The 127,961-nt window shown below is 40.8% G+C and overlaps 6 protein-coding genes across 7 annotated transcripts; 2 read left to right on the top strand and 4 right to left on the bottom strand.

Moving 5' to 3' along the window:
• Positions 1–2,357: 2,357 nt before the first annotated feature.
• LOC108900671 (sodium/glucose cotransporter 4-like) lies at positions 2,358–11,338 on the top strand. Of its 2 annotated transcripts, none has more exons than XM_051068459.1 (3): positions 2,358–2,521; positions 10,044–10,259; positions 10,804–11,338. In XM_051068459.1, the coding sequence occupies exons 1-3, from the start codon at positions 2,387–2,389 to the stop codon at positions 10,825–10,827; spliced, it is 375 nt and encodes a 124-aa protein (XP_050924416.1). In that variant the 5' UTR covers positions 2,358–2,386; the 3' UTR covers positions 10,828–11,338. The 2 variants fall into 2 exon arrangements, with proteins under 2 accessions (XP_050924416.1, XP_018557354.1); XM_018701838.2 differs by having other exon boundaries at positions 10,796–11,338.
• A 16,468-nt stretch (positions 11,339–27,806) lies between these two features.
• Positions 27,807–29,981, bottom strand: LOC108900673 (ladderlectin). Its single transcript, XM_018701841.2, has 7 exons — positions 29,818–29,981; positions 29,610–29,691; positions 29,425–29,481; positions 29,055–29,146; positions 28,841–28,966; positions 28,126–28,225; positions 27,807–27,965 (listed from the first exon to the last, which is right to left on the bottom strand). Exons 1-7 carry the CDS (start codon positions 29,818–29,820, stop codon positions 27,892–27,894), a joined length of 534 nt encoding a protein of 177 aa, XP_018557357.1. The 5' UTR covers positions 29,821–29,981; the 3' UTR covers positions 27,807–27,891.
• Positions 29,982–31,967: 1,986 nt separating this feature from the next.
• b4galt6 (UDP-Gal:betaGlcNAc beta 1,4- galactosyltransferase, polypeptide 6) lies at positions 31,968–54,883 on the top strand. The gene is made up of 9 exons (XM_018701839.2): positions 31,968–32,761; positions 38,578–38,694; positions 40,348–40,461; positions 41,005–41,129; positions 43,176–43,292; positions 43,492–43,679; positions 43,869–43,991; positions 47,820–47,921; positions 49,038–54,883. The coding sequence occupies exons 1-9, from the start codon at positions 32,647–32,649 to the stop codon at positions 49,183–49,185; spliced, it is 1,149 nt and encodes a 382-aa protein (XP_018557355.1). The 5' UTR covers positions 31,968–32,646; the 3' UTR covers positions 49,186–54,883.
• Positions 54,884–56,901: 2,018 nt separating this feature from the next.
• ttr (transthyretin (prealbumin, amyloidosis type I)) lies at positions 56,902–63,012 on the bottom strand. The gene is made up of 4 exons (XM_018701843.2): positions 62,846–63,012; positions 60,732–60,871; positions 60,516–60,651; positions 56,902–57,569 (listed from the first exon to the last, which is right to left on the bottom strand). Exons 1-4 carry the CDS (start codon positions 62,909–62,911, stop codon positions 57,462–57,464), a joined length of 450 nt encoding a protein of 149 aa, XP_018557359.1. The 5' UTR covers positions 62,912–63,012; the 3' UTR covers positions 56,902–57,461.
• A 12,118-nt stretch (positions 63,013–75,130) lies between these two features.
• LOC108900677 (desmoglein-2-like) lies at positions 75,131–91,835 on the bottom strand. Its single transcript, XM_018701846.2, is given in 15 exon segments — positions 75,131–75,562; positions 75,680–76,009; positions 78,298–78,431; positions 79,019–79,258; positions 79,518–79,739; positions 80,313–80,455; positions 80,972–81,570; positions 81,726–81,911; positions 83,040–83,129; positions 83,131–83,175; positions 84,043–84,212; positions 84,494–84,632; positions 85,723–85,878; positions 89,074–89,196; positions 91,779–91,835. Coding segments are annotated over 15 exon segments (3,060 nt in total). The 3' UTR covers positions 75,131–75,136.
• Positions 91,836–97,647: 5,812 nt separating this feature from the next.
• LOC108900670 (desmoglein-3) lies at positions 97,648–119,475 on the bottom strand. Its single transcript, XM_051068458.1, has 14 exons — positions 119,452–119,475; positions 118,983–119,111; positions 113,704–113,859; positions 113,022–113,163; positions 112,124–112,293; positions 111,864–111,998; positions 109,686–109,871; positions 108,782–109,263; positions 108,045–108,187; positions 106,673–106,894; positions 105,111–105,365; positions 104,273–104,388; positions 102,373–102,675; positions 97,648–98,529 (listed from the first exon to the last, which is right to left on the bottom strand). Exons 1-14 carry the CDS (start codon positions 119,473–119,475, stop codon positions 97,648–97,650), a joined length of 3,345 nt encoding a protein of 1,114 aa, XP_050924415.1.
• Between the last annotated feature and the right edge of the window lie 8,486 nt (positions 119,476–127,961).

The raw sequence follows: 127,961 nt of genomic DNA, 5'->3' as shown, positions 1-127,961 counted from the left end.
TTTTCTTAGTTCCTGTCAGTAGTCGTGCTGCAGCATTTTGAATCAGCTGCAGAGTCTTTAGAGACTTGTTGGGGCAGCCTGATAATAATGAATTACAGTAGTCCAGCCTAGAAGTAAAATGCATGGACTAGTTTTTCTGCATCTTTTTGGGACAGAAAATGTCTAATTTTGGAGATGTTACGCAGATGAAAAAAGGCAGTCCTAGAAGTTTGTTTTATGTGTGAGTTAAAGGACAAATCCTGATCAAAGGTGACTCCCAGATTCTTTACAGTGGAGCTGGGAGCCAGGGCAATGCTGTCTAATGGAGCTACATCATTAGAAAGTTTGTTTCTGATGTGTTCAGGACCAATTATAATGATTTCAGTTTTATCTGAGTTTAGTAGTAAGAAGTTGCTTGTCATCCAGATTTTAATGTCCCTAAGACAAGCTTGGAGTTTGGCTAGATGATTGGTTTCATTAGGTTCCATTGACAGATAAAGCTGTGTATCATCTGCATAACAATGGAAATTTATGGAGTGTTTCCTGATAATATTGCCCAAGGGAAGCATATACAGAGTGAAGAGGATTGGTCCAAGCACTGACCCTTGTGGAACTCCATGTCTAACTTTTGTGTACATCAAAAAGATTCCTGTAAACTGGCACATTACCACGAGTTGATATCCACATTAATATTAAAATCACCTACAATAATTGGTTGGAGCCTCCTGTCCAGCACCCTGGCATGAGCCTTTCCTGAGGAGGCTGAGCAGTGTGATACCCTGATAGCACACCATCCAGACCAACAGAGGAGCTTTCTGACTACCTCAGCAACCTCTACTAGTATTGGTAGGCCATTTGCCCATAGCACTGACCTTGGCGTGGTCCATCTGGATACTGTTCTGGGAAATGTTAAAGCCCAGGAATGAGACAGTTGTAAAATGTGTCAACTCCACCTTCCATAGAATATAGTCTCTGCCCTGCGAGTGACAGGCACATCTACTCTGTTCAGTGAGTGGGGTGAGATAAGTGAAGCAGCAGTTTGTTATCCAGAGGGCTGTGTGCCTTGTGAGTGGCAAAATAAGAAAAATATTCTGTTGCTTCTAACTCTCTGATAATTTTAAGTATATCAAAAATCACAGCACAGCCATTTTATTTAGCTCATGTGTATCGTGATTTTGTCAGACCACATTGTAGTTATAAAATCAGAGTTTTAACAGTGCAGAAAATCAGCTTGAAAATGACTTGGTTGTATCTGCTGGGTAGATGTAGTCTGAATGGGCTGCATTCACTGTTTCAAACTGAAAAACCTGTAAATGAGAGCAGCTTTACTTGGGAATTCTGCTGTATTAAGTACTGTATATATGGTGAACACAGAGAATAGGAGAAGAGGTGCTGAAACAGGCAATTAGGCAGAATGCAAATACAATGCAGACCAGCCATATACAGAATTTTTGATTTAGTCTTTTTTTTTTTTTTTTATAGTTTTTACCACATTGAAACAATAAGTAACCCAAAAATGCTGGGTACATAATAAATAAAAAAACAAAAGTTTCCTCTCTTTCTTTTCTTTGATGACTTTAAAATCTATCTTTCTGTCAATCATAATTGTATTGTTGACAAGGTCCTGTTTTGGTGGTCTCTCTACAGAGGCCTTGCTTACAGTAAAATGATCACTTCACATGTGTTGGATTGCAGTGAGCCATAACCTGTGCTGCTGCTCTAGCATTATTGGAAACCTAAAAATTAGCTAGTTCTAAGGTGTAGCAACCACAACATTTTTCACAACCCAGAAACCATAAACTTCATTGGTATCAGTATTCTTTTGCCAAGTACACAATAAAGTTGACAAAGTTGTGCATTCCACCTTTGCTTTATGGAGCAGAGTCTGTCCAGTCAGAACTACTCATAGGCAGGATACCTGTCCTGCTACTGATTCAACACAGAACTACATAGAGGGAATTTAAATCTCCATGGAAATATGTCCCAATTTGAGATTTTTTTAGGCAACATCATGATTACCATGAGTTAGAAATGCATTTTGTAAAGCAAAGCAAAGCAGTTTGTAAGGTGGATGAATCATCTAATCATTACACTATGAAATGTAGAGAATTCTACAAAATATTTCAAAAGCTAAATATGGCAGCATATTTTTGGTAAATGACTGGCCCTAACAGTAAGTGTGAGCAGATAGTAGTTGTTTGGCTCAAACATGCAAAATCACCAATATGATGGAAAATTAAAAAGCCATGTTTTCAAACAAACACAGCCAAAGACCAAATTATTCTTTCAGTTGCCATTTACATTGACATTAGACTCATCTCTTTGAAACTTTTCTGTATTTCTGACTTATTAATAATACTGTGTGTCTTTCAGGGTGTTCATCCTGGTCTTGGTGTGTGTGAGTCTGATGTGGATTCCAGTCATCCAAACAGCCAATAGTGGGCAGCTGTTTGATTATATCCAGTCAGTGACTAGCTTTCTAGCTCCACCCATTACTGCTGTATTCCTAATGGCTATCTTCTGGCCACGTGCCAATGAGCAGGTAGGTCTCTCTCTTACTGTAAACCCTAAAATGTACTGATTTTTGTTGTGGGGACTTGCTTTGCCTCCAAAGGAAGGTGAGTTCATCCATTATAACAACAATAGGTCACCCTGACATAATCAATCAATCAATAAAACCTGCAGCCTGACTAAAAGTCCTCTCTCTCCACTGTACTGCCAGTAGTATAAACTAGGAATGGGCATTTCAATTACTTTTTGAAGTTGATTAATCAAGTCAATAGTGGTGACGTAATAATTAATTTGTGCCCTCCATTCAAACCAAAGATAATAATATGGTGTCATGTTGAGTTATGTTTTTTCCACTGTAGTGTACAGATGCACTAACTTTACCTCCCAAGCTCCAATCATCATGAACGCATCTCAGACTAGTTCTCAGCAGTGTGTCTCTCATCTGTGCAGTGAGTCTAAAGCGCAGTACCTGAAGTGTTCCAGTCACCATCCATGTAACGTCAGGTGACTGTGACATGAGAGCTGTCCATGCATCAGTTGTTATTGCTACTTTCTTGGCTTCCATCAGAATCTTTTTCAGAGCTGTAGCTGCATATCGTTTGAAATCATTTAAGTCACCAAAGCTATTTGTTATTTGTTCCTGTCGTTTGTGTGTTTTGGTACTATGAGTGTTTCAGTACTATGAATCCGCAAGTGCTGGCTGTCCGCCGGATGGCTGGACATTAAACATTTTCACTTGACTGCTTTATGAATGTTTCAAATCACGTCACTTTATATAATGTTATCTTAAATGTTTTTCTGATGTAAATGTAATCTTAAACCAGATGAAGGATTTTTGTCATCAGATGTCTGCATCTTCAGTAATCAGAGAAACAAACTGAGGCAAACAGCCACTCTCAACGTCCTGTGTCCATGTTGCAGAGAAACATTGTTTTTTTTAAAACATGAAACTGCTTTATTCAATGTGGCCACGGTAAACAATTCCGCTCTCAGTAAAAACCTCCAGAATGACCTAAAAACAAGCTGGGCATCTAGAAACAACATGATCTAATGTTAGTGCAGGTTGGTTAACAGCCCACTGGTCCTTATTAAACAGATTTTGAAAGTGAAACTACTAAAACGATAACTCCTGTGAAGACCATTAAACTATGTTTACCGTGTCGATTAATCAACTAATCAATTATTCATGCACATTCCTAGTAAACCTAAACCTCATCATCCCATGGTATTATTGTGGTATTATGCACTCCCATGTTATTTTAGCAACATCATCAAGTGTAGTGGCATCCTGTGTCCTTCCCGTTTGTGTTGCGCAAAGGTGAGTTTTATGGTCCTGATTTCACCTCAAATCCTCAACAACTGTTGGCGTTTGCTATTTTTCTTTTGTAATTTTCCCATTTTTAAATAAACCCAATTAGGGTTTAGAAAATGGCATTTGTTACATAAAGGTTACACACACACACACACAAATCAATATTTGGTGGAATAACCCTGATTTTTAATCACAGCTTTCATGTGTCTTGGCATGCTCTCCACCAGTCTTTCACATTGGTGTTGGGTGACCTTATGCCATTCCTGGCTCAAAAATTCAACAGCTCAGCTTTGTTTGATGCTTGTGACCATCCATCTTCCTCGTGATCACATTCCAGAGGTTTTCAATGGGGTTCAGGTCTGGAGATTGGGCTGGCCATGACAGGGTCTTGTTCTGGTGGTCCTTCATCCACACCTTGACTGACCAAGCTGTGTGGCATGGAGCATTGTCCTGCTGGAAAAACCAGTCTTCAGAGTTGGGGAACACTGTCAGAGCAGAAGGAAGCAAGTTTTCTTCAAGGATAACCTTGTACATGGCTTGATTCATGCATCCTTCGCAACGATGAAGCTGCCTGATTCCATCCTTGCTGAAGCACCCCCAGATCATCACCGATCCGCCACCAAATTTCACAGTGGGTGCGAGACACTATGGCTTGTAGGCTTATCCAGGTCTCTGTCTAACCATTAGACGCCAGCTGTTGGGCAAAGCTGAAAATTGGACTCATTAGAGAAGATGACCTTACTCCAGGCTTCTATGGTCCAATCCTTATGGTCTTTTGCAAACCTCAGCCTGGTTCTTCTTTGCTTCTCATTGATGAAGGGCTTTTTTCTAGCTTTACTTACTTGAGCCCTGCCCCTAGGAGCCTGTTTCGAACTGTTCTTGCCGTGCACTTCACCCCAGTTGCCATTCTTTTTGTAGGTCACTTGATGTCATCCTACGGTTGCTGAATGACATTCGAATGAGTTGATGGTTATCCCGGTCAGTGGAGAGTCATTTTCACCCTCTGCCAGCCTGTAGCTTTGTTGTCCCCAATGTCTGCTGGCTTGACCTTGTTCTTATGAACTACTGTCTTAGAAATTTTAAGGATGGAAGCAACCTGATGCTCACTGTATCCCTCTGCCAGTAAAGCCAGAATTGAACCCTTCTTTTCCTCACTCAAAACTTTTCTTTTCAACTCTTTTGGCATGGTCAGCACTTATTTTTTTGATACCAATTACTTTTGAGGTACTACTAGCACTGTTTTTGCCATCCAGCTGGTCCTATTGCAAGAGGATAGTGATGACCACAGCAGTGTTTTTTATACTTTTCTTTGTTAAACAAGATTTGGTTCAGGTGTTCACCTAATCAATACCTCATTAAGTAGAATGAGGTGTGCTTGTGTTGGAATTCAACACTAGAATGGAATGGCTGTTAAACATGTAGAGATGCTGATTTCAGAAAAATTTGAAGTGGTCTCTTAATTTTTTCCAGAGCTGTATATATGTATGTCTATATAAATAACAGCTTCAGTGCACCTTGGCATTGATTCTACAAGAACTCTGCTGGAGGGATGGAACATAATTTTTCCAAGAGAGATTGCCATAGTAGTAACAGAGCCACCAGATTGCCTCACTGTAGGGGTCAAACACACAGGCCTGGACCTATGTCTTGGTGCTTTCTTATGTACCCAATTGGCATGAAAGGAAAGTTATACTTCCAGTGAAAGGGAATTCTAAATTCTTAAAATGGTTAGATATTTTTCCTCATTAAAATGACCTGATATTTCTGGGAAACCATGATGCCAAGTACATAGTCAAGACTTCCAGTTCCTGCAGCAGAAAAACATCCCCACATCACCAATTACCCACCCCCATGCTTGACTGTGGTGATGGTATTCTTCTGGTCATAAGCCTGCCTTTTCTCACACCATACATACCGCTGGTCCATGTGTCTAAACAGTTCCAATTTTATCAGTCCATAGAATTGTCTCCAAAAACTCTGCAGTCTTGTTGAATAACTGTGACATAGCTATATTAAAAATATAGTGTTGCGCACATATACTACATCATACAATTATTTTATGTATCACTTGACTCATGATGTCATCCAAAGCAAGTAAATTATGGAAGCGAGTAAGTGTAAATTGCTTTAAATAATTATCTTTGGATTATATTAGCCCACTTACAAGTTAAACCTGTAAATTATAATATTATAGTTATAATATTAACTTGCCCTTTAAACTTGACAAGTCCTTTCTCAGTCTGTTAAATAATAGCACTGAAATGGTCTTCAATGCAAAAGCAATGAGTGTCTTTGGGAGGAATCCAAAGGGATGTTATCAGGCGCAGTGACTTTACTCAATATTCACTCTCAGCAGGATTCTTGTCACATCCACTGTGGATCCTGACATTGGCAGGTCCTCTGGAGGCAGTGTAGACTTTGTATTCTTTGAGATCAAAATGAGCATAAACTGTAGTAAGCTCATTTGGGAAAGTGGCCTCACACATGGTGGGGGCTATGATATTCTGGATTGCTTGCCACATATTCTTGGTGTTGTTGGTGTTGAGATCTCTCCCATCTCTGCAGATTTCTCCACTTTGTCTCCTTGATGCTAGCTTGATTGTGCATATTGACAAAACCTTACTCCATTGAGGAGGTGAACGATGCCAGTGTGTTAAGCCAGTTCAATTCAATTATTTGTATGATGCCAGATCAAGCATACACTGTCTCAAGGTACTTTACAGAGTACAGTTGAGATTTTACATAATTATAGTGAGAAAACCCAACAGTTCCCATAATGACGAGTGACGAAGAGTGGGAAGGAAAAACTCCAGAAGGACTGGACTCAGGTTGGACTCAGGTTGGACTCAGGCTGACGAATGAAAGTGCTGGCAAAATCAGCCAGACAAAACAACAGAAGTCTGCCCCTAGAGTCTGCTCACCGCATTGACAATCTATACAAGTCGCACTCAACTGACTCTTGTAAAAAATTAACTCAGCAGTCCTCCTCTGCTCTTTGCCAAACGCATGCTATCTCACATAGATCACTGCCATTGGTGGCTGCACTGACTGACAGGCTTCACAGCCTCTAGGCATAATCACACATTCACTGATCCTCAGAAAACTCACTAACTGCAGTAAAAGTCCTTTTAACCTTAACTGAACACAACACAGTCAACACAGTAACACTGTACCCAAACATGTCACTCGGATCTCTACAATGTCTTTGACTGAGTAAACAGTGTGTATAGGTTTCCAAAACAGTTTGATTTATTGAGAGGAACACTCATATATTTTGAATAAAGAAAAATACAGAACAGCTGTGCAGGTTTTCCACAATGAGTTGGGTATATTTGATGAATTGTGAGAGCAGTTGGTAAAAGATAAATGCTGCAATATCAGCCTTTTACATGAACTCCAGTCACACTGTGTCCGATTTTGACTACAGTTGGTTTATACTCCACCCCAGCAGTCAACAACAGTTCACAGATGCACTAACTTTACCTCCAAAGCCCAACACATCAACAATGCATCTCAGACTAGCAGTTATGTTGTCAGCAGTGTGTCTCATCTGTGCTGCAAGTCTGGAGCACAGAACGGGAAATGTTCCGGTTACCGTCCATGTAATGGCAGGTGATAGTGACATAAAACTCTGATGTGAGAGCTGTCCATGCAGCGGTTGTAATTGCTACTTTGTTGGCTTCTGTCAAGTTCTTTTTTAGAGCTGTAGCTGCCTCATTGTACTTTTTTCAATCTGGCTGGTCCGTGAAGGCACGGTGTATTCGGTTTCCATGAGCCTTTGACAACTATTCCTCTGAGAACGCTAAAAGGACACGTATCGTCTGAAATCACCATTTCAAGTCATTTGTCATTTGTTCAAGTCACCAAGTCATTTGTTATTTGTTCTTGTCATTTGCTGTCACATGAGCGTTTTTTTATTATTATTATTAATATGAAACTGCTTTATTTAGTGTTTCTACCCATTTTCCATACTTTGTTCGTTTGTTTTGGAGTTAATGAGACCTCAGTAGATAATTCATCCACTTCAGGTGCACACTCGGGCAGAAACAGAACCATAAACATTAGTTCCATGTCTCTATGAGGTAAAACATAAATCTCCTCCCACCCCCAACCAAATAAAGTTAGTCAAATAAAATTTTGTCGATTCTTTAAAAAAAACATGTTGACTGTGCTTACTGTTTCAACTAATCCACTAATCAATTAGTCGTACACATCCCTACCATAAACCAAGATGGTGGAATCAAAAAATGGCCTCTAGAGCTGATGACATGGCATGTGGGGGAGGTTAGCAAAGGCATATTCCTTTGTTTAAAACCAAGTAAGAAGGTGCCAGGTTGAAAGGGGTAGGTTAGCAAGTTACATGCAAGACAGTGAGATGTACCCTCATTCCTATAAATGTGAATATGCCAACACTGATCAATAAACTGACTATAAGCAGATATAACAACAAAGCTCAGGTAGTGCATTAAATTGAAACAATACAGTACACTGACAAAAGTTTGCAGTCCTATGCTGAGCCATTCCTTACAAAAAGAAGTATAGCCCAAGTTTATTTTATTAGGAAAACCTAAATAAAGTTCAAGTATATTTCCCAAGTATACTTTATGTTATTATATATTAAGTAAAATGTACTTAAATGCACTAAATGTACTAGTAGTATACTTTTAAGTGTACAACTTCAGTACAAAACTGGCCTAAAAAAGTTATACTCTTAAGTATACTTTAAGTGTAAGAGAAGTATACTTTGAGTACACAACTAATTTACATCTAAATTTTAAGTCAGCTCACTGTAAGCTGTCAGCTGATTTGCAGTCTATCCAAACTTACTTCAGTAGGGGAAAAATAAATAAGTCAGGTAAAAAGTACATGTAATAATATTATGTAATTACTGTTGTAAAGAAGTAATCTGAACTGCAGTAACATTTTATGTTAGTACATTATTCCCTTCAACTGAGGGATATTTTTCTGTTATGTTCTGTTCTGTTAACTGAAGGATGTTTTCATTATAAATAGTTTTAGTCTTTAATAGTCTTTTGATATATAAAACATCTGTCTGTTTCTGATCATTCCCCTAGTCAAAGATGGGGTGGTGGTGGGGTTCAAACAGTTAATAAAAACTAAGGTAAAAATGAAAATAAAAAGAGTGAGTGAGATAATATGTGGGCTACATGTATGGTAATGGTTTATAATAGCAGCCAGTATGAATCAAGTCTGTTGCAATACTCTCATACCTTTGTCAGTATGCTAGGTAAAGTAAGCTAGGCTCCATTAAATTACCAAGGGCATTCAATTATTATTAGTTTTAATAATAATTAATAACTAGCTTTGAAAGGTAAGTTATCAGGGATGTTTGGCAGTTTGCTTTTTTGCTTTTTTTCTCTTTCACCAGTCTAGCCAAGCCAGTTCTCTCACTACATATGGCAGACTCACCATTGATAATAAGCCTCTCCCAGGGTAATTTCATTTAATTTACTAACTACTCCACCTCACTGAAGATGTCCCTCTACCTTGTCGTCATGTGCATGGTGGCCACATCCAAAAGCCCCTCACTGACAGACAAGTCTGTCTTCAGGCCTCTTAAAAATGGCTAGATGCACTGTATCAGTATTGTCAGTCCTTTTGTCATTGGCTAATGACAAAGCCAGAAAACTACATGCTTCTTCAGCCAGCTGTGTCGTCAGATTTTCTGCTATTTCTCAGACTTTGTCTGCAATAGTTTTATCTGTCTCCATTCAACACAAACATGTATCCATTCTCCCATTTCTCATTAAACTACCTTCCCTCTACATTAACTTTTTCTTCTTGGACATTATGGAATGATTTACTTACTTTACTTTTTTAACCCAACTCCATCACTGACAAAAAAAAAACAAAAAACTTCGTAGATAATGTCTGCCATCCAGTGGCAAAAAGCTTTCATTACACAGGCAACAAAATTGAGACATATTCACGGACCTTCTATAAAGCACTATAAGCATTGTATTTTACAATAATCACAGTCTTTGAAAGCTTTTGCAGGCCACATAAAAAAAAATGAAGTGATGGGCTTGATTTGGCCCATGGGCCTTGAGTTTGACACATCTGCTCAAGGTATTAAAACTAGATTTTGATACCAGACATCTCTACAAGACAGGGGCACAAGATTGCAAATGTGTAACCTTAAATCTCTTTTCAGTTCAGTGTCTTTTTTTGCCAGTTCCATATGACTCTGCATTTAATATTTTGTGTATGTGTGTCTCAGGGTGCATTCTGGGGTCTGATGACTGGCCTAGTGGTGGGACTGATCCGCATGGTTCTGGAGTTCTCCTATGTAGCTCCTTCCTGTGGTCAGCCTGATCACCGGCCTGCTATCCTGGCTGATGTCCACTACCTGTACTTTGCTCTCATCCTGTTGGGTCTCACCTGCCTTATCATTGCTGCCGTCAGCTTGGCCACTGCCCCAATACCCAAAGAACATGTAAGGAACATGTCATACATTAATTTTATTTATGTTCTAATCTGTGAAATGAGAAACACTAGAAAAGTACAGAAGAAACTATCTATAAACCCATCAACAATCTGTGAAAAATACCTAAACTGCCATAAACAAGTATTCAGTGCTGCTATCCAAGCTGTGAATCAGCAGCAGTCAAAGGCTGTTACCTTATGACCTTGATGAAAGCTAGAGAGCCTAATCCTTCATAGAGGTATGCAAGGTATTACACATGAAAGTATATGGAACTTACATTTAGTGTCACCTTCTATGCACTGCTCAAATTTAGTCCAGGAACTTCTCCCCAAAGAAGGTGCAGAACAGTGGAAACAAAAACAGAACCGCTGACAGTGGCTACATGTTAGATTACTGCAGTGGGAAAGCTCCCACATAGTGAACATAATACATATCCTTAACTGGAAGGTAGACCATGAATTGTCAGTTGTGCTTTAAAGTTAAAGGAATGTCAAGAAAAAATACTATTAAACAAACATATGTGCTGGATCTCCTCTCCTGCCCAGCTGTACAGGCTGACCTGGTGGTCCAGATATAGCCAGGAGCCTAGGATCGACCTCACAGGTCCCCAGATGACTTCTGACCCAGTGAACTCTAACTTCAGCAATGACTCTGATCCTTTGCCAGCTTCCTGGTGGCAGAGAGCTGCTCTGTGGCTCTGTGGTCTGACTGGTCCGAACTCTGGCCCCGCACCTCCAGGAACTGAAAACAGTGAGCTGAATTCCTTGCAGGAGGACCCCCTCTGGCGAAGAGTCTGCAACATTAACGCTCTGCTGCTACTGGCTCTTAATGTGTTTCTCTGGGGATACTTGGCTTAATATGCAGGTGTCATAAAATCCTGGAAAGGATGTTATTAGTAAGGTTAAACAGGTATTTGGTTTTATGTTGAAAATGTATGATGACCTGAAAGCCTTGGTCCAGTGGCTAAACCAACCTATTGCTGTACTGGATCAGTAATCTATGCAACAACAGACTGTTGATTTAGAAGTGTCTTATCAGCAAAGACATTTACTATTTAATAATGATCATGTTCTACTTTGATTTAACCACTGACATGATCTACAACTGACTCACATGGTCTGTAATCACTTTTAATAAATGGAGAATTACAGAAAAGACAAAATGTTGTCCTGTAATTCACAATCCATGTTGTGCTCATCCTCAAAGTAATGGACCCTTTTTGGGGTGTTCCAGTAAAGTGGTGCAACATAGTGAAAAGTTACAAAGGATGGCTCCTTGAGAGCAGGAAATGGTGGCTGGAACCCCTGAGGACACTGGAATGAGGATAGGCCTGTGGCAGAGCTGGTCAAAGTGTTGTGAGAGTATTCGACCCACAATAAATGCCTTTGACCAGGATGATGGATGCTCGGAGACCATGCAGCGTAGAGCCATCTCTATCTCCTGGTTCTTCCTTTCAGTTTGGCTGTTGGACTGGGGGTGGAACCCGGACGACAGACTGATGAAACAGCTGAAGGATCAATTCTGCAGTCTCTTCGGCCAAAGGACATTTGGGCAGGGACACAAAGTGGGCCATTTTACTGAATCTGTCCACCACTGTTATGATGGTGGTGTGTCCATTGGATGGTGGTAGACCGGTCACAAAGTCCAGGGAGATGTAGGACCAGAGCCGATGAGGCACTGGTAGCAGTTGCAGGAGCCCAGCGGGAGCCTGTCATGAGGACTTGTGCTGGTTACAGACAGGACAGGCAATCACAAACTCCCAGGTGTCCTCCTCTGCTGCAGAACCTCCTTCATGCCCTGAATCCCGGGGTGGCAGGTGAGTATGGAGCTGTGGACCCATTGCAGAACCTCAGACCTAAGAGGCTGAGGGACAAACAGGTGATCTGGAGGACAAGAATTGGGGCTGGGCTGGTCCTTCAGGGTGGCTTTAACCCTCTGTTCAATCTCCCAGGTGACAGAAGTGACCAGACAGCTGGAAGTATGGTGTCAGGAACAGGAGCAGAGTCATCCTTCCCCACGAACTGACGGGACAAGGTGTCAGGCTTGACATTGCCGGATAGGAAAGGGAGAGGTTGAATCTTCTGAAGAAGAAGGACCACCTGGCCTGCCTCGAGTTCATCCTCTTTGTGGACTGCATGTACTTGTTTACTTGTTATTGACGTACAGTAAGTCTCCATGGCCTTCCTTTATGGTGTGTACAGGGAATATAGACGTCCCTTGCTTGGCACTGTGCCCTGCTGCAGGTCGATTGCACAGTCAGATGATGTGGAGGCAGAGAGATCGCCTTTGCTTTGCTGAACACGTCCCAGAAGTCATGGTATTCATGAGGCACCCCTGACAGATCCAGAGCTGGACTGGAACAGATGGCCTGCTGAGGTGCAGCAGCTTGCTTGAGGCACACCTGGTGACAGGACAGACTCCATCCCAGTATGGCTCCTGTTGACCAGGCAATGTGGGAGTTATGGGGGAACCCAGGGTCAGGGGCAGATGAGGAGACTGCAGTATATGAAACTGGATGGTTGTTACGCTCCCCGAGGAATAATCTAGGGTTGGGGGGGAAGCAACAAATAAAGAAATAATGTCCCGGGGGGGGATGGAGAGCAAACAAGGTCGGAGACACTGTATAGTCAAGAAAAAAAAGGTTTATTCACTAACAAAAGACGCTGGTGCTCAAACCAAAGACAAAACAACCAAGGGACCAAGATAAACTATAACCACCACACACGAGTGCAACGCAGCATAGATAAATCCAAATTTCACACTCCAGAATGGAGTCCACTGGAAGCCACTGCTCCCACACACACACCCGACCGGCATACAGAGGCCCACTGGCCACGACTGGTGCCTCTCTCTCTCTTTTATGACTTCCGCTCCTAATCAGGAGCGGATATGGACTCAGGGCAAGACGATCACCTGGAAAGAAAGAAAAAAAAAGAGGGAGAGGGAGAGGGAGAGAGAGAGAGAGAGAGAGCACAACACACACTCACCCAAGCAAACACACGGCCCCTAACACTAGGGCCGTAACACCCCCACCCTTAACGAGCAAACCCCAGTTTGCTTAATAAGTTGGGGAAAAAAAAAACCCAATTTGTTCACTAAAAACAAACAAACAATTGCATCGTACTGGATGAATCTGTCAGTTTTTTTTTTTTTTTTTTAAATTTTTTTTTTTTTACTCACCACACATCCCTAAAGGGCATTTGAACTCACCCCCGGGACAGAGCATCAGCCACCACGTTGTCAGCTCCCTTCTTATGCTTAACTTCAATATTGAAGCCTTGCACCAAGAGAGCCCAACGCATAAGGCGTTGGTTGCAGTTGTACATCTGCTTCAGAAAAACCAGGGGATTATGGTCAGTGTACACAATCACTGGGAGTGTACTGGACCCGACATATACTTCAAAATGTTGTAATGCAAGAAGCATCGCTAGGGTTTCCTTCTCAATGGTAGAATAGTTCAGCTGGTGGCGGTTGAACTTGGCTGAGAAAAAAGATACTGGATGAGGAACACCATCACCATCATCCTGTATCAGTACTGCCCCAGCTCCTGATGCACTTGCGTCCACCTCCAGCTTGAAGGGACAAGTCAAGTTAGGTGCAGCCAGAACAGGAGCACTACACAGGATTGATTTTGCTGCTTCAAAAGCACGCTCACAATCAGTAGTCCACACAAAAGGCACTTTCGGACTACACAGGGAGGTGAGAGGGGCAACTACTACTGAAAAATTTCTGCAGAAACACCGGTAGTAACCTGTCATACCAAGAAAACGGCGGAGTTCACGTCGAGTGGTGGGAACGGGATACGTTAACACCGCTGTGATCTTGGCATCAACCGGACGTACTAGTCCATGCCCCACCTGTTTACCCAAGTAAGTCACAGAGGCCCTGCCAAACTCACACTTAGCAAGGTTTAGTGTCAGATTTGCCTCTGCAAGTCGCTGAAAAACCTTCCTTAAAATGGAAATATGGTCAGACCATTCGCTGGAGTAGACAACCACATCATCCAGATACACATTACAGTGAGGGACATCACCCAACACCTTGGTCATTAGACGCTGGAAGGTGGCAGGAGCGTTCTTTAAACCAAATGCCATAACTGTGTACTGCATGAAGTGGTCGGGGTCACAAAAGCAGAGATCTCAGAGGCCCTGGGTGTTAAAGGGACTTGCCAGTAACCTTTCAAAAGATCTAACTTAGTGATGTAAGTAGCTGGACCAATGTTATCGATGCAGTCCTCTAAGCGGGGCAAAGGGAAACAATCAGGTACTGTAATTGCATTAACTTTCCTAAAGTCTGTGCAGAATTGAGGGGAGCCGTCAGCTTTAAGAGCTAGCAGACATGGGGAACTCCAGGGGCTGCTGCTAGGCTTAGCTAGGCCATTCTTCAACAGATACTCAACCTCGGTTCTCATCACCTGTCGCTTATAGGCTGAGCACCGGTATGCATGCTGCTTGATGGGAGCAGCGGAACCAACATTAATGTCATGCTGTAAAATATTGGTGCAGGACGGCACATCACCAAACAAGGTGGGGAAAGAGGACAACAGTTGAAGAGTATCCTGACGCTGCTGGGCAGGTAGATAAGACAGACGAGAGTCAGCATCAGACAAGAACTCAGAGTTAGACAGCCTACCACTCTGTTGGCCACCAGAGGGCGTATTGAGTCCAGTCTTCCACTACTACCTCTGAACATACCATGGACGTAGTCAACCCAGAGCCTTCTGGTTCCACCTGAGGGGTTTCTCTGGAAAAGTACGGCTTTAACATATTTACATGACACAGCCGTGTCTTTCTTCTACGCTCAGGGGTAGAAATGACATAGTCTGTGTCTGAAAGCTTCCTGTCCACCAAATAAGGGCCCAAGAAGCGAGCTGTAAGGGTAGACCCAGGCACTGGTGACAATACCAGCACTTGGTCACCAGGAGAGAAGTGTCGTACCACTGCCTTACGGTCATACCACCTCTTCATGCTCTCCTGGGAGGAGGAGAGCGCATCCTTAGCCAGCGCGCTGGCAGTAAACAACCTGGACCTGCATTGAGACACAAAATCCAACACAGTCGTTTTGGAAGGTGAACTAGACATGAACTGGTCCTGCAACACCTTCAAGGGGCCACGCACATTGTGACCAAACACCAGCTCAGCCGGACTAAACCCCAGTGACTCCTGTTTTGCATCTCGGATTGCAAACAATAGGAAAGGCAGACCCTCATCCCAATCCTTCCCTGTCTCTGAACAGTACTTTTGAAGCATAGACTTTAATGTCTGGTGCCAGCGCTCCAGCGCACCCTGGGACTCTGGATGGTAAGCGCTACTTACTGAATGAGAAATCCCTAAAGACTTTAAAGTCTGCTTGAAAGTCCTTGACAGGAAGTTGGTACCTTGGTCTGTCTGCACAACATGTGGCAAGCCAAAGGTGGTAAAGAACTTGAGGAGGGCTTTGCTAACAACTGGCGCAGTGATCCTCCTCAGAGGTATTGCCTCAGGGAAACGAGTAGCCAGACACATTACTGTAAGAATGAACTGATTACCCGACTTTGTTTTAGGCAGGGGACCAACACAATCAACTATCACATGTTGGAAAGGGGTACCAACAGCTGGAATGGGATGTAGTGGGGCTGGAGGAACCTTCTGGTTGGGTTTACCCACCAGCTGGCAAGTGTGACACGTTTTACAAAAGCGAGCAACGTCTCTTTTCATGCCTGGCCAAAAGAAGTGTTTTAAAATACATTGGTAGGTCTTAGTAACACCCAGATGACCGGACCACAAATGCTCATGTGCTAGTGTCAGCACATGCTGCCTACACCCAGCCGGGACCACAATCTGATGAACTGCCCTCCAGTCCTCACCCTCAACTCCCACTGGCGGAAAGCCACTTCCGTATTAGCAGACCCTCATCCAGTGAATACTGTGGTCTACCCCTATACCTGTGCTCATCCCCACAAGCAGCCATAAAACACCTGGTCAGAGATGGGTCAGACTTTTGGGCCTGGATAAGAGCATCACGACTTAGAGGCAGTGTGACCTCTGGGACGGTGGCAACCTCCACCGTACTCTCAGGCTCCTTGGTCTGACTGTTCGCTGGCTCACCAGTAGGGGGCAGTTTGTCCTCAGTCAAGGCTGCAGCAAACAGTGAGTCTGACAGGTTGATTTCCTTTCCTTGCTTGCGAGCTTGAGCTCTAGTCAAGACACTAGTGTGAAACACATCTGGATGTTTTTGTTCCAGCTCATCAGGCTCAGCGACAGAGATAGGATCACCTCTGGTGAGGGATATACTTTCCCTCCAGCAATGTCATTCCCCATGATAAGGTCAACACCCTCAATGGGAAAAGATGCACGAACTGCTACTGGGAAGAAACCACTAACTAGTTTGGACTGGACATGAATACGATGTAGGGGCGCAGGTACAAAACTCATCCCAATTCCCCTGACAACAGCACTCACATCACACGCGGACTCACTACCCAGTGGCAACGCACTAGAGAGGATAAAAGGACTGCGAACCACCAGTATCACGCAGTATAGTGACTGGGTGTTGATCCTCGGCCTTCCCGGTAAGGGACACAAACCCTTGTGAGATAAAAGGTTTAAAACAGGCATCGGGCCCTGACGGAACAGTCAGTGCTGGAGTCACGGTCTTTATTAAACCCATACCTTTTGGTGGCACAGGAACAGCAGACTGCTGTTTGCGTTTCAGCGCAACACAGTCAGCAACCAAATGACCGGGTTTGTGGCAGAAAAAACACTGTCTTTCTGCTTTTGGAGTGGGGACGGGAGCACTGGCACGGGGAACCTGTACAGAGGAGTTACCAGATTTTTGAGGGGTGGCACCGGTGGAAATCACATCCTGCTTTAAGAACCTGGCTTTGTGAGTGAGGGCAAACTCATCCGCCAGCGCTGCAGCTTCCTGTAGAGAAGTCACTTTCTGCTCATTCAGGTAAGTAACTACACGCTCAGGGACACACTGCTTAAACTCCTCCAGCAACATTAGCTCCCACATGGACGTTACATCACCTATTTTACACGCTGAACACCAGCGGTCAAATAAAATTCCCTTTTAACGGGCAAAGTCAGCATACGTTTGGCCGGGGCTCCTCCTAAGGCCCCGGAAACGCTGACAATAAGCCTCTGGCACGAGCTCATAGGCGCGTAATATCGCGCTCTTAAGCTTTTCATATGCCAAGCAATCGGCGGTAGACAGTGAAGCGCAAGCTTCCTGAGCTTTACCTGTAAGCTTACACTGCAGCAATATCCCCCACACCTCCTGTGGCCAGTTTAACGCCACAGCCAACCGCTCAAACGTGCTGAAGTACGTCTCCACCTCAGACTCACGGAATGCAGGTACCAAAGAAATATGCTTACTTATGTCAAAAGAGGTAGCTGAGGCTGACGGCGGCACTCCGACAGCTGCCCTTAAACTGGATTGCAGTTCTAGCTGCCGCATCCTGATGGCGGTGTCCGCCTCCAGTTTCCTCAGCTCCAGCTCCCTATCGAAGCGTAAACTCATGTTCTCCCTCCCGCTCCTCCTTTTCCAGCCGGAGACGGGCGAGGTGAACTTTTAAACGAGCCTCCAGCTTCGACCCAGGGCTAGACTCCACTGAGAAAGGATCAAACTGTGGGAGTGTCCGCGGTTTTCTCTCAGTCACCACATGTAAACCGGGAGTAAAACTGACCGGCTGTGCCTCGACCGACTCTATCATAGGTGAAACACTACGGCCTCCCGCACGGCTCTCACCCGCACGCTCAACTGTCTCCACCGGGTTGCCGTCCACCTGTGAAGGCACCGCGGCTACATCCACTACACCAGGGGGTCCTGCCGGCGTTAGGCTGAGGATGCCCCTAGCCACCAGCGCCTCCAACACAGCGGCTTTCAGGTCGCTTTTGCGCAAGGAAAGCGACACTGGTATGTCGTAGTGTGCAGCAATCTCAAACAAATCACACTTCCGACAATCCTCTAACTGTGCCAGTGTTGGATCAGCTGTGAACGCAGTAACACTAAACTTTGCCATCCTGCCTGACAAAGCCACAGCCACACCGGCTGACACACAACTCGCACAACAGTGAGCAGCGAGCTCCAAACAGACTGCCACTAGGTACACACACACCTAAAAAGAAACAATTCACTCCTAGCCTACCAGAGTTTCTAAAACATATACAATCACGCACAAACTTCCCCGGTTCCTACCTAACCAAAACTTTACCTGTTCTGTCTTCTCCTCGGAGCGTGCCTAAGTCGCTCGAGGCGACTTTAAAGGCTGAACTTCAGCGGCCGGAGCCCTGAAAAGCCTACCCCCGCCAGAGACTCTTATCCCTGCCTGGAGTTACTCCAAAAACAAAAAAGGCAAAATAATAAAAGAGTGCCCGATGGAAAAACTGATCTCAGTTTAGCTGGACACTCACCTGACTTAACCGGGAAGCCTCGTGCAACAACAAAAGGATAACGGGCTAGACAATCGCGACACTACACAAGTTCCGACCAAACTCCCCGTTCCAAGGTGTTTGGATCCCGGACGAGCCCCCAATTTGTTACGCTCCCCGAGGAATAATCTAGGGTTGGGGGGGAAGCAACAAATAAAGAAATAATGTCCCGGGGGGGAATGGAGAGCAAACAAGGTCGGAGACACTGTATAGTCAAGAAAAAAAAGGTTTATTCACTAACAAAAGACGCTGGTGCTCAAACCAAAGACAAAACAACCAAGGGACCAAGATAAACTATAACCACCACACACGAGTGCAACGCAGCAGATAAATCCAAATTTCACACTCCAGAATGGAGTCCACTGGAAGCCACTGCTCCCACACACACACCCGACCGGCATACAGAGGCCCACTGGCCACGACTGGTGCCTCTCTCTCTCTTTTATGACTTCCGCTCCTAATCAGGAGCGGATATGGACTCAGGGCAAGACGATCACCTGGAAAGAAAGAAAAAAAAAGAGGGAGAGGGAGAGGGAGAGAGAGAGAGAGAGAGAGAGCACAACACACACTCACCCAAGCAAACACACGGCCCCTAACACTAGGGCCGTAACAATGGTCTTGTATTGGAAATTCTCGTATGATTCATGATAATTGTGATTTATTCATATTCTTGACCATTTGTGTTGTACTTGTACAACTGTGCCTTATGAAATATCATATGCGTATCGATCGAATCTGGAACTTAATTCAATTAATCCATCTTAGGTGGAGGGCAGATCATAGGAGACCAGTTCATCTTTGATGTATTCCGCAAGACCATGCAGGTAAGCATTGCACTGAGCCGCCGAGTTCCAGTCACTTAAACGAGCCTGGGTACAAAAGTCTATGGCATCAGAAACCCTGACTCATGCTCAGAAGCCAAAGACCTTGTGCAGTTCCGTTGAAAACAGCAGAAAGGAAGAGCGGACTGGAATACGCCTTTCTGCTGCTGTGGAGTAGCAAGTTTCCAGCACAGCAGTGGCTATCATAGCCTTGTACTGCTCGAGAACTCCCACAATTCTCTCCAGCCAAGATGAAGGTGAAGATACGTGCGCTGGGTCATGACTGGCCAGATTGTACTTGTGTAATGGGTAGGAGTAGGACCGAATTGCAGCGCACAGCCAGGGTGGCTCAGTTCACAAAAGACTTTATTCCAGACACCGACTAGCACCCACAGTCTACTTAATGGCAGACATCAGAACCATAGAGGAGCAGGCAGAAGAGGTGGTCAAGGAGACAATAGTTTCAAAAACAGTCAGGATGGACAGACAAATCTGATCTGTTGGGTCTCTCTCTGTAAATACTATATTTTAAGAGTATGGTCTAGACCTGCTCCACATGAAAAGTGCCTTGAGATGACTTTAGTTGTGATTTGGCGCTATATAAATTGAACTGAATTGAATCTGAGGGAGTCAGGCAGAAGGGAGATCTGAACACAAAAGTCAGCGGTCGGTATCCCAAGTAAACAGTTCACACAGCCACAGACAACAAAATCCAAAGGGTACAGACAAGCTCAGGGTCAGGTTACGAAAGGCTGGTCAGTTTACCAGGGTATAGATGGAGCAGGCTGGTCGGAGACAGGCAAGGTCGACAACAGTAGATCAATACAGAGAAGGACGCTGTAAAGTCTTCAAGCCAAGGCAACAGAATTTCGTTCTGATGTGCACTGTATGGTGTTAATTTGAATGACAAAGTCTGTCTAAGTCTAAGTTAACTGGAGAGGTCTGGCTGAATTGGTGGGTGGAGGTACACTGGCACAGATGAACTGAGTTGGCTGATTAGATGGGCGATGGCTTTCAGGTAGAATGGAGCAGAGGAAGGGTGAGTGGAAAAGTACTTGGGAATCCAGAGAATAATGAAACAGAACTGTGACACCCTCATTACTTTGTGATTATCTTACCATTACTTATCTTATATCAGGTTTATATAGGGTAAAGCCTCCTCATCGAAGCCACAAGATCCAGGAAGAGCACCAAGACTGGGTGGTGAAGAAATGAACAGTAAATACAAGAACACTGTCATAGCTGTAGTATATCTGGGAAACTCTGAAGGATTTAGTGGCATGTAACACATCCCTGTGTTTTTCAAATTCAGGACCACACAAGACAAAAACTGGTGCATCCAAAAGAAAAAGAAAGCAGTCTAGTATATGTAATTCAATGCAGTTAGGAAGAAGTAGAAATTTTTATTGGTAAAAAAATTCAACAACTTACTCTGACACACTGTAGTGTCACCGAAATCACTTCACACACCAATGGAAAAATGTGCTTTTTCATAATTTTGGGGAATTTTTATAATATACTGTTGAATCACCAAAATCACTCCCACCACCTGGGGTCTCCTGTTAATTATACTAGGGGAGACCAGGGATGGTTGTAACAGCACCAAATAAGGGATAACATATGAGTCATGTGATCAATTTCACACATAACCACTCCCTCCCAGACCTTGCATGTGAATTTGCATGGCTGTGTGAAAAAGTGTTGCAGATTTTACAACCAAAACAATGTTTTGATTTGTGCTGATAGTCTGAATCAAGTAACTTGTATTGGATCACAGAGTACATTCTTAGGTGCAATGTGAGGCACGCCGGTAGAGCTAGCTAAACAATGACTGACAGGGGTGGGAATGGTTGTAACACTTTATAAGAAAATGTCACAACCATCCCCATAATTACAACTGACATATTTTTTCTGTGCCACTCTTTTTTTCAGTGTGCCAAGACAGTGGGTGAGGAAAACTAATAGGGGTGTGTCAGCACATATACTTAAAGCTGCATCAGATGAGGTGAGGCAGGGAAAGACAGCGAGGTCTGTTGCCAAAGACTACTCTATCTGCCATGTGACACTGAGCAGATACTGCAAGAAACTGCAAAACCTCAGAGACCAGGGTTCAAGACAGCTGTCCCAGCAATACACTGCAAGAGGAGGTGTCGACTGGCTACTTGATTGAGGCCACAGACTTGTACTATGAACTTACTACATGTAAGGTAAGCCTACTGAGCATCTGACAGGTGCAGATTAGTATGTCCTAAGTAGGAACCGGCTACTACTGTATCAGTTCCTTATGTGCATGTATTCACTTACTGTTAGGTACAACTAACTAATTAGTTTTACCTTCTTTAAGGTCAGGAAGTTTGCATATCAACTTTCGGTCGAGTACAACATAAAACACCCCCAGTCATGGGATAAGAACAACATGGCAGGTTCTGATTGGTTCTCAGGCTTTATTAAAAGGCATCCTAACATGTCCATGAAAAATGCAGAGGCAACTAGCTTGGCGCGAGCTACAAGCTTTAACTGTTCAAATGTGGAGGCATTTTTCAAGAAGCTTGGAGATGTTATTGAGAGGTGTAGCTTTGATGGATGTGACATATGTCTTCGACATATGATAAGATATATGTATGGATGAGACTGGTGTTACCACCATCCAGACACCGTCCAGATGCCAGACCTGGGTAGTTGCACACTGTGGAGTGAAGCAGGTTGGATCAATGACTTTGGCTGAGAGAGGTGCCTTGGTCTCAGTGGCATGTGCAGTGCAAGCACTGGAAAATTCCACTCCACTCTTCTTCATTTTTCCAAGTAAAAGGATTTCTTCATACAACTTGGACTATCTGGTAGTGATTCCCTGTTTGTGTCTTAAAGCTTCCTTCCTCACATGTGGAAGTGCTAACAGAGGAGAAGATCTCGCTGCTCTCTGTCATGCCGTTTGCCAGTGTTACACAACAAACACTGTAGGATTTTAGTCATTGGGCGCCTGGATTTTAAAATTCTTAGCAATATAACACCGATTTTGCTATCCCTGGAAGGTAGAAGACCTCCATGGTACCCTCGGCTGCATTATTTTGTTTGTTAGCATAAAATCTGGCCTGTGAGATACTCTGGACTAACCTCAGCTCTTATCACTTTGTGTGAGGCCTGTAAAAACCAGAACTCACAGCTAAAGAAGGACCTTCACCACCTGAAGTCAGAGCTCCAGAAAAAGGATCAGCTGATTGAAAGCTTTGTCTCTGTAGCTACTGCCCAAGCAAAGCATATCTCCCATTTACGTCCCTCCAGTCTTGCTACTATGAAAGCCTGATCACCCTCACCCTACTGCCTTCACTCCCAGCCTCCATTAAAAGAAGTTCTTCATGTAGGGGTGAATGACACATTCTGTCAGAAATCTGATTGGACCAAACTTGATTTTAAACTTCTCTTTAATGCCTTAAAGGACAGTGGAAAATCAGTTTTTGTCCCCGGCCAAATTCCCACGTTAGGCCATGGGGCTGAGCGCTTTAATCAAATCCTCGGCCTGCACACCTTCGATAACTTGTTGATAAATAATTTGTTTTGGGATCATGCTTCTCTCTTTAGAAACGATGGGATTCATCCCAACAAGCGGGGTAGTCAAATGCTGTCAGCCAACATTCAACACACAATCCAATCCTTTACACATGCATGACTGTTTACATGGCACACACCCACTCTGAATACTTCTTGCTCTTCCCTTGGCTCACCCCAAGTCACTGTCCCCTGTGCCAAAACTGGAGACAACGCTGCCTACTCTCCTCTCCCGGCATTGGCAGTCCCTCTACTGTGAGACCATTTCCCAAAGCAGGACCAAGAAAGGTACCACAAGGAGGAAGAGAATCTATCTTTACAGATACACCAGTTAAGCAAGCCTTGGAGGAAGAAGAGGAATAGTAAAAAGAGTGTGAAAATGGCCATGTTTGCAAAGAGGCAACACAAACAAAATCATGCCACGGGAAAGCCAGCCAATAAGAGATCCAAGAAGGTCAAGGATAAGGATAAAGACACCTCAGAAGAAGACGACTTTTGGATTCTGTGCACAGAGCTCTTTGGAAATCCCAAACCAAAAGAAAAGTGTCCGGGCCCACGAAAACTGCACCCCTGGTAGACCTACATCTGTCACTGCTGTGACTCTGATCACTCTGATTAGATGGATAACATGCACAGATACACACACTCAAGTTCATGTTTTAATCATTTAAGGCAAACAGTTTGTTGGGCTGTTAATTATTAAATGTCCTCCTGGAATTTTATATGGATTATGATGACCTGCTACTGACCTCCTGCTGAAGGTTTCTGTTCATATGCGTTATGTGTTTCATTCATGAGTCAGTAGGTATTATCAGAAAATGTTGTTTAAGAAAGCTCTTGTAATATTAGGATCCACACTCCTGACACTTCATTTAGGTATCTGTGACGAGTTTGTTCTTAGTAAACCATGAGAAGATGCTCAAGTGTTGGCACATGCACAATAAACTTATACAGATGCATATTTTATGGCATGGTCTCAATTTTTAATTATTCAATCTTACTGTTACAATTTACCCCAGGCTGTGTTACAACATACCCAGGTAGTGGGGTAGACTGTAATAGTAGTTTCTTGTTGATTCATTTACCAGAGGAGCCTGGAATCAAACTGCTAACCTTCTGATGGGGAAGCACCCACTCTACTTGGTGCGCCTTAACACAAAGGTTTCCAGCTCAGTGAATGAATCCCATGTCTCTATGAGCATCCACAGACCACTCTGACTGTTCCTTTGTTAAACTCGGTGAATTTGTGTTTAAACATGGGAACTTAATGAAAACAGCACATTACAACAGACTGCATTCACACAGGGCAGCAAAGTTCAACACGTGACTCTAAACAAACACAATAACTTATAAACTGAATGAACCTGGCACACGGCAACACACTTGACAGCACTGACATTAACTACCTGACACATCACTCGCCTGTCCAGGTGAGTTTTCCAGCTCCTCCTGTGGTTTCTCTGTTCAGCCCCTGGGTTGTTCACATGTAATATGCTTTACATAGGTGAGGCTGGGAAACCACTTCTAACCAGACTCAAACAGCATCATAGGAGGGGTGAGCCTGTAAAGTGTTCTTTCAGCTCCAGCGATTGACCAACCAGTGGGTAATGGGCAAGACAACAAAACAGGAATAAAATTTGAAGAAGTCTTTTATTATTTCTAATCATAAAAGTTAAATGAGTCCAGGAACAGTCACTCTAAAAGACTGAAGGAAAGATGGCTGAAGGTGTGTGGCCTGGTGAGTGGCTGGGCCTCACGGCCACCAGGCTGGATCCGACTAGTCGGCTGGTATGCCTGGCTCAGTGTACTACACTCTGCTGCTGGTGCCTCATACTGTGTTCTGACACCTGCTGCACTCAGCTCCGTGTGGCTGCGAAGGCACTGCTGTGACTCTGGCTCTTGCTGCCTTCTAGTCCAACCTACCGTCCCAAGGATATCCCAGCCTGCACCACACTAACCTTCTGCCACAGAGGAGAACAAAGGGAGACTCGTTACCAAATAAAACATTCAACTTACAGTTTCAAGGATGGAGAGACTTCCAAGCGCATGCACACAGGTACCTGCCACAGAGGAGAACAAATGATTGAAGGAAAAGTGTGGGTGGGGGTAGTTAAGCTGGCTGAAAGTCACATCCAGCACACCTGTTTCAGATTAGCCTATCACCATGAAATCATGGTAAATGGACTGTACTTATATAGCGCTTCACACTAGAGATCACATTCACCCATTCACACACATTCATACAGCACTTGTTCTATATATATAAGTGCTTTCTAACATACACATGAGGCAATTTGGGTTCAGTATCTTGCCAAGGATACTTCGGCATGCGGACTGGAGGAGCCGGGAATCGAACCACCGACCTTCTGATTGGTGGGCGACTGCTCTACCTCCTGAGCCACAGCCGCCTCCACAAACACACCCTGCAAAGCCACACCCACACCTGCACCACAAATCCACCACTAGTGTCACACAAGATCCTATACTGATACAAGTCTACCCTGTTACAAACCTCAGAGGGGGCCGGTGCAACATTTTAATCTACATAGAGAACAAAGTCTCCTGGAGATAAACCTGGGCTGGACCAGCAGACAGAGAAGAAAGAGATTATGGATTCAGAGGTTATCACACTAAATGATCACCTGATCACATGTATCTAGAATCTATCACTATCTCTGTTTTGTCATTGACTTTTGTTCCTCTGTAGACACAAGAGGCTGGACCAGTGAGTGCTACTACTATATGCATCCTTTAATTTGCTCATTTAAACTCATCCACTGCTAGTGTGTGAGCAGAGAATCATGTTTATCCCTGAGCACAGTCTACAGGGATCATTGGTTGGGAGCCTTTGCTGTGATAGATACACCTTTGTTTGTTTCCACACGTTATCACCTTGTTGTCTCAGTAGAGACAGTAGATTCTAACAAGCTGAATGCTGACTTACATTTATTGAGTTGATGGCAAATGGTAAATGGACTTGTACTTATATAGCACTTTTCTAGTCGTATCGACCACTCAAAGCACTTTACACTATGTGTCACATTCACCCATTCACACACCGATGTTACAAAAATCAGGGACAATGTGGGGTTCAGTATCTTACCCAAGGATACTTCGGCACAGACTGGAGGAGCTCAATTCAATTCAATTCAATTCAGTTTTATTTATATAGCGCCATATCACAACAACAGTCATCTCAAGGCACTTTTCATATAGAGCAGGCCTAGACCGTACTCTTTAAAATAGGTATTTACAGAGAGAGACCCAACAGATCCCACCATGAGCAGCACTAGGAGACAGTGGAGAGAAAAACTTCCTTTAAGAGGCAGAAACCTCGAGCAGAACCGGACAAATCCACCAGGAGCTGGGGATCAAACAGCGGACCTTCCGATTAGTGGCCGACCCGCTCTACCCCCTGAGCCACAGCCCCCCCCCAACCTTAACACTGATAGAAAATAGAAAAGTAAATATCCATTGACAAAAGTGAAAACTTCTTCTATATTCTAATTTATTTAGATTATTTCTCGGGTATTGAGACTGTATTGACATTCTTAGTGTGAAAACAGCTTCATGTAGAAAAAAGAAATCTATATACATTTATCATACATGCAGTGCAAAATTTACCAAAATTACATATTTTGTGGTGGCAAAAATATGACAAGGTGCCAACAAACACAGTGTCCTATAACCACAACAGTTTTTATTGCTGAGCACACACACCAGTGTACACAATTTAATTGTGGGAGTTGTTCCAACAATAAGGAAATGCTAATCCATAAACAGTAAGGGGAAAATCATTGAGCAGGTTACAGCAGGACCTAATGAACAAAAGGAGAGACTTTGTAGACTGAAGGAAATAAAGTGAACATGAATAACTGGGGTTTACACTTTGTCAAATGAGCTCTGGTAGCTGCTCTCTCTCTCTCTGTGCTGGACTGTTGGCTGTCCTGGGACCTTGTCGCCTGTTTTGGATCTGGATCTTTCTCCTCCAGAAGTCCCAGCCTCCTCCTTGTCTCTCTCTCCTTCTGTGTGTGTTTGGAAAGTGGTCTCACCCAGCCTTTTTAGAGTATGTAGGATTAAGTAGCTAAAATTAAAATAACTGTGGGTTTATAGTATTATATCTATTGCTTGGAAATATAACTTTTGTTTTTTAATGAGAAATGGCTCAGCTGGGCCTCCAGTGTTTTTCCCTGTGTCTTCTCCTCCTGTGTGTGTGTGTGTGTGTGTGTGTGTGTGTGTGTGTGTGTGTGTTTGTGTGTGTTGCAGACATGGCATCATTACCTAACACCTGGCCCCTCTGGCCCCCTCACCTGCTGTCAGTCTACTCGTCACCTGCACATAAAGTTCCCCTGCTCTCCTTCCACCCATGACCAGTTACAGATCACTCAGTCGCAGCTACACATTCAGTTGTCTTGTGCTCCTAAGTTATTCACTTGTGTTATCTCTTGTGCATTGCTGCTAACATTCCTATTCCTCATTGGCCTGTCCCTGTCCTCTCCAGCACACCTCTTACTCACTCAGCTATTTCCTTATAATAAATTCTTCTTTGACCTTCCTTGTCTGTGTTTGGGTCCAGCCAAATACTTAGCCCTAACAAAAGAATGTACATTTTAACACACACACACACACACACACACACACACACACACACATATATATATATATATATATATATATGTACTACAACTAAAAATAATAATAACTCAATTTAACTGTAGCTGGTCTGTTAACCCATACAGTCTATTAAAGCCTTTTTCCCAGAAAGAAACAGCAGCTCATTAAACAAAACCTTTTTATTTCATTTATTAGGCATAACAGTTTTTACAGATAGCATCATCCAAGTCAGCAGTAACACTGGGATGACTAACAATTTGACCTTAGGTGACACACAAATGGGAAGTGCATGTTGCAGCCATGATTGGACCAGCCCCTGGATTCTGCAAAGTTCATCATCAGCATCATCAGAAAAAAATGCCATCAGTCAATTGTAATTGTAGAGCCAGGCGTGATGGCCCAGCCTCTGTGCTGTGTTGTGGTTTTTGAAAAAATCAATTTTACCTTTACTAACAAATGGCTGTGCATGTATCGTGTTCTTACCTCGAGAGTTGAGCTGTAAGCACTGGTAAATGTCAGTGGAGCTGGTTGTTTCCCAGTTGTGGTAGTCAAACTGTGAGCCATCTTCCCATCTCCAGTCACCCTAGAAAAAATCACCATTTTCAAAGTCTCGACATGCACACTTTTAGTTTAAAGTGCCTTTGTGCATGATTACTCAATGATACAAATGATACAATGATACAATAATACAATAATACAAATACAAATACACTGCACCAGTTTTCACCAGGATTGTTAAATCTTTCTAAAAACCAGAACATAATGCTAACAGAATGATTTAACAAATGATAAAATTCTTCAAACATGAACTTTAAGGTAATTTTACCTGAACTGACTGACCCATGGATGGGCTGAAAACTTTAAGACTTGTTTTAGGCATTAATTGTTAGGGTTGGGGGAAAAAATGCTATCTTTTCTTAACTACTTCTATTTCTATTGTAGGATGAGGCTGGAAAAGGACTAAGTAACAGTCTAGAATCATCTTGGCACACATCTGCCAAGACTGGATAAGTAATAAAATATGTTATTGCATTAGTAGAAAATGTTTAATCTGAGGCTGAATCATAGTGACAGGAAAGTGTGGGATACATGTGCCAGGTTTTAAAAGACTGAAACAGTGAATGCAAATCTCCTGTTCTTTAGACATGTGTTACGGTTTTTAAATACAGCATATAACATTTTAAATGTTGGAACAAACCTGGAAGTAGTAACCTCCAATCCAGGCAAAAGTGTGACCACCAGTCTTGACCATACGCTGGAGGAAATTATACTCCCAGATGTTGTGGACTGAGGCCAGACTGCCACCATAGCCAGCACAGAAGCTCTGCAATACAATAAGAGAGGAGGATTTATTATTATATAATTAGATACTGCAATTTCCTTTTCTTTCATTATGAATATGGTATCATTACCTCAGCATTTGTCCAGGTATCAGCATGGTTCGCTAAGTAGTAGCAGTTACCACGGAAACTAAGCCAACCATCAAGGCAGAAATGAAAGCGAGCTGGAATGACAAAGAAAAATAACTATAGGAATAATTGAAATAAATAAAAAAAGTGGCTGTTCTTTTCACCCAACAAGTTTGTTAAGGGATTTTATTCCTAATCTCAGATCAGATCAGAAACCCAACAACAAAAGGTCTGTGAAGTTAACTGCTTTATGTATTCTTTGTGTGAGACATCATTAGTTACTAACTATTTTCTCTTTAGACATGGTGAAACATATTATAGCGGTCTGTAATCTGACTGACCAAGATTTTTACAATGAAATTGTGCTAATTACCTGCTCGTGATGCAGATTTGTCTGTCTGTTGCACGGCAGCAGCCTCAGCTGGAACAACTGAGGGAGAGACAGCAAGTCAGATAATTCACTCATTTTCTTCTCTCTGTCCTTGAAAATGTGTCAGTGTATTGTTTACATTTCACAGTTGTTTTTAAATGTCTGAATGTATCAGTATTCTCTCTGACCTGTTGCTGCCTGGATGGAAAGAGCAGCACAGAGGACAACAGAGAGAATAAGTAGAGTCCTCATGATGAACAAGATGAAGATCTGGAGGGAGGTAGAATTTCACAGTAACTTAAGCACATTCTTGTTCAGTAAGCATTCTGAATATAGTACACAGTAGTGAAAACACTTTTTTTCAGAATTAGAGCAGTGTACAACAGATTCACTCACCATCCAGAAAACTACAGGAACAAAAGTCTGAGTTACAGAGAGAAGCAGCAGTCAGGTAACTATGAAGAGTTATTCAGGTATCAGGCAGGAGATGCTCTGTGCTCTTTATATGCTCACTTAACCACACTGAGTCAACTCTTTAACCTGACAGAGTTAATCATAAAACTAGTGGACTATGCCTCCATGCACCAGTAGTGAGCTGTGTTACAGGAACACAGGTTGTTTTCCCCACACTTCCCATTATGATGACCAACTAATAACATCAGTAAAACTATATGGGTCAATAAAATGTTAGAATTTCCTGGCAATGTCGAAAATCCATTGTTTTATGCTACTGGTACAGTAAAGGACAGCTCAAATCTCCTGGAACTATGATGAATGTGCAGGAAGTATTTGCTTTAACTAGAGAGGGAGACCACAGAGATGTCAGTTCAGTAACGTTACACCCAAAAAATGTTATGAAGCAGGCGTAAGGTGCACAGAAAAGAACTGCTTAGTTTCAGTTCGAGATGGCATCCAATCAAATCCTAAAATCCCAGAGCTCTAAACCTATAACTCCCCATATAGCAACTGAAATGTTTAGTATCATGTGATGACATGACAGTCAGTACAAATATGATTGGGTGTACTGGATGTACTGATTAATTGTGTTCAACAATGTAACATTAAACCCTGAAATGGTTTTTACCTTATTTATTTCTTAACTAACACCTTTTTTTTGGCTTTTTTATCCCTCTAACACAGCAGTCAGTATCATGAACTAGTTTTTTAGACATCTCAATGGTGGATAAACACTTGAAATATACCAACCAACAATTGGCAAGGTCTTGGTCAAATACGTAATTCACCTCGTAAAATATTTCCCTGATGGTGTAATGAGGCTGGCATAGTCTCAAGTTGTGATAAAGTTCAGCAGAGGAATAACTGAGGCTTCCTTCTGGAAAATAAGGGGCTGTTCCCCAACCCACTGACGTTGATTTACTGTACCATCTTCAGGAAGATCTTGGGTGAAAGAAGACAAATTGAAAATATAGAAGTTTATGTACAAAGGCTAGTTTAAGAGGAAGAACTTTTACTTGAATAAATTGTATATTTTGCACCATAGACTGTATATGGTGGACATAGCCTTCGTGACGTCACCCATAGGTGTCTGAATAGCAGTTCTGAAGTTCAATGGTGGCGACTCAGTTGTTGCCATCTTGGCAGTGTCTGACTAAGGTGGAACTAAGGTGGGCCACATGAAGCCAGACTGCTGAATCAAATGCACTTAGTTCAAAGCTAGCTACCAAGTTAGCTATGGCTAAGAACCATAGCATGTAGTCTTAAGAACCTTAAGATGTCTTGGGACTCTGGTATGCAAGGGTGTTCATGGGAGTTCAACCCCCCACACATGGGCGGTTCTTGGGAGCACCTGATTGGGGCAGCCCAAAGGATTCTAGACTCAGTGCAGAGACTCATTTAGTTCATGGGCTGATAAATTAGTTACTCGCTGAGGCCAGGTGGGGAGTGTGTTGCCTTTAAGGCATAAAATTGAATGTGCATTTATTTTGATAAGACCTTTATTTTGAAGAGTGTTGACCCTCCTTGGGGAGTTCATTTCCTGTTAAAAGTTTCAGGGAGCTAGCTGAGTTCACATACTGTAAACAGTAAAACATTTATTTACATCTGTTTACACTGATGGAAGGCAAACATTGCAAAGCCTGGCACTAACAATCATGCCACAGTCATAGTCCTTGAAGTCACATTTTGACCCATTCTAAACATTACCTGAAGCTCCTTACTTGTATGATTTTATGCACTGACTGAATAATTGCATTCAAGCAGGTGTACAGGTGTTCCTAATAAAAAGCTCAGAGTGTATGATTGCAGTCTATAATGTTATAATCCTTATTGTCCATATTGTAAATCTACTGTTTACTGCACACTACTGGAAGAGGGAGGCCGTACTCTGTTCTTCCTAAGGTATCTCCCACTCATTATTTTTTTCTTTTTTGAGGGAGTAGGGGCATTTCCTGTTTCGACTTAAGTCTTAGCTGTAAACTTTCTATTTAAAATGTTATCTTCAGAATTCAACCATTGCTCTTCTTCCATTTTCAGATGTATGGTTAACAACATCAAGAAAAGGCCGTACAGGAAGTCACTCCACCTCACCGCGCTCAGGGGTTTCCATGGCGACACGGGGGAGGGGCGGTGTTACACCCACCGGAAACTGCCTCTGCAGTGCCAGGAGAACATGAAAAGAAGGCAGAACTGATATTTCTTTAACGGAGTGTATTTATCATATATTACCCTGCTCCTATGCGTGTTGAATGTGTGACAGACACTCGGTGGTATGACTGGACTCCTGTGGGCGCAGTTTGACGAAGTAGTCCGCCGACTGTCCTGGAAACATCGCCCCGGCCGACAGTAGGCTGTGTGGGAGAAGGCAGAGCGGTCCTTCCCCCTTCAATGACCAACCTTCAGAGCTAGCGGTAAAAGCTGGCGACACCGCAACCATGGAAGACTACCATGAAAATCCTTAAGTAGTGTTACTGCTGAGCTCCTGGCCCGCAGAGTTACCCAGTATGCCCGGCCGGCGGTTCCTCATGAGGCTCTCGGCTGCCTGATATTAACGGTACAGGCCTGCTTCTTCAATCTGGAAAGTTCTCGGCAGGGGAAAGCAGGCCAGTTAGCACAGCTAGCGTTAGCCTTTTCCGCGCCGCAGCTCTGGGCTTTGACGGTGCGGGTTTTTCCATGACCACACCATTGACACTGTTGTCTGTCAATTCGAGGACGTTTTAATTCCTAAAGGTATTTTATGGGATTCATATCGGCGGAGGAAAAGCCAAAATGGTGAACTGGAGGCGGCTGCTGCGGATGTCCAACCGATCGTTTCTGGCCTTCATATTCTTCTTCTCCATGTCCACCACATGTCTTTACTTCATTTATGTGGCTCCTGGAATAGGTCAGTAAACAAAGGTTTACTCTAACCGCTGTTAACCACAGTAACAGTTAATGTGATTATGTGCGGATTATCTTCTGCAGCCCGACGAGCTCCAGGTCCTGTCACAGTCCATGCTAATACTAGAACAGTTAGCTAACAGGCTAACTAACCCACGTCTTCTCCAGGCCATCATGTCCAGATAACCATCGGCATTTTTACGTTTTACAAAGAAAATTGCATCTCCAAATAGCAGCTGCATTGCAGTGTAATCCTTTCCCCCCTTTGTGTTGTATTTACGAATGATATGCACTTTAGCTGGTGTTTGACAGGTTATTTGCGAATGAATGAATGAACTGTGTCCATCTCTGCTAATGTTAATACAGGGACCAGGATCCACAGCAACAAGGGCAGATTCAGTCATCCCCATGACTTGGGATTTAAATATTTACTTGAATTACTTTTCTTTACTGAAGAGTGGGTCAAAATGTTCCAGTAATCACCATCTCCAAATGTGTCCAGTTTATTTGAATTGCTATTTAAATTACTCAGAGTACAGAGGAACTGAACTCTGATCACACTGTCTTGGTATGTACTCTAACTTCATTATACATTGGTTCTATGTGAGTACACGTGCATGTTATGATAGTTAACGAGGCGCCATTCTTGATGTACAGTATGATAGTTCCCAGCTGTTTGAGTCAGATATGTTTCCAGGCCTTTCCTCAACTGCAGCTGATACAGAAATACTGAAGGAAGAACTTTCAGCAAGTGCAGATGTTTACGTCCTCTCTGACGTCAGTTCAGGTGTTTACATCCTCTCTGACATCAGTGCAGATGTTTGCATCCTCTGTGGCATCAGCGCAGATGTTAGGATGTATGAAAGGCTGGGTATGTTCCTGCTCTTTGTTCTCTGTCTTGCTTTTTCTTCTTTAATGCGTCATGGTGTCATTCCTGTGGTCATCACGTGCCTGAGAGAAGTGCTGATGTGTGGACAGGAACTATAGTCTCTTCCTGGTGATCAGTGGTAGTCATGGGAGGACGGGCAGTTCTGGGAAAATGAATTGAAGACTTAGAGATAGGAGTATTTCTACTGCTGCTCTCGGCTGCATGCTCACCATACCCCATACTGTCCACACTGCTGACAGATGGACAGATACAGATGGGTAACACATTAAAGGAAAAACCCAAATAAATGAATGCAGTCTACTGCAGATGCCTCCATAAGGGCTCATTGAATGAGTATGAACATGAGTGACATGTTAGCTATGTGTTGACATGGGGCCTTTCTTGTTGTCTCCACTATGGAGATATTTCAACCTGAAATTTTTATGGCTAAGTTATGGAGGAGCTTGTGGACACTGTGTATATTTCTGTATGTCCTTCACAGTCTGCAGATCGCAACTGAACACCTGTGGGAGATTTTGGAATGTGTTAGACACTCTACCTACTGGTAGAATGTTGTTCACAGATGTAGATGTCTTGAAGCTGTTTTAGAGGCTCAGGGTGGAACAACCCATTTCTAAGACACTTTGATAGTTTCTCCATTAGTTTGTCACTTGTCTGTGTAATAGCCAGAGGTCTGGCAGCATGATTGTTGAAGTAAAGACATGAGACGGCCTAGAAAGGACGATTGTGTGTTCTAGTTTTACACTGGTATTAGTTGGTGTGGGCTGTGTTTTAGCTACATTACACAAAGTAAACATAAGGTTTTGAAATAATGAAGCAGCAAAATACATTTTCCATATTACGTGATTATTATATTAGAAGGCCAGTTACTGAAGTTGCTGGTGTAACATGATAAAACAGCTTCAACTTACACAGATGGTACCCTGTGCCACTGTACTCACTGCTAATTTCAGTTATTTGGAAAAATCAGCATCCTGCTGAAGAAAAGCTATGAAAGGAAGAAAATGAATAAGTGAGTGGAAGAGTATAACAAACACAGATGCTTCCATGCAGGATATAATATGAGCTCTCACTGGAGCTGGCCCAACACCTTACTCAGACTATCTGTGTTGGTATTTGTCGCCCATCTGTACATGGTCTGAAACTGCAGGCACTTGATGGCTGTAGTTGGTTATAGGTGTTGGTAATGAGTGTAAATTATAGAATTAATAAGAGAAAGTTTTTTAGATTCTTTTGAAGGAGCAGGTCTTTTCTCTGAGTGTTGGCTTGTTACAGGGCTTGAAATGTTTAGTATCTTTGTGTATGTTGTATTTTACCGGGTATTCTGCACACTGTGCCTCTTAACAGGCTTGTGTGGATCTGGGATTGCTTTGATCCTCACTCCATTCAACATCCAGCTGAGAATTTAATTTGACAACTCAGGACTCCCATTTCATGCTTTGCTTGTTCTGCCTTTGTTGTGACAAGTCAGAGGACATACTGAGAAGTGTCTGAGCCTGAAAGCAGATATAAAGGGAATATATAATCCTAAAAATCATCTGGCCTTTCTCTCTTTGACACTAAAGTGAGGATGACAGTATTTGGTTTCAGGAATTAGGGTAAACATTTTTCCTGTAATTGACCGGCTGAATGCCTGTCATTGTCAGGAAGAGTGGACTAACATCATCTGCTGTCCAGTCTGCTGTGACCTGCCTGTCGTCTTAACTCAGCCATCCAGGCAGCAGCTGAGGCTGCCTGGCTGTTCTGTGATAAGACTTCTATCATCCCCAAACACTGTCCCGTTTACTGTCACACACAGTGACATTGGTGTATTGGCCAACAGGCAGAGAGACACACAGGTTGTGTATAATGATTATATATACCTTTTTGTACCACGGTACAAATCAACGAGCTGTTGATTTGTATCTAGATTTGTCAAACGATTTCTCATGCTACGTCTCATACATTGCATAACAGGAGGTAGTTTTGATATATAGAACTTAATTGCCCAGCCGAGACCGGAAAATCAACAAGTATCATGTTGTGTCACTGCATCGATGCAGAATAGTCCATGTTCGCATCATAGAAATGATTATTTTCAACACTCCTAACAACAACTAACATGGCAGTGGTGGAGGGGTTCATAATAATGTACCTATTGAAAGAGGCAAAAGTGGAGGCAGTGTTGTGGGGGTTAACAAACAATCCTCCTTCACAAATCCTACAGTGGATTTCTGTCAAACTCATATGAACAAAAAATTCTACTCAACTGTCAGGACCTGTTGTGAGGACCTGGCATTAATTCATGTGGTTGTTGTGTGTGTTGTGTGTCAGGCATGGATGGTCCAGAGTAAATGGTAGGAAGTTTGTTTGTGAACACACCAATCTCTCCCTGCACTGCATGGCTCATTACTTAACGTCACTAATGTTACCATATTACCAGTGACTACAACCTAAATTGAGCTCCACAGCAAATCTAGGTGTTGTAATCATGATGTAATTATACAGGATTATGACATAGTTAAACAACATGTGTTAGAGTGGCCTAATGTCAGGCTCACTGAAAACAACAGAAGCAGAAGGTTGGGTTGGTGTAACAATCTTCAAACCTGTGTGATATTAAGCTGTACACAAGACTGGACTGGTATGCTGAGTTTTACCACTAAGTGTCACACTTGACTCAGCAGACACTCCTGAGGGAGCCCATGAATGAGAGTGTAAGCTGGTCTGCTGATCACCACAATCAGCACGACAGCTCATTTATATCTTGTGCCCTTGGTTTATGGTCGTTCTGTTGACAGTTGTATTAATAGAGGGCCCAGAAGACTATTACCCCCTTTCACTGTGGGGTCCATCTGTGCAGGAATGGAGGCATATTATTTTCACAGGTGGGCATGTAAACTGGATTTATTACCACTTTTGCTGTTATTTTTTACCTGAAGTGTTCATACCAGCATTTTTCAGTTCTCATCAGCTTCAAATCCAAACTTTTGCCATATTAGTGCAGTTTTAGTTTTCTTTGGGACTAAGGCTTCATCTCAAATCAGACACTTCAGTTAGTACACTTACACACAGTACACTGTGCACACAGTATCATTGGCATAGTGTGTTAATTTCAACAGGATAACGTTGTCTCAAATCAAACACTGCTGCTTTGTAATGGAAATGGTGGTCACAACATGTGATCACAATTGTTGCCTGCAAAATATTAGCTGGCAGCGTTGCTCACTTGACATAAGAATGAATGTTTTACTTTCTTGCATGTGCCCCCTGTTCCACAAAACTGCACACAGCATGCAAATTATGCCACCATCAGCAACAATGTCCTCCTTCCCTGCCATCCATCTATTATCTATACAGCTTATCCGTGAAGGGTCGCGGAGGGGCCACAGCCTATCCCAGCTTACATTGGGTGAGAGGTGGGGTACACCCTGTATGGATCACAAGTCCATCACAGGGCGAACATATACAGACAAACAACCAATCACATTCACACACCTACGGACAGTTTAGAGTCACCAATTAACCTGCATGTCTTTGGACTGTGGGAGGAAGCTGGGGTACTCAGAGAGAGCCCACGCAGGCACAGGCACATACAAACCCACACAGAAAAGCCCTGATCCGGAGCCTTCTTATGGTGGGGTGACAGTGCTAACTACCGCACCACCATGCCACCCAATGTCCTCCTTCCTCTGCTGCCATTTTCACAAGTTTGAAAATACACTGGTGGTCCCTCCTCTTCTGCTACCTAGCCAAGATGGTGACCTTTGAGGGTTAGAAAAGTTCATCGTCCCACGCTCTACTTTTAGACCATTTGAATGCTGGTTCTTATTGTGCACTTCAGGTTTTCATACATGTCAGTGTGAACACACTGATGCAAAATAGCAAGTGTGAATATGGAAGTGAAAGAACTGACACAGTATAAGTCTGCTATGTCTCCTCATCATTGCCTGAAGAAAGACTTGAACTAGAAAGAGGAAGGCACACAGCCTAGATGCTCATGTGCTTGAAGAGGGGTTGAAGAGATGCAGTGGATTTTAGAAGGTTTACACTGATCTCACCTGCAGGACAACATGGACTATACTGTATAAACTGGGTTTAACTGATTGAGGCTGAGACCAACCCACTGGTGGTAGAGAAGTGAAAGGTACAAAGCCTGAAATAATAGCAGAATAATAAAGAGTAGTTTTCAGTTTGGTGATGTCTTCAATGTGCTGATCAAAGGAGGGGATAGAGTTCACTGAAACTGTATGTCAGGCCAGGCCAATGAGCTGACAGCTGACAAGCAGACTTCTAATAATAATAATAGTTATTATTGTTATTGATAATAATGGTAATAATAATAATTATAATATTACAGGGCTCATCAGCTTTTACAGTAAGATCAGTACAGTAAGTGAGTATCATCAGTGTAACAGTATATGTAACTCCACCACTGTTACCGACTCCATAAAAGTGGAATTTGATATACTCTGTTTTACATATCTAATAAAACGTCAGTGCAATCCAATTGGGTATATCACAGAAACCAAGATTTCTAGATGAATCAATGTGAATAATAACATAATAAGTCAGTCAGTTATTATCTTTGTCTTATGTTTCCCTCCTCTGAGTCATTGACAACTGAGATCCATCAGCTGTATTGTCCTAATATTTAAAACACACCTTTTAAACAGTATGTACTGTTGATTATGTATTTTATTGTTTTTTGTGTTAACTTGATAATTTTGTTCCAGGTGGTTCCAGCATCCACTTCTCTGTAGCTGTTGCTGTAGTTTTGATACATGATTTTATACATGTTCTGTTTTCAGTGTTTCTAGCATTTTCACAATAATTGAGGGAATATAATAGCTGTTGCTGCAGTGCTACATCAAGCAAATGTAACTGAGTATATTGTATGTAAAGCAACAAGTCAAGGAGATTAAAATGTATTTTTCCTGTCTTTCTGTCAGCCAACACATACTTCTTCATGGTGCAGGCTCAGGGCATCATGTTGAGGGACAATGTCAGGACTATTGGCCAGATGATTCGGCTGTACACCAACAAGAACAGCACAGTCAATGGGACAGGTAAGTAATACACTTCACTGTATGGGTGGTTGTCTGCAGTCCTTCTCAGATAAATGCAAAGATTATTTAAAAGAAATCGCCAAATACAGTACGCAGATGTCACGTGTTGTATTAAAAAGAGAATACAGATGTTGACATCTGTGCAGATAAGAACAAACATAATAAATATGTCTACATAATAATATGTAGACACCAGAAAGTAATGTTGCTAAGTCTAACAGATGAAACTTATGAGCATGTAGCAGTGAACAGATAGTATACTTTATACAAACACTGGTAAATGGACTGTACTTATATAGCGCTTTTCTAGTCGTATTGACCACTCAAAGCGCTTTACACCATCACATTCACCCATTCACACAGCGCTTGCACTATTACAAAGCGCTCTAGCACATTCACACACCGATGTTGAAAACAGTTCAGTATCTTGCCCAAGGATACTTTGGCATGGACTGGAGGAGCCGGGGATCGAACCACTGACCTTCCAATTAGTGGGTGACCCGCTCTGCCTCCTGAGCCACAGCCACCCCTTACGATATCCAGTTAATGAGACCAGGTTAGGTTCCTTTTGAGTTATTAACAAGGAGCATCTGCTGATGTGAGCCATGCTTCATGGAAAGAACCTCATAAGACTTGGGATCAAGTCATAGCATAAAGCTGAAAGGGTTAGAGTCATCTCAAAGACTTTAGATATTCATCACTCCACAGTCAGACAAACTATATATAGAGATTATTTAGTTCTGTGGTTTTTCTCCTCTGAGGAGGACGCCAAGCTAAGATGACTCCAGAGACACACAGCAAAAATGATCAGTGAGAAGGAAGAATGTCAGAGCAACAGTTAAAGGTTGAAGGAATCACTGGAGCTGGTTCACCTCTCTGTTCATCAATCTACCAGAAACTGGTAGACTGACAAAGCTAAGGAATGAATTGAAAGGCTGAATTGTTCAGAAAAAACATGCAGCTCTGTGGTGTAAGAAGGGCTCTGTATACCAACATGAAAATCCTGACAGTGGGGGGAGAATGATGATTCTGGACTACTCTCCATCAGCAAGGGGAAAATAAATTTTGTTTGTGGAGGATAATATTGTATTTACATCTTGGTGTTTTATTGTTCTTGTTCTGTTATTGTGCACGTTGCTAAATTGTATGTCGATACTTTTTTGTTAATTTATGATTTAGTTACATTTTCATGTCAATAAAGCCAAATTGAATTGAATCAAACTCAATTGAGACTTTAAAAAAATTAGAGGTTACAGTATCTTTGAAATGCTCAAAGAATCAGATAAAATTCCCTAAAAACATGCATAAACACTACTTCATGGTCCATCAGTGAAAAAAGGCATCATTATAACCCCACTGATGTACAGACATACTCACGCTACTCATTAACTTATGACATTTCAAGTCAATTACACATAACATTACTAGTCCATAACCATGCTGCAGTATTTTGGATCAACTGGAGAGAGTTTAGAGACTTGCTGGGGCAGCCAAACCTTACCCCTAAAAGCCTCTAGTTTGGAGGCATTACAGTGGTGCAATACTAATGTTTTCTGAATGTTACAACAAATATCTGAGTCTCCTTAGTACATCTGATGTGGGTGATGCCAAGTGTGGTGCTGTTATGACTGATGTTGGTTGTTTTTGCTGCAGATTATCCTGATGGCAGCAACTCCAGTGAATACCTGGTCCAGCCAACAACATATCTTCCGGAGAACTTTACCTATGCCCAGAACCTCCCCTGCCCAGAGCGATTACCTTCTATGAGTGAGTAGCCTGGTACCTAACACCTGAAACGTGTTTTTCAGGGGATCAGTCATTCGGCCTTTTTATTTAGGAAACCTTAACTGCACTCTAAGCTTTGCTGCTTCAAAGTTTAGTTGCAAATAAACAAACCATGAATAAGTCTAAGCTGTGATAGAAAGTTTTTCCAAGCGTTACTGTATTTATGTTGTGTGACATGTACCTAAAAAGCTCCATCAAATCTGCCACAAGCATGTTTCCAGATGAAGCTGGTCATTGGGAATGAGCAGTGTTACTAAGGTTTAATAATCTCAGCTGTTGAATTTTGTTTAGTCAGAGCAGACTACAGGATGGGTGTGGTTTGTAGTTTCCTGTTGATGGGTTGATAGAGGCAGGTAAACCCACAGACTCCTTGGTAATAATTAGATCACTCTCTGTTGCTAGGCAGCTCCCACAACATCCCTACCAGGAGTTTTCAGCTAATAAAGTGGTGTTTGGACTGATGGTGATTGTTGTTGTTTTTTCTGTTGTGTGGTGTTGACGTATTGATGAAATATCTCTCCACAGAGGGCCTTCTGGATGTCAACATGACAGAGATCCCTATGGAAGAGATAGAACTGAAATTCTCCAAGTTTTTTGACATTGAGTTTGGAGGCCATTGGAAACCAAAGGACTGCAGACCTCGCTGGAAGGTTGGTTTATGCATTTCATAAGTCTTGTTAGTAGGCCTGAAGGATTTATTGAATAAACTGAAATCACGTTTTGAACTAATGCCATTTGCAAACCGGAAAGTCTGTGATTATTTTTACAACAGAATGTCGGTGGTTGAGTCATCACACTTTTTTTTTTAGCTGCCTCACAGTTCACTCACAGAGCACTGCAAGGAGCAACAGAGTGACAGGCTATAAACCAGATCTTGTCTTAAAATGACCAAACCACAAAACTAACTGTGTAGGTAGATATTTCTTTAGCTCTACTAGAGCAGAGCGACAGCACAATGCAGGCAGTGCGAGTCACTCTGATTCTCTCCGATCCAAAGTGAGTTCTATCTGCTGAGAGCTGCGTGCCTGTTATGAGAACACAGACAGCTAAAGCAGAAACTACCGGTGTTACGATGATTTAAACCAGATGAAAGTGTCAGCTGAGCTATGACCAAGACGCAAACTTTGTCTGCATTTTGTAGCAGCAACCCATCACAGGAAAATGATTGCCGCTGCTGCAGTATTGTTAAGTTGCAAAATACCCGGTTGAGCCAAGAAGCAGAGAGAGAAAGAAGAGAAAAGAGAAAAAATGGCAGAATCAACCAGCTAACATTAAGTTAGAGTTGTATTTGCATTTTGTGTTTTCTACAGGCACAAATTCCATAGTTTTTATCAGCTGTGTCTGTCTCTACTGTGTACCTTTCAATCTCCTGTCATTCCCCTTCAGTGTATCAGTATTTGAAAAATCACCATGGGCAGCAGTGTGAGCGATATAAAGTTACTGCAAAGAAGGCAGGTGAACGTAGTGCTACTGTTTGTTTTGTGAGAATTGTTCTATGGTTCATTATGTGTTAGAATAAATGCATTTTGGATTTGTGTATTTTCATTCTGATCCTTGGATTAGTAAACAGAGCAGTTAATATTTCAATGATCTCTTAAATGGTAATGCTCCATCACATTTTAGTGAATCCTGGACTGAAACTTGACTTTCAAGAATTATATCACAAATCAAATCATGATATCTGTGATAGGGATGTGCATGAATAATTGATTAGTCAATTAGTTGAAACAGTAAGCATAGTCGACACCTTTTTTTAAGAATCGACAAATTTTTATTTGACTAACTTTTATTTGGTTGTGCATGGGAGGAGATTTATGTTTTACTTCATAGAGACGCATAACTAATGTTTATGGTTCTGTTTCTGCCCAAGTGGGCTGTTCAACAAGCTGCCGCTAACGTTAGCTCAGGTTGCTGCTAGATACTTGGCTTGTTTTTAGGTTAGGATTACTTCTGTGTTCATCATTCAGGAGGTTTTTACTGGGAGCTGAATTATCTACTGAGGTCTCATTACCTCCAAAAGAAACGAACCGATTAATTAAAATCAGTAGAAACACTGAATACAGCAGTTTCATATAAAAAAAAAAAATCAGTGTTTCTCCACGAAGCGGGCACAGGACGTTGAGAGCGGCTGTTTGCTCAGCTTGTTTCTCTGTTTACTTAAGATCCAGATGTCTGATGACAAAAATCCCTCATCTGGTTTAAGATTACAGTTATAACGTTATATAGAAAGTCTGCTGAAAATGTTTTAATGGCCGGCCATCTGGCCGACAGGCTGTGCTAGCGGAAAACACTGTGGATTTGTTGTACTTCAACGCTCATGTGACAGCAAATGACAGGAACAAATAACAAATAGCTTTGGTGACTTCAGTGATTTCAGATGACATGTTTCCTCTTAGCGTTGTTGGAGGAGTGGAGCTGTCAAAGGCTCATGGAACCTGGATACAACGTGCCTTCGTAGAAGACCATTACCAGCCAGATTGAGAAAAAGTACAGCTACAGCTCTAAAAATGAACTTGACAGAAGCCAACAAGTAATCAAAATACCCATCCCTAATCTGTGAGAAAAATCGCAATGAGATATTTTCCCAAAATCATTCAGCCCTACTTGTTGGTGATAGAGAATGTATCCTTCTGAGAAAAAACAAATATGGATTTAGTAGGTATGAGTTGATTCTTACTCCAGTATTTTTGCTGTAGGTGGCCATCCTGATTCCTTTTAGAAACCGCCACGAACATCTCCCCATCCTCTTCCAACACCTCATCCCCATGCTGCAGAGACAGCGGCTGCAGTTTGCCTTCTATGTGATCGAACAGGTACAGTCTGTTGGTGTATGTGTGTGTGCTGCTTTGTGTTTCAGCAAAATAAAACTGTTCTGAGCTCATGCTCTGTGAATTATGAAGAAAGTTTGAAGGCAGTCTGTGTTGTTAAACTAGGTTTCATATTATTTACTTTTTTAGTAGCAGCATTATGCTCATTGACTTGTTGAGTGTGTGTGTGTGTGTGTGTATTAAGAGTGGGAGCCAGCCCTTTAACAGAGCCATGCTGTTTAACGTGGGATTCCTGGAGGCCATGAAGGACTTGAACTGGGACTGTTTGATCTTCCACGACGTTGACCACATCCCTGAGAATGACCGAAACTACTACGGCTGTGGTCAGATGCCACGCCACTTCGCTGCCAAGCTGGACAAATACATGTACATGTGAGTGTGCCATCAACATGAGGATCATTTTTGAGAATATAAAAAATGCCTGTAGATATAATATGGAACAAGTACAGATTTTCTTTTGCAATGATTAATAGACTTGAGAGTTGACATGGGTGCATTTCATATTTGTATATGTGAACAGTCCAGATCATGTGTTGAGCTCATGTTTGTTGTTGTTTCCAGTCTTCCTTACAGTGAATTTTTTGGCGGTGTGAGTGGACTCACTGTGGAGCAGTTCCGCAAGATTAATGGCTTTCCCAATGCATTCTGGGGCTGGGGAGGAGAGGATGATGACTTATGGAACAGGTTAGTCTACAGAGGGAGAGTGTACAGTGGATTCAGATTGTATTTAGATTCCTTCATTTTTGTTTGGAAATGATGTCACTGAGGAAAGAGGGGATTTCACAACATAAACAGCAGCTTTAAAATTAACTTGAATCCTTCATTAAAATATCATAGTAGCCCAGGAGGTTGAGCTTGAGCATGACTAAGACCATTGTGTTGTGTGAGGTTTTTTAGGGTGTCAGTCTCAAAGGTGCAGAGGTGAGTACTACTACCACTGCGTATCTAAAAAAGTTGTATAAAGCCTTAAATGTCTCTAGAGGGGGCTGTGTGAAGTCTGACGAATGTCCAGCTGACATCACTTGAGTCAGTGTTGGTTGGGTTAGAAACTAGAGCTCTGTAACCAGCTTCTCACCTCTGCTGCAGGCTACATCAGCTGCTACTACTAGCAGCATCAGGTTTTGAAAGGGGGTGAAAAAGATGAGATATCTTGTTTTTATCAACTGTCCGTCTTGAGTCTCACAAGGACTCGTTTGACAATGATAGGGCCAAAAAGACAATGACATGTTTGCTACAGTCTAGAAGGGATGAATGTGGACTAGCTCACATTATGAAGGTTAGAATCAAGACAAAGTTGTGGGGTTCTGTTTCTGAATGTAGTATAGTAGCAGATTTCTGCACAGGCTGCCTGTGCTGTTTGTGATAACCTGTTCAGGGTACCGGCACAAGGTGTTTCAGGACAGTCACTGACAGTATCATAGTCAACCACAGTTATTAGCAGAGGAATTGACATTTTTAGGTTCTAGTTTTTTTTTTTTTTTTTATCATTCCACCCTTGAGGAATACATGAGTCTCTTGTCTTGCAGCAGAAGAGAAAAGAATGAATGTAGGGCACCCTGTACTGGACAGTGTGGAGGGTAACCATAGAGGGACTGAGACATATTACAGACAGTCCAGACCATATGTACCTGGACAGGTACTCATTTGTTGTTTCACACTTTCAGTATGAAATAAAATAATGAATACTATATTCAGGAGCCAAGTGTCAACTTTCAATTGATTAAGTTTACCTCAATATAGAAAGAACTGTGTGGGAGATTGGGCCCTTTAACACACTGTGCAAGGAATCGGACACTCAGCTACTAAATCAGCTGCTAAATGTTTGCAGGACAGTCTTGTGTTGTTTCAGCAGTTGTCCATACACATGGCTCAGAGCTGATTGAATGTCGTTATTTAGTTTGTGGTGGAGTTGTCTGTCATTACGAGGAGTAAAGAGGTGACCATGCCAGTGGAAAATATAATTATGAGGCAAAAAGCAAAAACCTATCAGAGAGATCAACAAAATCAACAGTTGGTTCATTCTAAAAAAAGGAGGTGCACACAGACAAAAGGCAAACGAGCCGGTAGGCTGAGGACCACAAGTCTTACAGATGTAAGGAAATCGCCCTTAAATATATCATAAAACCCCCTTTATGACTGCATAGCAAGTCAAAAATGCACTCCAGGATGAGGCTAATAATGTTTCCTTATCAACTATTAACATCAAGCAGAACTCTATGCTGGTCAACTTTATAGACTTAGAGAGATCAGCCGTTTCAGAACTACTCAAACCATCCCATCCCGTTCCATCAAAGTTACTAAGATCACATTTCTCCTCATGCTAATGTTTGATGTGAACAGAAACTGAAGCTCTTGACCTGTATCTGCAGGATTTCATGCATTGCACTGCTGCACGAATTAGCAGGTTTAGAGGTGCTCCTAATAAACTGCTTGGTGAGTGTACGTACCCTACATGCAAGGAAAATGTGCTATTTCTGTACTCAGTCTTGGAAAATAATCCCTAATAATGTGGACTATTATTTAAAATTATTGTTGTAAAGTAATTAACATTCGTAATTAAGTGGAGATTGTTGTGCAGTTGACATCCAGCCAGGTGGGCATGACTGTGCTCAAAAACAATTTGGTCTGTTCTCACTGGGGACCCTTGTGATGCACGTTATCTTCATGAGGCAAACTTGATCAAAGTTTGCGGGGCGCTTCAGTCAGTTCTTGTCTAACAGAGTCACCAGTGTGTCACAGCTGTATTTCCCTGGTATCATAAAGTGTAAAGTCCTTAGGACATAAGTTTCTGAGGAGAGATCACATTTTCACCTCTTCATCTATTAAAAAGTCAGTCTCAAAAATGATTCAGCTTGTGTCAAAACAACCATTAAATAATATAAACCATCTCTTCTTTCACATAATCTGTCAATCTGACCTCCTGCAGCTCCTCATAGGTAATAGTTCCTCTGCAGTTCCAGTAGGAATTATTTCCTGTGTTAGAGAAGTTGATAAAATGCTTTTATTCAGAGTGCTAAAAGTAGGATGAAAAAGGTGTCACAGAAATAAATTTGTTCAAAAGTTGGTTCCCAGCTAGAATCAAAGAATATCAGGTTTTCAGGTGCAAATGGTGACAACATCGGTGGACGTGTCCTTTTCTACAGCTTCAAAAGAGTTCCACTGTTCAACACCATCTGTCGATGAAGCATTCTTGATTACAGTGGTTATGCTGAAAACTGATGAAAACACAGTCTGGTTCTCTAGATAGCACCAAGGTTCCAAGAATCCTGAGTGGACCTTAGTTAATTTACTGGAAAAGAGCTGAGATTTTTTTGAACCATTTAAATTTCCTGCTCTGAGAGCTTTGATAAACAGTGACCCAGACATTTCATAAATGTAAGAACAGCCATCAAAAATACCTGCATTAAGCGACAGGGGAAGACAAGAGAGATGAAAAGCACAAAACTACAAGAGAGAATAATGAGGAGAGAGGAGAAAGAGAGAGGTATTGTCAGCCTTCATGGGCACATACAACTGAATATCATCAGCATCACAGTGAAAATTGTTCCATGATTCCAAATAATTTGGCCAAAAGGTGAAATATAAGGAGAAAAAATCTGGGGGCCAAGAGCAGAGCCCAGGGATACTCCATATTTCACATCGGAAAATGCTGATGTGGTATTATTACAGGAGACACGCTAAGTTCTGTCAAATAAGTAGGATTTTAACCAGTCCAGAGATGCCAAACCTCTGCCAATAATTACTTAGAGACCCAGGATCAAGGTGTGGTTTCTTAAGTAAAGGTTTAACCACAGCTGTTTTAAAGTTTATAGGAACAGTGCCAGTCATCAATGATAAATTCACAATATTCAGCACTGCAGGTCCCCCCAAAAAAAGATCTTTGGAGAACTTACCCAGCAGAAGGTCGAGAAGACAGGTGGTGGGTTTAGAAGCCAACACCAGCTTTGACAACGAATCAAGAGATACAGTGTAAAATTGCATTAAAGCAGAAACTCTCTGGGACAGAATGTTATGCTCAAGTGGTTCAGCACCAGATGCTGGAGAGGAGGAGCTGATTTTGAGTCTGATCTCATCTATTTTACTTCAGAAAAGTTCAAGAAACTCATGAGCCATAAAGGATGAGCAGCTAAGTTTAGCTACAGTGTCAAAAATAAATCTAGGATTGTGTTTATTGCTATTGATTAAGTTCACGAAATATGCCGCTCTAGCAGTAGACAGTGCACACATATATTTCTGAACACACTGGTGCCACTGGAGATACAGAACCTCTGATTTTGATTTGCGCCATTTGCGCTCTAAGGCCTGCTTCAGTGCACATGTTTCATCTATGAACCATGGTGTAGACCTCTTTGACTGTTTATCTTTGGTGGTAAGAGGTGCAGCTGAATTAAGGAGACTAGATAGATCCGTATTAAAGTCCCTGGTACAATTTTCAACAGAGCCTATTGCCGATGGATGGGTGAGGTTGGTTGTATGCTCATGTTGGTTTAATGCAACTTGGTTTGTCCCCAGGGTTCACTATGCTGGTCTGAATGTCACGCGACCAGAGGGAGAGATCGGCAAGTACAAGTCGATTCCTCACCACCATAGAGGAGAGGTGCAGTTCCTTGGCAGGTAAGAGTATGTAAGAAGGCCTCTGTTCTAGATAAAAGCAAGGCACCTGAGCTGTGTCCCTTATACACTGATTTCATTCTTATTTTCACAAAAAGTAATTTCACTTCATTGAATGAGTGCATAGAACTAGGTTCAGGTTCAGGTTCAGGTCTGGAAACTGGAATAAGGTTCACCAGTAGAGGAGCCTGATAGCTGAATTCTCTGCCTCCTGTTCTATTGCTGGGAACTCCAGGAACCACCAGACCACCACTAAACCAGCATTCTGGGAGAACAGGGCTGTAATAGGATACAGGGAACTATAAGCTCTTTAAGATGTAATGGTACCTGGCCATTAAGGGCTTTGTAGGCGAGGAGGAAGATTTTAAATGCTATGGATTTAACAGGCAGCCAATGAAGAAAAGCTAACACAGGAGAAATATGTTGGAGAAATAATGAATTGCAATAGTCCAGCCTAGAGGTAACAAATATTTGGACTAGTTTTTCTGCATCCTTTTGAGACAGTAAGGGTCTGATTGTGGTAACATTACACAGGTGGATAAAGACTGTCCTTGAAGTTTGTTTATTGTTGGAGTTAAAGGACATATCCTGATCAAAGATAACCTGAGATTCCTCATGGTGGAGCTAGAGGCCAGGGTAATTTCATTTAGAGTAAAGTATCATTAAAAAATCTGAGCCCAAGTACAATAACTTCAGTTTTGTATGAGTTTAATTTTCCTGAGGCTGAAGTTTAGCTTCATCAGGCTTAACTGACAAGTATATTTGAGTATCATCTGGATAACAATGAAAGGTTCTTCCTAAGGGAAGTATATAAGGTGAATAGAATTGGTCCAAGCACAGAACCTTCTGCAACTTTATGTCTTAACAACTGTAGTTTATTTTTTTCAAAGCATTACATCTTCAGGAGGAACCACTGGCCTCAGGAGTGCAAGCCACTGTAGTAGTTGTAATCTAGAGCTTGGATTTGCTGAAACTTTTGGATAGCGTTTGAGTGCAGAGTGTGTTCAGTCCTAGAGATGATGAAAGCAGGGGCAGGTGTATGTCCTGTAGGAGAGCAGGGGCAGGACAGGTGGAGTAGGTAAAGACTGATACAAGAACTGTGTGACTGTATGTTTGTAGGTATAAACTGCTGAGGTATTCCAAAGAGCGGCAACACTTGGACGGCCTCAACAATCTCCATTACAGTCCCCACATCTCCCTCAGCAACCTCTACAAGAACATCACGGTGGACCTGTACCCTGAGCTCGCCCCCATCAGAGACTACTGAACTGACCCCACAGACTCCTGACCACCCGACCCGTCCTCTACACCCTCAGCTCGGCCCGGCCTCCTAGCGCCCCCTTCAGCTATTCAGAGGCAGAGCTGCAGTGCAGTGGAGAGGAGGGGGGCCTAGGCTGGGAGGGGTGAAGAGGCACACTGAGTAATGCTGCCAAGAATTCCCAGAGAGGAAAAAAAAAGAAGAAAATTCAAATGGAAAAAACGAGGAAAAAATTAAGAGGCAGTGGCAAGTCTTTGAGTGAACTGTTGATACTGTGTGTGTGTGTGTGTGTGTGTGTGTGTGTGTGGGTGGGTGGGTGGGTAAGATGGGTAAGATGGGTGAGTTGCTGCATGTCTTCTTGTCCTTGCTGGCTTAACTACTAGAGGTTGGAGGGAGCAGCAGCATCTCAGCTCTGATGTTTACTGCAAAGCCTTAATGTGGCAGAACCACAGCTCCCTCTGCTCGGCTCCGCACTGCTTCACTTCTGATGTATCACCGTCACCTTACAAGCCAACAGACAACTTCTTGTCTCACTTTCTACTATCATTTGTTTTATACATATCATTTTGTGAGGCTCCACTATTCCTTTAAAAGAAGGGATCTGAGCGGGGTCAACATTAATAATTGTGATGTACATTTTTTTATTTTGATACGTGCTATTTATTTTCTCTCTCATTGGGGATGTTTGAAGAAGCACTCCTGTCTGTGTCACTATTTGCTGTTTGTTTTGCTGCACTGCTGCTGAATCCGCATGAACATGTATGTAAATATCGGCCTCTTAAAGCTCGAACACAGAACACAGATATGTAAATATGGGCCTTTAAATGCTCGGGCGTATTACAGTGATATTCCAGTGGGTTTGAATTTTATTTTGGCAGCTACATTCATTCTGAGGATTTAGTAGGAGTGAGTGGTTTCTTCCTAACAGGAAGATCTAACAATATAGGATGTTTGGCTTAAAAAATACAGAGGTTTCCAAATCTCAAGATTGGACATGATCTTTTGCATGCCTTAATTTATTTTGTTTACCAGAGTTAGTTCTTTTCAGACATAAATTATTTCATTAGCTGGAGATGTGTATATTTTTTTGATGTGTATAACTTTGCCTTTTGTTTAGCTTTTTTCTTTTTGAGTTACACTGTGTGAGAAAGTAGAGCTGCTCCTCAGTAGGAGGGCGTGACTGAGTCTCTGCTCCATGACTTTGTATGAGGAACAGGGTCAGCTATTACAGTGTCCACACAGATGCTTTATTGCAGGTTCATGGTCTCATGTGAGTGAATATTTTTTTGTCTCAGATGTGTTTTTATTTTTACATTTTTTATGATTTGTATTCTAATGATTTAGTGCTGGACCATGTGACAAAGCTCTTCATTGTACTGTACCATGCTCTGAAGCATGGCGATCTGGGCTGGATGCTGTGTGTGTGTCTGGACTATGGTGTTATCTTTTTCTCTAAGCTTGTGAGGTTGTCAGATGGGCCAGAATGAGAGAACCTTAGTGTCAGCTCATCACAGCTGAAGCTACTGCTGTTCTTGAATGGCACATGATGTCATAGTTTCATTTCTTCAGTCTTTGAACACTGTAAAGATGGAGAGAGATATGTGAGCAGGTTGTTTTGACCAGGTGTTCACTATTCAGATTATCTTTGAGATCTCTAGGTTTTAATTTTGACCATGAATTGTACATTTGGATGTTTTCTTTCATTGTATCCCCTGCAATGTTAAATCAGAACTCTGGCCATTTTTGATCTGGACTATACTCCCTGTCCTATGACTGTCTCATCCTGTTAAACTGCTTCATGGCAAGTCCTTTAGAGGCCCCTGTACACTGTGTGGTTGTTGGTGGCTCTACATCTCACTGTCAGACACACCCACCCACAGCCCAGTTGGAGCTGTGGTGACCAGAGACTATGGGAACTTAGGAACCAGATGGTCTCTATGTCACATCGACATTTTAATGGAGTAAATGTTGAGAAGTCAGTTCACCAGGAGGTCCTTTTAATATCTGTTCTGGAGCTTTTGATCATATCACATGATCACCAGCACATGGAGTTTGTCCTGTTGTCATGGAGTTGTAGATAGACATCAGAAGAATAGACAGACTAGGCAGAATCTTTCTGCTGCTGAAGAGCATGTGAAATTACTGAAAGGTTCTGCTTTAGTTAGATTAGTCAGCTGACTGTCAGGAATCATCTGCATCATTTTAATCATCCATTAATAGTTACATTTCACCCTCTCAGTATATTTTTAATTATGATAAAGTGAATATCTGTCAGATAAAACAAGCAGTTTGGAAAATTGTTATTGGCCAAACAATGAATTGATTAATGAAGAAACACAGGTAGCTGAGGAGGTTTAGTCAACAGTGGATGGATGGGTAAGATGGAGGAAATAGGGTGCAGGTATGAAATGGCCAGAGTGAAGATCAGAGTTATTTTCTTTAGAGCTTAAAGCATTACATGACAGTCAGAACACCCAGGATTCCTTCACACAGCACGACAGTCCTCAGCACAGCCTCTCCCAGAAGCCCTTGCAGCAGTGATGGTTAGAGCAGCCTGTATGTTTACAGATTTATTTTGTCCATGGAAAGCTCAGCTGCGGTCTGCTGTATTCAGTTGCAGAGGTTTACAGCTGACAGTCTGAGAGTCAGATTAGAGAGCAGAGCTTAGTCAGTCTCCTCTGTTAGTCCTGGTCTCTCCTGTCTGCTGAACTGGATTCTTTGAACAGTGTTTGTTCAACTAATGATTCTCTTGTGCTATGCCTTTCTTAGCATAGCACCACATCTCTGCATTAGAGAAGAAATCAGGCTTGTTTACAAACACCACTACATATACATTCTGTGTTCATCTGTTGCTACAGTATTTAATACAGCTGAAATACCTTAATTATTAATTATTGAATAATTAATTACTGTGTAGTCAGATCAAATATTGGAGAAGTGATATTCAGATTTAGTTTGTAAGCATTTAAAATATGAACCCATTTTCATGAGAGACAGTATTGAATCATCTGTTACAGTGGTTCTCAACCATCACACACACACACCAAAGCCAACAAGAGAAAGCATCACGCCCTGATAAAACATAATCTTCTTGATATTGCAGAAATTTAAAAAGTGATTGCATTTGAACATGATTTCAACATGACATGATGAAGACCATGAACTGCGTGTTAGACCTTTACATGTGTTATGCTTGTGTAGAAGCAGGTTATGAATGACATTTTTAGATGCTGAATGACTCCTCTGCTACACTGACTGTGAACTTGAAACCATGACAGGCTTTTTCAGATTTTTCTGACATCAGTTTTGGTTGAAGTGTTTGTTTGATCAGAAAACTACCTCCCCCATCCCACATTTTAGTCTCCTTACATGGGTTACCTGGCTTCTACAGTTTTAGATATGTCTCCCACCTGTTCTTACCCACGTCTGCAGTTTAAAGCAATACACACCTTAATGATGGTCTTGATGGACACTGCTTGTCATGGTATACCTTCCATTTCCAGACCCATTTTCTGGAGGATCTTTTCTGATTCTCGTCTACACAGACCCAAATTCAGACATGGCTTTTACCAGTATTTAGCGTAGTTCGATAGCAGATAATGATTCAGCATTTCAAAGGTTAAAGGGGCACTCCACCAGTTTAGTATTGTGTTTTAGTAAAGTTGGGCAACTTATAAGAAACAGATTTTAAAAAATGACAAGACAGAGGCTGAGATACTTTGACTTGAAGTTGCTAAAAATTTTCTTTGCCCTGTTTGACCCAGTGTTTCTCTGTGCAGAAGACTAATAAAGCCTTCAAACTGAAGATACTGGCACCAAGCAGATGACATGACAGTGTATTGGAGCTCAGAGTAGCTACTTAGCCAGCACACTGAGCCTGATGAATAAAACTGTTGGAGTTTTCCTTTTATAGATGAAGCAGGTCAGTTGAGGGTTAACCAGAAACATTGTCTCTGACCTTTTGTTGTTCTTTATATTTCATGGCTTTACTTCATTCAGTGAGTGTTTCCCAGTGTGATGAGGAGTTCACAGATGGTGCGACAGGGCAGGAAGCCTGTAGTGCTTTACATCAGTCTACCATATATTCCATTATGGATCCTCATGGATCTGCTTAATAACCTTCTTGCGTGGCCATAGCCAGAACTCTGGTCCAAATGCTAAACTCGGTAAATAATCTGTGATCAGTTTTTATGACAAAATAGTTTGTATTTGTCCTTGACTCTAGTCAGTATTGGATGTTGGGTCCCAGTGGGTCCCAGAACCAGGTGAGGGTGACTTTATCCACGTCATCAGTCCTTTTTATCCATCAGAAATATGTAAGACAGTTCAGATGATGATTGACCCCTGGACTCCATTTTGCAGTATTTATTTGTGCCTTCGAGCCCTTTTATTTTTTTTTTACATTGAAACTGAAGAGATTAAAATGGTTTGGTTTTATTGCATTGTCAGTGTTTTCTCCCTTCATATGAACCATATCAAGTCAGACTGAGTATGAAATATGTTCATGATAAGAATCCAACAGGTCTGATGAAACATTTTGCCCTGCCTGTCTACTCTAGTGTGTTTGGCTGCTTTGATGATCAACAGTGACTGCCTGCAGATCATGTTCAACATCATTTTTGATGTACCAACACAGATTTCACATTTCATGTATGTCATTAACAGCTGAGGTTTAATCGCATTTGCTCAAAAATCCTCCAACAGAATGAACACAGTCATAAATCTGTCTATCATCAACAGTTTCATGCACACTGCTGTGTGGCTAATCCACCTTAAACCTGGTCTGTAGCCTTGAGTCTGCATGGCCAGGCCTACAAACACAACAGGATAAAATAATGTTATTTACCTCCACTCTCCATGTTCACAGTGACCAGCGCATGGAAACAGAGGCTTTGCTTTTGTGAACAGTGCTGCAGGCAGCTTTCCATTGATTGATGTGATATGTTCATGTTCATATTCATCCCTGTGAAAAGAATTCTGGGCCCTGATGTTTTTCATTATGATGTGGAAGTTTGTAGCATCCCTGTGGTCTTTTATTTCTCCATGTTCACCAGGCACTTCTGACAACATGAAAATGTCTTTTTTGGCTCTCAGAAATGTTAGTATTTAGAACCTAACTGATAAATCGATCAGTCATTTATTACAAATGTATCAGTATTGATGTATTGGCTAGTAGATGGAGAACAGTGTGCATTCAGAAATACCAAAGATGTTTGAAGTCATTTAGAAACAGTGTTGCTGATGCATAGCCTGTCCACTAGATGACACTGACATGTTTATTTATCGACTGCAGGACGTCTTGCTCAATACATATCTGGATCACATGTCTTTAGGAACCACATGTAAGGAATAAATAAATGACTTTTTTTTTTTTACAAAAACCCCTGGAACTTTAGCAGATTAGTCAGCCACATGGCGTGGCCTTCATGCAGATGGTGATGGGTTGATGGTAACAGTTGAACCAATAAATCCACAGTGATGACTGTACACAAACAAGTCAGCTACAAGAGGCTGAGGCAGATACAAACATCAATGTGTCCATGAGAGTTCTAGTCTCAGAATCAAAGCCAACCATTCATGTTTAGACATTGGTAAACAATACCAGCCAAGTGGTAAAAAATACATTCAGGTTGACTGATGACACAGGTTTGTGTATCATAAATTCAGATGTTGACAGTGAAATGAAAAATACATTTTCCTAGTTCCAGGCCTGTGTCCCTGTGTTCATTTATCTCATTACATGCTGAATGCTTTTTTTTTTTTTAATAAAAAGAGCAGTATCCTAGTTAAACTATGTGGTTGAATTTGAAGTTATTTAACTGTGTGAAGGCTAACAAGTAGTCATGTGCAGCCATGTATTTTTTTAATTTTTTATTTCATCTTTAACTTCATATTTGCCATGTTCAGTAAACCACACCCACTTTTGAAAGATCCAATCATATCTAAAAACAACTGACCTAAATTCATCAATAAAAAAATAACCTCTTGATGAAGATGCTCCAACGTCTGTTTCACTGTTAATGAAATGATTATGGGACGAAGCTTCATTTGGGGCACTGATATATTAAGAGAATATAGCACTGTCAAACAGCCAGTTTGAAAAAATATCCCCTCTGTCTCAGAAAGCATTTCCCCAAGATGTGTTTTGTCAGATCTTATTTCTCTGTATTATAAACTGTTAATCTAGGGAGATTTTATTTGTAAAACATTCCCAGAGCACTTTGTGATATTTAGTTGTGCAATGACACATCAATGAGCATGTGCAGTGAGCCACCTGAATGCAAACCTGGAAGCTAGATAACAGTTTTGGCTTATATACCAGACAAGTAATTTGAATTCAAGTGAATGGTCACCAGGTTTGAGTTATGCAGTTCTTATAATTCATCCATGATTTGGGGGTCCTGCCTATTTGCTGCCATTAGCCCATCTCATTTTGAGCTGGTACTGGTCTGCAAAAAACAAACACCAGGAGAAATCAGCTGATGTTAGTTTATTGCAGATAATAACTTGTGATAATAATAAATGAAAATAACTTGTCTTTCTGTTCTTATTAATTGATCTTTCTCTGGAATCAGTCAAGCTCAGCTTTTAAACCAGCAGGAATGACGAGTCCTTCAAATCCTCAGAAAAAATGAATTTTGAGACATATACAGTTCATGACAACAGGCAGACTTCATCTCCTGAGGAGGATGACGCAAGTGAAAGCTCCAGCACAGCTGCCAATGGACCTGAGAATCTAAAAAAGATTTCAATATTTAGAAACAGGAACAAATTACCAAAGGGATCCTCATCTTTCTTATGTGTTTAAGTTAGGTGTTTATATGAATAACATCAGTGGCGGGCTGTGCATTTTACACCTAGGCCTTCACTGGTGTCCTACCTGAATTAACCCACCTCTTAATACCGTCATTATGATATCACAGCTATAGAAACCATCAACAATAGAACAATAACAGAAACACAGTATAACAGAACTTTGCAGCACAGACAGGCATGTCATGTAGCCATAATAAATGCCATTACTAAATCTCAAACAGACTGCATTGGAAGCAGCGTAACCAAAAGGAAAGCTATGAGATGAAGAGAAACAACTATTGGGAACAATTTAATACATATAGTATTAATGGCAAAAAACATATATAAAAATATAATTCAGTGACTGTGAGTGTTTAGACCAGCAGAGAAGGCCTTGCTGGCCCTGAGATTCCACCACTGAATACATCAACATCAACTGAATCATTTCAATTTCAACTGAACTAACACCATCTGCTGATGAAGGCCATGAGGTGTTGCTTGTTATGGTTTTAGCAGTATAGGCCTTAAAGATTCAGTATCCATTAGGCTTTACGGTCACTAATTAAATGGCTGCAGCGTTATCCCTGTTTGTGGCCACAGTGGTTGGTATTTTTTGGTGGCTGAACAGTGAAGAAATTTTTTAAGCAATGTCCTGAGCATGTCATGAAACCTAAAACAAGGAGTGAAACAGAAGAAGTGACCTTGGTATCTTCACCTGTCCTGCACTGGTGTGATAACTTCCATCTGATCCATTGATGCCCCCTTTTTTTTACATGGTGAGGTGAGCTCTATTGTCAGACTTCAGGCAGTCTTTGGTACCAGGCAATTTAAGAACCGTTTGCTGTTGAACCGTTACTTTGTAATGTATTTCTTTCCTTTGTCAACAGAAACAAAATAAACACTTCATTGCCATATTCTGAAAGACACAGCTGGTGTTTAGTTGATTTATTTCCTTGTGCTTTGGACATACAGTATTCCCCATGATACATTACATTTGTTGTGAAGGGAGTTGAGTGCAGTCAAATTAATTTCGTGGTAACAGTAACTTTGCTTATGTACCTTTCCTACTTTTTCCTAAAACATCATATTTGCACTTTTTTCTTGACAACCTTGGCCTGTGCAAAGTACAGTTTATTTTCATAAAAAGTAGAGGACCTTCACTTTAGAAGTGTCTTTGACAACAGCTAAAGTAACTCAAGCAGGAACACATAGCAAATCTGTCAAGGACTATTTTCAGTGGCAGATTTTTCCACATTTGGTGCTTCAGACACACCAACGGGATGGTGTGTGTGGGACTGACTCAAAATAAACTACAGTCTGTGTGTTCATGATGATGAACACTCACTGATGTGTTTTTAAGGGTTTGTGTTGGTTTGGATCAGCACATAAGAAAAAAAAACCAAAAAAAAAAAACAGAAGATCTCCCGCCTTGTGCAGCTCACTGTTCTGATACCTCAGCCAGATGATAAATATCCACGGTGTAATGTGTATCACTGGTGTGCATCAGTGACCACAGCTGTGGTAGTGTAGGAGTATGGGCTGAGGAGCAAGGCCAGGGTATAGTGACGATGACCTTCAGCATGAGCCTCAAACACCACCTGCGCATGCGCACGCACACACACACACACACACACACACACACACACACACACAGTGCCGCAGGGTAAATGACAGAATGATAGACACATTTACACTCAGTAAATTCTGTACAGTGGACCATAAAGTTACTGTTAAAGACAGGAGCCAAGGAAATAAAAGTCTAACAATATTCATTTATTTATTCAAGTCTGAGCTGAGATGAAACTGAAGTTAGAAGCAAGATGGCTGATGTGAATGGTCACTGAAAGAATGAATTCAATTTCATTTCGAATACAGTATGTTTAATGTTTTGTTGCAACAGAATTTGAAGCTAAGAGTGCTGTGGCAGACCAACTTTAGTTTGTTCACAACAAACTGAAGGCAGACAGATACTAACAGACACGTTTTGGCCATGTTGTTCCAGGAAGTGTTTCTTCATAGTGAGTACAAACAGTATGTTCTACTGTAAACAGCTGCTTCAGTGTGCTAATGTAAATACTGCTGCTTTCCTGACTACACAACTTTCCTGGTGTACTGCTGTCAGGTGTCACGATAAGATCAGGAAACAGAAGATAATCCTTTACACAGGTTATACAGTGTGTAACAGTGTGTCAAAAGGGGCAGTACAGTCCATCATAACTGAAATTTAAGGTTTAGCTTTGGAAACTCCACTCCCCTACACCTTTCTGATGTCAGAGAGCTATGTGGAGGTGAGAGAGCAGCCAGGGTTTGAACTTCTGTCAAACTTCTCTCTTAGCTGTCTTTGTAATTGTCTGTCCAGGAGGGACTTTATGCAAATATGAGAAGTTATTCCTATATTAAAATGTTTGCTGGGGAGAGGGATGTCTGGACACCCTGCCTAACCTGCTTCCATTATGTCCTGACTCTGGATAAGCTGTAGAAAATGGATAGATGGATAGAAATGGAATGCCGGGAGAGTTAGCTGGCTACTGTTGGCTTTCATTGTTGTTTCTAATCAGCTGGCAATGATTGACTTCTTTGCAAAACCAAACAAATTGACCATCCGAGCAGTAGGTACGGTGGGATATTATTGGACATGGACATTTCATCTCCATGAAAGAAACCAGAGTGGATTTTGACGTCATATAAAGTGTGAATATGATCTCTATCTGAACCCATCTATAAGGAGGAAGCTAACCTCTCTTGTCTATAACACCACCCACCACACACAAGCAGACCTTAGCGATTGAATATGTGGCCACAAGATTCACTCCAAGTGATCCCTCTTGCATTATATGCAACTTTCTAACATTTTTTCCAGAGTTACCTTCCATAGACTGGTCATTTGTGAAGCAGGTTCTCATGAATGGATGGGTGGGGCAACAAGCTGCTTACCGGCAGGTTCTATGGGCAGCATGAGTGTCTTAAAGTTGATTCTGTTGGTCATGGGTAGTCAGTGGAGGTCAATGAGCAATGGAATTACATGTGACCTTTTAGGCTGATCAAAGACCAGATGCATCGCTGCATTCTAACAGTTTCACTGCCCGAACCTGCTATATGATCTGCTATTGGACCCTTGCATTCTGCTGAGGGGCTGCATTAGGGAGGTGGTGAGCTTGTGGCTGGAGGAGGCAGCAAAAACCATGCAAGACTGGTTGTTTCTTAAAGGTTCAGAGAATTGTCTGCTGATGACCTTTTAAGTAAAGAAGGAGGCAAAGATATCAGCTGAGAGGTTTGTGACTGAAGGAGGTGATCAAGCACAGACTATCATTTTGAAGGTGGAATGTCCAAGTGTCTCTGGTACTGCTGATCTTGTTGTGTAAAGGCAGCACTGATGCTTGATGAAAAGGGAGTTAGCCATTTTCTCTCAGCAGCTCTGGGATTGGTACATAGCTCTCAGATGGTGTCAGCCATGAGTGAGGCAATTTAGAGTGAGGTGGTTTATTGGACAGAGGACACAGACTATCCAGACATGTTGATGTTTGTGTAGAGCAGAGAGACTTTGTGGCATTATTGACCTTGAGTAAGGAGAATATGCTAAAAGAAGGTAGCATGGAGGCAACCACTGAGGAAAAGTGGGTGGGAGACAAGTTGCAGAAGTTGCTGCAGAATGAAACCAGAGGTGTTGAGATGGATGGCAGCTCTGGGAGTCGTAAGTGAAGTGGATAAAATAATGGTCAATAAGAGACTTGACTGTGGGATAGCTGGTTAGCATATACAGGGATGAAATCTAAAAGTCAACCTGTGGAGGCAACTGAAGTTCCCAGAAACTGCTGCCAAGACAGTGCAAAGGTCAGACAAGTCTCCCAGCAGGTTATTCTCTTATAACTTACTTAACTTCCTTGGGAGGGCTGCTTTGAGGTGACCAATGAGAGGAGGAGAGCAAAGGGTTTGCAGGAAAGTCCCTCTGCAGGGCCTATTTGGCCCTGACCCCAGGAGACATCCCTAGTGATATGTCTCCAGGTGCATTACAAGATGATGAATGTTAAAAGGGCTATCTGTCTTTAGGTTATGTCTGCTGGGTTATCTCTTTTGGTGTTTCTGTTAGCCACTCTCTATTGGTCTGTCAGCGGTGGTCTTTCTTTCAGTTTATCTCTGCTGGTCTACTGGTTTGTTGGTTTATTCCTGTTCTTTCTTTGTTAAGATTTCTCTGCTGGTCTATCTCTGTTGGTCTGTCTCTATTGGCATATCACTGTGTGTTTATTTCTCCTGCCCTTTCTTATTTGGTCTGTTTCTGCTGGCCCATCCAGGTAGGTCTACATCTGTTAACCCATCTCTTGGTATATTTGTGTTGAGTTATATCTGCTGGCCTATTCCGTCTTTGTCTCCAGTATAGTATTAACATTACCAGTGTTATGATAACTACCATATTTCCTACAATATCCTGGTTTTGGAGGTGAATTCCAGATCAAAGGTGGAGCAAGCACACTGAAAGGGTTTGCCATATTAATATGAATTCTTCACATCATGGTGACATGGAGCTGTGACAGCTGGTTTATACTCACATCAGCTACTTCATGGAATGGAGTGCTCCCCTCATTCTTCCAGTAAGCTTTGGTATCAAACTCTACACGATACACCCCTGCAGGGAACTGCTCCTCTGTGATCAAGTTATGGATCTCTCCAGTGGCATCTGTCACTCTGCAGTGACAAACACAAAGTGAGATCTAGTGGGCAGAGACATGTAACATACTCCACCTTATGTTTCATACTGTACATACCCATTAGCAATCTGTGTCCATCCTCCATCAGCAGCCCTCTGAGACACCTTGAGTGGCACTGATCCAGCTGGGGTCCCTTTTACTGCATCCAAAATTTTCACCATCAAAGGGCACTTTATATCTGAGCCCCCATGTTTTTCCTGCAGTAGTCACAAGCCAAGACTACACTTAATCCTCTGTTGCTCATTCTCACAACATCAGTTTTCATACATTCACAAATGATATAACCAGGACTATAGGACAGTGTTCAGTGCACCCCATATTTACTTACTATACTGTGGTATGAAAACTGTAACTACTAAAATACTAAAACTGTAAGGTAGTAGATTATATCTCATGAATTGTGCATTAAATGGTGATCAACGCCAGAGTTAGAGCCTCAAAGGGAATGAAATTATCACCACACAATGCTCTTAACTCTAACCCCAAATGCTCTAGTAGCAGTAGTAATACAAGATGATAACTCTGCTGGCATTAGGCCTAAGTAGCTCACAACAAACAAACAAACAAACAAATAAACAAAGCAGTATTTCACTAAGGTAACCACTTTAATGTTCCTCCTGCTCAAAAGAGTTATCGTGTTAAGATGAAAAACTACCATCAGATACAGTGGAGATTATTTATGACTTACTTGGCTTTTATCTTTGGCTTTTCTTTTTCACACTGAGTTTATTCATGACAAGTCAACATAAAACAAATGTGAGCAGTTTTCATTTTATATGAAAGGAGTTCAAAGTGCTGTAACAGCTCAATCAGGACAGAACAAAATCTTTTGTTTCACTGATTGTCAATGAACACACAGAACAGTCAGTGTTATCTTCTTAATAGCAGCTAATGGAGAGTCCATCAAGATGTAGTGAAGAATTAAGCAATATTAACCGAGAGGGTGTGCTTTAACGTCATTTGAGCATGACAGTGATGCAGTCAGGATCCAGGCGCTTGCTTCAGTGTAATATTGTGATTATACAACTATTACCAACAAAGCAAAGTGTATAATCAAAATCTGTTCATGTTGAGGAGCAATTTGCTCCCAAAATGAAAAGGTTTTTGTGAGTGTTTTTCCCCTTTCCATGGAAATACATGGGGTCTGACTAATAACTGGACACAATCAGTCATGTCAGTGGACTCCTTTTTGTAATGCAACCGAGTTTACCACTACAGCAAATAACCAGACCCTTAGTCACGACCTAGCAACAGAAATGATTTTTTAGTCCCAGATGAGCACAGAATAACTAAGAGGATGAACACTATTCTTAATTTGATTACTTGTGGTTAGATTTGACTAACTGTATTTTCCTCTGGGCAGCACACTGTTTCCTCACAGCACAAAGGTTCGGGGTTCGAGCCCTGCCTTTTCTGTGTTTCCATGTTCTCCTTGTGCCTGTGTGGGTTCTCTCCAGGTACTCTGCCTTCCTCCCACAGTCCATGCGGGTTAATTGGTGATTCTAAATTGACCATAGGTGTGAATGTGAATGTGAATGGTTGTTTGTCTATATATGTTGGCCCTGCGATGAACTGTACAGGGTGTACCCTGCCTCTCGCCCAATGTCAGCAGGGATAGGCTGCAGCCCCCCTGCAACCCTTAACAAATAAGCAGTATAGATAATAAATGAATGAATAACTATTTTCCTCCAACCCCATGGATAGAGAGACATAATTTACAAACTGTTGTATCTGCTGTAAAAGCGGATCATGTCCAATCAGCATTGAAATGTGCCTGAGGATATTTACTGAAAACTTCATTTAAAATTGACATCACTTGGAGCTCATTTTAATAATAAATCAATTATACTCTTATCATGTTTATAAAAAATATATTTATATTTATATTTATATTTACATCCTAAGCCTCACACTCCACACTCTGCATCCTAAAATACCCTGATATGTATCAGCAGCTTTTGCTACTGTAATTCTGTTTCAGAATTTGGCCAATTTTAAATAACTCTTCAAAACCTGTAGCAACAGACTGAATATGAGCTGTACAGTATGTACAATCAGAACACAGTTTTCTAATGAAAAGATCTAAAATGTATATAATTGTGTTTACAATCATTTTGTAACAAACTCAACCAAATAAAAACCTGATTGTACACAGACACATAGACACTGACCGTGGGGGCGGCGTTGCAGAGCAGCACACCAGATGCTAGAAGCAGACAGTACAGCAGTTGAAACATGGTCGGCTGATGGACAAACAAACAGACTGACAGACAGAAGCCTCTGATGTTCACTTATGACCTCCAAAGTCTTATATCAGCTGCCCTCCCTCATGCACTCAGCTGTCAGTTCTGTGGACCACGTCAATACCTGGGCAATGAGTAACTCAGATTAACTCAGCTTTGGACCAGACCAGTACAGAAATGCAGCAGTCAGTCCTCTCACCCACACTAAAGAGTCATTTTATCCACATCTACTGGACGCAAGTATCCACAGGTGTGATACTACAAAACCCTGTTAGATTTCTGACAGTGATGTTCATTAACACAACACACAAAAGAAACAAAGGAACTGCTGACCTCTGGAAAAAGTTCAGATGGATTGTGCAATGGTTGTGACAAATTTGCATCATTTCCAGTTACTAAATGGTTAGGTATATTGATTTCTTGTATACTATGTGTGAACGTGGTAGACTATGACATTGTAGTGCAAACTGTACCAGTGTTGGAGGAATTATAGAATTCATCAATTAGATCAAGTGACAGTCTCATATGACAGGTTGGAAACATGTCGGAAACATCTAATCTTTAACACTATCAGTTGTACATTATAAACATATTTTTGTTAATGTACCATCATAAATACATGTGGTGCTGTAAAGTGTATGACATTTTCTTCTTAAATGCAGTGATGTATAAAATACCATAAACATCAAACTTTACTTAAGTACAGTACTTGAGTAGAAGTTACTTTCCACCACTGAATGTATACTGTGTAATAGTTTGGGACTGGAACACAGTTTTAGCTTTTCATTCATGCGTACTTTAATCCCTGGACCAGAAGGTGGTGTAATGACCTCAAGAACTGGATGCACTGACTCATGTATTAACAACATGAACTTTCACCTTGGTGAGTATTTGAAGAGAGGTTCAGTCTGTTGATTCAGTTTTTTTTTTCATCCATTCAAAAAAACTTTGTTCCGACTCTAAATGTCCTGTGATGAACTGCAGTGTCATCTGCAAACATGAGAGCAAATCCCCCAGTGTGTACTCTGTAGCACTGTGCTAACTGTCCCTGCAGCACATAGCAGCATTTCTGCTGCTATCCACTTCACAGAAGAATGTAACATGCCATGTGATATCTTAGCATTTAATAACCCTTCAAACTGAACTTCATGATAAAAGATTAATGGGAACCTTTGCTTTTTTTTTTTCGATTTTTGATGTATATTAGTTGAATATTTGGTTAAATGGTTCAAAAGGTTCAATTCAGTTCAATTCAATTTTATTTATATACCTTTGCCTTGTTACCTCAAGGCACTTTTCATATGGAGCAGGTGTAGACCGTACTCTTTAGATTATTATAATTAAAGAGAGAGACCCAACAGTTCCCACCATGAGCAGCACTAGGCGACAGTAGCAAGGAAAAACTTCCTTTTAAGAGGCAGAAACCTCGAGCAGAACCAGACTCAGGGTGGGCGGCCATCTGCCTCGACCGGTTGGGTTAATAAGGAGAGAGAGAGGGGGAGAGAGTGGTAGAAAATTGTGAAAGGAGAACATTGCATAGTCTGCGCATAGTGATAAGTGGTATCAATAATACAAAAGAGGTAATAAGTGTAATGAAAATCAAAGTCGATAATGCAATAGTAGCATTAATACAAAAAGCAGTATTAATAATTTCTAAATGCAGCAGAAGTTGAGTGGAGTTGTAGGAGCAGCAGGAGACTTGTCATCACAGATCAGACTCTACAGCTCCAGAGGCAGAAATACCTGCAGAAAGAGACAGAAGAGGAGACAGAGACGGAAGAGCACAATACTACAGGAAAGGGGACATATTGAGATAGTTAGTGTGTTCTAAAGTGAGAACACTAGTGTTAGAACATGATAATGTACTGAATGTTTTTGCTGAGGTCGGAAACTGTGCTGCACAGCATAGCAGAACCTGACCTCTGTCTTAATGCAGTTTAGTTGAGTGAGTGAGTTTTAGTTTTTATAAATGTTATGAACCTAATTTAAGAATTAGAAAAGGAAAGCAGTGACTGCAGTGCCATTAATTTAATTATGACTGTGATGAAAGTGTCATATTGTTTTCAGCCTGTAGATGGAAGCAGAGTGTGTTCAGTCCAAGCTAGGATTGTATCAGTGTTTGACAATTTATCTGTTTTATTTTGTTCCCTCTCTCAGGCTCCAGAGGACTTTTCTGAAACTCTGTTCAAACTCTGCTTTATACATTGTGCTCTGTCTTGACAAACTTTTGGACCTGGTTTTGATTGAATATCAGCTGGTCTCACAATTCTCCCAGGTCACATTTCAGTTTCAACAGAAACTGCTTTCATCAAAGAAATAAAATTACAGCCACTAAAAGGCTGAGAGTCACAAAAAGTATTTTCTGCAGTTTTCTTTTTAGCTCATATCTGTTATGATCACAGTAACATGTTATGTGGACCAGATTTTAAAAAATGCTGATTTAGTGCTGTGCTGAGTGACTGCATGTTCTGCTCTGTAATTAAAAGACATGCTGTTCGACAGGTTTGATGGAGGCGTGGTCCTCTCACTGCTGCTGCAGGCCATCATAGATCAAAGAATTAGTCATTGATTGATGTAAACTAGAAGCTGTCAACAGGTGGGAATGCCTTTGGCCTGATGCTCTTGGTACCTATGCCAATACAGTTTTAATTAATCTATGCAAGCATGATACTGCAGCGTAAGCAGTCACAACTGACAGATCAGATTCCTGGTGACATGAGAACGAAACGCTTCAAACATTCTCAGCATTCAACTAAAACAAACCTACAGAAAAACAAAGATACACACCTCTGCTCGTCACACTAAGACAATGACTCATTCATGATTTTACTTATTCCAGTCTAAATTCATTTGCTCACAAATACAAAACAATATTTAATGTGCAAATTATTTGTGTATAAAAGCCAGGTTACTGTATATTACATTATTAAATAGTTTGCAGACCCTGGAATTATAAAGTTCTGTGTGTTATCTGACATATCTATATCTATATCTCTCTCTCTCTCTCTCTATATATATATATATATTTTTTTTTTTTTCGACTAGTTTTTGCTAATGTACTCTCCTTGCTCTGTTTCTGTCTGTTGCTGTGTTTTCAAAACTGTGATTTATATCAGTTTTTGCTGTCATACTAAACTTGTTAGTCAGGTCATGACTATCCCTGTTTCAGTGTAGTCACTGTCATCACTGTGTGTCTGCTGAGGTCTACACTACACAAGCTTAACAGACACAAAGCAGAGTTAGAAGCATAGTATTTAGCATAAGATCTCTAATATATCTCTAAAATATCTAGAAACCCCAGATGTGGGTTTCTAAATGTAGAAACCCACATCTGACTCAGATAGGAGCTATGTACAAATAATATGAATAGATATAAGCTAAAAATCCAAACAATTAGAAAATGTCAGAAACTTTTCTCTTGGTGTCTGGTCTTTTCGTATGTTTAATATTTTTATTTTTTTATTTTGAAGATGGGTGTGTTTGGGGGTTTCAATCTAAGAGTTTTAAAAATCCTTTCATTGGGATCAAAGTTTATCTAAAGTGCAGACTGATCACAGTGCCATTAGCAGGAGAAATTAATACATTTTTAGTGAGGGTACATCGATCCAATACCTGGATCAGTATGAGCAATCATACTGATATTATTAAAGTCCAATCTACATTCAAATGTTATACATCCACACTGCATGGCCTCCTCTTTTAGTCTATTGTTGCATAAATGCACAAAATAATAATTGTAAAATCCAATTTACACTCGTATGGGGCACCACCGTCCAATTTTGGGACGGAAATTGGGGATATTAATTTTATTATCAATATCAATCTTAATATCCACACTGTAAATCTTAATCAGTCTGATATCTACGATCGTGATTTCTCAATCCAGGGATCCAGTTCACCATTGCAAAGAAACAAAACACACAAAACTGCTGGATGTACATCGTGTATTTACAATTTATTGATTAATAAGGTGAATATCAATATAGAGTGAACAAAGGAAGTGGCTGTGTAGCTTGGAGCTGATTTCAACCAAAGGCGTTTATCTTTGTGAGCCAGAGTTTTTATTCACTTTGAGGATAGTGTCAGGTTTAAAGGTGGAGTGAGGTGGTCTCAGCCAATCATGATCCATTGTCCTCACTTGCTTTGTCTCAGAATGAAATATGATCTCTTAATAAACTCTAAATTATCAATCTGGAATACTTGCGCACATATTCGCCTTCCAGCATGATCAGTTAAGACATTGTACAGTACAAAACTTGGTGGTTCTAACACTTAAAGACAATGCATTAATACAAACATGGATCAAAACACATAACTTTCAAATCTTAAAACAATTAAGCTGATTAACTGATAAAACTGCAAAGGAATACATTGTGTCCATCATTAGTAATAAATGAGTGGCAAGACATGAAGAATAATCATTTGATTCCAATACCTGGAAAAAAAAAAAAAAAAAAAAAAATCTGATTTTCACCAAATTACTTACAAGCATTTGATCAATAAGATGGTGTTCTTTATAAAATGCTCAGACAATGATTTCATATGGTTTCAAACATTAGAGAAAGTGTTAGTAAATGTTGATCTGGATGTACAGGAATGTGACATAATTTGTGACCACAGGCCTGGTGTGGAGAAAGATAAACAAGGAAGAGAAGACCCTGGTTAGGTCTGTGGATCTTAGAGTCCAATCTGCATAGTTCTTTTTCAGGTTACTTTCTTGATAAAGTAACAGTTGAATGTTTAATGCAAAGACAAAGTTTGTTGCACAGAATGAAGATTAGAGAATGTTCACTCATAAATTCCATATGAACCGTGGTTCATTAGAATAGTCTTTTCTGAGCTAGCCATTTGACCTTTGACCCTGGCTTGGGAGGAAGAGTTCTGTATCTGCTTCTTATCACAGAATGTTGGGGAGGCTGAGGAGAAGATGGGGGTTCAGGTCGTAATTCTCAGTGACTGTACTTTTACCCCAGTGCAGTTCTGAGAAGACATTCACGTCTTTTTATATGAATTGTGTGATAGTCTGATGCCAGATGTCGCTACACTATAATGACTCCACCCAGCCCTGAAACCAGTCTACATTTTGTGTACGACTCCTTTGTCATATCAGCTCAAACAACAACAACAACAAAAAAAAACTATGATAACATTAACATGTAAAAATTAAGAGCACACTTACTTTACACATTGGAAATAGTGTAATAATTGAAATGATGACAGTATTCAGCATTTCAGTGACACTTTTATGAGTAATGGTAATGAGCAGTTATGAGTAAGTATCTCCTGACAAGAATATGAAATCACCAAACTACTGCTTTAACATGCATTTACAGACATGTATGTAAATAAATCAGACATAGTTCCCCCAACTAATATTTCAAACAGTAAATAATGCTTTGTCTAGTAATGAAAAGAAAAATCCAAAGCAAAAATCCAAAGCATCCTCCTTTACCCCTAACCCTAACCCTAACCCTTTCAATAAGAAGAGACACCTCAAACACATGTGGTTATAGGAGAAAATAAAAGGTATTATGCAAGATATTAAAGGCTTAGTGTGCAAGTTATTGTAAACAAAAGGGTTGACCCACCACCAAAATTCAACACACTGGACTGGAACTTCCTGTCATTTGACAGATCTAACAAGTTAAGGAATGTTTTCTGATTATGTAAAAGCTATATTTACATCGGTGATGTTTGCAATCAAAGCTGCAGAAGAGGCATTATATTTTCAATTTACACACTGTCTGTAATTCAGATATACCAATGATACCAAAAATGTCTGACTGGGCTTAGTGACACCATGTAAATTTTGAAATCAGAGGTAATATAATCATTCTTCTGCAAATGAAAAGTCAGTACATTCAGGTGTTGCTACAGTATCATTTGGTCCGGTATGACCAGAGGCTTATGCTAACTAATGTTAGCGAATTTCATCACTGAGTCAGTTTGCTGACTTTAGAACTCCTCTTCACTAGTTCTACCGCTACACTGTTTACCTTGTTCCCTGTAACTGCCTCTTGTTGAAACAATAGCCCCTGTTTATCATGTTACTTTAACCCAATAAGACAAATGTGTCAAATGTGTTGTGGAAGTCCCTCCGGTCGCGGGCGACTGGAAAAGTACTTGTCTGATGCTTTCATTAATATTTCTGTAACGCATTTGTGTAGCAGCTTTTTAAAAACTGCCATGCTCCACTCTATTTTGCCTTTACAACACGCCCTCGTTTGTGATTCTACCCCTTCTAGGGGCTTTGTAATCCATCGTGGAAACTGGTGTCATTTTTCGGTATATCCGGAAAAAAATAAGTCGATAGATCCGTGTTTTGTGTCTTTATTTATGCATTATTTATCATCAAAATAATGTTTACCGTGTTCTGATTAATCAAATTCATGGCAGCCATATTGACTGTGTAATCATAAACTGTGTTGTTGAACAGTGTGAAAACAGCTGATCCAATGAGACTGGAAATATGGCGGATCCCCGATTTACACATTACTTACTACGTTTATGCTGTGTCCTTAGCATTTAGAGATCTAATTTAGCATAAATTCACACTTCAGAGGTAAAGTAATGTGCCAAGATAGTAATCTGAAAGCAGCTCATCAGTCTGCGTTTGCTGCGAGAGCGCTGTAATGCGCGCAATAAAAATGACGCTCACAAAGGATACGACCGCCAATGTGCGGCTCTGCCGCGAAAACAACGCGGGGAAACCGAGGGAGTTTTTAGAGATTATGAATATAGAGGTTTTGGAGACAGTGGAGGCCATATTTTGAACAGTTTTGTGTTGTGGGAGTGCAGTGTGAGCGTGATGTAGCTCTCTGCGTGATCCTGGTCAGAAACAATGGGGCAGAATGGCTCAAGTGAACAAAACAAGTGGATGCACAGACATAAATGTAAATATCTCTGCCCGTGTTGTGCACTAGAGACTTCATTTTTCTTTTGTTTGTTACTTGAGACCTTGAGCTACATGAATTTAGACTCCAAACACTTGCACATAGTTTTCTTCTGTTGAGAAATAAATAAAATCTAATAAATTTTAGTTCTGTTTTATTTTTTCTTTTGGGTTTATGGTCTTAGAACTACTTATAATGTCATGTGGCATTATAGACACTTACATATTCAAATAGCCCAGGTTGTGCTGAAATTAAATGGTATCAGTTATTTGCTTGTATTTACCCCCTCTCCCCCCCTCTCCCCCTCTCTCTCCTTCTTAATCCAACTGGTTGAGGCAGATGGCCGCCCACCCTGAGTCCGGTTCTGCTTGAGGTTTCTGCCTCTTAAAAGGAAGTTTTTCCTTGCCACTGTCGCCTAGTGCTTGCTCATGGTGGGATTTGTTGGGTCTCTCTCTGTAAATACCTATTTTAAAGAGTATGGTCTAGACCTGCTCTATATGAAAAGTGCCTTGAGATGACTGTTGTTGTGATATGGCGCTATATAAATAAAATTGAATTGAAATTGAATTGAATTGAATTTCTGGAATTCAGAAGTTAGCCTCCTTTTCCAATTTGGAGTGTTCAGGATGCTTAGTTCAGGGTTTCCCACAGAAGCTGTCAGGCCCCCAACAGGGCAAGGTTCGTTCAAGTGACACATACCCATGCATCAATTCTTGCCCAAGGCAAACACCAAATGTGTCATACAAACACTGAAGTGTCATGGTACAGTAGCAAGAATGTACCAATACAATGAAAAAATGTGATAAAACTGGAGCTTTGACATGGCAGGGAATTACAACAAGGGCTTTTCTCAATGCACTGACTGATGTTTTTTCAGGTTAACGCCAAGACACTACCAGTTCACATGGTTTAAACAGGGTGCAAGTGTTTTTTGGTGTTTCAAACACTGCTGTCTATCTTGCCCTTCACACTACTTGTTTTAACTTTCTGCCTGTGTCCACTGCACAGTCTCAGCACTGCAACACAAAGCAAACATCTGATGTGAAGGCCTGGTTGGTAACTTCCATAATGATTTGGCACCATATAAACAAAACTGACTGGGCTTGATTTCACTGGTTGATTACTGTCAACACTGTACTGTTGTCAATGCAGCTTCAAACTGAAAGGAATCACTGTTGCTTACATTTTCCAGAGGGGCTTTTTGGACTTTGAGGACTCTTGCTGGAGTTCTTTTTTGTCTTTCTGGATTTGTTCCTAGGAATTTGACTGATGACTGACTGTACGTGTAGAGGACTCACCTGATCACCACTTGCTTCAACCCATGCATGTAATAAGATGCTTCTGATACAACTTCTATCAAACTAGCTTGCTCCACATTGTTTGGGCTTACCCCTACTGCTTCTCCAGTCATCTGTATACTCTCATCCTGGATAAGGTACGCAGTCTCCTCAGCTACCTCACTTGTTGCAATAAAACTTGTGGTTCCTGTCCCTGATGAGCCTGGGTCTCTTTCCAACTCTGAAGATGTGGCCTTGTCCACCACTTTAATGTCTGAATAAGATGTTGGTGGTAGCTGAGAAAATACATTAGTTGCACAATCATCTATTCCCTCTTTAATCTCTAGGTCAAAACTGGTCTCTGCTTTTCCTGTTTGCAAAGTGAGATCTCCAGCCTCCCCGTGTTCTGTTTTAGTGACATCTGTGTTGTAGTGATCATACTGAATCATTTTACTTTCAGCTTCTTGTCCAGACACCAAAATGCCAGGACTGGCCTCTTTGTCTTCACTGAATATAGAAAGCTGTTCCACTCTGGATGATGATGTAAGCACTTTATCAAATTCCTCCATATTAGCACCATCCACTAACTCTTGACTAACTGTATCTTGTCCCTCAGGAACATCAAGAATGATCTCTACCATCTGAGCAGAGTCTGTTCCTTGCCTTATCAGATATTTGGGTGTAGTAACCTCACAAGCCATTTCTTGAGTTTCTGACTCCTCTGATATTGCCTCAGTCTCTTTGTTTTCATTTGTAAAATGAGGAATCTTCCACAGACAAACATTCATTGCCTGAAGACTGAGAGTCCTCTTCCAAGAGTTGGGTAGAGGACTTCATGGCTTCATCTTCTGTATGGGAAGTTGTGCCTAATGTGTCCTCTTTTGCAATCTTTTCATCTTGATCATCTGGGATGCTTATATTTTGCTGTAAAGTTGACATCAGAATATCCTCTTGTTCTCCTCCATCATTTATATCATTTAACCTTATCACAAGCTGACCTTCCAACAGAGAACTTGTTTCTAATGTATCCTCTGTTTTGCTCTCTTCATCTTGATCATCTGAAGTGCTAGTTCTTTGAAGTATGGATGGCGTCTCCTCCTCCTGTTTCTCTCCATCAGTTACACTTTCATCTGAGATAAGCTTATCTTCCATTTGAAAAACTGTGTGGGGTACATCTTTTTCACTGTCTTCATCTTCATCCAAGGTGCTAATCACTTGCTGAACAGATGACACTTCGTCTTTCTCTCTATCACTTATTTTGTCTTCTGAGATAGACTGATCCTCTAGTTGGGAGATCATCCTTCCTGTATCACTTCTTTCAATCTCTTCATCTTGGTCATCAGAGATGCAGAGATGTGGCTGTATGGACTGATGTCAGTTCCTTCACAATGTGCTCCTCTTCCTCTCCTGTATCTTTATTTTCAGCTGCAATGAGCTGATGCTCCAATGGAGAACTTCCTCCTGATGTCTCTTCATCTTGGTCAACTGTGATGGTTACATTTTGCTGTACATGTGATGCTACCTCCTCCATAATGTCTTCTTTCTCTGAAATATTTATGCTATAGTCTGAGATTAGCACATCATCCATTTGAGAATTCATTTGTGATGCATCTTCTTCTACATGTTGGTCATCTGAGCTGCTTATGTTTTGCTGTACTGGTGACACATTTTGCTCCACAACATCCTCTTCATCAGTAATATTGTCATCTGAGATAAACTTGTCTTCCATTTGAGAACTTGTACTCAATGCATCTTGTCTTTCAATCTCCTCATCTTGGTCATTAGAGGTGCTGAAACTCACCTGTGATAGGCCTTCCCCCACAATACTCTCCTCTGTCTTTCCACCACTCATGCTGTTTGCCGCTGCATTGACTTGATCCAGGTCTATTCCTGATCCTGATGTTACATAATGTTTATAATCAGCGTTTTCTTCTTTGTGGCCAGAGCTACTGTTTTCTGCTGTATGCTCTAATGTTGAAATGACTTGCATCTCAGAGTCCTCTCCTTGCACTTGAGTGGTAATTTGCGCTGATATCAAATTTAGATCACCCAGATCTCCTTCTTCATGGTTATTTATAATTGTGCTCATAGTTTGGAATGATGTTTTTTTTTCAGCATCAGTCACCTGTAGTTCTGGCATTGCCTCCAGATCAGGGATTGACCTCTCTTCAAACTCAGTCACTATGTCTTTTGAAATCTTATTTGAAGTGATTGCTGACACTTCATTATCCACAGCATTGGATTCAGAAACTAACAATTGTTCCTGCTCAGCATTGACCGCTTCATGTCTACCACTGGTGACAGGAGTAATTTCCACTACATTGTCTTCTGCCTGGACACAATCAGAAATGGTAAGAAACTGATTCATTTCCAAGTCTGGAACTATTTTCTCTGCTGCTCTGCTTACATCTCCCTCCTGCTCCCTTTGACCTTGATCCTCTGTGAATTCATTTGAATCAGGTTCTGACCCTACTTCAGAACTTTCATCTTCTGGACCTTCCACTATGCTGAGCTGAACAGGTTTTCTGTCTTCTTCTTTCAAAGATGCTGTTTCTTGTCTGCCCAAACTTTTTTCTGTGATATCAAATATTTGATCACCCACAATATTGATGTGGTCTGCAGTAGAAATGGCTTCCTCTTGATGTGTACACCTTGACGTCTCTTCCTTCTCTCTTTCTGTATAAACGAAATTATTGACGTCTAATCCAGGTAAAGAAGCCTCTGTGCAAGATATCTGAGTGATCATAGATGCAGCTTCCTCAGAAAAAACTTCAGAGAAAACATGATTTTGCTGCTGTTCTGATTGTGATTTGTTTGCTGGCACATCAGTGATTTTATTCAATTGACTGAGCATAATTTCATCCATTATACCTCTTGGTGTCTCAAATGATGTCTGTGGTACATCTGGCCCCGCGGCTGGTTTCACAATGGTTTCCTTAAATTTTACATTTGAGGGCTTTTCTGATTTTTGTGTTGGATACTCTTTGATACCCTCATTGTCTTCAACTGCACCTTGGACCAGCTCATGAGGATAAGCTACTGTTGAGTCGTGCTCTGATGTGAAGGGGATCACATTTTGTGCTTGCATATCTTCAGTTGCATCATCTGTATTCTTCTGAGCTGTATCACCTTTAGTCTCAAACATATTTTTCATCACAGCCTCTTCTTTTGAGAGTGAATTAGTTTTAGTAATTTCACCAGTAGTGAAGGTATTTAAGAAATTAATGGTCTTGTTTGTGTCGTTTTGTGAATCTAGCCTACTTAGACCATTGGCATCTCTTGTTTGCTCCAGTGAAGGAATTCCTTCAAACTGGTTTACACTAACTTGCCTAATACCCACTGTATCTATCACAGCTGGCCACATTCCAGCCAATATGACTTGTGACTTCACTGGTACCACATGTTCCATTCCTATTCTTGGCTGCCCAACACCTGCTCCCAAAACAGCAACTGGCCCTAACCCCATCTGCCCTGGCTGCCCACCCCATGCTTGCCCTAAATTTCTATTAACTGCAACAACACTCCCCTTTTTAGCAACAATGTTTACTGACTGATTACCATATACCCTCCCCTGGGCTGCTGGATCTAACACCCCCTGAGGGGGAGCAGCCTTTTTTACCAGGGTAGCATCTCTGAGCAAAGTGCCCTGAAATGAGCCTGGGTCCACCCCTTCTGCCTCACCTGGACTACCACTCTCTTTAACTAACATATAATTACCATCAGGATTTGGCCCTATTATTGTCCAACCCTCCACAGGGACTGAGCCTGGGGACTCACCTGGGCTACCAGGTAGCAACAGGGTGGGGCTGAGTGGACTGCTGAGGCTGGCAGGACCTCCAATTGTGAGCCCAGATGAAGGACCCTGGGACTCACTCATTACATACAGGCCTGGAAAATTGGTTCCATGGGCCCCATCTGCCAAAAGAACAGTGCTCTGTATCTGTGGTTGAACTACATAATGCATAGGCTGTAGCACTGGGCTGGTGTAGTAAACTGGCTGCTGCTGTAGTACAACTGTCTGAACTGGACGCGGCAGAGTAGCAGAATGACTAGACGCTAGAGGACTGACTAATGTTACTGACCTTGGAGTGAGAAACTGTCATGGATTGTGGCATGGATTCAACAGTATTGACAGATGATTTGGAAATGTTAGTAGATGACATCACTCTTTCTGTCTTTATATTGGTATGCTTTTTCTCAACAATGTGCTCAATTTTGGGCTTAACAACCGGTTCAGCAAGATCAATAGTGGTATGGACAACATCTGCTACTTTGTGTGTCAGAGAGGGTTTTGGTGTTGGAGGAGAACAGATCTCAGCCAGAGTCTTGAACTTTGGGCCTAGGTCATTTAGGAGCTGTAGGTCATTGTCAGACTCCAGGAGGCTGCAGCAGCCCACTGAGCCAGCAGAAGAGCCCTGGCCCTCATAGTTATAAACCAACAGACTGTCCTTCACTGGCACAGCACACACTGCTTTCTGTTTGGGGTAAGGAAATAGCACTGGTGTCAAACTCTGAAAATCTGTTGAAAAAACAGCTGCAAGCAAAGTTAACATACTTACCATACCTATTATACCTTATGTTAGTTAACGTACCTGTGAGTAGTAGTCATTGAGGAATACGTCAGGCAGGGCTATATCCTCATATAGAGCTGCTGTGTTTTGGACACCAAGTCTTTGCCTGCTGAATTGCAGTGCACTCTCATTGCCTTGGTTGAATGTGTCTCTTGAAAACCTGTAGCTGTTGTCGACCTCCATAAGACTTTGACTGGTTTCCTGAAACTTCTGTACAGATTCATTGTAGAATGTAGCTGTCTGATGAGTTTCTGTGATTTTTGAAAGATTGCTTTCAAAGTTTGGTGCTGCTGCCGCCTCAACTTTCTTTTGGGTGCCTAACAAAACTGGGACACCTTGGAGTGGCACTTCCTAAAAAAGAACAGACAAAATAAAATGTTATCTACTGACATGTAGTAAGTATGTTTCTGACCTGGGAATGTGTGGAATTACAAAAGCATTTAGGACATACTATTAGGATATATCAATTTAAATCATCACTAGTAGCTGGACTAATAATTGGCAGCTTTAAATTTTAAAACAGAGTTCATAAATGAAGAAAAGAACTCCTCTCTGAAAGCAGATGTAAAAAACTTGATAACGACTTATCTAACCAACTTATTAACCAACTATAGGTGGGAACTATTTTAGTCAAGTTTAGTTTAGTTTTAATATAGTCCTGGAATAATTCTAAAATGACTTTTTTCAGAGTGGGTGGAGACAGGTTGAACCTTTCTGTTTTTCCTTTTTTGGACGCAGTTTAAATGAATGTAAATTATTTGTGGGATGGGACAGGAGTGGATTTCCATATAATCCTGTCCCATCCCAATCTCAGAAGAATCATTCCTGTCCCATTCCGCTCCTGTGTGTGTTTTGGGCACAGTCTGTAGGCTTTGTGGTACCTGGCTGGAGTAAGATTTTGATGCCATGGGCTTAATGACGTGTATGTGCACTAAGTCATATTTGTACTCAATTCACCATCATGGTTTTAAAAAGTATCCAGGTTCTAACACTTGAAAGGAGCAGGACCTTAGGTCTAATATTTAAGGATATAGCCTGGCTACGCCATCCCAGGACTTCCACCCAGGCAAATATTCACAATTTCACAAAATTAGACAAACAGTGACCCAATAAAGGGCACAACGTTCCATTAACACACTTTCTCTCTCTGGTCTATGGAGAAGAGATATAGATATTTAATTGGCTAACTAATCACAAGTGTAGACATTGACTTAACATATTAAATACAAATCATAACAAATTACAAGCATTCTCACTCCTGCTGCCTCTGTCGCTGTGTTCCTCTGAACGGTTTGCCCTCATTTCTTTTGTCTCCTTAAAGTATCTCAATAAACTCATCAACTGGAATAACAAAGTTTATAAATTATTCTCGAAAACATTCATAGTAGCTTTAAAAAAACAAGTACCATTGCAACATGTTGCTTTCATTCTTCTCTCTGCTGTGCACTTGGCATTAGATAGCTAACCTAAACTTCCTAGCTGTTTACATAGTTTAAATAATTTTAAACTTACTCTGTACCTTGCAGAGCATTTAGTCATACAAATATCATATCAAGTTAGTTCGTAATGCCTGGGTTCGTTCATTAATTAATCTATAATAGATAACTCTCATAGTCACTTTCACTCAGCCAGGTTAGATGGGGGTGTGTCTGGTCTCCTTGAACGCCTTTTGGAGTCCCAGCTGCGTAACGTTAAGTATTTGCAAGTCATGCAGCAACTCCCGCCCTACTGTGCTGTGATTGGCTAGTCCTTGAGTGAGCTTGAGCAGCTGTCTATCAACACGGTAGATAATCAACTAAAATACGAACGCTGCTTCATCTTGTTTCGGCGTGAGAAGTGTTCCAACAGCATGAGAGCGTGAGATTGAGAGTTGGCAAGCCTGGTTATTATTTGTCTTATTTCGCCCACACAATAAAATAGTAATATAATACAATAATTTCACACAATTAAAACTTAAAACTTAAAACTTGTTATTCCCGCCCCCCCGCTCCCGTTGACTTTTATCCCGTCCCATTCCAATCACGTGACGAGTAGTGGAATTGATTCCCATTTTGCGGGAATCCCACGAAAAAATGTCAGCCTCTAATTCACACTAATCCACACTAATGCATTTTATGCATCACTGTTGCTACATTTTAGTTTGAAAACACTGGGGTTACATTTTCGCAAACACCCATGTTTGCTTCCTGATCTGGTCTTATCATAATGTCATGATGTATCTGTCCCTGATTCGTGTGACTCCATTCTAGGAGAAAACAAACAGCATCAACATGAATGACAAATTACAAGCGTAATGGTGTCTTTGCTTGAAGCCGTTGTGCAGTTGAATGCTGTACGTGCTAGCACATGCTTGTCCAGCATATGTGAACAGTCACACACATTTTCAGGCATGTTAGTGTGGACAGAGATAATTTCTGATACAGAGCTAAAATGTTCGTCTGGACAGACAACATTTTTGTTTTAAAACATATTGTTCTGTGTATAAATGGTATAACTTTGCCACTTGGTTTCACACAGACATTTACTTTCAGTTATGCCAGGCTTAAATCTGATTCTGTGTTTTGGCAAAAATAATTAGGTGAGGAAAATGTGAGGAATCCTTTTCTTCACATAGTAAGACAACAAAAATGTTAGCCCACCTTATCTTCGCCTCTGCCTTCAGTGTGGTAGGATATGAGTTGTTCTTTGGCGTCAAATGGTAGATCACTAAATTGGTCAGGAAAGATGGTGTCTGCTCCTCCACATTGACAGAACAACAGGAGAAGAGGAATGACTGCAGAGAGAAGTAAAACATTCAAATCAGTGTAAAGTTAATCAAAGTAAATCAAAGGTTGTGACAAGATTTTTAAGGGACACAAAAACAAAACCAACACGTTCAGTGAAAGTATATGTTATCATTGTAATTTTATATGACAGCGACAAGAATAAGTACTTACTTATGAGAGTCTCCTAATGGTAAATTCATTTTGAGTCAGAGAGGTGTCAGAGAGGTAGTAATTTAACACTGTGGTTATTCTTAATAACACCACAGCTAACATTCTGCTTAATATATTTAAATCATGATGTCAGTTGCTTTTCCGAGAAACACAGTAATGCAATACACAATGGGTTGATTTTAAGTAAATATGCTAAAATTAGCACTTAAACATTATGAATAAAACTGAATAATGCTATGTTGCATTGAATTAAAATTGTCATGAATATGTAGTGTACCTTTAGCAACTTTTGAGCAGGCCAGTGGCCACACTACATAGAGATGAATCAAGTAAAACAAGAGTAAATGCTGTGTTTAAATCTGAGTATGTGTTTATATAGTCTAGTGACCAAGTGTAACAGTGTATTTGTTAAAACTCAACTCACACAGCAGTAAGCACAGGGCCATTAGCAGCAGGCCAATGGCTGGGGCAGAAAGCTCAGATGAGGTAACTCCCACTCTGGCTGCCATTAAGCTGCAGTCCTCTGTTTTTACACAGGTACAAACGTCCACAGTAAAAACCTCATTGGTGGGGCAAGACAGACCCTGAGCATCCAACACTTCCACCTGAAGCTCATATGAACCGGGCCACAGCACCTCCTCAGAGTGAAGAGCAGCAGTTGTCTCTAAAGACAACAAAAAATGGGACTGTCAAACACATGCTAGTAGTACAGTAATACTACTACTACTTCTGCTACTGCGTGTTACAATTGCTACAAGTGTTTGAACAATTAAAACAATATAATAACAAAATCACCGTCAGATTTTTCAGTTACACTATGACAAGCTCTTGCTCATATCATATCATATTTCATCATATAATCATATTTTGAGTTACATATCCATTTTGTCATCTGATGCTAACTACTTTGTACATTCTCTTACCATTGATGACTTCTACAACCCAGCTGCCCCGTGTCCCATCAGGTATGATTCTGAATGTGAATGGAGCACTGTTGGGACTAACATCCTCATCGCTGCCAGACACAAAAACAGTTTTTTTATTGGAACACAGGCTGCTGTGGGTGGTGGTGAGGGTGGGACAGTGGTCATTGGAGTCAGTGACTTGAATGGCTATTGTTCCCGTGGCTGTCTTTGATGGCATGTCTGAGGATGACAACAGCTTTGTTAGTCAAACAGCACACATACTGCAAAGCCATGCCAATAAAAAAATCCAGTGGGTTCTGCAAAGGTCTGATGATGCCACTCCTTCTGCAGGTTTACATGATATCAGTGACTTGAATATAAGTCTTGAAAACAAAACTAATTGCTTAGTACACTGATGAAGCAAATAAATGTGACTGCCAAAATTATATTTTCTCCTGACAACACTGCAAATCTGAATTATCCTTAATTTTAACAGTGTTTATGGAAGTCTGTTAAAACTGGCAGTGTATGTAAATTATTTCCCCCCCAGACTTCCTCTCATTCCAAAACACTTTTATGAAGTGGTTTGGCAGGTTCTGTCAAAGATCAATGTGCCTCATTTCTAACATTACCTCTGGCAACTCCCTTGGGTGAACTGCTCATTCAGCTCATAGACATACAGATGATAAATCATATTCAGAAAGGTGAAGGATTGAATTAATTAGATGGGGAGAACAGAGGCTGTTCCAACAGAAATTTCTCAAGAAGGCAGAAACAAAGCCTTATAAGCTTAGAGCATCATAAAGGCATTACCTTTGGTCATGGCCAGAATCTTGGCAATGTAGGTACCATTCACCAAGAACGGCGACTCTCTGTCTGGTACCTTGTTGAGTTTAATCTCAGCTGTTTCTTCGTCAATGGTAAACCAGTTGTCTGGATCATAGGCTTTTGCATAACTGAACCACAACAAATATGTAAGACATCAACAATAGTAACAATAAGCAGTGGTAAATTGTTCAGTTATTTTGGTAAAAGGAACACTTCAACATTTGTGGAAGTATGCTTAATCAACTTATCACTCTGGTGTCTCTTTAAGTACATAGTTAAAAGGAGACAATTAGCTAAAGTTTACCTAAAGACGAGAAACTGTCCAAAGTTAAGACAAACATCTACCAACACCTCTAAAGCTCACTGATTAACACAGTGTAGCTGTTTTCCCTTCTTCAAATATTTATGCTAAACTCTTGCCTCTTGGCTTAAAACACATACTTAGTTAAAATGTTTTTCTTTAACAAGTTTATTGTTACCCTAGCGGTGGTGATGGCAACATCAGTGGGTTGGTCCTTTGGTCCAGATTAAAAAATCTCAACAATTTGTAGCACCACCATGAAGTTAATAGTTTTGGTATTTTCTGGTATATAGCCTGCAAAACTAATGACGTTCCTATCAGCCTCAGCTGCAGCTTGACTAACCTGACGTCTTCAGCTGGTTTTCCTGTGTCTGGATCGACAGCAGCAAACACAGTAATCACACCATCCTCAGGTGCTTCATTTGGATCTTCAGATACAGGAACATTCTTGGTGTCAGGCACGAATGCTGGGCCCTCTGGCACATTATTCACTGCTATCTTAATGGGATAGCTTTTTGAGGGTGCCTTTGGCTTTGGTTTTGTTCCTGGTCCTGGTTTGACACCTGGTTTAAGTCCGACACCTACTCCAGGTCCAACACCAGGCTTAACCCCAAGTCCAGGACCAAGTCCCACCTCAGGATTAAGTCCTACTTCTCCACCCCCTTCCAGGTCAGCGTCTAGGCCTACGTCTACACCCAGATTCACATCTGCATCCACCCCCACATCTACTCCCAGGTCTACCCCTGCGCCCACACCGGCTCCAGCACCAGCACCAGCACCAGTGCCAGCTCCAGTGCCGGCACCAGCTCCAGTTGCCAGAGGGCCACCCTTTCCAACCTGAACATCCACATCCATCAGAATAGCACCACCCTCCACAAAAGGAGCTACATTCTCAATAAGCAGGCCAAGCTCAAGATTCTGGAGTTCTTCAAAATCTACAGGCTGTTTGGTCCAAGATGGAAGGTCATAAGAGGGTCAAGAGAGAAGACAGAAAGAAATAAGAATCAACAAAGAAATGTTACAAACCTACAAAAAACAAATTAAAATATCAAAATATAAGAAAAACATATAAAATTACATCACACAAGTCTAAGTACCTTAATCAGTTTCAGGATGCCCTCATTGGTTTCTTTGTCTGTCTCAATGGAGAAGAGGTTATCATCATTTCCTTTGGCAATTGTAAAGACCGTCAACCAGTTGTCTGTGTGTTCAAGGTCTTTGTCCAGAGCTTTGATTCTCATGACAACTACATCAGCGACATTTTCATCCACTGATCCAGAGTACTGAAAAAAGAACATGAATCTAAATGTGGAATCTAAGATGAAACAGAAACTGTTTCTGTGCTAAAGATGGACATAAGTCTCACTGTTTGAATTAGAGGAAAAAACATGTCCCTAAAATATAGTTACATATAAAATATAATTCGCTGTGTTATATACCCTGAGTCCAGGTTCTGCTCGAGGTTTCTGCCTCTTAAAAGGAAGTTTTTCCTTGCCACTGTCACCTAGTGCTGCTCATGGTGGGATTTGTTGGGTCTCTCTCTCTAAATACCTATTTTAAAGAGTACTGTCTAGACCTGCTCTATATGAAAAGTGCCTTGATATGGCGCTATATAAATAAAATTGAATTGAATTGAATTGAATATGTGTTTTTGATCCCTTGTTGTATCTGATCCATAGAGCATTGCTTGTGGCATTCTTTTATTTGGAGTGTGTTTCCCTTAATGTTTGTACTCACAGTCTAGCATTCCACTGCTTTGTATTGCTGATGAATTGATGGTATGGGTTTGACTTGAGCTTTTACTAGGCAGACAAGAGTCAATAATGTATGCTAGTCAGTTGTATTGTGGGAAAGGTAGTGTTTTTTTTTTAGTTTTTTTTTTTTTTTGGCTATTGAGCAATACTATGGAGTTCAAGTGAGGGTATCTTGACCTCTCCTGCGTAGGAAAAGTAATACTATACTGAATCTTTATTTGAAAACCATATTTGATTACTAATAATTTGATTAGTATAACTGTTGTACATTGTCGGTGTCCAAAATATCTTTGTTTTAAAATTTAGTCAATTTAAAATGTAGTTCACAACTCTATGACTACGCCCTCCTCCAAAGTGTCTTTTTCACATCAGACATTTGGTCTTATCATAGGTAGGTACAAGATGTAATTGATAACATGAATTCATTCCATTTAGAATCTTCCTACCTCCAGGGCCCATTATTAATAACAACAGAAGCACTGTTAATGGTATGAGTTCTACCTGTGCAAAAGGTTTATTTTATAAACACTCTGGTTTTCTGTTTTATGTCCATCCCACCCAGAAACTAGTGAAAGGAGGGTTTATTCATAGTGCACTTCACATCATTCATTTTCCCTGTCTCTCCAGAACTGTGATGGCTGTGTGTGTGTTCTTCACCTCAGATTTTTCCAGAGTGGGGATATTGTCATTGATGTCCAGGACCCTGATCTCCACAGTTCCTGTCCCTGTTAGCCCATTTGCCGCCCCATTCCAAATCAGTCCCTTTTATAACCAGTCTGTAGAGGTCATGAGTCTGTCAGATGAAAAACAGCAAACCAAAACCTGAATTGCACAAACATCCCTCTGTTACTAAATGAAATATGATCATACTGTGCATATGTTGACAAAAACTAATTAGGTGTCCGTCATGTTCAGCAACACTGCAGGAATGTATTGTAGATCATGGTAGAATAGTGCTGCTGCAAAACTTTCTTTTATTCCACCTTGATCTTGAATTTCAGAGAACATTTTGCTCTAGTCCATTTTTTTAAATCTTACAGTTTAAACTGTAAGAAAGTGAGGTTAGTTTATCATTGATTGTCAGTATGAGGAGAGCATAACTCTGGAGTAACGGGCTCATACTTTCATGCTGTGGGCTTTTATAGGCATGGCCGTGGCTCAGGAGGTAGAGCAAGTCACTAATTAGAAGGTCAGTGGTTCGATCCCAGGCTCCTTTAGTCCTTGTGCTGAAGTATCCTTGGGCAAGGTACTGTACCCCATTTGTATCATCGATGTGTGTGTGTGTGTTAGAGAACTGCATATATATAAACCAAGCACTCTTTGAATGTGTGTGTGAATGGCTTAATGTGACCTGTAGTGTAAAGCATGTGCAGTGGTCAACGTGCCTGGAAAAGTGCTGTATAAGTGTTTGGATGTTGTGAGTGCTTATAAAGATGTGTGAAAATTAGAAAAAGATGAGAGGATTTACAAAGTGCAGAGGTGAGTAATGTTTCTCCTGATCAAACTGGATAACTGGGTGAATTCAGGAGAAAATGTACTGCCATTCACTTGACCTGTCAGACAGTTGAGAGTGAAATAAGAAGCTTTTGAAGCTTCCAGAGTCGAGTGAACAGAAAGGCAGCAGAATATGTAGACTGTGTCTTACCGTATGTACACTCACCTCTCTGTCCAGTGTAGGCTCTTTGACATACAGTTTGCCTGTCTTTTCATCTAAAGTAAACATGTGACCTGTGCCTTCTGGCTCCTGACTGATGATGCTGTAGGAGATCTTTGCATTAACTGTATTGGGATCATCATCATCTTTCCCCTCAATCTGCATAACAAAGGTTCCTGCAGAGGATCACAACAGGACAAATCCATCTCAGTAGAATCCATCAGGTCAGTGCTCATTGGACCTGTTCACACTAAGCAGCCACAAACTACTACAGCCAGACTGCCTTTAGAGTTCATATGAATATGAATTCCAAATGAATTTGAACTGAATTATACTTGGAGAGTTCAGAGCTGTTAACAGTTTACAAATGCAACCATATACATGCTGGTTCCATTAGCTGCTACTTAAATGATTCATGACAAGTGTATTCATGTAGCTGTTTAGAGTCTAGCACTACCTTGTTTGCTTGCCTCTGTGATGTTACCAGTATGCAGCTCAAAATAAGGAGCATTATCATTCTGGTCCAGGACTGTGACTGTCAGTGGGATATCCTCCTCTGCTGTGGTCCCATCTCTGTATTTAGCGCTTCCTGTTAGCTGCATGAGGTACATGAGGATTGGGACAGTGTTAGATGTTCACTATTGGTCCTTTAAGACGTGAAGGTGGAATACAAAAATCCAGTTACACATTAGTGTGTCTAGATGCAAAATCATGGCATTCATGGCTTTTTTTTTTTTTTTTTTACAAAATTTAAAACAACACCTCATTGCACTCATCAGCAGATGGAGTTTGTTCAGAGGAAATTTAGTTAGTTGAACTTAATAACAAGCCAAAGCTCCAACCACTGATGAGAGTCACAAAATGTGGCTGAAAACTAAGAACTCCACTTCATGGACCTTGTGTTCTAGGGTCTGTCACGTCTACACAGACTTGGTGTGAGAAGCACTTTAGCAGAGGAGCAGCTCTGGACTGTCTGTGTTACACAGGAGGTGTTCAGGTACAGTAGAGTTGTTCAGAAGCACTTGCAGCCTAATAGACAATCACTGTGGCTATGTGCATGAAAATGAGGAGATTAGACCAGTGCAGACATGCTTTAGAGCCTTTCGACTACATTTACAGGCATATAGCATGAGTAAAACATGAGCTGTTATGTGTCCTGTGTAGACAGACATATGTGTTCCAGGAGACAGGCGACTGAAAAACACAGCTGAAAAGACTTCAAGTTCAACTTTTCTCTCGCTGCTGTTTTTTTCAGGCCATAGATTCCCAATAAGGTGGGGCTGTTCACAAATAGTCAGACTACTCCTAGACCTGCTGACCTGTGGCACCTGCAGGAAGTGAATGTTATTGCTGCTGTGTTTTTTTTTGTGTGTGTGGCTAAAGCGCCCAATTGTCAGCTGCTGTAGATTAAGTGAGGAAACTATATGGGAGTGGAATATGTGGATAACAGTCTGCACTGAAGACAGAGCTACACTGCAATTTTCACTCCAATTAAAACTGCATTGCAGCTCTGTCGTGGTGTTAATTCTGTATTCTTTCTCAGCATTTAGCATAGAATATGCAAAACTGTTAAGTAAAGTGCAAGTGTAAAACTTGTGGCCAGCAGGGGGTTGTTTTCCTTGTTGTATATCTTGTATGGCTCTTGTTTTTCTTTTTTCTTTCTTTTCTGTAGAAAAAAAGACTTACATTGTAGGAAGACTGTTTCTCCCGGTCCAGAATACCAGTGATTTTTACAAAACCAGTGTCATGGTCCACCACAAAGAGATTGAAGGGTGGTTTGTCAGCTCCTGGTCCAGAGAGATAATACTCCACCTTTTTATTCTTGTCATTATCAGAGCGAATCTGTCAACAAAACACAGATGTGGAAAACTGTTTATATTTCAAGTCAAGTCAAATTTTTTTTTATCCCAGGAGGGGAAATCTGGTTGCAGCCAGGTGTTTAAAAAAAAACATAAATGCGAGTACAACAGGCAGAACACAGGGACAAAACAGTGTAATAAAGTCCAAGATTACTACATATAAAGATAAAAGAGCCCAAGTTGCAGAGTGTGGAAAAACTGCTCAGCACCATCATCTGTGCACATTCAGCCTTTTCAGTGTTTTGTCAGGTCTCTCTCAGGGTTAATACTTTGAATGTGTTGTTTATATATATTAACAGAATAATGTATTGCCACATGTGAGTGTGTTCTATCACATTCTGAATCATTTGTTATTCAGTCGAGGAGAACATCCCACCATGTGCGGATATAAGATACAAGGTAAATTAATTCAAACTGCTAAATGTTTCAACTCTCAGTAACAGTCGACTGTTAACAGTGCACTTTAAAAAAAAACAACAAAAAAACTAAATTCTCCTATAGGAATTAGAGCTGTCTATTCTCCTAAAGTTGGAATTCAAAATTGTATTGACATTTGCAATAATACACATTACAAGAACCCACCCCTACAACCTTCATGCTAAGCTACGCTAACTGATTGTCTGCTCAAGTCCATAGGTGATGCACAGACATGAGCGTGGTATATTGATCTTCTTATTTAATTCTCAAGAAAGCTAATTTCAGATTCTAATATCACATGTTGTAGCAAAGACATATTAAGAACATGCAGAATGTAGAACATGGTTACACACACACATTCATGGTGAGATTCAGGTCAGCTATTTGGCCCAGGGCACATTTTTCAAAGGCAGCATCATAAAGTCCAAGAAATCCCCCACCGAGTTGCAGTGCTGTTGGTGGGAGATCATTTCAACCATTGCTGTAAAGTGCTGCTGTGAATTTTGGTATTTTAATGCTGGAGATGAAGACAGATTGTCCAAAACCTTAAGAAATGTCCTGCCAAAGCAGATCCACACTGACTCTGCTCTCCATAAATATTATAATGTTAGAAATATATATCAAATACTACACAGCACTGTGCAAAATATTAAAGAAAACCACTGAAGGAGAGCTGAGCTGCACTCTTTTAAATAGTTACAGTAGCAGCATTGTAACTTACTTCAGTAAGTAATTTTATCTCATATATATTTTTTTTCAGCTACAACATATGGAAATGTTATTAGAATTAATACAATAGAAAATTATAAATAAAAATAAAAAGATGATTATAATCTATATTGAAATTTAAATGTTGTTCCCTAACTTTTGATTGTGAAATTAACAGGCTCTGATTGCTGTAGCAGGTCCAAAGATGACTTTTACAACTGTAATAAACAAACCTGAAATATTTGTTCTGGTCTAAAAACAAGCCTCTTACCCAGACAAAACTGGTGAAAAAAAGTTTTAAAAAATAAAAATAAAATAAAACACTGAGCAGGTTGTTATCTGTCTAAAGATAACATTTTGTTTGCCATCTCCACACTGTTAAAAAAACCTGTAGCCTTAAGTTTACTACAGTGGCACAGCTGAACAGAAACAGGTTTCTTCTCTGCAGGGTTAGTGGCAGAAACCAGTTCTTTGTTTGATGCTCATCCTTGCCAGTTTCCTTCAAATGTTAAATGGTAAATGGACTGTACTTAGTGCTTTTCTAGTTTTATCCACCACTCAAATTGCTTCACACTATAGGTCACATTCACCATTCACACACACATTCACACAGCACTTTAGGGGTGTAACAATCAGTGGTGGCCCGTCAGGTCGTATTTCTTGCTTTAATTCGCTTTAGGGGTGAGAATGCCCGCTCGCTGTATTGTTTACGTTTTTAAGTTAATATTGATGCTTCTGCTGGAGATGATGTGTGTGGAGCAGCTGTGGCTACAGTGTTTGGAGACCTATTAGTGTTAACTGGGTCTTTATAGCATTGCCTTAGTAATAGCATTTATTCTGGCTACATGCCCGTCTGTACAAAGTTATGTTATGCTGTGTTTCTGATTATCCTTGATGGTTTCTATGGTCGTGACATTATAATGAATATTATAATGGTATTAAGAGATGGGTTAGTGGCCTAGGTGTAAAATGCACGGTGCGCCACTGATAACAATACATTGATCTTCATCAATACAATCGATTCCAAACTGAAAATATCAACCAAACATCGTACATATTTAACGTCTCTCTCTAAGCAAGCACAGAGATGTCAGCTGGTTTTGTCACAAACGAAGCTTAGCGAAAGTTCTGTCTGCACATACCAGCTGAATCACAAGTTGCTTCCTGCTATCTCTAAGCCCCACCTACTAATTCTGTTTTCATCCAGTCACAACCTGACACACCCAACTAGAGCCAATCAGCTGTAAGCTATCACAGTTTAAAATGTTTCTCTCTCTCTGCTGTCATTCAGGTGTCATTTCAGCACCTGCAACATTGTACAACCCACCTCCTCCCCTTCACCACCTCAACTGTGGATGCCTGGCCATGTTCTATCTGCCCCTGATCAGAAGTTCCCTCACAGGAAGCTGTCCCAACCTCAGGACCCCATTCTCTCCTTCTCTCCTCCTCTCTTTCTCTCATTCTCTCTCTCTCTCTCTCTCTCTCTCAACTCAACCAGTCGAGGCAGATGGCTTCCCACTCTGAGTCTGGTTCTGCTCGAGGTTTCTGCCTCTTAAAAGGAAGATTTTTTTCCCCCACTGTCACCTAGTGCTGCTCATAGTGGGAATTGTTGGGTCTCTCCTCATAAATGTAATAACATAAGAGTAGAGTCTAGACCTGCTCTATATGAAAAGTGCCTTGAGATAACCTTGAACCTCATCGATTGCTGGCTCCTGAATTAAATGGAATCGGAATCGTATCATAGCAAACTTTGTGATATTGGCAAACATCAAATCGTTGTCCATTGAGTCGATATAATATCATATATAATATATGATGAAACTTGTGATTTACACGCCATGTATACAGTACAAATGTTATAAATGTTAAGTGCTCTCTAACACGCACACACACATTCATACACTGATGACACATCAGGGCAGTTTGGGGTTCAGTGTCTTGTCCAAGGATACTTTGGCACACGGACTGGAGGAGCTGGGGATCAAACTATCAACCTTCTGATTGAGCCACAGCCGCTCCCTTCAAACATTATGATGAACAAAAGTCAACTGACCTTGGCAATAAATTCCTTATGTGTGTAGTCGGTGTTCTCCATCAGCTTGGCCGGGGGAAGGATCCACTCTCTCTTCTTCCTGCTCAGTGTCTGTGACCTCTGCCCTGCCTCAGCACTGAGCACCTGCACAGAAGACAGAAAGGTGGAAATCTGCACCTGGACACCGATGGACTGACACTGTGTTCAAACATATACCAGCAGCACCATATTTAACATATGTAACACATATATAACTACACATACTATAACACAACTGAAGTCAAATAAAAGCCAAACTAAAAAAACATTCATGAATGACTTACACTGTGAATGAATAACAGTGTAAGTCAGCATAAATGTTAGTGAGGCTAAACTTCATCCTCATACATATTTGTTATTAATTATAATGACCAAACAGGATTTACAAATACTGATCACTCTGAAGAGACCTCAAAATTCTCTACATATTTCTATTCATTTAGATATTTTTCACATCTTTGTTCAGCTGTTTCTTTATATTATTATTATTATTTTTAAGTTTCTCTCCCTGTTGTTCTTAATGCTGTTGTTGTGGAAGGAATGAACTCTGGTGGAAATTAAAGGCTTTCACTCTGTAGCACGAAGTGCACTGCACATAGGTGACTTTTAAGTTACTACACTGATTATTAGTTAACAACATTAGTTAGAGTAAATACCATACGTAATATATTAGTTAGTCATTAATCATGACAGTGTATATAACTATAAAGTATCCCAACCACATCAGCCTCCTTCACCTGACTCTGAAGCTGTCAGGCTCCTTCACTTTAAGCTAAAGGGCGCCGGCTCTTCTGCTCTCGCCGACTTCCCGCGCGTGAGTTCTGCAGAGCCGACGCTAACCGGTGAGCATACCTGGTGCTCGTCAGCATAAGGTGAAGGAGATACCAGGTTATATTTAGATTATGTCAATGGGTCGACAGAACATAATATGAAAGCTATTTCTCTCTCTCTCCTCTCTCTCTCTCTCTCTCTCTCTCTCTGAAGGAGGGTATAATAAAATGAAATGAATCATTGTTTATTATGGCCATTATCAGAGACTGGGCAGGAGACTAGCAGTGCTGAACAGCTATGCCGGGGGTGTGGACACACACACATACACCCGCCTGCTGCAGCAGCTCAGAGGTCGACGCACAGCTGAACACTGCTAACAGACTATGGTGTTAACTGTACTGACTTTGAGTTTTGAACTGCTGGAGCTTTTTAACATGAAAATCTATAGCGTCATAATCGCATCAGACTTTTCTTCACCTCCTTATTCTGAAGAGCACCGGACTGAAGAGCCGGTGCCACGGGCGTGCACCGGGCACATATCGGGCGGCATACCTTACGTTGAGCTGCGCCGCAGAGTGCCGACCAGCTCCTCAGTATCAGCTGAAGGGGATCCCGGTGCAATTGTGACACTTACTAGTAATTACAACACTGCGTGTGAACTGCACAGGTAAAGCGGTGTGGCCCAGTTTGCAGACTGATTTACATTCTCGTAATGAATGACTAATTAATGTCGGCTACTACAGGCTATTTAAATAACGTAATTACTCTAACCAATGCTGTCTTGCTAGCTAACAATCATCTTAACACTGATATTTGAAATAGGTGCAGTGCACTTCATGCTTAGGAGTGAAAGCCTGCCTGTTGTCATGACTCTCTGTATATACTTGCGCTGCGAATATTACTAGTAAAATTTGTGCCCGTTTTGCTATTTCGTGCGCACATTTTATTTTTATTTTTTGACGTGACTACTCTGGGGCTCCGTACAGATGAATACATCAGAAACAAGCTATGCTTATTCTTTATAATTCTGACAAAAATAAATGTGCCCATGGTGTACATTCACATTCATTGCTTTTAAAGAAAGTGATGAGGATCTGTGTTTGTCTCAGTCCAAACACCGCATGCACAAGTACAGCAACAGCCACAGCAGCAACAACCGCAACAGCGTCGACAGTACCAACAGCAGCAAAAATAATAATGATGATATAGCTCACTGCATGTGAACCTGTTCTGTGTGGTTTCCCTGCTCATACTTAAGCAGGAGATACTTGGCCATGAGGGCAGGATAAAAACAGCTAACAGGACATTTTAAGCCCACCAACATGAACACAGGTTCAAGGGTACGTTTTGGATATAGCGTATCTATACGCACTGGATGGTAAACTGTTGTGCAAGTTTAAAAACTTAAAAACCTGTATCAGAGCAGCTCTTACAGGCAGAACAAACAGACCAACACTTCTCATCTTTTACTGCTTCGAGCTCTTCAGCACAGCATTTTATTCACATATATGCTCTGTTTCAGTGTGGCTAATTTAGGCAGCTTTAACAGTGCTCAAGCTCTGTACTCTGTAGTTACAGCACAGATTAAAATAATTACAGGAAAAAATGCACCAATGGTCAAGTCTTTGAATTTATCAGTGCATTATTTGGTAGTGCAGTAATGAATGTTTTGGTGCTGTGAGTGACAACATTTTCTGCTGGGCATGATGTGCAACCTGCATTCAGCTTTGAAAAGCAGTTAAAGTTGAACCCGAGCCTGTTTTAACGTGATCAGTAATGATGTTTCATTTTAAAAGTGCAGTCTAGTCCACAATAAGAATACTTCTTTCTCCTGTAAAAGCAAGCTCCCTCATGCCTCCCGCATGTCCTATTGAGTCAAGGTGAAAGGTATGAGTTGCTTCAGGGTGAATACTCACCAAGGCCAGCGCAAACAGAAGCAGGAGGCCCGCTTCTGTGAGGGAGAGTCGAGCCATGAATGCAGGGAAGACACAGAATATGCCAGCCTGTCCTTTCTGAGAGTACAAACCCACTGACGACTTCACAAAGAGCAAACTGATGGGCCTTAAATAATGTTGACAAGACCCCCCCGCCCCCCATTCCTCCCTCCCCTCTCTTCATGTGTGCTTTTGAAACCGTCAAAAAGCGTGTTTCTCAAAGGTGTGTCTGTTCTCTGCTGTAGAGTTTGAAAGGTTATGGCAGGGCCTCAGGGATGAACACTTGATTAGGCTGACAAGGACAGACAGGTAGCTCACACTGTAAAAACACATTTGAAGTATTCAGGAAAGCATCTGCTACTTTTTTCTGAAAATAGTTATTTTATCCTTTTGGTTTTCTACAGTGCTCATCTAGTACTCACAGTCAACTAATATAAAGTTCTCCCAGTGAGGTAATAACATTTTTAAGTGCCAAACTTAGGTACATTCATCATAAGCTTGGGACAAAGGTGCAGACCACATGAAACCCCCAGAGACCAGACAAACCAACAAAAGTTTGTTTCCAGCAACTTGTACAGATGTTTTAGTCTCTGACAGTCTGGAAGGACCAGAGGCCTTTTAACTGTGTAAATACACCAGACGACACACTGAACCACTGCTGACTAACTGTTTCTGCTGCTCCTTTTTTTTGTGTTTTTTTGTGTTTGTGTTTTGTGAGACCTTAAAGCTGAAAGGAACAAAAACAAATTCAGGTAAGGCTGTTTATTGAACGATATGTATTCCTTGACATCACTTATGTTTTTGTGTTGTGGAGGCTCTCTGTTATCCATTGTAAGTATCAAATATGCTTTAAAAAGTCATTATGAGAACAATGGCAGCGACTGAAGGACTGGGGAATAGAGTCTTTATATTACACCAGCTGACTCTGACTGGAACACACATAGTTCAGCTTGGTCTAATTAGTGTTCACGATGACATCACATGTCACACCCCATCTTCTAAAAGCACAATTTTAACAAATGCTTTGTAAAAGCAAGATGAGAGTGTATACTCAGATGAGACCATCTTATTATTTCAGTTGATGAGGTGTTGAAGCTCTCTAACCTGGAAGTTGGCTTTCCAGACTTTCTGGTAAGAGAAGCCTGTATCCCAGGTTGTACCCCCACATACTGTATACACACAGACACATACACACACTTGTGTGGAACATGCAGAAAAATAGGCAGTAAATTTCATGCACCATCATTTGCATATGGTAACCAGCTTCAATGATTCCTTTAAGCCTAAAGCTGTTCCTCTGGGTTTCCTTTTGGCTTTTAAAAATGTCTGAGTGTTTTTTTTTTTTTTTTTTTTTTTTTTTTAGAAATCAGAGTAGCTCTAACCCATATCTCTAATATGGTTAACATACTTTTTACAACTTACTCTATGAATGTTTGATTCATATTAACAGAACATGTTTTGTGTTGTTAGTTCAGATAGAATGTGTTGTTCATAATGTAACTTAGATGAGATCTGACCACATTCTCACTTTGAGATCTCATCAAAACTCAGACAGACCTCATCCAAGGTATGATTCATCTCAATTAGACAACTCTGAGTGAAAATTAATGACTTGATTCTTTTCAGTCTTACTAACAACCGATTAGTCATTATTATTTCAGTTTTGTGTCTGACTCCCTACAAATTTGCTGTGCTTTAGTTGTTGTTGTTTTGATTTTGTCATATACATTCAGCATCCTTGTAAAAGAGTCCTCAATGAGGCCTTTCTGAGTGTTCATAAATGAATAACATGCTGTCAATGGTATAAAAGAAAGAAAGACGTAATAATAAAACCTGTCTTACAAAACAGTCTTTGAAATAAAATTCAAATTAAATTGTAATAAATGGTGCTGACATTTGTTTTTGTTTATGAGAATTAATTTGATCGTCAAAGAAAGGAATCATAACTTGGTTCAAGCACTGGAGTTTAAGGCTTCAGAATCAGATTCTTTTCTTTCTGTCATGACCCGTGTCAATAATGAAGATCACCTTAACTTGTATTTCTTTGTGACTGTGACAAACTCCTCTTTTTGTATTTCTGTAGCTGCAACATGCATAACAAGTATTTCTTGTTCACAGTTTTCCAGGCTCGGTTTACCATCAGGGTACTGACCTTTGAGGCACTACCTTTAGTGCCTTAAATCTGACAGACATGTTTGACTGAGCTTTTTTCCAAAATCTTATTTCATGATGAAAAGATATAAAAATACAATACTGTGCATTTCAAATGGAAAATAAATAGTTACTGAATAGTTAGGAAAGAGTTGTTTATTGCCTTAAAATCCCATGTAGATCATTTTAGGGCCAGGAAACAAACATATGTTGTAGCCTTGCATTTATTTTTTATAGTGCATGCACACATTTAATGCCATCATAAATGCACAGCTGCACTGAGATCTTCAGTGATGTATTTGGTCTGACACATTCTCATTAAGAACACTATTTGATATGACTGGCAGTTTTAATAGAGAATATCTGGCACAAACAACTGGTTACACCTATCATCTGTCGGCCAGTGAAACATCAAGAGCAGTGTGTATGTGTGTGTGCTGAGTTCAAGTGACAAATCTTAGACAAAGTAAAGACCCAACCTCCAGTTCCTCACATGGTTTGACATGTCATCTTGTAAACTTCTTATTGCTCCTTTTGTGCCCAGTATTTGGATTTACCATGGTTTCAGTGTTTTTCAAATTCACTAAATACAGACAACAGGAGATGAGAGCTTGCTGTTGCATGTTCATGTACACAGGAGCTATGTGGATTCTCCTCCTCTCCCCACGGGCACATGTTGACTGACATGCAAGTTCAAACATTTGGAATGACCATCAAAAACATGTTGTGCTTTAAAAATAATCTTCCAGCAATGTCCTGCCAAAACACATTTGTGATTTTTCTCAGCAAGAGAAGAAGGATGAGGCAAGCACTGTTTGGTCTCTGGTTTCTAACTGTAGACCCAACTCAGTGCTTAGTTGAAGCACTTTTGGAAGTGATCACAACCTCCAATCTTCTTGGTTTTAAACTGACGAGTTCTGTACACCTGGATTTGGAGATTTATTTCCTGCAGATCCTCTCAAGCTCTGTCAAGTTGGATGGGGACTGTTGGTGAACAGTCATTTTCAGGTCTCTTCATAGATGGTGGACTGGGTTCGAGTCAGAGCTGTGACTGGGCCACTCAAGAACATTCAAAGAAATTGTCCCTAATCCACCCCTGTTTTGTCTTGTCTGTGTGCTTAGTATCATTGTCCTACTGGAAGGTGAATATTCAGCCCAGTCTGAGGCCCTGAGTACTCAGGACCAGGTTTCCATTGGTTCATTTACCCCTTACAATTTTCCCTCAGTCCTGAGCACTCTCTCCGTCCCTACCACTGTAAAACACCCGCACAGCATGATGCTGTCTCCACCATACTATTGGACAGGTGATGAGCAGTGTCTGGTTTTCCCCAGACATGAGTAAACAGTTCAATCTTAGTTTCATCAGACCAGAGAATCTTGCTCCTCAGTCTGAGAGGTCCTTTATGTGCTTTCATGTGTCTTTTACTGAGGAGATGCTTTGTCTGGCCTCTTTACCATAAAGCCAAGATCACTGGCGATTGGAGTGTTACAATGATTATTGTCCCTCTGGAAGTTTCTCTCATCTACACTGGTGAGCAACTTACTTTCTTGTTATTGACAAAAAAAAAAAATGTTATCTATGAATAAATACAGCTGACAGTGAACAAACAGCCGATGTTGCTTATCAGAGCCACACCAGCTGTATGGATACTGGCACCATTTGGAATTTTGCAAACTGTACAGTTAATACAAGTAAAGTAACATGTCATCCACCTGTGCAGCTCTGCTCTCAGTCCCCTTATTTAGGCCTAATTCAGGTCTGCTGCTATTCTGACTGTATAAACCCTGAATCAGCTCCTCTCCACACAAGGTGAGCTACCAGTTGAATCCCAGTGTCCTGTCTGAATAATTAAATAATTGATGAGGGTTATCCAGCTGTGCCCAGTTTTATGCAGGGTATTGTGCATTTGTACCATGCAGGGGTGTGCCTTAATTTATCTATTTTTTATTGAATTCTTTAGTTCCTTATCATGAACACAGTTGATCAGTCAAATGTCAGATAAAGATTCAGCCTCCATTTGACCTTTTTTCCCACTGCATGCACCATGTTGGATTGTCACAAAGTATTTCACACAGTGGTTATTGCAACTATTCTTTATTGGCATTTCGGAGTAAAAAGGCGTTGTATAACTTTAAATTTAATTAAATTTATCTATCAATTTAATGGCGCTGTGGCTATCACACTTGTTTAAAATAAGTTCTTAAAAGCAACATCTTAAGAGCACTTTGATGGCTAAAAGGCACCCTAGTTACATGTAAACCCTAACCAATGCTGACTGCAACAGAATATGTTCATAACACAAAGCTAAAAAAAAAAAAAAAAACCTTCTGGGTTAAAGCAACAGCAGGTTTAGAAATAGCTGCAAAGCCATTATAGATCTTATTTCATAAAATACTTCAACCCATATGACCAGCCTAGCTATTTTTTATACAACATTTATAAATTTAAAATATGAAAATATTTTATGTAACCTGTATTACATAAATATGTAACCTGAATCCTTCCCCCTAAAACAAGCTGATACATTGGTCTTAATGTGTTATTTTCTCTACCCTCCACCAGACCACGTAAGTACAATAAACAGTAAAATGGTTTTATTATGTCCATATGTCCTCCATATAATGGAACCCACTCTAACCAATCTGAGACAATACATTAAGTCTGCCATCCCCGCCGACCTTGACCAACACCAGTTTGCATACCGGGCAAACAGATCAACAGAGGATGCAGTTATCACAGCGCTCCACACAGCCCTTACACACCTGGACCAGGACAACACCTATGTAAGGATGCTGTTTGTGGACTACAGGTCAGCGTTTAATACAGTCATCCCTCACAAACTGGTTCAGAAACTGAGCAACCTGGGCTTAGGCAGTTCACTGTGCACATGGATACTAGACTTCCTGAGCAACAGACCACAGAACGTCAGGATGGGACATCACACCTCATCCACTCTCATCCTGTGCGTACATGGTGAGGAGGTAGAGAGGGTAGAGAGCTTCAAATTCCTCTGTGTGCACATCTCAGCTGACCTCATCTGGACCACACACATCATCTCCCATCAGGTGGGGAAGGCCCAACAGAGGCTTTACTTCCCCAGGAAGTTAAAGCAAGCTCACCTCTCTATTTTTATATTCATTATTCTTATTTAACTTAATTTTATTCTGTTTGACTTTTTTCTATATTCCTTTTGACATTTTATATGTATCTGTGCTGTCATTCTAAGAGCTGCTAAATGGTGTTTTGTTGTTTTGAAATAAACATTGACAATAATGATCTATTCTATTCTATTCAATAATGTATGATAGAATAAACAGGGAGAAAAGCTCTGCTGCCATCTAGTGCTTGAATGTACAGTATTACTGTGCTGCACACACAGACCCATCCAGATTCATGATGATTCATGACAACTACAGTAGCCCAGTACTGCCATCTACTCTATCTGCTCTTTCCTGTTCTACCTCTCTCAGCTCAAATGAGCATGACAGTAAGCTAGTCCACTAGTCCAGTGTGTTTGAGGATTTTCAGCTTTTGCACCACTCTGTTACTGTAATGAACTAGCATTATATCCACAAAAAAGTCAGAGGATCACAGGTGTCAGTAGGATTCATCCACTGGGGGCCATCAGGGTCTGGTGGCAGAGTGATTATGGCTGTGATGTCCCTACAGACACAAATGTGGCTGGTATGTGCTATGATGCTATTCTAACACATGAAAGGTGATGCTGTCGACCTGATACTTCTCCTGTCTGCTCTGAACACTATGTGGCCCTCTTTGGCCTCTGCTGCTGATGTGTCCACCCATCAGAGTCTCTGTATTACACTGCTGTCTGTCTCCTCTTGTTCGACTGAGGGTTAAAGTCCCATGAGTGTCTGCCCCCTGCAGCATGTGCTCACTGTGTTCTGAACTCCCGTTTTGCAAAATCATGCCCTGCCGGTTAGTGACAGGAGCCTCAGCCAGCAGCACAGTACTCTGAAGCTGTGGTTGGACTACATAATGCATTGGCTGCAGCACAGGGGTGGTGGTGTAGTAGACAGGCTGCTGTTGTAGTAGAAGTGTCAGGCCAGGAGAGGGTAGCATGGCTGTACTAACGGGACTAACAGGGGGTGACTGTGTGATGTTGGTGGTGATGTGTGAAGACTGGCCATGCATGTTATTGAAAGTTGCTCCATCAAAGCCACTGAGGCTGGTGGGTGTTTGCCTATGCATGCTGCTGGTGAATGTTTCGTTCAGGCCTGTGAGGCTGGTGGATGACTGGCTGACACTTTGGCTACACTCTGGGCTCCTGCCATGGATGCTAGATGGTTTAGTCTCCAATGAAGGCCCAACAATGTAGTCAATGTTATCCACCTGAGGGATGACAATCTTTTTAGGTGTCAGAGGTGTTGGACGTCTAGGAGGAGAACAGATGTCAGCCAGAATCTTGAACTTTGGTGCAAGGTCATCGAGGAACTGCAGGTCATCATTAGACTCCAGGAGACTGCAGCAGCCCACTGAGCTAGCAGAGGAACCTTGTCCCTCGTAGTCATAAACCAACAGACCATCCTGTGCTGACTGCTTCTCTCCTGCACGACTTGCACTCTGCACATAAAGCAACATTAACACAAAGAAAATTAGAGGCATGTAACTCTTGTCTCTTGTCAGTAATGATGAAATCCAGCATAACTTGAACAGTCTGAACAATAACACAAATTACCTGGATGAATTTTGATGACATTACATTACTGATGATGTTACTTACTTGCAAGTGAAATAATAATCCTCCGGCATCCGTGTATAACTATATGATACGCCACCCCCCCGCCCTCACCGATGTCTGAGGTCAGCGTCTGTCCATCTATGATTTTACAGACTTGTAATGCTGGCATGTAACCTGGCTAGTTGTCAACCTGTCTCCTCTGCGGCTCTTCCGCTCCTGACGCATTGCACACCTCAAGGGAATCTACTAGCGAGTCATCATACAAGGCCAAGGAATCTTTGCGGTCCCTGAATTTGTGTTCCCTCCTAATTCTTCCACTCACTCTAATCTTTTAGCAGAACCAGTGCATCCATGATGCAGAATTTATGCCCGATTTATATGTTTACAGCAGTCAGACTGATCTCTTCAGACCGTGCCAAAATTATCAGATCAATCAGTGGCATTGAAAATTAAAGTTTGATAGGTGAACACAGTTTATTTATGGCTCAGTACAGGCACGAGTATAAATAACACTGCTGGTTTAAATGCTTATGATAAGGTGAATCTATAATTGATGGAAAGGGCTGGGCAATATAGGAAAAAATCTTATGATATGATTTTTCATATCGGTCGATATCAATATATATCTTGATATAAATCAAATCGCTATTTGTCGAACTTAAAGGGTCCTTTTTACTCCTAAATGATAAAAGATACCATAAGGTCACAATAAGGAGATTACTGTAAATTGTATTAAAATCACTGCATTACTCTAACTCTGTTTGTTTTTTTTCCCCCTCAAGCACATTAGTGCCCAGGTTGTGCTTCTGTCTCTCTTTCTTTTACTGTCGCTTACTGCAGGTGTCTGCCTCTGGAGCTGTAGAGTCTCCTGCTGACTGGCGAGGGGTGCGAGTGTCCATTCAATGCTGCTCGCAGCTTTAATTATTACTATTATTATTATTATTACTACTACTTATGTTATGACAGACTGTGTACCCTGAGTCTGGTTCTGCTCGAGGTTTCTGCCTCTTAAAAAGAAGTTTTTCCTTGCCACAGTCGCCTAGTGTTTGCTCATGGATCTGTTGGGTCTCTCTTTGTAAATTTTAGTATGGTCTAGACCTGCTCTATATGTACAGTGCCTCAAGATTACTTCAGTTGTGAATTGGAGCTGTAGAACTAAAATTGACTTGACTTGACTCCTGCGCTCTGTGCTGTGTGTGTTCCATACAGGTGAGCACATTCTCCCGTCAAGTATGTTTTTATAGATCCCAAATGTTGCATGGAAAGTTGCATATGCCTCATTCAGGCCCCTTATGCAATGGTTATATTTGAGACCACTGGTGATGCGGTGAAGTCACTAACTACGTCATGTCATGAAACAAAGTTTGCTTTGTGACATGGAGCATTAACCTGCTGGACGTAACCATTAGAAAATGGGAAAGTGTGGCCATAAAAGGATGAACATGGTCAACAATAATACAGAATACTGAATCAACATGATGATGTAAAATCCAATGAATAAAACTTTCTCACTTAGACACAGCCTGTTGTTGCCACCTCAGCAAAAATCCAGATCCATCAGAACCAGGCCATGTGTCTGTGTGTTCGAATTTGGTGAGCCTTTGTCCACTGCAGCATCAGATTTCTGTTCCTGGCTGACAGGAGCCAGTCCTCCTCAAGGTTGGAGGTGTTTATTCTGAGACTTTTCTGCTCACCATAGTTGTAAAGAGTGGCTATCTGAGTTACTAAAGCCTTTGATCTCAAACCAGTCTGGTCATTTTCCTCTGACTTCTCTCATCAACAAGGTGTTTCCCTCCACAGAACAGCTGCTACTGGTGATGTTGTTTTTTTGTTGTTTGTTTGTTTCTGTACCATTCTGAGTAAATTGAGACTTTTGTATGTGATGGTTGTATAGCCTACATAAATGTATCCACTGAAGTATGATTTATTGAGGGAAACAAGCTCACTGTACTTCACTTAAGCTGAATCATACTAACTCGTGAAGCTTTGTAACCTGTCTGAGTTGTAGATTTTAATGTCCATCAGTGCATGCATCTTATTATCCTTATTCAAGGTTGGGTAGTAGTGGCAGCAGGCTGAGCAAGGTATTCCAGATGTCCATCTCCTCAGCAACAGCTCAAGCCTATAGCTCCTCCTGGGGAATTTTCAGGCCAGATGGAATATGTAGCCCCTCCAGCGAGTTCTGGGTCTACCCTGGGATTTCCTCCTGATGGCATTTTTTCACATGAAGGAGCACTGGTTCAATTCTGAGCTCCCTCCAGATGTCTGAACTTCTCACCCTATCTTTAAGGCTAAGCCCAGACACCCTACTAAAGAAACTCCTTTTGGCCACTTGTATCTGTGATCTCATTCTTTAGGACACTACTGTTGGGCCTCAGCCCATTCAAAATGGAGATCGAGACCATACAGCTCCCTTCGTTCCACAGACAAAGGAGAATCGCTGAAGTCAGTCTCCAAGCATGCTTCACACACTCTTGGTGTAAAATCTACAATTACAGCTATAATTGGTTACTGCATAGCCCAGGATCCTTGGTGTCACACCCTCTCTTCTCAGTCAACTCCTCAGGAGAGAGGAGCTCTCTCTTTCTGCCCAGCTAATCAACAGGAGCTGCTGCTCTGAGGCTTTCCTGAAGCACAGGCCTGCACTGGACTAAACTTCAGTAGTGAAGGTACATCTTCCTGTCTTTCATGCTACTTGCTAAACTCCCCATTTACCTGTCACCTTCTGATTTGGCTTTAAACAAAGGAACACTCGGCTGTGGCTCAGGAGGTATATTGGTTACCAACCAATTTGAAGGTCAGTGGTTCCATCCCTGGTTTCTCCAGTCTTCGTACCGAAGTATCCTTGGGCAAGATACTGTGTGTGTCAGTGTGTCAATGTGTGTATCTGTATTAAAGAGCACTAAAATGTATAGAACAAGTGCTGTATGAATGTATGCGTGAATGGGTGAATGTGTAGTGTGAAGCTCTTTGAGTGGTCAATATGAATAGATGACTAGAAAAGCTCCTTTGTTAACTTCCAGCACATGACATGCAGTCGGTCCTAGAGGCCATCTTTTGATTTCGCTATCTTGGTTAAATCTTAAATCAGCCATCTTACCATTATCTAATTTCCCCCAAACACACACACACACACACACACACACACACACCTGTACATAGTGTGAATATTGCCAATAATATTCCTCTACACTGCCGAACTCACAAATTTTACCAACTTTTACTTTTACTAACTACTGGTAATTTTGGTGGTAGTTATTGATTATCAAACAAGATACTAAATTGATAGTTAGTATACTTAATTAGACTGATGGCTATCTGATGCCCAAAGGTAGATTTAATGTAAATGAAATCCTATTATTTTATGTAATATCAAAGCAGTAAACATCAGTCTATCCACTTGTAGAAGCGATGTAACCACATTTAAAATATATGTACTTTCATATCGCCTTCTTCACCTGTGAAATGAAAAGTAGCCTTTACATTTACTTTACTTTGACTTACTGCACTTACTGTAGTTTTGTGCACACAGTTAGCTTGTGTAATGATCATTAGCAACATTCATTTTAACCTCCTGGTTTAGATCATGTGGAGAGACTGTTTGTTTCCAACCTTGACTTCTATGTTGTGACATCACCATCTTCCCACATGTACAATGCTACCAACAATAATCAAACCTATTAAAATAGTTGTAATAAACTAGCATCAGCCTGATGGTTCCTCACCTGTGAGTAGTACTGATGCAGAAACACATCTGGGAGAGAAATGCCATCCATGCTTTGATACTGTAACAGGTGTTGATCCACTGAGTACCTTTCCCTTTGGCTCTCCATGGAGCCTTCAAAGCAACTCTCCTGGATCTTGACCGCAGCCTCAGGCCTGGACTTGTAAGTGTTGTTGGCAGTGTTAAGAGTCATGAAAGAAGTTGTTGTGTTTGCCCTGGTTTTGGATACTGTGTTGCTGGCCTGTATAGCAGGTATGGTAGCAGCAGGTGTCATCTGGACTGGAGAGGTGGGCTGAGGGACATCCTGAAGCAAACAAGGGCAGAAATTGAACAGACATTTTAGGTTGTTTCTACTGAAAAGATGCCTTCATAGTTTGGCAGAGTGTTTGTGGGGGCAGAAATAATCTTTTGTTGAGTGAAACTAACATAAACTTCATGCTAATATGGAATTAGATTCTGATAAAATTCCTCAAAATAGAAATTCCAAGGAAATTGCATCTTCACATCATCCCGCCAGAATCCCACCACAGCATTTCAATCTGGTGGAGGTGTGGACTTTGACTAGGCCATTGAAACACCTTGATTATTTTCTTCTTCAAGCATTCTGTTGTAGATTTGTCGGTATGCTTGGGATCATTGGCCTATTGCATGAACCAATTTCGGCCAAGCTTTAGCTGTCAGACGGATGGCCTCACGCTAAATACTTTGGTATAGAGAGGAGTTCATGGTCAACTCAATGACTGCAAGGAGTCCAGGTCCTGTGGCTGCAAAACAAGCTCTAAATCATCAGCCCTCCACCACTGTGCTTGACAGCTGGTATGAGGTGTTTGTGCTGATATGCTGTGTTTGGTTTTTGCCAAACATGGCGCTGTGCATTATGGCCAAACATCTCCACTTTGGTCTTGTCTGTTCAAAGGACATTGTTCCAGAAGTCTTGTGGTTTGTTCGGATGTAACTTTGCAAACCTAGCTAATGCTGCAATGTTCTTTTGAGAGAGAAGATGCTTTCTCTTGGCAACCCTTCCAAACAAGCCATACTTGTTCAGTCTTTTTCTAATTGTGCTGTCATGAACTTTAACATTTAACATGCTAACTGAGGCCTGTAGAGTCTGAGATGTAGCTCTTGGGTTTTTGCACGGTTTGACCTTGGGGTGAATTTGCTGGAAAGACTGGCAACTGTCTTGAATGTTTTCCACTTGTGAATAATCTTTATTGCTGTAGAATGACTTAAAATAGATTGGAACTTCTGTTTTTATTAGAGGTGCTCACACTTGCTGATGATCAGTTAATCAAGGGCATTTGATTGGCAACATCTGGTTGCTACTGACCCTCTTAATTCCTATGGAAGCAGTAAGGGTGTAGTAAATTTTTCACACACTGCTTCTGCATTTTGGCCTAGTTTTTGTTAAATACATAATGACACAGTGTAATATATTATGTGTTGATGTTCATCTGAGGTTGTATTTACCTCATTTTGAGACCTGCTAAGGACCAGATGATTTTTTTTATGATGTCCTGATACGTAAAACCATAGAATTCTAAGGGGGTATACTTTCTTTCTTTCTCTCACATGACTGTACATCAACCAGTGCAATGACTGCATCATGTCTGTTGAGACAATCAGGCCTTATCTAAATGCACCTGGAATTGTATTTTGAAGGTGGGTTGGGTGAATTTGGACAATTTACAGGAGGACATACAGGAGATACAGGAGGACATGCTGAATAATCTGCTCACTGTTACCATACCTGTAACAACATGCTCAGCATAGCAATAGCTATTGTATGGGGCCATTATGGGGTGAAGGATGATATGAGTGGAGGAGAGAGCAGAGCAGAGACGAAACTTTAAATGATCTTTTTGTGATGTAAAATATATCATATATGTATACATATGTTTTACCTTGTCCTCTCCTCTGCCCTCTGTATGATAGACAATCAAGGATTCTCTGGTATCAAAAGGAAGCTCAGAAAAGATCCCTGACACTTCTCCACATGAGCAGGTCAACATGAGGAGACCTGAAAAATACAACCATAGTAGAAGGCAAAACTTGTGACAATAATAATAATAATAATAATAATAATAATAATACAATTACAATCAATTTGTCCAAAAAATATTTTCTCACACTACAATTGGTATCTAGAGGTGGGAATAGTTTTATTTGTATTGGCTGAGATTTTGAGATATCCACCTCCAAAGTCTCTCATTCCAGAAATAATGTCCCAATTAATAATTCATGACCAGAGGAACTCTTCCTCTAGACGCCACAGTGAGATTTTAAAATATCAACACACAAAGTTCTATTTGCCTCTGTTGTGCTGGGGTAGCAGCAGAAGTCACAGACTTTCAAATGTGATGAATAAAACCAAAACTATCTGGATAGACAGATATCACTCATTCATAAGGTGAACAGGCCATTAAAAATATTGCCATAAGCTTCCTGATAATCAGGGGGTCTTATGGACAAAAATCACCAAAAATATGTACAAGTGTTTCTTGCCAATTGCAATTATGATAGTAAACAGTCCATTTGATCTCATTCTACTTAAGTTGATAGTATTAAATGACATTAGTTGTTCATAGTGTGTCCCCGCTGTTTGTCCTTTTTTGAGTCCTGTATTGTATCTAACTAACTAACTATAATTGTTCACTACTGCAGGAGTAATCCAAATCCACAAAGTGCATCATAACTATCATTTGTTCCTTAGGTGTATTTTATTGTACAGCTCATACTCACTGAGCAGTATCAGAAGTCCCAGGATCAGTGTCCCCACTCCCAGCCACCCAAATGAAGACAAGGATTCCTTGTGAAAGGCTCCTCGACCACCTGCACCTGCTGCTTTGCAGGTCTCTCCTTCCTCACAGGAGCACACATGTAAATCCAGGTACTGAGGGTCTGGGCAGGCGAGGCCCTGCTGGTCCTGGATGATGAAGGCAACCTGGCAGTGTCCAGGCCACAACGGTCTCAAAGCCCTGAGGGAGGCACTGGTATCTAAGAGCAAGCAAGAAAGAGAGCAGTCTTACAGTCTCAGTGAAGATAAAAGAACATCACACTCTTTAAGTGTCATTAACAATAGTTTCATCTGGCCAGATGAGCAGTGCCTCCAACTGTATGCCAAACAAAAGCACTGGGATGCACTGACTTCCCTGCTGACCTCTACAAACATTAGAGGTCAGCATTCTGTCTATTGTCTTCAACAGATTATTAACATAGAAACATTTAGACTCCCCACACACCTGAACTCAGCAATCATCTCACCTCTCTTATAACCCAACATGGACCTACATCACCACCTAGTGACTGTCCCTAACTGTCAATGCAGCCACTCCATTTAGAATTCAACCTGATCAGATGAGCTTCATCAAAGGCAGACACTCATCCAGCAACGCTGAACATATCCTTTCAAAAAATCTGAGAAAACATCTGCCTGAAATTCCTGTGTGCCATCCTAGAAAGACTTGGCTTTGTGGAATCATTCACACAATCACTGCAACCCTGAGCCTTTCAAGACATTACCTGGAGAAGCTGTATGTGTGAATGCAAATGTCTGAATCACTCAGACTGGGCATTAAACATACCTCACCCTGCCAACTGCCCAGCATAAAGTCTGTAAACCAAACAGAGGATTTCCAATTGGTCAGAACATGTCTCATATAGACAATGTCTGGTTGTGTTCTGCATGTGTGAAAGGGCAACTCCTGATAATGTTCTGACTGGATTCTCTTTACATTGTGCATGGTTCTTATGTGAAAATGGCTTTAAACTTCACCTATGTCCTCTCTCCACCTTGTTATTTGGAAACTCCAAGACTCAAAATTCAATTCAACTAAGTGTGTATAATTAAATTACAGATCACAAAACACAAAAGTTATATGAATGAATGAATAAATAATCAAATTATAAAAATAAAACTATTTTGAAGGTGGAGTCAATATCAATATCAATCAATATCACTGATGCTCGGTCGATAGGTACCAATAATTTTCTGATGGTTTTAATCACTGGGGGGGGGTAGAGAATAGTAGGAGAAGAACATAGTGGGCAGGGTTCCATATAAGATGTAAGGTGATGCCAATAATACAGTACTAATAATGATAGTAGTTATTAATTAAAGTATTAACTACTAACGTAGCACTACAACTAATAGCAGTATAAGTCATTTCTAATTATAGCAGCAGGTGTTGAGTGGAGTTGTAGGAGCAGCTGGAGACTTGTCATCACAACAATCATCACTGCTTCCTAAATGAAAACAATAGCACACAAACTGGCAATAATGACTAAAATAAAGGTGTCCATACCATTTAAAGGTTCAACCCTCCACTCCCCCTGGCTCTTCTCTGCCACAAGGCTGAAGCTGAAAGGGGCTGAATTTGGTTCTCCATCTTCATCCACCGCTGTGACATCAACTACTTCTGTGTCTGAGCAGATGTACTTCACGGCGTTAGTCAGTGTGGGGCAGTTATCATTTACATCTCCTACCTGCAACGCAACTGTTCCTGTGACCATCTTGGGAGGCATGTCTGGAAATCAGAAAACATTCACTGGTTGCTCTTTGTTCCCTTCAGATCATCAGACTCACTGAGACACACTCAACACACTTTATCTGTTTTGCACTTATTTATAACAAAATTGGGATTTGTCTTGACTTCAAGGCCTCTTTGCCTGTTTACCTCAAACATACAGTATGTCTTCTTGTTTTTGATTGTATTGTACTGTATTTTGTATTTTGATTGTATTTATATTCATTTTTCTTGAAAGTTAGACTCAGTACTTGGACGTATTATTGCGTTGTTTGGCAGTGTTCATTTATTTTACTCAGTAGTTTAATGTAGAGAGCCCTTTCCTCTGTGTTCTTGTTGATTTAATTACATTGATCGCCTTGTGTCACTTGGATTATTTTATTTTATGATTATTTAGGTTATTCATTATATATTTTTTTAAATGTCTGTTAACATCCATGCTTTTGTGTCTTGAAAACCAGACGACATATCAAGTAATTAATTCTCAAATTAACAGCCTGAAATTAATATACAATCCACAACAGAGACCAAACAGCAAATCTTGGTGACTTTAGTAACCCCACACCACTGGAATCCATGTAATTCAGTGATTGTGTTTACTTGTGCACTAGTATGCTAACCCTGCCTAACCCTGGTTTTGATCTTATTCAAAATGTGATGCTTACATAGAATATGAAACACCTAGCTATTCATATCCCTGTAGACATGATCAAATCAGTAACTGAGTTTCTGATCATCTGTGTGCATGTCCTGATTTTTCACCATCTGAGCCACTATTTTCCGTACCAACCGAGAATGTTCAGAGACCTGGATCAAGTGTTTACAACCACAGTATCATGGTTTGAATACTCAAGGTAGCATACCCAGGGTTCTGAAAACCAGGATAAGGTGTTAACATGTGCAACACAACCAAGATAGTCCAAAAATCTGGTCATGGCTAGTATACTAGTGTTCACATAAATGCACTCAGTATTGATAAAAAATATTGTTTAATGGGACTTTAAGATCCTCAAGCAGTGGCCTAAAGTCTGAACTTCTGGCCATGGAAGTACAAGAGAACAGTTCAAAGGAAGGCTCAGAAACCCCAAACCCTCTGGAGACCAGCTTTCTACATGTAAGGCTATACCTATTATCCACAAACAGAGCTTACCCTGAGTCAAGCCCAGTATTTTAGCGTAGTAAGTTCCATTCACTAAGAATGGGGACTCTCTGTCTGGGGCCTTTTGAAGTCTAATCTCTGCTGTCTCTGAGTCAATCAACAGCCAGTTGTCAGGATCATATCCTTTAGCATATCTGTGGAGATAGCATGCAGCAACATTTACTTTTTAGATTACAGCAATCAAAGCAGTCATATATTTTAATTTATCCACTGGTCAAAATATCATTCATCAGTGTGGGATCTCTCAGAAAAAACACCTCATACCAATATACAATGTAGAGTAGTTTCATTTTTAACCACACAGGAATGGGATGACAATGTCTGTCAGTTGGCCAATCAGTCCACCACTTTTGTCCAAATTGAAATATTTTAACAGCTATTGGGTAGATTGGCCTTAAATTTGGACAGGATGAATCTTGAGGGAACATATCTAATGAAATGTCAGTATAATTGCTCGATGTATTACCATGTAATTTGTTACAGACATTAGTGTTCTTTGAATTCTTTATTTGTAGATGACTCTAGATGAAAATTCACAGTTAGTCTGATACTTTGGTTTTTGTATCTAACAGTTTGGTTTCACTTATGATAAATCTGGCATCCTTACAGAGCTGCTGACATGGCTGTGACCTATTTTAAGTATCTCAGTAATTTCCTAAAATTGCTTTTTTAGGAACAGGCATATATGGAGCTTTTTACACTAAAAGTTAGGTATGAGTTCATCTCACCGAACATTTTCTGCAGGCTCTCCAGTGTCGGTGTCAGTGGCTGCATAGACAGCAATGACTTCCATTAATGGATTTTCCTCTGGGTTCTCAGAAACAGAGACAGGCTTCACTGAGGGTTGGAAGGTGACCCCCTCGGGCTCATTCAAAACTGCAATGCTCACAGGGTAAAGTTTGCCCTTTCTTGGCCTCTTTTTTGTGGAAGGTTTTTTAGCTGAGCCACCAGGTCCAGCTCCAGCAGCTCCAGCAGCTCCAGCTCCACCGGCTCCAGCACTCAAGTCAGCTGCAGTCCCTCCATCCCCACCTCCTGCTCCCTCCCCCCCTCCTTCTCCATCCCCACCTCCCTCTCCTGCTCCCACCCCCTGTCCTTCTCCATCTCCCTCTCCTTGATTCCCACCATCACTGCCTCCACCCCCAACAGATGGTGCAACATTGGATACTGCCACTCCAAGACTGATATCAGGATTTGCCTCAAAATCAACAGGCTGGAAGGAAAAACAGAATGGAGGCACACCAGTTCACTCTCACAGGTTACTGTTTAACATGTGCTGCACAAGGTCTGAAAAACCACATACTGCTATCATCATCTGACAACTTGCCGTGCCTTTTAGTCATGAGGCATTGAAAGGGATTTAAAAAAATACTTTATGTTAGATTTGACTATGATTGTAGTGAAAAATATGCCAACAGCCACTACTTGAATATAAATTGTATTTAAATCCTATTATTTCAATGCCAGTCCTTTGTATAAATGACAAATAATAAATTCTCTTAGATAGAAGAGGGGCTGGTTTAAATGACTGGAGAGAGGGATTGGGTTCCTCCCCCTCATACCTTACAAACCAATACTTTGACAGCATTCCATTTGTTCTGTGGTTACACGTTTCAGCAATACAAACAGATCTACCTTTTCAAGCATCAGAACACCTTCATTGGTGTTGGGATCAGTCTTGATGCTGAATGTCCCCTCTTCATTTCCAGTGACGATGTCAAAAACAGCCAGCCAGTTGTCAGTTTTCTCTTCATCAGCATCCAGCACTTTAAACCTCATGACCTCCACATGGGCGGAGTTCTCCACAATGCTGCCTGAATACTACACCAGCACAGAAAATACAAGAAAAACAATTTCACTGCTAGTATTACTTTGAACAACTTAGAGACACTGTTTCACATTTTGGGAAATAAGATTGATATAACTCTATTGTCTGTCAGATATTAAGCTATAGCCAGCAGCTGCACAGCAAAATCAAAAGTGAGTTGAAAGTAAAAATATACAGTCATTTCAGCTCTTGTTAAAGTTTAATTCAGCTACAAGATAGTTATTCCTCAGACAGTGTCAGAGTGACAGAGAGTTAAATGACATACTCTGCCAACAACTCTGCAGTTGATTTCTCTAGATAGCCAGACCTATTGCCAGAGGTCCAACGTGTCTGTTTTTTCCAGCATCAAGGTGGGAGACCAGCCAGCTGTTGTTTTTATTTTTGACTCGACCTGACCAGACAACACTCCAACTCTGACCAGGAACATTGATGTGTGTACATCTAATCTTAAATTACCTACGCAGTACTATTTATTCTAGCTGGTGGTTTATGCTAAATATCCCAGTTGCTTACGTAGCGTTAGCTAATAAACTCGTCATGTACTGCTTAGTTAATTGAAAAGAATAAATATCACGTGTTGCTAAGTGAATTAATGGATCTAGTAATGCTTTTCTCATGGGGAAAATAGCAGTTAACAGTCCACTAGTCCCTTATGTCAACAGAACAGTTAGTCTCCTCCACTCCCTCCTCCAGCATCTGGAATCACATGGGCCCAGTACTTCTAACCTTTTACTCCACATCAGAATTATCCAGAGTTTGTGATTCATTTTTTCTCTACCAAATCAAATCAAATTGATCTTTTTGGTTTTGTCCTGGTTTTTCAAACAATTTTGAGACAGGATCACTCTGATCCAGATAGCATAAGATCAGGCCCACACAATCTAGATTTGCAAGCTTTGGGTAGACTTCCAAGTAATACAACATTTAATTAACACAGACATGTGAATGTTAGGGAGTTGAAATCAGTTTGCATATTTCACATTACTCATGATCTATCACACAATACAAAGGCCAAAATTGTATAATTTGCTGGTTCACTGATGTCATTCTTGACATCATGGGTGGAAAAAGATCCCAGGCTCTACATGGCATTCAATCAGTCCCATAAGGTGGTGAGTCTGGGCTGTGTGGGGCTAAGGAGTTGGGAACAATTTGGTGCAACCACCCCTTAAGAGACAATGTCCACAAAAATACCCCAAGAGTCAAGATCACTAAATCTGGTGAGGAAAGAAACAGAGAGGGCAGAGAAACAGACCTCTCTAGCTGACGAGCAGATTAATGTGTGATGTTCTAATTGAAGATATTGGTTACTAATTGTTCAATTTAGAGTGGATATTGTTTTGGCATGGTTTGTGTTACTTGAATATGCAAGCATTGAATAAAAGAATGATTAGATATGTGCCATATATCTGATGCATCTCTACATCCACCCTATTCTGAGATTTAATCCAATCTGGATGATTCTGATCTGGATTAGATTTTTTGGAAATACTGGGCCTAGGGAATTTGCTTCAATCCTTTTTGTGGATCACCTGAGCTTTCAACACAATTTAATGACATCTGATGATCACCATCTCAACATTTCCCCTCCCCATCCATTGGGTGTCCTTGGTTTCTTCTTTTATATAATCTATATGAATGATTGAATCAGCCCTTCACTTCAAATACACAGCCATACTTGGACTACTCATTGACAATAACTCAGCTTATTAACACTTGATTTCACATTTCACAGTCATTGACAACTACCTCCAGCTGAACAAAAGAACTGATCATCAGCACATCAAACACACCCCACACTTAACTGAACTCTATTGACAACAAGACAGTTGACTGGGTCAACAACTTCAAATATCTTGGATTTAAAAGTTTTGATCAATACATCAATACATACAGACTGAATCCCAACAAAGACGCCATATTGTCTGTAAACTTTGTAAGCATTGTACCAGAGGCAGAGATATATGTTTATACACAACCGGTACCTGGTCTTTTTCCAGCGTGGGCACATTATCATTGATGTCCACTACTTTGATATGAATGGTCCCAGTGCCTGTGTTGCCTCCAGGAGCTCCATTCAGATCACTTCCTGTAATTGTTAAAATGTAGGAGCTTTGTGTCTGTGGATAACAAAGAGACCAACACAGGTTTATCACTGGATGAAAGATGGGCACAGCAATCCTGTTAACCATAAACAAATGTATTGTAGATTAAATTATGTTTCCATCACATATATCTATCTGACCTCTCTGTCTAAGGTATTTTCTTTGACGTAGATGGATCCTGTGTTTCTGTCTATGTAGAAAAGATCTGTGCCATCAGAGGGCTCCTGCTTCTTAATGCTGTAGGCAATCTGTGAATGGGAGCAGTTGGCCTTGTCTGCATCTGTAGCTGTTAACATGCCAACCAAAGTCCCTGCACAAAAAGCAGAGGAAGACAACATTCAGCAGCTTTTTCTTGTGTTTTTTCACAAATAGATAACAGTGCTGTATGTCTCTATTGTAGCTCCATTGCATGTCTCACATTAAACTAAAAAATTAAAAAGGTTACACTCCAGGAGTGCCAGTGTTTATCTCAACTGTGTGGTACCCATTCTTTCATATGATATACTGGTTTTAGTTGTATATTGATGAATTACAACCAAAATAATATACAGTAGCTGTGGAAGAAGTGTTCAGCCTCTAGAAAACAAACACTGTTGTTGTTTAGACTTGCTCTTTTCATCAGCTGTGGACACTGGTGGAACAAAGCACAATTACATGCAAATAACATAGTCATGATTTTGCTCTTCTTGCAGCTTTACTAGCACAGAAGCTGGGCACCAGGTATCATTTCTGTCCAGAGAATGCTGTTAGAGGAAAGCTCATAGAGTGTCCAAACTAGCAACTTGAGCAAATATCAGTTTGTTCTTCAGGCAGCCGGACTGAACTTAAGCAGTTGTCTCTGACTTTCAGTGCAGCAGGAACTCTGTCAAGTACTGCAAGAGGAAACTGACTCATTGTTTTATTAACATGTTTAATTTGGTTCAACTTGTTTCTATTTTCTGTAGCACTACCATGGGGTTTATTTATTGTATGGTGAAAGAAAAGAGCAGAGAGTCGTATTGTATTCTGAATGTTGGGGAAGAAAACAACATATTTTACCTGCTGGACTGGACTCTTTGATTGTAGCTGGAGGTACTGGAACAAACACAGGTGGATTATCATTCTCATCCTCTACATCAAACCTCAGGTCTATTTTGCCTTCAGCCACAGTACCATTATTAAATCTGGCCACTCCTGTAAGCTGTTGAACAGAAGCAAACACACACATTTTATACAGATTTATACCTCAATAAAAGTGACAACAGTAATAAATGTAAATGAATTCTCCATGACACATTAAAGTCCTGCAGTATTTTTTTTATTTAAGTATAAGAAAGGTAATTAGCAGCAGCATTTACAAAAACAAACAAAAGTCAAAGTATTCGTCATACAGTATACTGATGTGTTATTGTGTTTATGCAGTATTGCTGTCTATAGCTGTCAAAGATCAGTAACTTCTGCTCATGTAAAACAAACAAGAAATGTCAAATAGAACAGAAGATTTCTCATGAGAAGGACTTTGTTAACATCTCCATTCTGGCATGAACAACTTGTTCTGATGTTAATTTGATGCTAGCTTATTGTCATGTGCTGAATTGGAAAATGTCATCAAAAAGACAGTATAGGACTACAGTGCAGTTTTAATAACCTCATTTGAATTCAACAATATGAAATGCTGATTGCAGATAGATTAATAAGTGAGTATTTGTGTAATAAGGTCTGTGCTGAATTGTAGCCTCACAATGTAAGTCTCTCTCTCCTCTCGGTCCAGTGTTCCTCGGATTCGAACCAGTCCAGTGTTCTCCTCCACAATAAAAAGGTTGACTGGTTCTTTACTGGCCCCGTGGCCCAGCAGAGTGTAGTACAGGGTTCGCTCTTCATCCCAGTCTGACCTGATCTGAGAATGATCAGAATTAGCATAATCAATATTTCAAAAATATTGTCCTGCATGAGCATCTGGAGTAAGCTAGGCCACATAGCTTGGATGTTCATATCACATGATAATAACATAGGCTGCATCAGAACAAAATCATATTAGTCAAATTTATATGACCCTCTGAACACTGAAATTCCTGACCCACTTGTAGGCTAATGAGGTTTATATAACTACAGTAACATATGGTTCAATTATCATTGTTAGGCTACATCCTGTAGTAATTACTTCTAACAAAGTAAAAGAGGATGAAGGAGGCCCTTAAGACTGAAAGGGAGTCACAAGGTAAAAATATTTTTTCCCAGAGAACCACATCTAAAACAGTAAAGAAAGTTCATTTTCTTTACTTCCTCTAGAAAGTCCAGACACCTTTTCATCAGATGAGAATGAGTACCTGAGCTTTGTTTTTGTTCAGTAGAGCTATTCCACTGAGAAAGACTTGAATTCAGTGCATGTTTGACATGTTTTATTTGTTTGAAAAGAATTTCCAGTTGTAGTTGGGACTGATTAACCAAACTTGAGAAATTTATTAAAGTTCAGTGATTAATCAAATGTTTTCTGTAAAAATTAAAAAACAAAAAAACACAACAATAAATTGTTTCTTGCTTTAATTTGTTGTAAAATCCAGTGTGTCATCTTACCCCACAAAGTGTGACAACTTACACACTGATGGGGCAATGTGTCACATGTTCACTCTCACTATTCATATAATTATAATTCTGTATTGAAACAAGATATGAAAATGAAGTGAATACAAAATATGTGCCTGAGACTTTCCTCTTTCATTTGGTATGCACTTGTTAACAATATATTACATTGATTCCAAGATTTATAAAAGAGTAAGAAAAGTGTGACAACATGCAGGTCTCCCCTACCATCTTAGTTTAAATGATACATTTTTCACTAGATTTGATTGGGCACTATTTGCACCATAGTGCACATCCTGCACATGGGGGTGCTGGCAGGTTGCTGGTTTGAGATGATTGAATACTGTATTGCTCATTTTGTATCACTTCTTTTAATATTTTTTGGGGGGTACAGGACACACTTATTTGGATGGGACAGTGGAGAGAGAGCAGGATGACAATTTACACCCCCAATTTATTAGGGCCCAAGCACTAGCGTGCAAAGGCCCTATTGTAATCGTAGGAATTGTTATTATTCCTGTGACGCTACACACATCAGACCTGGCGAAAACTGACATCTGACAGGGGTCTCATTCATTGGCACTGTAAAATGGCTCTATAGCACCCCCTTGGACATACTCAAAACCCCCTTGCCATTGGGCTTAGTTTGTTCGAGGTGAATGAAATTCAGAGGCATTATGTAACATGCCGAGACGCACCAAAAAATCTTTTGACATTATGGCCTCAAGCCTACAGGAGCCGGCCATTTTAATTTTAATTTGAAAATTTTGCTCATTTTTGGACATTTTTTGGCATTTGGGGATGTTGTATTTGATCGAACTCCTCCTACAGATTTTATCATATCGCCCTCAAACTTGGTCAGGATACTCTTAAGGCCTTTGCAATTAAAATTTATTAAAAGATTTTGTTGATGTCTAAGTGTGTGGCCGTGGCGGCACCTCAAATTTCCATGATTTGCTATGAAACAGGAAGTTCCAATTTAAGTTGCTGTAACTCAGCCATACTTTGTTCAATCAGCACCGAATTTCACAGTGTTGATAAGGGTCCCGGCATGAACACACCAATATGTCAATATTCACAAAAAGTGAACTTGACTAGGACTCAAACATGTTTTGGGCAGACTGGACATTGTTAGAGCAATTTCCTCTTTTATGGTGAGACATCAAATTCAACATGCCATTTAATGAAAAATCAAAAGCTTCACAATTAAGTGTAGCAAACATGCATAAATAGTTCTGAAAATCTGAAAACACTAATATGATTAACTAACAGCAGGTGAAATGAGCAGAGTGATATGGTGAAAGCAAATAGGTTTAGTCTGAGAATAGTATGATTACCGAATCCTGAGATGTCTATGAATGAGATCTACAAATTAAGTTTCCTTATCTCACCATCAGCTTCAGTAGCAGGTAATGGCATGTATAGCCTTGATGTACTGTCAGTTTAACTGAAGACCACTGGTGGGCACCCAGTGTAGCAGTGTGCATGGTTTTTATGCAGGTTGATGACAAAATAAGGGTCTCCCCACTGTACTAAACTTTTGCTGAAATAACTGATGACTGAAAAGAATACTCAGACACTTGTTCTTAATTTGTTGTTGTTTGGCTTGTAAGATAGAGGAAATAATTTGTTCCTTTATACAGTCAAAGGAAAAAGGACACATGTTGAAAGAAAGCTCAAAATGATAAAGATAAAATGCATGGTGAATGGTTGCATGCTCTTTTGACAAAAGCCCAGAAATTCAGATGAGTGACAGTTTTATCCCTGGGGAATGTCATGTTTGAAGGTGTGGTGATGTAACTTCTTTCTTTATTTCAGCTGGAATTATTATTATAATCAGAATTTTATATTAGTTATATTTTATATTATTTAATATTAGAAAATAAATTTCCCACACACAAATCACACATTCGTCTTTTACCATAATCAATTAAGACAGTATACAAGGCGGTGATAGGACTATTACTGGCAAGGATGAATACAAACATGGATCATATAAGCACATCACTCACAAGTCTTTAACAAAGTAAAGCTCATTAATTAAGCAGACAAAAGATTTAATTGTTTCTACCTCTATTAATAAATGTGTGATGATACAGGAGATAACAAATAATCATTTGATTCAATTAATAGTGAAAAGAATTATGTTGTATCATTGCAAATACATGTAGGTGAAATGTACTGTGCGTTAGGATTTTTGTGGTCTTAAGTGAGGGTTGTGAAGGAGTGGCTCAGCTGGATGTGTTTGGCATGCATGTCAGTGGCTCTGTGCAATTATGTTACTACTATGGCATTAGATATCAGTATCATTTTCACTATACCCTGGCATGTCATGGAGAAAATATATGCTGTGGTATTTTTCTGCTGTTATTTAATGGGTACACCCAGGCACACACCTTCAAAACCCTTGGTGTTCAGGCTCTAATAAACATAACAATTCTAATAATGCATTCACACTACTCAGTGCTCAGGCCCTAATGGTAGAACTTGCTGAGCTTCAGGGTGTTTCTGCCAGGATTTTTGTGGTTAAATTGAAGTTGCCAGTGTTTCTGTGGAATGGCTCAGCTGGAATGGCTAAGCTGTTTGTCATCATCAGTGACTCTAGTGGTATCATCATGGCTCACTAATTGCTGTACTGAACTTTAACTGAATAACTTTGGCATAAACTTGGCAGTGGCTTGACAACATAAAAATCTTCAAAAACCTTCAAGGATAAACATAGGATTATTAAAAAGAAATTCTAAAAGTATATTCAGACCATTTTGTTCTTGTGGCTTAATTTGTTGTTGCCTGGCTTGTAGGGCAGAGGAAATGACTTGCACATGAAGACAAAAGAAAAACTTGAAGAGCACGTTGTTAAAGAAAGAATAAAAGCACGGGGACAAAACAACAGAGAACTGCCCCTCTCCTTAAGTTGAAACTGAAAAACTGTGCTGGCAGTTATACTTCACGGCAAGTGGTGGCACTGTCGTACATTAAGTTCTGTGTTGGTTTATATTTGGATGATACATGCATGTCTGCTGAATATAATGGTGAGTTAAACAATGTTATTTATTATTTTTGTAGTTTTTACTCAATTTGTTGTAGGTTTTTTTCAATAATTTGAAGGAAACATCAGTAAAGAAGACATACACTTGGCATTTTGGTTGAGAGTTTATCTATCTGCATAGCTGTATCCTGAGTACATGCATTGGGGGCAGGATAGATATTAATATTCCATCTATTCATCCATTACTGTTTATCCTTCGCAGGGGGGCTGGAGCCTATCCCAGCTGTCATTGGACGAGAGGCGGGGTACAACCTGTACGGATTGCCAGGCCATCGCAGGGCCAACATATAGAGACAAACAACCAATCACGCTCACATTCACACCTATGGGCAATTTAGAGTCACCAGTTAACCTGCATGTCTTTGGACTGTGGGAGGAAGCTGGAGAACCCAGAGAGAACCCACACAGGCACCGAGAACATGCAAACTCCACACAGAAAATCCCCTTCATCAGTTCAGGCTTTGTTTTTCAATTTCAAATTTTAAGTGCAATGTCAAAATTGTAATGTCACTGTTGTAGCTCCTTAGATAAATAGCTGGGAAAATACAAAGATTTAACAATGACTCACAATGCAGAAGAAATGGCTATGAGAGGAAATAAAGGTATCATTATGATATCAGTATTTCTCAGTACACAACTTTACCAATAGAAATTCTGACAAAATTAACAAGAAAAAAGCAATGAGAACTTTAGACAGTAAATGACATTGTTTTTTTTTTTTTTTTTTGTTTTTTTAAAATCTTCTACAGGATCTCTACAAGAAGGACATGCTGTGCCCTGAATCTCAGCATTAGACATAAATCACAGGTGCAGAGTTATCCAACATGTATATAATTTCTAGATTTACTAGTTTTCTCAGCCTCATGCTAGAGGGCAGCTTGTCTTAAGTGCAGGATGAGAACTTAAAAGGTGGAGAAGTCAAGCCTGAACTCGAGCACTAATGAACAGCATCGCTGTTTTTAATTCTCCTGGCAGTCTCTTTTTGAGATGGTGGAGCTGTTTCTAACTTTCATATATCTCTAGGCTTTGTGTGTGTGATCATGGGCATTGCCTAAATGTAAATGGCAAGGCAAAAAGAACTTCTTATCTGCTTGTTTGTTGTTTGTATTTGTGTTATACCTACACCAGAAACAGGAATTTGTACAAAAGAAATTTACCAACACCTGATAGAGTCAAGCAGAACATTTGACCTTTTTCCCAGTACAACAAAGGTTGGAAGGTCTAAGAGTGATGTGGATCTTAAGGTTTTTAAAAATAGGATTTAGCCTGAAGGGGACACTCCATGTTGAGAATTGTTTTTTGCCTGACAGTGGTAGAAAAATTGTAATGAGGCCTTTCCTCTTGTTAACATGTTAGAACACAGAGGTGACATGATGTGGGACATTTCTTACCTTTGCGACATAGCCAGCTGTGCTGTAGTCAAAGTTTTCTTTAAGTGTTCTTGTTGGGATAACCCAGTCCCTCTTGTAGCGTTGTAGCTGTGGGACACCGGCTGCACTGCTTCCCAAATACTCCCATAGCTGCAGAGAGAGGAGCACATTCAACTTCTCTCACTGTAACACTAATAATGTTACTCTGAGAGACCTTGCGCATATGTTTATATGCATGATGCATTTCAGGCATGTGGTGCTTTTCAAGATGAATCAGTTCAGCTGTCTACACTGACTGTTTAATAGCTCGTGGCTGAATCTGAAGGCTCCTTTGCTGCGATGAACAGAACCACCCTTACGGTGTATTAGACCTGTAGGTGAGGTGCTGGTGTCCTCTGGGTGGTGCAAGAGGGAAGGTGATGTGGTCATTACATTAAAAGGGTTATTCCCCTGAGGAGCAGGAATGTGATCAATACCATGGCAAACTTACATGTTGTCCTGATATTTTGAACATGATGGAAAGCACAAGTAAACTGTGGTGCTTGTAGATTGTAGCAATATCTAAACATAGATGGATTGGACAGGAGATAAAACAATGTTTCTCACACTAGTTAACAAAGTTAACAGTTGCTCTGTTAATTGTTTCATATTACTCGCCATTTCTCCTACTTTAGGCTACACCCTGCTGTGTTTAGCTGCCTGATTAGATAATTCTACCTCTACATTTGTATAGTGCTTTTTATACATAGGATGCAGCTCAAAGTGCTTTAACAAAGATAAAACACATAGAAGACAAAGAGAAAAATGGAGAAAGGAGCTGTTTTGGCAGGAGGAAGGGGACCTACACAATACTAAACAGGCTCCACAGATGCTGGATCAGATTGAACTCTTGGGGGTTTGGAGGCCATGTCAACACTTTGGGCTCTTTGTCGAGTTTTCCATGGGGGAGTCCCCTGCCATTAGGGAGTGCCATTGAAACTTAAATTAGAGTCTAAAATTACATCCAGACTTGTTACTTCATTTTCATTCCTATGATTTAAGTGTCCTAGCCTTTTAGAAAGAGCATCTCTTTTGGCTTTGTGGCCAACCAATAGTATTACTGTCTTTGTTCCTCTTTGTCTCTCTGTAAGAACACACTGAAAAAGTTTTCTGGACGATGATTAGTCAATCATGTCAAATGCAGCATTCAAGAGAGTTTGAAAGTTGTTGAGAACATTTTCATTATGTTGTGGTTCTGTTTTCAACTTCTCCATTCTCTTTTGTTACTAGACATCAGAGGTAGCACCAGGTCAAGTGTATTACCTAGTTGTTGGGTAGCTTTAGTAACATGTTGTTAATCATAGGCTATCTAAGATATTGAGAAATTCCACAGCCTTTGAGTTAGCACTGTTATTAATATGAATATTCATCCCCCTAAAGAGGATTACTCATTCATAAGTAGTAAGTGTAATGGACCATCATGTCTGATTCAGACTTCAGTACAATGGCCGGATATTCTAGAGATGAAAGTTTATCTAAATTAATCTTAGCACGACTCAAGTGACTAAAGAAGAGCAGTTATACCACATCTTCTTCTTTGTTTTCTCTGCACATTAACAGGTCTATGCCTCGCCTGATCTTGCTAGACATTCAAATGATTATAGGTGTGACAACCTGATATTCTCTGGCATACTGGAAAATACCACATCAGATGACCCAGTGGCTCAGCTTAAAACTTTCATGCACTCCTAGCACAAAATTCCCTCTGATACTGTATATAGCACAACCTTCCATTGCATCCACAGACTCAGTAACTGCTCCAACAAAGCCCTCCATCATTGCCAAACTAGAACACTATAAAAAACTCATTAAAAACAAGGTGGAAGAACAATCAATTCCCCCATGAAATAAACAAACGAGGAAAAATCCTATATCCCATAATGAAAGAACACTGAATTAAAAATATATAAGCAAACATAGTAATGGACAAACTTTACTGCAATCCCACAACCACACCATGGCTATTCTGAGCCGTATAAAATAAGACCCCTTACGTAATCCCTATCTCAACAGAAAAAAAAGTCCTGTTCCCTTTTTGAACAGAGTTCGCTCAATATTGGTGTTTTCGTGCCAGTCACAGTACTAACACAACATTAGTAAAAGTAACCAATGACTTCTTTTAAATAGACTGAGGAATTACACTGGGCTGATGGGAACTGTTTTTAAACGTTTTTCTTCTTACTTCATGGTCACATGCTTAAAAATATATGAACCAATACGCTCCCTTACTGTCCTCAGACATAAATCTGTTAGTTAGACAAAAATGTTTGGTGAGGCAGCTTTCATGCTCCAAGCAGCTGGAACTGCCTGAGGACCTGAGAGGAGATGAAAGTGTTGAAATCTGTGAACATAAACTTAAAACCTCTTCAGCCTGGCTTTTGATTGAGTATGATTCATAGACATTACTCACTGTACTTGATTTACTCATTTTATTTTATCTTTATCATTTCAGTTATTTTTTAAAAATGTATGCTTCTTCATTTTATTGTATTTTATTTACTGGATTTTTATCTACAATTTTAACAAACTCTGCTTTATTATCATTGCTTTTATAGTTTTAGAAATCTATTTTACTGTTTTTAATGTTAGGCATTGTATTTGATTTGTCTTTTAGAATTTGTTCTTTCTTATTATCAGCTTATCAGTTGACTGTGAAGCACTTTGAGCTGCACTAACCTGTATGAAAGGTGCAACACAAATAAGGTTTGACTGATTGATTGAAGAATTCCCATGAATAGGTTGGTTGTTTACACGGAACCACATGAAAGCTTAATGCTGCCTCAGTGTGTGATTTTATACAGGATGCTGGCATCAAGGAATTAGAGCTGTTATGTGTAAGACAGCAGCCTTGTTGTCGGTTGGCGTCTGTTCTGCCGTTCCTCTTTTTATACAATGTGACTACCTCCCACTTGCTTTGTCACCAGTCTTAATCTTGATTTAGCCTTGTTATTGAATGCCACCAAACCAACCACATACTGATCACACACATCACAGACTCCATTGGGGAATGGGATTGACAGGGCCCTCTCAATTAAGATAAAGTAATCTGCTGATCAACATAACATTTACATTATCAAATAATTTCTTGTAGGAATTGTAGGTAGACGGTGGAGCAGCAGCTTGTGGTGCATGACTGGTTAATACCTTTCTCTAATTGTTATCTGTGAAATTGTCTGTTTAAACCAATAATCCAAAAACAATAAGTCATTATTATCATTATTGTTATCTTTTTCATTTATTTATCCTAACAACAGCTTGGCAGCTCATCACATGCACGACAGCTCATGACATGATAATTGTATGTACATGCCTGCAGGCCTGGAGCACCAATAGTAATAAGTCCATTAATACATGACAAATAATTTAATAAAGAGAAGAACATTCTCTCTGAAATAAGAGTCATGCCACACACAGCTCTGTATGCAAATACATTATGCAGCATATCAAGCATATCAGATCTGCAAGTTCACTGATCAACATCAAGTTGCTCAGTTATTATCAAAACTTTCTCTTCAGCAGCGAAAACAATCTAGCATGCATCAAAGCAGAGTCAGTCGATCACATCAAATTTAGTTTTTTGAATAATACTGAGTCAGTAGTCCTTGAATACAATATATGAGTCAGTGAGCTATGAGTGGATGAGAGTGAAGCAGACCAGCAGAACTGAGAGAGAATAACACAGGTGCTTCTCTTTCCTAGGGAGACAGCAGCCTTGTGGGGGTTTTACTATAAATCATATTCAGACCCAGGCAGTCAGTTAAACAGACAGACAGAATGCAGTCAGAAACTAAATACATGATACACTGAGATCCTCTAGAGAATCATACTAACGTACCATTCAAATGAAAAATCTGTGCAGTGAATCACTGACTTCCTTTAAGCTTGTAAACAATAGTAATGTGTCTGATTTTACATGTTATGTTGTAAGTGATGTAGAGGGCCTTCAGTGGACATAATCATAGAGACATTTTAATGATCTTTTCCATATTAGCTTTTCATAGAATAAATTGTATCTTTCATATAAGACAACTTCTCACAGTTTTACAGTGTGTTATTTTAGAATTGCATTGCAAATTGTGCTGATTGTTGAAGGTGGCCTCAACCTGACCTCACCTGATGAAATGTGCTTGTGAATAGAAAGAGAAGGGAGGGAAGCGAGGGTTGGAGAGAACACAATGTACAGAACATATTGTGAGCTGATATTAGTCTGAATGGGAATTTAACTCTTTACTGCTCCATGTAAATGGACTGTACTTATATAGTCATGTAGACCACTCAAAGCACTTTACACTACAGATCACATTCACACACATACATATATGTATATATATTTCTAAACACACTCACATCGGAGGCAATTTGGGGTTCAGCCAAGATACTGTCGGAGCCGGGAATCGAACCACCTGATTGGTGGGCGACTGCTCTACCTCCTGAGCCACACAGCCCCATGTGAAAACTGTGTGAAAAATGTGTGTTGTTTTACACACAAAAACTGAATTAAATCAAACCTTTAATCTGATTAAACTGATTCAAACTGGTCATTCATCTCATATGCCTTTTCATTTAATTGTATAAGCCTTCCTCCACTCATGACAGGTGTGAACTCACCATAACAGACAGATGAAGCTGTAAAATGACGGCTGGCAAAACCTCCATGTCTCAGGTAGAAGTAGAGGTCAGGGTAAACAGTGTTCCTCTGGGCCCTCATGACATGGACAGTTTCTCTCACATCATCCTTCCCTCCTTCTCTTCAGCTGCTCTGCCTCCTCACCCCTGCTACCTGCTCTTATCTGTCACTCCCCTCATTCTCCTCCCTCCTCGCCACTCCTCCCACCACACTCACTGCTTCCCCATCACACAACACACCACCAAAGGTCTCAATACACTTTACAGAGGTCAAATTTAACTTTTTCACTTCATAATTCACTGACAGTTATCATCACAAATTTGTGTACCCTAAATAAAGTGTATAAAGTTGATCATTCATTTGCTCTGCTATGTTCACTAGCTATTGTCTGTCTGTGTCCATCTGCTGTTTGCTGCTGAGCACATCATGGACCGTGACTTTTTCTGTGTGCTGCTCAGTGGGGAGAATTTGTTCAAAGCATGAACTGGTTGATGGTGAACAGTGGCCAGCAGGTCTGTAGACAACGTAGTCAACATGGCCCTCCACTTCATCTTACAGCACTTGAACTCCCCAGGAACCTATGCCAGACTATGACTATGTCTCTCAATTCAAATAGTCACCCAACCAGTCTGGTTTCCCAGCTGCTTGGGGAAGGCTAACAGGGGTTATGCTTGGTTGCTCTGTGCTTACTGCTTCCATGGTGCAGAGTTGGGTCTCAAATTTACTGAACCTCGCCTCCAGCAGAGCAAATATTTATTACACATTCCATTATCACTAAACAAGGAAGAGGAGTAACTAAAGGGAGAAGGAGAGACAGAAACCACGACAGAAGGACAGAGTTATGGGTGAAATAACAGCTATTGTCACTTGTCAAGAATATGGTCTAGACTTGCTGTTTATAAGAAGTAACCTGAGATAATTTCTCGGGTGATTTGGCTGCCTTAATTTGACATAAATTCCTGATGTGCTTACAGACATAATGTGCCAAGAGCACAATGGTGGTGCATGATTCAAAACAGGGGAATGCTACAGCATATTCGAGGAGATGTGTGTGAAAAGATAACACATTCAGGGGGTGGTGAGAGACTATAGCTGCAGACATAAAACTTTACAACCTTCGGCTATGAAACTACACTCTACTACACTGTCACAATCCCTACACAACCTATTCACCTGATCAGACCTTCTCTTAGAAACCATTCTAGACTGGTATTTGCCTGACTCTGACTTAATTAACTTTACTATTCAGGACATTTCCATCAAATGGACTTTTACAACCTGATGTAACATAGCCTGACCCAACATAAGCTTGAGCAGAGTCCCTATCTGCCAGAGTAACTGAAAACACCTGAGCCCTGTATTACCAAGTTCAACATACCCAGAATTTATTTTTGTTATCTAGCTTCACTAAACCTAAAAACCACAGTCAAGCTAAGTGGTCATACAATGGTGGTTATTAACTCAGTAAGTCAACCCAGGATTTCAGTTCTGGTGTTCACTCAGTTGAAGAGAGGGGCAGAGTTGTCAAATAAATCACTACCGGGTGGTGAGTTGGATAGATGGCAAGGAGGGTTGCCAGACAGTCCTGGCAAACCCAAACATGTAGTGCGGGTGAACTGGCAATGTCTGGTGAAGGCTGTCTGGGGTCTACAACTCAAGAATTGGTGCTCAGAGGGGGGGGGGGGGGGGGGGGCGGGGGGGGGGGGGGGGGGGGGGAGGGTGTGAGTGATCAGGGGTGCACTGGGGGCAGGAGGGCACGCAAACAGATCGTGTGTGGAGTGGAACTGGATCCAGATGTCCTGGTGACTAAAAAAAAAAAAAAAAAAAAAAAAAGAAGAAATCTGGATCACTGTACATAAGAAGTACAGACTGGAGATGATATTCAGAGAAAAAACTGCCACCAAACCAGTCTGGATGATGGATGAGCATACAGAGACTGTGACATCATTCATCAGCTTCTGTGAGGACTGCTGTATACCAACACGCACCAGGGTGAGTTATAACAATGACAAACCCTGGTTCACAGCCAAACTCAGACAGCTAAGGCCGGAGAAGGAGGAGGCTTTTAGGAGTGAGGACAGAGACAGGTTGAGGGAGTCAAAGTACAGGTTCAGCAAGGCAATGAGAGAAGCCAAACACCTGTACTCTGAGAAACTACAACACCAGTTCTGAGCCAGTGACTCATGACATGAATGTCTTCTCAGAACTGCACCGAGGTAAAAGTGCGGTCACTGAGAATTATGACCTGAACCCCCATCTTCTCCTCAGCCTCCCCAAAATTCTGTGATAAGTAGCAAATAGAGAACTCTTCCTCCCAAGCCAGGGTCAAAGGTCAAATGGCCCATTCAGAATAGATAATTCTAATGGACCCCAGTTCATCAGGAACTTGTGAATAAACACTCTCCAAATCTTCATTCTGACCACCTCACCCCGCCTTTAAATATGACACTATCCTCAAGAGAATAAAAACACAAAAGATAAACGCCTTTGGCTGAAATCAGCTCCAAGCTTCACAGCCGCTTGCCGTGTACTTTAATTTTCTCTGTTCCTTTGTTCTCTTTCCACCACGTGCTCCACAAGTAACTTTCTCTTTTATCTATACGGACAAGTGACTTTCTCTATTCTTTAAGCCAAGCAAGGTCAAGTTAAACCAAAGGAACAAAAGTATCTGAATACTTAGAACCAGGGCCGGTTTTTGCTATGGGCAATGTGGGCTGACCGCCAAGGGCGCAATCTATGTGAGGGCGCACGAGGGCGCACGACGCCCTCAAAAAAACAAAACAACAACAACAAAAAAAAAACTAAACTCAAAACAAAACTCGCCAGTTTTCTAGACTACCACTCATTTCCATGTCAAGTTAGTGGAGTGGGCGCTGGAGCGCCCTCATTGTCACATCAACTTGCTGCTGAGAGTCATACAGATTGTGTGTGTCCGAAGACACAAGGGGGAGGGAGGCGAGGGATAGACTGATGCCACACAACACAAACTGCTTCCAAATAAATTGTATTTCATAATTAACATAGATCCATACACCTACACGTAATTGATTGGGTTATGTGAAAAATGTAAAAAAAAAAAAAAAAAAAAAAAAAAAAAAAAAATTATCAGCGTAAATTTGTTTACGTCACGTGACTCCGGTTGATTGACGGGTGAACGGATGATGTTGGCAAAAGGTAATGCGAAAGGTCATGTTATGATGTAGAGTCTTAAATGAAGATCATGGATCAAAGTAAAAGACCAAAGAAGCCATCAGGTGCCCATTTTATAAAAAGAAGGAAAGAAGAAGAGGAGAAACGGGCAAAAGAAAAAGGTATGCAGATTTCTATGAGTGTGCAAAAAAATGTGCAATTCATATACTGTATTTTATTTATTGATCTTGTTTTTTCTTTGTTCTAGTTACGTTTTTGTATTTAAGATTATATGTAATAAAATAATACAAATAATATAATATATTGTTGTGTTGGTGGCGGGATTTTGGGATAAGTCCTTGTTGGGGGGGGGGGGGGGGCAAGGGATGGTTCACCCGGGGCGCAAATCTAGCCAGGGCTGCCTCTGCTTAGAATTTATTATTCGAGTCGTCTGACCAACACCAGCCTCCTCTACAGTTGTTCAGAAAACGTTAAGTAGACTACGTGAGAGTTTTTTTTCAACCGAGAGAGGCAGATTACACGACCGCTTGCAAAGAAACCTGCAAGAAGCTAAGTTTGCCAAGACAGTAAGTCTGCCAGTAAACTCAACCAACGCTGAACCGCTGAAACACCTGCAGAATCCGTCACCGTGTTAACCAGAGACACGGCCTGCCACGGGAAAATCCACCATGGTTACCACCGCAACCTCAGCCGCCTGGATTCCAGTGGGCCGGTCTTAACATTCTGCTCGTGACAAGGGTTGATGATTTTCACCATCGATAGACATCTCCAAATTCGGTACAAATAGATTATAGTTACAGACTAAACGATTTGCTTCCACCAGATCACTCTGCTCATTTTACCTGCTGTTAGTTCACCATGCTAGTTTGATTATCCTTACGTTTGTTTTATTTTTATTTCACGTTTTCACTCTCTCTCTCTATATATATATATTCACTTTAGTAATCAATAAATTGTAAATACACATGTAGATCCAGCAGTGTTTTGTGTTTCTTTGCAATGGTGAGCCGGATCCTTGGATTGAGAAATCACGACCGTAGATATCAGACTGATTAAAATTTACAGTGTGGATATTAAGTTAGAATATTGATATCAAAATTAATATCCCAATTTCCGTCCCAAAATTGGACGGTGGTGCCCCATACAAGAAGTGTAATTGGATTTTCCAATGATTATTTTGTGCA

This window comes from Lates calcarifer, unplaced genomic scaffold, assembly GCF_001640805.2.
Source record: "Lates calcarifer isolate ASB-BC8 unplaced genomic scaffold, TLL_Latcal_v3 _unitig_4587_quiver_601, whole genome shotgun sequence".
NCBI lineage: Eukaryota > Metazoa > Chordata > Actinopteri > Centropomidae > Lates > Lates calcarifer.
The sequence above is the reverse complement of the archived record's forward strand: the minus strand, read 5'-3'. Positions and strand labels throughout refer to the sequence as shown.

Coding starts and splice junctions, on each gene's coding strand:
- LOC108900671 (XM_018701838.2), top strand. CDS start 2,387: ATGTGGATTCCAGTCATCCAAACAGCCAATAGTGGGCAGCTGTTTGAT. Junction 2,522..10,043: donor GGCCACGTGCCAATGAGCAG/GTAGGTCTCTCT, acceptor TGTGTGTCTCAG/GGTGCATTCTGGGGTCTGAT. Junction 10,260..10,795: donor CCCCAATACCCAAAGAACAT/GTAAGGAACATG, acceptor TCTCCTGCCCAG/CTGTACAGGCTGACCTGGTG.
- LOC108900670 (XM_051068458.1), bottom strand. CDS start 119,475: ATGTTCAAAATATCAGGACAACAT. Junction 109,264..109,685: donor GTGTTCTGATGCTTGAAAAG/GTAGATCTGTTT, acceptor TTTTCCTTCCAG/CCTGTTGATTTTGAGGCAAA. Junction 98,530..102,372: donor TGCATCAGTACTACTCACAG/GTGAGGAACCAT, acceptor CTTTATGTGCAG/AGTGCAAGTCGTGCAGGAGA.
- b4galt6 (XM_018701839.2), top strand. CDS start 32,647: ATGGTGAACTGGAGGCGGCTGCTGCGGATGTCCAACCGATCGTTTCTG. Junction 32,762..38,577: donor TTATGTGGCTCCTGGAATAG/GTCAGTAAACAA, acceptor TCTTTCTGTCAG/CCAACACATACTTCTTCATG. Junction 40,462..41,004: donor AGAGCGATTACCTTCTATGA/GTGAGTAGCCTG, acceptor ATCTCTCCACAG/AGGGCCTTCTGGATGTCAAC.
- ttr (XM_018701843.2), bottom strand. CDS start 62,911: ATGTTTCAACTGCTGTACTGTCTGCTTCTAGCATCTGGTGTGCTGCTC. Junction 60,872..62,845: donor TCTGCAACGCCGCCCCCACG/GTCAGTGTCTAT, acceptor TGACTACTGCAG/GAAAAACATGGGGGCTCAGA. Junction 57,570..60,515: donor CATTCCATGAAGTAGCTGAT/GTGAGTATAAAC, acceptor GCGCATGCGCAG/GTGGTGTTTGAGGCTCATGC.
- LOC108900673 (XM_018701841.2), bottom strand. Junction 29,482..29,609: donor TTCCATCCAGGCAGCAACAG/GTCAGAGAGAAT, acceptor TCTCTCCCTCAG/TTGTTCCAGCTGAGGCTGCT. Junction 28,226..28,840: donor TTGGAGGTTACTACTTCCAG/GTTTGTTCCAAC, acceptor GATTTTTTCTAG/GGTGACTGGAGATGGGAAGA.